The 144,179-nt window shown below is 37.4% G+C and overlaps 1 protein-coding gene and 1 non-coding gene across 4 annotated transcripts; one reads left to right on the top strand and one right to left on the bottom strand.

The window, feature by feature from the left end:
- Positions 1 to 48,758: 48,758 nt before the first annotated feature.
- LOC580229 (epidermal growth factor receptor kinase substrate 8) lies at positions 48,759 to 123,121 on the bottom strand. 3 transcript variants are annotated; one of them, XM_030993163.1, is made up of 22 exons: positions 122,966 to 123,121; positions 105,533 to 105,591; positions 80,614 to 80,751; positions 79,418 to 79,548; positions 78,576 to 78,907; positions 77,374 to 77,535; positions 76,084 to 76,233; positions 73,693 to 73,766; positions 67,403 to 67,590; positions 65,875 to 65,990; positions 64,981 to 65,196; positions 64,202 to 64,425; positions 63,697 to 63,886; positions 62,834 to 63,093; positions 62,031 to 62,205; positions 60,881 to 61,063; positions 60,462 to 60,525; positions 59,425 to 59,508; positions 58,723 to 58,903; positions 57,799 to 57,931; positions 55,342 to 55,468; positions 48,759 to 53,528 (listed from the first exon to the last, which is right to left on the bottom strand). In XM_030993163.1, the coding sequence occupies exons 3-22, from the start codon at positions 80,688 to 80,690 to the stop codon at positions 53,503 to 53,505; spliced, it is 3,093 nt and encodes a 1,030-aa protein (XP_030849023.1). In that variant the 5' UTR covers positions 80,691 to 80,751; positions 105,533 to 105,591; positions 122,966 to 123,121; the 3' UTR covers positions 48,759 to 53,502. The 3 variants fall into 3 exon arrangements, with proteins under 3 accessions (XP_030849023.1, XP_030849025.1, XP_030849024.1); XM_030993165.1 differs by lacking the exon at positions 55,342 to 55,468; XM_030993164.1 differs by lacking the exons at positions 105,533 to 105,591; positions 122,966 to 123,121 and adding an exon at positions 92,319 to 92,451.
- Positions 123,122 to 126,348: 3,227 nt separating this feature from the next.
- On the top strand, positions 126,349 to 126,432 carry TRNAL-UAA. The gene has a single exon. It is a non-coding gene; the product is annotated as a tRNA-Leu (tRNA).
- Positions 126,433 to 144,179: the final 17,747 nt, after the last annotated feature.

The following is a 144,179-nucleotide window of genomic DNA, read 5'->3' as shown; positions in this document are numbered from 1 at the left end:
AACACCCTCGGCTATCGCCTCAGGCGTGTGAGACTGTAAGAAAGGAATCTGTGTGGGTAAGTCTTACTAATGCTCTCACTGCTTTGTATTTTTGGTATACTAATTCCATATTTTATTAAACTAATGCTCAGGTTTCATTTAATCTTCCGGTGATTTGATGAGACCTACGTAGGTACCATGATAATATGTTATTTTGTTTTATTGGCTCCGAAACTATAGTGTTTATTCGACTTTCCAGTTCTTGACCCATTGTACATGTATTTATATATACAAAGAAGTGCATTTATTAAGTATACATAAGACCGGTGCTGCCCTCTATAGCCAAATACCGTAGTTAAGGTAGCGAAAATTATATCGCGGTGAAAGATAAGAGTCCCAACTTATTATATTGATTCTTCGTGTATTCTTATTTTTCTGCTCTCTCTCTCTCTCTCTCCCTTTCTCTATCATATTCGAACCAAAATTTGAGACAAAAATAAGTTTACACCTAGAAAATTGCTATTTTTGTGTTGATAATCATCTATGAACAATACATTATTATGAAATTATGAAAGAGTGTTTTATCTCAAATCATTTAGAATCATTTTTGTGTGGTATGTGTTCACGCTTGGATGAACAGGAGGCGTTGTTTGTGAGAGTGCAAAAATCGACTTGCGTCAAAGCTGCTTATGTAATGTTTGAATAAAACGATTGGAATTTGGGTATGAATCCAGTAACAATTTGCATTTTAGTGTATGTCTTTTAGCTAAGTAGATGCGTTATCTCTTCATTTAATGAAGCCAATATCACCCCCAAAAGTCTCACTATACTGTAACAGTATCCTATTTATGTGATTTAGTCAACTGACAGACTATAATGTAAATGTAATTAGAGGGCTCACTCATACCTTTTCATACATACCCAATAAACAGAACACCAAAAAGTAACCTCTTTTGGGAGTGTATTTTAAGTGATTTCAAAGTATAGTGCCTTTTGAACTATATTTAAACGTTATCGACACGTGCCTTCATTTAAACAAAAAAGGTACTCCTGTTCACGTTTTCATCTAACCTAAAAACCACCAGTTTATCACGCGACTGGAGTAACGTGATTCCACTTACCTCTGTAAATCAAGTGTTTATGACCAAATAACCACTTGACCAAGCAACGAGTTCTTTGTCAGTTAACCGATGGTGGCGATAAATACGTAATTATTTGGTCTTGTAAGCACCTTTATTGATTGGTTTCCCAGGTTATCCAAGGTTGATGGTAATAATCACGTTACTTACACCGGCTAATCGTCTTATTGTTCTGTCCGTGAATCTCTGGTTATATTCAACTAGTAATTCTGAGGTGTCTTACACACCTCTTCAAAAGGTTTCAAAGTTACCATAAATTTCTTGGTTATGATCACGTGGCTCAAGCTGATTACTAATCTAAGCTGTGAAAACGTGATATGTAGGTGTGAAAATTAGTAATTATTAAGTGTTTTAAAACACCTTTTTAAATGGTAGTCAAAGTTGCCATAAGTTCCGCGGTGATGATCTCGTGACTCAAACGGATTATTGATCTAAGCTTGTCTTACGTGACTTTTAGGAGTGAAAAATTAGTCATTATTAGGTGTCTTAAAACACCTATTTAAATGGTTTCAAAATTACCATAACTTTCTTGGTGATGATCACGTAGTTAAAACTGATTACTAATCTAAGCTGTGAATCCGTGATATTTAGGTGTGAAAAATTAGTCATTATTAGGTGTATTAAAACACCTATTTAAATGGAAGTCAAAGTTGCCATAAGTTCCGCGGTGATGATCTCGAGACTCAAACGGATTATTAATCTAAGCTGGGCATACGTGACTTTTAGGTGTGAAAAATTAGTCATGATTAGGTGTCTTAAAACACCTATTTAAATCGTAGTCAAAGTTGCCAGCAGTTCCGCGGTGATGATCGCGTGACTCAAACGGATTATTAATATAAGCTGGGTATTCCGTGTTTTCCATGTGTGAAAATGAGTTATTCTTGGGTGTCTTGATGGTTTCACAGTTACTATTTAAGTTCCGTGGTAATAATCCCGTGACTGTTGGCATATTTCTATGTTCACCAGTTGATAACTGACTGTTGGCATATTTTCATTGCACCAGTTGATAACTGGAGTGTGCACATTTCCAGTTGCACCAGTTGATGACTGAGCGTTGGCATATTTCGAGTTGACCCAGCTGACACCAATTCATTTGCATATTGAATATGGGGTGCGTGCAGATCTATGTTTTTTAAACAATTTATCTGAATTTACAGCATATTTCTTAATTACTGATTATTTAGTTATATGCAATTCATTTCGAAAATACTACAAATATAAATTACCAGTTATTAGGACATTTCGCTACTTCGTATAAATAGTTAAACATGAATAAGGGAAACATTAACTGTGTACTAAAATAATTTCAATAAAGTACAAGTATACGATTTTTTTTAGATTGATTCAATTATGTAAGTCTACTTATTACCAATGCCCTTACATTGGAAATACAGACGTACCAGTATTGAAGTATTGTTGCTGTTCAACTGGTTGGAAGTTTTACCAAATGGTTCTAATGGCTCAGCTAGACCAGTTGAATTATAACTGGCCTGGATCAACTGGATCATTTAGCCCATTTCAATTTCCAGGGTTACCAGTTGGCATTAAAAATGGTTCATCAACTGGACCAGTTGCAACTAGCTTTCTCTTCTGGGATGTTTGCACCCCCCCCCCCCCCCACACCCAATCCCCTCTAATCCCAAACTGCTTCCGGCGCGCCTGGACGTAATTATGGAAGATCCAAGACACGATGTTCAGAAACGGGATGAGAACGTCATTATTTTGGTTCATTTATTGTGTAACATTTGCGTAATTATTGGGTTGAACGCGGGTTACAGTAACATACTTCCTCTTCGACGTAAATTTCACGTGAATGAAGAACATGATTCATCTCAAGTCAGCCTCGTAATATTCACGTGAATTTCACGCAGATATTTTGACTAAAACTATCATTAACGCTTCACGTGTTTCTGTGACGCGATAATTTCGTGTATGAAGATGTAATTTCATAACGAAACAAACACGGGAGTATTAGGTTTACAAACCATGGTCTCCAAGGTAGGGATAATCACGTTATTATAATGGTGATATTGCAGTGACAATTGCGTGATTTAGTGTACGTGTGTTTTAAGTTACCTAATGCAATAAACGTATTAACACATTTACGTAAATGTACGGTGTTTGAAGAACGTAACTCTCCTCAAGTCGATACCTTGATATTGACGTGATTTTCACGTGATTTTGTTTATTGGGTACTCCCTCACATGTTTAAACCTGTGCAGGCTCTCATCACTTAAATGGTAGATATTCCATTGCATCTTTCATGAATGACAGTTTCACAACTGAATTGCACATGAATTACACGAATAGGAAATGTATAAATTGTAAAAAAAAAACTTACAGAACATTTAGTTAAAAATGAACCCCTTAAGCATAATGTAACATTATACAAAGAGGTACATTTGCATTTATTTCCTCCCATTCTAATGAAATTATAATCATGCACTCGTTATCATAATAAAATTACCCAATTGATTTAAACGGTGTGATATGTTATCATCAATGAAAAGCAATTAATTTCCAGAATTCTTACTTTTCATCCCAAGTTTTAATATTTGTGTAACTAATTTATTTTCTATAGTATTTTGCTCCAAATTTAAAAGTCCCTATAATTCTATAAAATGCATGATAACCAGACTCTGTATTTATCTAGGTTGTACATGTACACTTTATTACCCATTATATGTTGCTTGGTATTTTGGATTTTAATTGATGTGCGATTAGTTGGAATGCAGATTTGAAACAATTTTTTCAACAGTACCCTCCTCTCACTTTTGTCAATGGCACCCATGTACCTGTAAGTTGCCTAAGTGTAGCATGGGTGATAAAGAGAAGACAAATTAGACACAACCATTTTACGAGAGTCTCCAATGTGACTTACGCGGCGACATGCGTCTGACCCTAGACACATATCGCCGAAGCCAGACGTATCTCGCCAGCCAATTTTCTGCGATCTGAGTCTATAGACACAGATCACCACTCGGACACTCTTGACCGTCACATGTCTCTTGGGTGACGCCGCGCATCACGAAAATGGTTTATTGAAAGGATATTCGCAAAATGTTGGCCTCGTCTTCCCCGTCTTTCCCGTCTTTTCGAATTTTGTTTGTGTATGTGTTTCTTTGTCAGATGTCTTAGTTTCAAACGCTTTTAAATTTTACAACAGTTTAAAATCAAATGCTGTCGTTTCATATATATTAGTTTTACTAAAAAGAAAAAGAAAGTTAAAGATTGCACAGTTAAATAACGTGAAAATATATAATTTTATTTTACGAGAAAATGCTTTATTACACAACACATTCCTTTCTGTAGTAGAATGAACAAAATATTTAGGCCTTGGTAATGTTATCCCATTCAATTTCATTTTATTTATAGCTGAAAATATCAAAGAACATGTTACCAGAAGGCATAATAGCAATATGCATACAATAAAAACCTCATTTCAAAATGTGAATTACGTATACATGTACATATAAACATATAATAACGAACTGAATATTTCAATAATGCAGTATTATGAATGTAAAGTATTATCCTCACTATCTGTGTAAAAGTGACCAGGGTGGCGGCCTTATAATCCAATAGTGGACGACGTAAAGGTAGAGGGTGCGCATTTGCTCTTGTGTCCACTTTGAAATATAATCTTGCTTGCCTCAGGGAGATCCAAAACAAGCAACCAAGATTTGTCTCCACCACCGCTCACTTCAGCGGGCACCCCGGCTGAATTATTAGACTGCAAAGTCAGCAGGGAATGTTAGTAGCTGGTTGCAGTCCTTACTTAAATCACCTTACTCTTTTAACTCTCCTTCATCTTCTTCTTTGAGGTCCTGAATGCCAAATGACTTCCTAATTGACATGACAACTACAAACGATAACATATATAGAATATGAAAGCATACCCCAAAATGATGATGATAATAACGTTACAAATAAGAACAAAAACAACAACCAACTCCTGGGGGTTACCCCGAAATAAATATTAATTTACGATAAAAGGCTCTCCTTATTGGTTGCTGTAACTAACAAAATCTACTCCTTCACCAAATAAAAAAAAAATTAAAAAAAATATATATATATATATATATATATATATATATATGTGTGTGTGTATATACATACACATACGTAAATGGACCAGATTAAGAATATGGCAGTGATAAAAAAAGGGCAGATTGCTCAAATAAGATCGTACTATAGGAGGCATATCGTCAAGATGGCAGTGTAAGGGATTCACGGATGGCCTGACAGAAGTATCGATAGAAAAGTCAGCTAATGAATAGGTGAGTGTCCCAGAAACAAAGAAATGTATATAAAGAAAAAGTGCACCCTTATATTTTAGTTCCTTTTCATTGAAGCAGAGACAAATAACAGGAAAATGTCAGTTAGAAATTTGAGCAGAATCCGAATTAAAACTAAGAAAGTTATGAATTTCAAAAGTCTAGATCAATCAATCACAAATTGCCAACTCTGTGACGTATTTTGTGAGATACTCTCCTATTCGCTCTGTAGTTTTAAAAACACAGACATTCAATCATACATGCGCTCTAAATGTAATTTTTCCGGGAAATCCACAAACTACGAGCACTGCTTTTTAATGGACCCCCCCCCCCTCCCATTTCCTCAGAAATTAAAAATTTCTTGTAATAACTTCATTATGTGCAAAGTGTATTTGTATAGTTACCAGAAAAAAATTGAATTATGTATGGACAAAAGAATCTCTTTGTTTACCTTTCCGTTGGAAATGAAATGAATATGAATTGAATTGAAATGAAATGTAATTATTGCTTCTATGCAACCCTTGTAAAAGAAGATGTATTCCCTCATAAATAACTCATAAATAAGAAAATGAACGCTTATACATTTTAGCTGCAGAGCATATTGAAGAGAACCTCGCAAGATAAGTCGAGGCCAATGTGTGCCTCACTGATGACAGCTGAAACAAATCATAACATTCCTACGTTTACTCGAATATTGCTCAAACCCCCACTAATTTACTTATCTCGTTTTGCTAGTTATCAGGATGTATTTCCTCAATTCACAAGAGTATTGCTAACAATTTTTTTCCTGGCAATTTCGTGATTAAAAACAAGAACATCTGATCTCCGTCCATTTAGAATAGGAATGATATAGTAAGTAATGCATATTTTATTGCAAAACAGATGAAAAAAACTAACATTCTGTGCATACATTTATGTAGGAGGCAAATTCAAAAGATCTAGTCGCATATAAACTGACAACCACTCTGCACTTTCTAAAGAAAAGAATACACACTGCTTATAAATAATGATTTAATGTAGTTCCTTTGAGAAGGTGACCAATCAGGAACACAATAGTCAAAAATTGGGCGACAGAGTGAACAGAATAATTTCTTTAGGGTTATTGGACTTCGAGTACTGACAGTACGACGCATAAACCACCTAATTTAAAACATATATATGTCGTGCTCCGTTGGTGGTCTGACCAACTTAAGCCATGTTATATAACAACTTTTTTCAATTAATCTCATTCTCCTTCTTCGACCTTCTCTTCTAATTCTTTCTAGCCAGGCAAAAATCTGTCCCTAAGGTCCAACAGCCCAGCCGTGTTGAGGGCTTCCTTCAGCCTGTCTCGTTGCTCTATGACTGCTGTTCTGGCCCTCCAATCCATCAGCATCTGACGGGTTCCTCTAGCTGTAAGGTGACCTTCCAACCGGTTGAGCTCGTGATACCGTGACTGCGATCCCTGTGTGACCTCCAGAGTTTGCATTAACCTGTCGAGGTGTTCATCAGTCTCGATCTCTTCGGCGATATCGTAGAGAAGTTTGTCGTCCAACCGTATTGGGATAGCTGGTAGCCTTGTGGGAAACAACATAATATGAGGGGTATATTAAGATTACGCGAGCATGGTGGATTCTATTCGATAGTAAATTACAACTCGCTTTCCCTTCTCATTCCATCTTCTCGCTAAACATAATAAATAAATAACTAAATATCTGTTAGTTTTATATCGTCTCAGAAGGGTAAAACTATCATTACTGCGCAAAAACAAAAGGGGTCTTCATACTTTGCATTTGGTGACTATTAGGAACATCCAAGCATAGCTGGCAGTGAATTTTTCAAACTGCAGTTAAATAATTATTTTCATTTATAAACGTCCTTAACAATATGTTTGATTGTTCATCGAAATATCTTATCACAAAAAACTGTTTGAATAAGCCTATCTCGGTCCTTCGATACCTTGGTCCTGTTCTTAACCTTGGAACAAATTGCAATGAAATCAAAATTCTCCTTCTGATATTGCTTTCGGCTAGGAAACATTGGTTATTAGCACTTTGGTATCTTGTTGCAGGATTTCCACTGTAATACGAGAGGTGCCTGCTTTTATCATCTTAGGACAGGGAAATGTTGGGCACATTTACCTCCCTCGAGCAGTACACATTAATGGTTTAGTAATATCGGTGGCACCTACCCATACTCTGACAAGGGCTGATGTGCATGATTTTGCAGATTTTAGTTTTTCAATTAAAAGTAATATTGTTTACTTTGTTATTTATCAGTGTCTCTATAAGTACTTACGCATTGGTAGCTATGTCACCGTCTGCATTGAGACAGAAAAGGAAATAGATAGATAAATTAACAAATGAATTGCTAAATACGATAACGTAGGCTTTTCAAGAACAGACTTAACGTACTAAATTTAGACCACCGCAAACTTGGCTACAAAAGGAAAGATTAAGTTTAAACGTTATAAATGAAACATATTTATAAGCCCATCAAAGCACAATTACCTTATTTCCACAAAATCATATACCCTACGGGTCGCTACTATTAGAGGATACTTCAATGTTTACAATGCTATAACATTCTTTTATGAATATTGGACAAGCCAAAGTGACTGTTTATCCTTCTTCGTTTATCATTTAATATGTTGAAAGAGTGACCAGTGGAGTCAGATAAACAGGGAAGACAGTGTAGAGGTAAATACAGAACAAATACAAAGGACTTCACTACAGTGTAGTTAAGTAACATGAGAGAAAAAGAGATACAGCATGTGGGTGTGTGGGTGCTAGGGGGAGGGTGAGAACTACATAGGTCTTCAAATAATAAATGCTGATTAAAGAATTGTCAACATGGGAAAATAATATTCAGATTACAACAAATGAAATGAAGAAAGAACACGTAAAAAGACAGGAAAGAAAGAAAAGACCAAATCTACCCCGCCTACGAACAGACGCACACACGCAAGCACCAAATCACGCACCAATGCACACACACAAAATGGACCCATTGCATAAAGCCTGCCGTTGATGGTAACTTTGCTATTAACTTCCACGGCAACATCACTCAAGAGCTAATGAAATGTATGTTTCCATGGAAATTACTATCAATGGTAATTTTTATGCAAGGATACCCAGATACGAACCAGAAAAATTCGCTTTGAAGGCATGTCCCTCGTCACAATGAGGATGAAAGTTAAACTTGAAATATACATCGGCATCGCCGGTCGCTTTCACTAAGAAACTGACAATGTTTCGATCCAATCTATAGATATCATCTAGCGATACGGTCTTCATTTGTGAGATGGAGACACACACACACATAATAAAGAAAACAAACATAGGAAAGACTTTTAAAAAACAACCAAAGAGTGATTTCAATAGCCTAATTACATTGCAAATAAAAACCACCTTCGGATTACTTTTGTAATTGTAACTCACCAAATTAATAAACTGATCACATTACGTTAAATTGAACCACAGACATAATAAATAACAATAACGTCAGTTAATACCCAATCTCTTGTTTTGGCCACGATAAAGACAAGCTTTGTTCGTATGAAATCATATTTTCGTATGAAATTACTTATTCGTATTGTATTGGTATGACATTAGTATTAGGGTAAACAAGTGAAGAACATATAGTGCGAACATTTAATAATACCAAAGAGTAAGGATTGAGAATCTGAAGTTTTTAGTGATGATAGGCTATTTCGTCGCTACGTTTACCACCTCCATCCCCTCCCATAATCTTAAGATATAACACGATCGCCCGGCATTTTAAACCATGCGTTCTGAAATTAACGAATGTATTGGATGTTTATGTACCTTTTCGTTCTCAGTGACATGTCCGCTGTCGACCTCGCATCTAATCTTCAGTTCGCCTTTCTCCCAGAGCACGAACATTTTCTTTGTCGGAGCCATCTTGCGATAATCAAGTTTTTCTTCCTCTGTTTCGATGAGCTAATTATATTGATATTGTACAGCAAAGAAATTGAATTGAATTGAAATGAATTGATTTCATTATTGCCATGCACAAAATAATATGAAGGCATAAAAATCGTCTTACGGCTCACATTTGTATAAAATATAACAATACATTGTCATATCATAGACAAGAAATAATACAAATAACATAAATAACATAACAATGTAAAATAATTTAACCTCTCCGTTGAGAGCCAGGGAAATTATTTTTATTATTTGTACTCCCCTGGCCCCCAACAGACAATCCTAACTTAAATAAATTGCAGAAAATGTACATGACAACAATCAATGTCATATAAATAGAACAAGTCATATAGCCAAGATCTAAAATCAATTATTCATCAATTGTTAACAATTTCAGATTATTTCTGGTAGCACACATAAACTAAACGTACATCATACTGGATGGCAAAGAGGAGAGAGAACGAAAGAGAGAAAGGGGAAGGGTGAAAGGGAAGGAAAAAGAGAGAGAGAGAGTGGAAGAGAGGAACAGGAAAAATATGGAAAAAAAGGTCAAAGAAGAAGCGTTAAGTATTTTTGCCCTTTCACCATCAATTACAACAACTTGTCCTGCATTTCCTTTTGAAAAAGTTTTACTCTATGTCGAGAAAAAATACATAAACATAATATATATCACTCGTAAATTTGATGTTTTTGTGAAGTTCGTAATTCAAGAATGAAAGGTGGATTGGTTGAATTTAATAGGGCTTTTGTTGGATACTTTTCGATGTACGCTTTAATGAGTCTCGGTTTTGAGATATATGAATCGGGACCAAAAAATTGTTTATATTGTTTACACTATGATAAATGTTGCCACATTACTCACATCTTCAAGACCAGGAGTATCATTATACAGACGTAGATGGCAGTGTTGCGGTTGAAGGCGACTCATTGATTTTGGAAGGAAAGGTGTAGAAGCGACACGTTTTCCAATAAGGTAGTCAGAAATGACCATGAACATTTCACAAATTGAGAAATGGTTAATGTAGACTTCAAGGTCATCTTTTCTTACTACGCATCTAGGTGTTCCAGTTAATGACAGTTCTTCCTTTGTTACTGCAAAGGGTGCGGAAGATGAAAACGGAGAAAGAAAGATAAACATTAGAGAAGAGGGACGTGAAGAAAAACAAATCACCCATCATCATTAAATCATCATTAAAATCAATATTTAAACAAAATAACAATGATAAAATGGACCACGTTGCAGTGTTTCCCCGCTACGTTTGAAAATCCGTGCCCACTGTGTAGCACAAGCAATGCCAGTGTGTTACCATTGTCTAAACAATAATGTTCTGATTGTGTCCACAATGTGTTTTTATTGACTGTATACGCACTGTATCTTCATTGTCTCCAAGAAGTTAACTTCTTGTTGTCTCTAACCGTTTTCCAGTGTCTCCATTCTGTTTTCTTATTGTTTCCCAACTTTGATTGCTCTCTCTTCACTATGGCTTATTAGTGTATCATATCTGTTTCCAAACGTTGTGTCTCCAGAGAGTGTTTCCATTGCTTCTAACCTCCCCATCCCCTCTCTCTCTCTCGCTCTCTCTCGTTCTCCCTCTCTCTCTCTTCAAAGTATTACAATTCGTCCCCTTCCCTCTGCTCCATATGTTTATATTGTCTTCGCAACGTTTCCACACAATGTCTTTTTAAAATTGTTTTTCACATATTAGAGTTGAAGTTTTACACCCACCATTCTTATCGCCATGAGTAACGTACATGGTGACTTTGGCCTTGGAGGGGTCTGTTAACACTGCACAGTGAGGGATTACCAACTTTAATGGCAACGCAAACGTTGTCCCCGAAGGTTCACACACTACACCAGGCGAGACAATAGCTTCGTCCTCAGCGAAAAGGACACCTGACGGCTTTGGGAGAACCTGACAAAAACGGCAATAAATCGGGTGCATGAGATTAGGTATCTTCGGTATTTTTATCGAATCTTAAATTGTTCTTAGAAGGCTAATTAATATACGAAGTGACTAAATTAAGTAAACCATAAACAACGCAAAAAAAATGATGCGTACTCCCAAATCGAAAAATATGAATGAAAAGAGACATAACTAATGCTACGTTCACACATAGGCGAGTTGGAAGTACGAGTTGCTGCGAGTTTCCTCGAGCTCAAACTTGCGGCAACTCGGGGGGGGGGGGGGGGTGAATGGCAAATTTTCGAGTTTGCAGCGAGTCTAGTCGAATAAAACAGAGCACAGCACGATTAACGGCGAGCAAACCACGAGTAGTGCCGAGTATTGCTCGAGTGATCCCGGTCGTGACTTGAGTTTAACAGAGTGAATTTTGACGAAATGTCATTCATAATCAGGTAGTATAATAATTAAAGAAAAAGAAAAGAAAAACAAGTATCAAGTATAGCAAAGACAAAAACAATGAAATAGTATGAATAGTGGGTGTAATAAATAAAGAGAAATAGGAAGAGAAGGTCGAGAATGGGAGTAAGAAGAAGAATGAGAGGAGAGAAGGGGGATTATTTTAGAATGGAATGTTTAAGGTCGGGAGTCACAATCGGGGAAAAATGGAATAGTAGTGCATCACACATACACATTCAATAATAGCAATTGAATATGTTTTTTTAAAGCTGCCACAGTTTTTAAGCTGTTTGATATTCGGGTCAATGTTGCTCCAAATGTATAACATGATAATTATGTTTTGGCGTAAACTGTCCTGGTTAGAGGAAGATGATAGTTTGTTTTTTGGTATGTGTATATAGCGTCATTTGTTGTAAAGTGTACAGTTATGACTGATGGAAGTTATCGGCGGGATAACTGAAACAGAATATGCCAAGATTTTTAAGGTATAAATCTTTACATTTTAAAATTCATCTTTCAAAAAGTAAGGGTTAATATGTGACCAATGGTTATAACATTATTTATCACTCTGAGTACACTTTTCTGTAAAAGAAGTATTCTATTGATATATGTGGTGTTTGTATTACCCCAAGCAAGAATTCCAGAATATAAGTACTGCAGTTTTCGGGTTGAGTAAAGAGTAACATATTTCGTAAGAGAATTGAAGTCTAAATTTGTTTATAACAACAATATTTCGTGACACAAATCGGCAGAGCATATCGATGCTTGTTTTCTACGCCAGCAATGCTAGCTAGTACGAGGGTGCTCACGGACTGTTTATGTCACAAACTTTGCTCCCCCCCCCCCATATCCAAGTGATAAAAGCAAAGAGAAAGAAAGAGATAATCAAAGGGGTGTCACCTCCACCCACCCCCCCCCCCCTCCCCATATGACGATCCAGGCTACTCCTCACCTTTAGGTTAATTCTAAAATCATCTTGTAGAGCCCAGATAAGTATGAAGAGGGGGAAGGAGAGGGGGAGGGGGTGGACCATCTCCCAGTCATGCCATAAAAGCGTACAGCAAGGCTACGCCATACATTTCGGGTAATTCTACAATCCTTTTGTAGAGCCTAGATGAAAGAGACAGGTAGACAGAGAGAGAGAGAGAGAGAAGAGGGAGGGGTATTTTATAATACCTTTAGAGTAATCTTACACTCCTTTTGCAGCGCCAAGGCGGGTATGCAGAGGCTGATTCCATGGTGCGGTAGTTGGATGGTGCCCCCTCTTGAAGGGTAAATCGTCATGCTTGCCTCGTCTCTTCCTGGATATTGAAATAAAAAGTGTAGCCATCACCATGAAATTATTTGGTCTGTTTGATTGGAGTTTCATGTCCAGAAATTAAAATCAATATGTGAGATTCAACCTTTTTCTGTTGTAAAGAGATCTTGCCAGATCTGGCCAGTTCGGATACACTTTAATACTTATTCCCCAGAACGGCTCGTGAGTAGGCATGTGATGCACTCGTATGTGCTCCCCAATTGAATAGGGCACCCATTTCCTACTATGTTTACGTACGTCGGGTTTTATGTTTTTTTATATGCACTTTTTATTTTTGAACCGTAATTGTAATTTTGCAAAAAAATCCCGAGGATTCGAGCCATGTTTCAAATTCCCAAAGTAGAAATGCGATATTGTTGATAGTTATAGGTACAACACAGAGAGAGCAAAGTGAGGGGATGACATCAACTCGCTCATTTGCATACAGTCTATGTGATGCATATCACTGTTTTTTTAAATTATGCGAAAAGTCAAATTTTCACAAATTCTAGGCGCGCCTTAAGGTCATGGCAGGATCGATATCTCTATAATTTATATTTGCTTATATAGCCCCTTACACTTACTCTATCAGAAGTCTCTAAGCGCTCTACAATAATGCAGCATAATTACCCTGACTTTAAAATGAATTCTCACCAGAGAACCAATTTGCAGCACCTGGGTAGAGTGTACCAAATTTCAATTAATGTCTTGCAAAAGGTCATTGCTACAGCGGCAGCACTAGAACCGCGAACCATGCGATCCAGAGACCGGTGCCGTATTCACTAAACCACGACAGGAGGTTGATTTTTGAAATAACACAATTATAAATGAATAATACCTGTATCGGAGCATTCGCTTGAAATAGGTGTAGGGTTGTTGGTATCATCAACTGCATTTAAACGAAGAGGAAAAGAAAACAAAAAACAGGGAAATTCGTACGAAATAATCGTCCGTACGAACCTTTATGACCGTAGCTTTTTAATAGGTTCTTCAGAATGGAAACAATAACGATATGCGAACTTAACCCTATATATATATATATATATATATATATAAACATATTAATATGTAAATATATTTAAACAAGACCTTGTTTGAAGTTTAGGTTTAATTTGACAAATTGAGTTATTCTTACCTGCTTGTAGAGAGCCTTTTCTTTTATCTGTGGGAGATATTTGATAATGACGTTTTAATGTATATAAAAAAGTGACTGTACAAATAAGCAAGTTTTGCACCCTGGTTTGTTAATCTAGGTTTCAGAATGCAACATTTTATTGCTAATGTCTATGTTGTTCTTTCCTATACGTACACAAGTCATAAAACAAATTGAAATGTATAGGCCACGGTTGATAATCAGTTAAAGGAAGCGTACAATAAATAAATGTAAAACTTGACTTGAATTGTCTGTAATCTACGAGAAATTGCATAATTCATTTTCTTTCTACCAAACAACTAAACAAAGAACAAATAAAATGATTGGAAATGCAGAGGCTGGCATGGAATTAAAAGACCCATGCAGATCAGGCTCGGATTATGTCATTGATAATTGTAGTGTTCGCACATTTCAAGTGTCAGGAGATGTAAGAGATGAGTCGATTGTTAATGATTTAAAAAGTAGTGTAAAATGTACATTTATATTGCGCACATACCCATCCAATCGGATGCTATATAGACGTATACAAAGCAGTACCCTAACCCTAGCTTTAGTTCAGCTGCCTGAATACACTCAAAGCAGTTAGGGAATGAATTCCTACCAGAGTGCCATTTACAACACCTGGGTGGAGGGTAACAATTTATCCTTGTTTTCACGAAGTGACGGTAGTGAGAAAAATCGTCATGCAAAGTGAATGTAATTTTTTTTTCACTTCGTGAAAACAGTGACGATTTATTGTAAATTAACACTTACCGAAGTCCATTAGTACCGCAGCCGCAGTAGATCCGTGAGCCATGTTCTGCAGAGGTAGAGTCTGGCCTCCCATCCCTATAATTATTTTAATATCAAATTATAAATGAGTAACACTACATGATGTTCCTGCAATCTGGGTTTTGAAGAAATATTAAGGGGATTATTAAATTTAAATCTAAAAGAGCCTCATGTTCCTGGTTTTATGTTATCAAGAAGTACAACTATTCTAATATGCGGACTTAACCTTATATATATATATATATATATATATATATATATATAAATAAATATAATTAATAAGTGACACATATTTTTAAAGCTTACATCCTTCTGTTTTATGTTTGGTAACTCAAATGATGCGTACTTCACGCATCAGTGATTAAAAATACTTTGAAGAAAGGGTACAACAATAACTTTGGCGGATAGTATCTAAATTTGTGTAGAAAGTCTGTTTCCTGCCCTTTTATAATGACACCTCAATCAGGAAGAATGAGCATAACTAAGTTGTGTTTGTTTAAAGTAACGCTTGCATTTCCATAGTTTTATTAAACGAATTCGCTTTCACTGGCTGCCTGCCGTAGCAACACACAGACTTGACAACAGACTTAACTTCGATTTGGTTACATTGAGCAATCCATAAAGTCTTTCGTCTATGAACTGCAAAACAAACAAAGCAAACAAAATAAAGAGGGGAAATGAGAAAGTATACATTTAGATAAAGAGGTGAACAAATAGGCAAATACACACACGCGCACACATGCTCAGCGAATTGACATTTTTAGGTAGCTCAATTTGATTAACAGAGAGAGGGGGGTGTATCCACAAATAGGTCCGCGTCGTCATTGGGTCAACACCCCCCCCCCCCCCCTCCCCCCGGCAAAACGCTAGATACGCCACTGCGCACGCGTACACGTCCGATATGACACGCGCACGGACATGGGTGTGACTAAAAGTTTACCCATAAAGACAGGTTAATGCATATCAAATATCATTCAGAAACGAAAATGCATGACGGATATATGGTCAATAATACACATTAACGAAATGGTGCCTAGATGATGTCACGCATCCGTAATATAATTCAAACAGTTTTGTTAGGATTAATAATCATGCATATGGCACATGTCATGATAATTTCATTGTCATTACAGATACTGTGTCCCTTTTACAGCCAATATCAAATGTATAGAACTTTGCAGGAATTATTAATATGTCAAGTATGTCCTGTCTCTGAAAATTAAACGTTAGCAGTGACCTAATATTCACATTATGCAAGGAAACCTGTTTAATTGCTAGATTTCACTGACAGACACTATGGAGTGCTTTGGTAATAACATATATAAAATGAGCTGTAAAGGGTACATGAGTATTATAACCCACTTCCTGAAATGGCCAAAATTAAACTGATTGAATCTTTGCGCAGCACAGAACGTACGACCATATGGTACAATGGTCTGAAAATCAAAATTACTTACTGGCTCTATAGCTCTTAAGTCGAGTCGTTATTTTCCCACTTATTATCTTTCAAATAACGTTGGAATTTAACCTTTTCATTTTTGACCTGCAAAAGGGCAAGTCCACTCCAAAATAATTTACTTTTAATTTAAAGCAGACAATGAGAAAAAACAATAAAAACAATTTTGATCAAAATGGGATGACTATAAATAAGAAAGTTATGAACTTTTAATGACATGAACAACTTTGAAAATCACAAGAACAATTGGTAACTCACTCATAGATCTCTGACGTCATTGTCTCACTATCCACTAATTTGTTTTCTTTATATATTACTAATATCAATTTCAATTTTTCCCCTAGAAATCTTATTTCCGTACACATCCATTCAGTTAAACAATGAAAAATGTGAATTTTGATAAAATATTCATGTACAAATCAACCATTATAAATATACAATATTCAGAAATAGTATCAATTCTTCAAAGCTCATAAAAGATTTTGTGAAATGTCATGCACGCAATATCAAGCAAGTCATATAACCCGGGCAAGAGACATGGGGAAATCAAGTTTTGGGGATAAAAAGCGACATGTATGGGATAATAATAATTATATAAGGCAATTGATAAATAGTAAGGCAGTGACGTTACAAACCGATTACCGAATTGGAAATTTGTCTACTGTAGTGACTTATAAGTTCCATAGTTTTTCATAATTTCCTTAATAGCTCTCCAATTTTACTCATTATTTTGGCTCTGTTTCTTTTGTTTTTCTGCATATATTAAAAACATTTTCTTGTAGAGTGGACTTAGTCTTTAACCATGCCTTTCATAGAGATATGAAGTGAACAAAATCCATACAGAAAGAAAGAAAGAAAAAGGGGAAAAGGATTTATTCGAACGAAATCATTAGGTGCTCTGCAACAGATCACCTACAAATCACATTTTTATATCGTGTAATACTATGTTTATAAGCGCATTACATTAAGATGTAAATATATATTCGCATCCTACCGGGTATGACACCTGGCTTGAGAGTGGCAAATGTAGTTTGCCAAAGGATATTAGTGCTGCCACGGCCCTCGAACCTCGAAACATGTGATCCACAATCCTGCGACATGTCCACTAGATCAGGACAACTCACGTTCGAGAGTGTCCCAACCAGAATTGTTATAGTGCAGGGTGCAAGGGTGCAGTTTCACGAAGAATTGCATTATCCAATTAGGTTCCCACACTCTCTTGTAGAGTGTGTGATTTCATTTTTTTCTTTAAGGCGACTAAAGATCACCCCATGTCTATTCGGGGTGTATGCACCTTATATGCTGGATATATCTATCATCATCATCATAATCATCAGTCACTCAATGTGTTAGCGTGAAATGATTTCGCCAACAGCTCCCAAATATAAAAAACATCAACACCCTTCATAATCAAATAACCGTTATCAAAATCTTAAGTATGAAATAGAAATAAACTTAATTGAAAAAACAAAATGTTATGGCTCACCCTTTCTTCTCCGAACGATGAACACAATAATTCCAATTATGGCTAATAGTGTCGCCAAAGATGTTATACTTACAGCTACGGTAAATGTATTGGTAGATGCAGCTGTAAGTGAATTCAATGTGATAATATATGTTAAACATGTAAACAAAATAAAATAATTCCCCCCCCCCCTCCCACCCACAAAAAAAAAGAAGACCGAAACGAAAATGTGAGGAAAACAAATCGCAACAATTAAAATACAATAAAGTGACACTATTAAAGTAACACAAAAAAATCCAAATAATGCTCACCATGATAACCAAAGCATGCACTCATGTTCCAGGTTTTTCCCTCATTGTCCTTTAAAGAACATGTCCATTCGCTATGTATATATGCACCTTCGATATCTCCGGGATTAGAAACGGTAGATATGGTGTAGCCTACTGTCGTTTCTATTTCTTTTGACTGCTTGCCGAGCTGATGGAACCACGTTAGAATCACAGGACTGACGGTGTTCTTAGCCTCACAAGTAAAGTTTAAAAGGAAGACCGAGTTCTGGGGAAAGTAAAACAAAGGATTTGGGAGTATTCATAATGTTTTTCGGGCTTAGTTTGGTAAGATATCCTTCAATAAACAACCCCTCAGAAGCGGTTGCTATTAAAAAAAAACTTCTTGTTCGACATGTTACGAGACATAGCTGAGATGTTCAGAACAAACTTCGTTTTGCCTCATGTGTGTGTGTAGTTCCATGTACCCATTTGTGTGTTTCTTTTTTTTGTTTTGCAAACGAGAATTAGCCTCAATAAACACGAAAGCTAAGACTTATAATATGTCACTTATCCTATGACGTATTACCGAATCCGAACAAGATATTCCCCGATTTCGAGTGAAATTCTAGTAAAAAGATGTGATCATGTTTACATTCTTCTTTTTACAATGCAATAAGAGATATGACTTTACCTTAGCCAGATCGGAGTCAATAGAGCAGCAGTCGTCAAACCAAGAATAAAATGGGGTAGTGCAGTTCATCGAAATATCGATACGAGGATCTGTTTCGTTTTTAAATAGAGCAGGAGAAAAAAGTTGACTTCGAATAACCGGGAAATCGCATCCGGTCGGGTGGTCACATTTCACGACCTTTCACGAAACGATCGCGGAATATGACACGACCTGTTGTAAATTTTTCGTATAGTTTTTACAAAGTGTCGCGACCATCCGAGCGGACACGATGACCCAATGGTTCGAAGAAAGGGGGAGAAAGGGAAATGCATCCAGTAGGCCATTTTTGTAATATAACCAAATGTATACTTAAGTGCCTCGATATGAATAATTTCGTTCACCTGTTACTACTAAATGTATTGCATATATATTTTGTGTTGTAAGGTGGGGCAATAACCAGTGTTTGTCCTACCCATAGCAACAAATGATTGCCCTACCTAGCAACAAATAATTTGAAAAAGCGATTTGAATTCGGACTATTGAGATACATTTATTTCTAACAGGTGATGGAAATAATTCGAGGCAATATACAAATGCATACCAATATGTATGAATTCAGTTAGATTAGGAAAATAACCACTTACAATTAAAGACGTTCTGCAGCAATGCTCGTGTGCGGCTTAGCTTTGCAGGGCAAGATCACGACATTCTTACTATGCACAATGCCTTGGCCCAGTTGCATCAAACTTACAACTGACAGTAAATTTGCCAGATGAGTATTGACTACCATGGCAACATCACTCAACAATTGATCAAATCAAGATTACTTTGGAAGAGCTAGCTGACCACCCGTTTACAGTAAACCATACAATACCAACATAAGGGCCCGAATTCACAAAGGAGGTTTGAACTCAGACCAAGGTTTTCGTACGTCATATGACGCGTTTTACGCATTTTTTACAAACCTGGTTTGTAAAGAACAAAAGGAGGTTTGGCGAAACAAAAGGAGGTTTGAGCTCAAACCTTGGTCTGAGCTCAAACCTTGCTTTGTGAATTCGGGCCATAGGGGTTGATAGAAGTGCTATAGCATCACCTGGAAAATAAAGGTAATGTGGAGGTATTGTATGAAAGAATGCAATTCTCCTGTGTGCATGTGCTGAGCCGGGAGAAGTTACCTACCACTGTCTCTTGTTAGCTCACTAATGATTGACAGATGATGTCACAAGATGAACGAGATCTGGAGCATTTGTTAAAGGTAGACTTTATCAGGTCTGAGAAAACAATTTTAACAAATATTTAAAAATCTATGAAATATATTTAGATGTCTGAATAACAAAACATGAGTGTATGCAGCCCTGCACACCAACATAAATCAATTTATTTTCGGATGTCACCCCATCTTTCAGCATAATGCAGGAGAAAATCCAAATTATTTGCTATTAACTTACTCAATCTCTTCAAAATAAAATTTGAATCAATTGTCAGGTAAGGACGCCCCGCAATCCACTGGACGGCTCGACACGTGATACTATCGTCGTGCGATATACGAGAACTATGGAGTTTGATTGAACTAGAATGACCGTGATGCATTGCGGTAGACCCGTTAGTTTGGTTGTGATCCTCCGATGTGACCCATCGTAGCTCTACAGAAGGGGACACATTGCCAACAACAGCGCACTCTACGTCAGTTTCCTCGCCATGGAGAAGTTCGATGATTTCGCCGTTGTTTATGACGGTGCCTGTCTTGCGTACTTCGATCTCCAGGAGGGGTACTAGGAATAAAGATGAACAAGGGATGGCCTAAGGCAAGGTATGAAGGTGCATATACAGCGGTAGTCAATAATATAATAGGGAGAGAGAGGAAGAGAAGGGCAGATATAATGGGATAAAAAGACAACCCACTGATGCATCAGGCAAACACAAAACGAGAGAGAGAGAGAGAGAGAGAGATAGGGAGAGGAATTGAATATGTGTGGCAGGCCAAAATGTCTAATAATTTGTTCGAAGAAAAACTCAATTCATAGCCGATAAACTCAGAAATTTTGTGTTCCCCTTATATTGGAAATATTCTACATGATCCGGAAAAATCATGTTATAGTAGCTTAGTGTTTGTGTTTCTTTATGTAATCAACTGAATGCAGGTATTCTCAGGATGAATTGTGAGACCATTGGGAACAAATGTAGCTTGCATTTTACTTTTAAATTAATTTAAAAACAAATCAAAGAAAGGCATAAGGTGTCTATACATTCGTCAACCATTTAGAGTAAATTTGGATCTTGGCATACACCCTGCAAAGCTCTAGCAGCAAAAATGCGTTTGATATGTATTGCCAGATTATAAACTCCCCGTATGCTCAATCTTGCTATTAAAGTAGTCTCTATCCGCTCCAAGAGATACAGAAATATAAGATAATAGATAGAAAGATTAATAGAGGGAGAAAATGTAGGAAAATGTTGGTACTGAAATTCAATCATTTTTCCAATCGTCAAAAGGTAGTTACTACTTACGTATTACATGAAGATACGTTTCGCTTTCGATAGGTTGAAGTGCACTTTGAGTCAAGATCTGACACTTGTAAACGCCATCGTGGGAAAGGGACACATTTAGCAACACCAGATCTGTCAAGTTGACAACGTATCCCCGTAGAGGGCTCTGCCATACTCGACTTGTCTCATTGACGAAGGTATAAAGCGTGTCGCTACCCTGAGTTGAGTTGGTGATTTTCTGCCAAACGAGGGACTCTATGTTCGATTGGGTGACGTTTAACATGCATGGGATTGTGACGTCACGGCCTTGTCGAACGTAGAGGTCGCTTGCAGCGTATGACATGTGTGCTTTGTATGGAGAAGATTGAATCAAAACCAAAAGTGAACATACAATGACCTAGCATGGCATAAATACAAGCTTTGAGGGGCACAGTTAAAATTATTGCCCAAGATAGTCTTAACAATTTATTGACATTATGTAGTCTCGACTTAAGCTCCGAGTTATGGTGTTGATCGTTACCGGTATAAATACTTATAAATTTAATACTAATATTATGTTATAACATGTTTCTTCCATTTCATCTGTGGAATTGTGAAATTAAGCATCTTGCTAAAACTTGTAAACTGCTGGTTAGTCTAAACCTTGATTATTATACAATTCAGAACACTGATTTATTCATCTTAAATAACTTATATTATCAAGCTAAAGTATTTATTGTTCCGCATAGATAAAGTACACAATATATTACAACGTATTTAAAGCTATCAAATCTCTACTTTAATCATCAATCAGCCGATTAAAATTCAATTTATGGTCTATTAAAGTAAAATAGTAACATCGTTATTATATGTAGGTATGTGCCTGATTAGATTACTATCACTTGCTTGACTATGGTGGCCCTGAAGGGACATCGCGAATAGACTAAATCGTGAAAAATATGCGATAAAATTCACGATATCGTCAATTTTATCGCATATTTTTCACGAAGAAATTCACGAAATTGACGATATCGTGAACTTTATCGTGAACTTTTCACGATGAAATTGACGATATCGTGAATTTTATCGTGAAAAGTTCACGATATAAAGTTCACGATATCGTCAATTTTATCGTGTACTCTATCGTGTACTCTATCGTGTACTCTCCTGACGGGCGCTTCGTAAACAAAACCAGCCCTAGCTGGGGGAGACAGAGAGAAGGAAAAAAGGGAAAGGGAAAGAGAAGATAAAAGGAAAGAAAGAATAATAAGAAGAAAAGAGGGAAACGGGGGGGGGGGGGCGAAGGGCTCTTGCCTCCTCCTCACTCCCCCCCCCCCCCCCCCCCCGCCAAAAAATAAATAAGGAGAGAGAGAAGGGAAAGGGAAAGGGAAAGAAAATATAAAAGGAAAGAAAGAAGAGGAAGAAGGAAAGAGGGAAACGGGGGAAGGGCGAAAGGCTCTTACCTCCCCCCCCCCCCCCCGCCAAAAAAATAAATAAGAGAGACAGAGAGAGAGAGAGAGAAGGGAAAGGGAAAGAAAGAAGAGGAATAAGAGGGAAACAGGGGAAGGGCGAAGGGCTCTTGCCTCCTCCCCCCCCCCCCCCCCCGCCAAAAATAAATAAGAGAGAGAAGGGAAAGGGAAAGAAAATATAAAAGGAAAGAAAGAAGAGGAATAAGAAGGAAAGAGGGAAACGGGGGAAGGGCGAAGGGCTCTTGCCACCTCCCTCCCCACCCCCCGCCAAAAAAATAAATAAGAGATAGAGAGAGAAGGGAAAGGGAAAGGGAAAGAGAAGATAAAAGGAAAGAAAGAAGAGGAAGAAGAAGAAGAAAAGAGGGAAACGGGGGCGAAGGGCTCTTGCATCCCCCCGCCCAAAAAATAAATAAGAGAGAGAGAGAGAGAAGGGAAAGGAAAAGAGAATAAAAAAAGAAAGGAAGAAGAATAAGAAGAAAAGAGGGGCTCTTGCCTCCTCCCCCCCCCTCCCGCGTCAACAAATAAATAGGAGAGAGAGAGAGAGAGAGAGAGAGAAGGGAAAGGGAAAGGGAAAGAAAATATAAAAGGAAAGAAAGAAGAAGAAGACGGAAAGAGGGAAACGGGGGAAGGGCGAAAGGCTCTTACCTCCCCCTCCCCCCTCCCGCCATAAAGGGAAAGAGAAGGGAGAGGGAAAGAAAATATAAAAGGAAAGAAAGAAGAGGAAAAAGAATAAGAAAAGAGGGAAACAGGGGCGAAGGGCTCTTGCCTCCTTTCTTTTCTTTCTTTTCCTTTCTTTACTATTCTCCCTCTTTTTCGTTTTTATCTTTCTTTCTTCTCTTTCCCTTTCCTTCTCTCTCTCTCTCTTATTTATTTTTTGGCGGGGGGCGGGGGGACGAGGCAAAAGCCCTTTGCCCCCGTTTCCCTCTTTTCTTCTTCTTCCTCTTCTTTCTTTCCTTTTATCTTCTCTTTCTCTTTCCCTTTCCCTTCTCTCTCTCTCTCTGATTTATTTTTTGGCGGGGGGGGGGGGAGGGGGGGAGGGGGGGCAAGAGTCCTTCGCCCTTCCCCCGTTTTCCTCTTTTCTTCTTCTTCCTCTTCTTTCTTTCCTTTTATCTTCTCTTTCCCTTTCCCTTTCCCTTCTCTCTCTCTCTCTGATTTATTTTTTGGCGGGGAGGGGGGGGGGGGAGTGAGGAGGAGGCAAGAGCCCTTCGCCCCCCCCCCCGTTTCCCTCTTTTCTTCTTATTATTCTTTTTTTCCTTTTATCTTCTCTTTCCCTTTCCCTTTTTTCCTTCCCTCTGTCTCCCCCAGCTAGGGCTGGTTTTGTTTACAAAGCGCCCGTCAGGAGAGTACACGATAGAGTACACGATAGAGTACACGATAAAATTGACGATATCGTGAACTTTATATCGTGAACTTTTCACGATAAAATTCACGATATCGTCAATTTCATCGTGAAAAGTTCACGATAAAGTTCACGATATCGTCAATTTCGTGAATTTCTTCGTGAAAAATATGCGATAAAATTGACGATATCGTGAATTTTATCGCATATTTTTCACGATTTAGTCTATTCGCGATGTCCCTTCAGGGCCACCATACTTGACCCATGGGACACAAGATATTCATGCTTGACCACAGACTGTAATTTGTAGATTGTCAGTGTAAGGTCACAAAATCTTTCTCGTAGAACAAAGCTCTTGTTCACGTTTATAAACAACTTAGGTACTGTATTTACACCTTGCCAGAGTAAGTATTTGCAAGTCGATAAAGGCTTCTTCACACCAGTCCTAAATATGTGAAATGAATATTCCCACATACTACCATTTCATAGCATTCATAAATTGCTATCCATGAAGGAAATATAACACAAACTTAATGGGATAGAGCACATACAAGTAGGAACCATAATAGCAGATTTTGCAGTCTTCACATTAAATCTGAATATTGACCACGATCCTGTCTTCTTATCTAAAATTTAATTATTGTACCTTTGTAGAGTAAAGTCTCACCTCAATCATAACAAAAATATGTTAGATATCAGAGTAGGCTGGGACAGACGAGACATATACTTATAACGACAATGCCAAATTGTACATAATAGAATCGAATTCAATGGTTTTCCTTCGAGGAGGCACTATCATGACGTAAAAGCATTATAACAGTAGACGTGATACATAAAATCGCATTTCCAGTTCATATGCTATCAAAACATGAACGAAAAATTCGGGGTCACCAGCCAATCTAAAGAGTTATGGAAACTACTCGTTCGCGTTAATCGTAACACATTTGGGGGGGGGGGTCACGTTCTAGAGCAGGTGTTAGGGACTTTTAGATTCGCACTAAGACAATGTGGACTGCTACGGTCGACGTCCTTTTAATGCACTGCCTTGAATGGACGTCACACGTATCAGTCCACGCAAACCTAAAAGTCCCTATTGCCACCTTCTGATTCTACGCACGAGTTCTCGAGCGTTCTCATGGGTTCTCCTGCAGGGGTATTTGACAGAATACACTATGAATATGACGGACAAAGAAAGAGGACAACGTATACAGTTCCTTGGGTACACCAAGGAACATCCCTTCACTGCTATTATGGAAAAATGTGTAGAACAGGTGAATATGCATGTGAGACCTGTTCTACACATTTTTATATAATACCCGAGAACCTGTTTATTTTGTTCTCTTTCTTTGTCCGTCATGTTTATAGTGATAGCCCCGTTCACTAAAATATTTATAGGTATGGATGTTTATCTCATGGACCTAGTGATGAGTAATTCCACTAGACTGTTATTAATGAATGAACTACAATACTCGGAATCCAGTCGGCATGCATAACGTATTATGTCTGCCAAGCCTTAGGGCAAGCTTTAAAGGCCCACTGCACTACTGGTAGCTACTTGCGCCCTCTATATAACAAACAATGCCTAATCGGTGACCATTGGTCCCCCATGATCCTCTTTTTCTTATGTTAACTGAGAGCTGAGTTAATGAGATAACAACCTGTCCAGTGACCTTGCAGAGCGGTCTAATCCCTCCTGCAAACTACGGCAGATAAGCTTTAAGGTTGCCAAGAACAATTTTCTGCTGTTAAAGAGAAGGTTGAGTTCTGGGAAGAGGTGAACATTTATTTGTGAGCGTTATCATTCTTAATATGCAAGAGTGGAAGAACATCATATAAGACATGTTCCCTGAAAAGCATGGCTCTTCAAATGCCTTCATATTCTAAATATGTCATGTTACATCGTAAAAATCCAGGGAAGGATTTTTACGCCACGTGTTCGTGTAGTCCTATATACATTTTCTGTGTACAGTGTTTGTAACTTTACCAAGACTTGGCCAAATTTCTTATTATTTTGATGATTCCAGAACCTTGCAATACACACACATTCTTATATCTCAATCTCTTATATGCTCAATCTTGCTATTATAAAGTAGTCTCTATCCGCTCCAAGAGATAGAGTAGAGTAAAGTCTCACCTCAATCATAACAAAAATATGTTAGATATCAGAGTAGGCTGGGACAGACGAGACATATACTTATAACAACAATGCCAAATTGTACATAATAGAATCGAATTCAATGGTTTTCCTTCGAGGAGGCACTATCATGACGTAAAAGCATTATAACAGTAGACGTGATACATAAAATCGCATTTCCAGTTCATATGCTATCAAAACATGAACGAAAAATTCGGGGTCACCAGCCAATCTAAAGAGTTATGGAAACTACTCGTTCGCGTTAATCGTAACACATTTGGGGGGGGGGGTCACGTTCTAGAGCAGGTGTTAGGGACTTTTAGATTCGCACGAAGACAATGTGGACTGCTACGGTCGACGTCCTTTTAATGCACTGCCTTGAATGGACGTCACACGTATCAGTCCACGCAAACCTAAAAGTCCCTATTGCCACCTTCTGATTCTACGCACGAGTTCTCGAGCGTTCTCATGGGTTCTCCTGCAGGGGTCTTTGACAGAATACACTATGAATATGACGGACAAAGAAAGAGGACAACGTATACAGTTCCTTGGGTACACCAAGGAACATCCCTTCACTGCTATTATGGAAAAATGTGTAGAACAGGTGAATATGCATGTGAGACCTGTTCTACACATTTTTATATAATACCCGAGAACCTGTTTATTTTGTTCTCTTTCTTTGTCCGTCATGTTTATAGTGATAGCCCCGTTCACTAAAATATTTATAGGTATGGATGTTTATCTCATGGACCTAGTGATGAGTAATTCCACTAGACTGTTATTAATGAATGAACTACAATACTCGGAATCCAGTCGGCATGCATAACGTATTATGTCTGCCAAGCCTTAGGGCAAGCTTTAAAGGCCCACTGCACTACTGGTAGCTACTTGCGCCCTCTATATAACAAAAAATGCCTAATCGGTGACCATTGGTCCCCCATGATCCTCTTTTTCTTATGTTAACTGAGAGCTGAGTTAATGAGATAACAACCTGTCCAGTGACCTTGCAGAGCGGTCTAATCCCTCCTGCAAACTACGGCAGATAAGCTTTAAGGTTGCCAAGAACAATTTTCTGCTGTTAAAGAGAAGGTTGAGTTCTGGGAAGAGGTGAACATTTATTTGTGAGCGTTATCATTCTTAATATGCAAGAGTGGAAGAACATCATATAAGACATGTTCCCTGAAAAGCATGGCTCTTCAAATGCCTTCATATTCTAAATATGTCATGTTACATCGTAAAAATCCAGGGAAGGATTTTTACGCCACGTGTTCGTGTAGTCCTATATACATTTTCTGTGTACAGTGTTTGTAACTTTACCAAGACTTGGCCAAATTTCTTATTATTTTGATGATTCCAGAACCTTGCAATACACACACATTCTTATATCTCAATCTCTTATATGCTCAATCTTGCTATTATAAAGTAGTCTCTATCCGCTCCAAGAGATACAGTAGAGTAAAGTCTCACCTCAATCATAACAAAAATATGTTAGATATCAGAGTAGGCTGGGACAGACGAGACATATACTTATAACAACAATGCCAAATTGTACATAATAGAATCGAATTCAATGGTTTTCCTTCGAGGAGGCACTATCATGACGTAAAAGCATTATAACAGTAGACGTGATACATAAAATCGCATTTCCAGTTCATATGCTATCAAAACATGAACGAAAAATTCGGGGTCACCAGCCAATCTAAAGAGTTATGGAAACTACTCGTTCGCGTTAATCGTAACACATTTGGGGGGGGGGGGTCACGTTCTAGAGCAGGTGTTAGGGACTTTTAGATTCGCACGAAGACAATGTGGACTGCTACGGTCGACGTCCTTTTAATGCACTGCCTTGAATGGACGTCACACGTATCAGTCCACGCAAACCTAAAAGTCCCTATTGCCACCTTCTGATTCTACGCACGAGTTCTCGAGCGTTCTCATGGGTTCTCCTGCAGGGGTCTTTGACAGAATACACTATGAATATGACGGACAAAGAAAGAGGACAACGTATACAGTTCCTTGGGTACACCAAGGAACATCCCTTCACTGCTATTATGGAAAAATGTGTAGAACAGGTGAATATGCATGTGAGACCTGTTCTACACATTTTTATATAATACCCGAGAACCTGTTTATTTTGTTCTCTTTCTTTGTCCGTCATGTTTATAGTGATAGCCCCGTTCACTAAAATATTTATAGGTATGGATGTTTATCTCATGGACCTAGTGATGAGTAATTCCACTAGACTGTTATTAATGAATGAACTACAATACTCGGAATCCAGTCGGCATGCATAACGTATTATGTCTGCCAAGCCTTAGGGCAAGCTTTAAAGGCCCACTGCACTACTGGTAGCTACTTGCGCCCTCTATATAACAAACAATGCCTAATCGGTGACCATTGGTCCCCCATGATCCTCTTTTTCTTATGTTAACTGAGAGCTGAGTTAATGAGATAACAACCTGTCCAGTGACCTTGCAGAGCGGTCTAATCCCTCCTGCAAACTACGGCAGATAAGCTTTAAGGTTGCCAAGAACAATTTTCTGCTGTTAAAGAGAAGGTTGAGTTCTGGGAAGAGGTGAACATTTATTTGTGAGCGTTATCATTCTTAATATGCAAGAGTGGAAGAACATCATATAAGACATGTTCCCTGAAAAGCATGGCTCTTCAAATGCCTTCATATTCTAAATATGTCATGTTACATCGTAAAAATCCAGGGAAGGATTTTTACGCCACGTGTTCGTGTAGTCCTATATACATTTTCTGTGTACAGTGTTTGTAACTTTACCAAGACTTGGCCAAATTTCTTATTATTTTGATGATTCCAGAACCTTGCAATACACACACATTCTTATATCTCAATCTCTTATATGCTCAATCTTGCTATTATAAAGTAGTCTCTATCCGCTCCAAGAGATACAGTAGAGTAAAGTCTCACCTCAATCATAACAAAAATATGTTAGATATCAGAGTAGGCTGGGACAGACGAGACATATACTTATAACAACAATGCCAAATTGTACATAATAGAATCGAATTCAATGGTTTTCCTTCGAGGAGGCACTATCATGACGTAAAAGCATTATAACAGTAGACGTGATACATAAAATCGCATTTCCAGTTCATATGCTATCAAAACATGAACGAAAAATTCGGGGTCACCAGCCAATCTAAAGAGTTATGGAAACTACTCGTTCGCGTTAATCGTAACACATTTGGGGGGGGGGGGGGGTCACGTTCTAGAGCAGGTGTTAGGGACTTTTAGATTCGCACGAAGACAATGTGGACTGCTACGGTCGACGTCCTTTTAATGCACTGCCTTGAATGGACGTCACACGTATCAGTCCACGCAAACCTAAAAGTCCCTATTGCCACCTTCTGATTCTACGCACGAGTTCTCGAGCGTTCTCATGGGTTCTCCTGCAGGGGTCTTTGACAGAATACACTATGAATATGACGGACAAAGAAAGAGGACAACGTATACAGTTCCTTGGGTACACCAAGGAACATCCCTTCACTGCTATTATGGAAAAATGTGTAGAACAGGTGAATATGCATGTGAGACCTGTTCTACACATTTTTATATAATACCCGAGAACCTGTTTATTTTGTTCTCTTTCTTTGTCCGTCATGTTTATAGTGATAGCCCCGTTCACTAAAATATTTATAGGTATGGATGTTTATCTCATGGACCTAGTGATGAGTGATTCCACTAGACTGTTATTAATGAATGAACTACAATACTCGGAATCCAGTCGGCATGCATAACGTATTATGTCTGCCAAGCCTTAGGGCAAGCTTTAAAGGCCCACTGCACTACTGGTAGCTACTTGCGCCCTCTATATAACAAACAATGCCTAATCGGTGACCATTGGTCCCCCATGATCCTCTTTTTCTTATGTTAACTGAGAGCTGAGTTAATGAGATAACCACCTGTCCAGTGACCTTGCAGAGCGGTCTAATCCCTCCTGCAAACTACGGCAGATAAGCTTTAAGGTTGCCAAGAACAATTTTCTGCTGTTAAAGAGAAGGTTGAGTTCTGGGAAGAGGTGAACATTTATTTGTGAGCGTTATCATTCTTAATATGCAAGAGTGGAAGAACATCATATAAGACATGTTCCCTGAAAAGCATGGCTCTTCAAATGCCTTCATATTCTAAATATGTCATGTTACATCGTAAAAATCCAGGGAAGGATTTTTACGCCACGTGTTCGTGTAGTCCTATATACATTTTCTGTGTACAGTGTTTGTAACTTTACCAAGACTTGGCCAAATTTCTTATTATTTTGATGATTCCAGAACCTTGCAATACACACACATTCTTATATCTCAATCTCTTATATGCTCAATCTTGCTATTATAAAGTAGTCTCTATCCGCTCCAAGAGATACAGTAGAGTAAAGTCTCACCTCAATCATAACAAAAATATGTTAGATATCAGAGTAGGCTGGGACAGACGAGACATATACTTATAACAACAATGCCAAATTGTACATAATAGAATCGAATTCAATGGTTTTCCTTCGAGGAGGCACTATCATGACGTAAAAGCATTATAACAGTAGACGTGATACACAAAATCGCATTTCCAGTTCATATGCTATCAAAACATGAACGAAAAATTCGGGGTCACCAGCCAATCTAAAGAGTTATGGAAACTACTCGTTCGCGTTTATCGTAACACATTTAGGGGGGGGGGGTCACGTTCTAGAGCAGGTGTTAGGGACTTTTAGATTCGCACGAAGACAATGTGGACTGCTACGGTCGACGTCCTTTTAATGCACTGCCTTGAATGGACGTCACACGTATCAGTCCACGCAAACCTAAAAGTCCCTATTGCCACCTTCTGATTCTACGCACGAGTTCTCGAGCGTTCTCATGGGTTCTCCTGCAGGGGTCTTTGACAGAATACACTATGAATATGACGGACAAAGAAAGAGGACAACGTATACAGTTCCTTGGGTACACCAAGGAACATCCCTTCACTGCTATTATGGAAAAATGTGTAGAACAGGTGAATATGCATGTGAGACCTGTTCTACACATTTTTATATAATACCCGAGAACCTGTTTATTTTGTTCTCTTTCTTTGTCCGTCATGTTTATAGTGATAGCCCCGTTCACTAAAATATTTATAGGTATGGATGTTTATCTCATGGACCTAGTGATGAGTAATTCCACTAGACTGTTATTAATGAATGAACTACAATACTCGGAATCCAGTCGGCATGCATAACGTATTATGTCTGCCAAGCCTTAGGGCAAGCTTTAAAGGCCCACTGCACTACTGGTAGCTACTTGCGCCCTCTATATAACAAACAATGCCTAATCGGTGACCATTGGTCCCCCATGATCCTCTTTTTCTTATGTTAACTGAGAGCTGAGTTAATGAGATAACCACCTGTCCAGTGACCTTGCAGAGCGGTCTAATCCCTCCTGCAAACTACGGCAGATAAGCTTTAAGGTTGCCAAGAACAATTTTCTGCTGTTAAAGAGAAGGTTGAGTTCTGGGAAGAGGTGAACATTTATTTGTGAGCGTTATCATTCTTAATATGCAAGAGTGGAAGAACATCATATAAGACATGTTCCCTGAAAAGCATGGCTCTTCAAATGCCTTCATATTCTAAATATGTCATGTTACATCGTAAAAATCCAGGGAAGGATTTTTACGCCACGTGTTCGTGTAGTCCTATATACATTTTCTGTGTACAGTGTTTGTAACTTTACCAAGACTTGGCCAAATTTCTTATTATTTTGATGATTCCAGAACCTTGCAATACACACACATTCTTATATCTCAATCTCTTATATGCTCAATCTTGCTATTATAAAGTAGTCTCTATCCGCTCCAAGAGATACAGTAGAGTAAAGTCTCACCTCAATCATAACAAAAATATGTTAGATATCAGAGTAGGCTGGGACAGACGAGACATATACTTATAACAACAATGCCAAATTGTACATAATAGAATCGAATTCAATGGTTTTCCTTCGAGGAGGCACTATCATGACGTAAAAGCATTATAACAGTAGACGTGATACACAAAATCGCATTTCCAGTTCATATGCTATCAAAACATGAACGAAAAATTCGGGGTCACCAGCCAATCTAAAGAGTTATGGAAACTACTCGTTCGCGTTAATCGTAACACATTTAGGGGGGGGGGTCACGTTCTAGAGCAGGTGTTAGGGACTTTTAGATTCGCACGAAGACAATGTGGACTGCTACGGTCGACGTCCTTTTAATGCACTGCCTTGAATGGACGTCACACGTATCAGTCCACGCAAACCTAAAAGTCCCTATTGCCACCTTCTGATTCTACGCACGAGTTCTCGAGCGTTCTCATGGGTTCTCCTGCAGGGGTATTTGACAGAATACACTATGAATATGACGGACAAAGAAAGAGGACAACGTATACAGTTCCTTGGGTACACCAAGGAACATCCCTTCACTGCTATTATGGAAAAATGTGTAGAACAGGTGAATATGCATGTGAGACCTGTTCTACACATTTTTATATAATACCCGAGAACCTGTTTATTTTGTTCTCTTTCTTTGTCCGTCATGTTTATAGTGATAGCCCCGTTCACTAAAATATTTATAGGTATGGATGTTTATCTCATGGACCTAGTGATGAGTAATTCCACTAGACTGTTATTAATGAATGAACTACAATACTCGGAATCCAGTCGGCATGCATAACGTATTATGTCTGCCAAGCCTTAGGGCAAGCTTTAAAGGCCCACTGCACTACTGGTAGCTACTTGCGCCCTCTATATAACAAACAATGCCTAATCGGTGACCATTGGTCCCCCATGATCCTCTTTTTCTTATGTTAACTGAGAGCTGAGTTAATGAGATAACCACCTGTCCAGTGACCTTGCAGAGCGGTCTAATCCCTCCTGCAAACTACGGCAGATAAGCTTTAAGGTTGCCAAGAACAATTTTCTGCTGTTAAAGAGAAGGTTGAGTTCTGGGAAGAGGTGAACATTTATTTGTGAGCGTTATCATTCTTAATATGCAAGAGTGGAAGAACATCATATAAGACATGTTCCCTGAAAAGCATGGCTCTTCAAATGCCTTCATATTCTAAATATGTCATGTTACATCGTAAAAATCCAGGGAAGGATTTTTACGCCACGTGTTCGTGTAGTCCTATATACATTTTCTGTGTACAGTGTTTGTAACTTTACCAAGACTTGGCCAAATTTCTTATTATTTTGATGATTCCAGAACCTTGCAATACACACACATTCTTATATCTCAATCTCTTATATGCTCAATCTTGCTATTATAAAGTAGTCTCTATCCGCTCCAAGAGATACAGTAGAGTAAAGTCTCACCTCAATCATAACAAAAATATGTTAGATATCAGAGTAGGCTGGGACAGACGAGACATATACTTATAACAACAATGCCAAATTGTACATAATAGAATCGAATTCAATGGTTTTCCTTCGAGGAGGCACTATCATGACGTAAAAGCATTATAACAGTAGACGTGATACACAAAATCGCATTTCCAGTTCATATGCTATCAAAACATGAACGAAAAATTCGGGGTCACCAGCCAATCTAAAGAGTTATGGAAACTACTCGTTCGCGTTTATCGTAACACATTTAGGGGGGGGGGGTCACGTTCTAGAGCAGGTGTTAGGGACTTTTAGATTCGCACGAAGACAATGTGGACTGCTACGGTCGACGTCCTTTTAATGCACTGCCTTGAATGGACGTCACACGTATCAGTCCACGCAAACCTAAAAGTCCCTATTGCCACCTTCTGATTCTACGCACGAGTTCTCGAGCGTTCTCATGGGTTCTCCTGCAGGGGTATTTGACAGAATACACTATGAATATGACGGACAAAGAAAGAGGACAACGTATACAGTTCCTTGGGTACACCAAGGAACATCCCTTCACTGCTATTATGGAAAAATGTGTAGAACAGGTGAATATGCATGTGAGACCTGTTCTACACATTTTTATATAATACCCGAGAACCTGTTTATTTTGTTCTCTTTCTTTGTCCGTCATGTTTATAGTGATAGCCCCGTTCACTAAAATATTTATAGGTATGGATGTTTATCTCATGGACCTAGTGATGAGTAATTCCACTAGACTGTTATTAATGAATGAACTACAATACTCGGAATCCAGTCGGCATGCATAACGTATTATGTCTGCCAAGCCTTAGGGCAAGCTTTAAAGGCCCACTGCACTACTGGTAGCTACTTGCGCCCTCTATATAACAAACAATGCCTAATCGGTGACCATTGGTCCCCCATGATCCTCTTTTTCTTATGTTAACTGAGAGCTGAGTTAATGAGATAACCACCTGTCCAGTGACCTTGCAGAGCGGTCTAATCCCTCCTGCAAACTACGGCAGATAAGCTTTAAGGTTGCCAAGAACAATTTTCTGCTGTTAAAGAGAAGGTTGAGTTCTGGGAAGAGGTGAACATTTATTTGTGAGCGTTATCATTCTTAATATGCAAGAGTGGAAGAACATCATATAAGACATGTTCCCTGAAAAGCATGGCTCTTCAAATGCCTTCATATTCTAAATATGTCATGTTACATCGTAAAAATCCAGGGAAGGATTTTTACGCCACGTGTTCGTGTAGTCCTATATACATTTTCTGTGTACAGTGTTTGTAACTTTACCAAGACTTGGCCAAATTTCTTATTATTTTGATGATTCCAGAACCTTGCAATACACACACATTCTTATATCTCAATCTCTTATATGCTCAATCTTGCTATTATAAAGTAGTCTCTATCCGCTCCAAGAGATACAGTAGAGTAAAGTCTCACCTCAATCATAACAAAAATATGTTAGATATCAGAGTAGGCTGGGACAGACGAGACATATACTTATAACAACAATGCCAAATTGTACATAATAGAATCGAATTCAATGGTTTTCCTTCGAGGAGGCACTATCATGACGTAAAAGCATTATAACAGTAGACGTGATACATAAAATCGCATTTCCAGTTCATATGCTATCAAAACATGAACGAAAAATTCGGGGTCACCAGCCAATCTAAAGAGTTATGGAAACTACTCGTTCGCGTTAATCGTAACACATTTGGGGGGGGGGATCACGTTCTAGAGCAGGTGTTAGGGACTTTTAGATTCGCACGAAGACAATGTGGACTGCTACGGTCGACGTCCTTTTAATGCACTGCCTTGAATGGACGTCACACGTATCAGTCCACGCAAACCTAAAAGTCCCTATTTCCACCTTCTGATTCTACGCACGAGTTCTCGAGCGTTCTCATGGGTTCTCCTGCAGGGGTATTTGACAGAATACACTATGAATATGACGGACAAAGAAAGAGGACAACGTATACAGTTCCTTGGGTACACCAAGGAACATCCCTTCACTGCTATTATGGAAAAATGTGTAGAACAGGTGAATATGCATGTGACACCTGTTCTACACGTTTTTACTTAAAGCTAAACTTTAGTACTGGTAATGCGATTGCATTGTGAAAGAAAAGGTGTGAAAGGATCAGAAACAGTTGATCATGTAGCATGTAAGTATTGGTGTGCACTGCAAGGTTCTGGAGTCATCAAAATCATAATAAATTTGACCGAGTCTTGGTAAAGTAACAAACACTCACATAGAAAGCTATATATGGGACAACACACATCGTGTCGGGGATGGTACTACCTTGGTTTCCTTGTCTTTCTATGCTCATTACTCAGCCAGTATACATTTTCTTCCAAAATTGTTTGGCACATGTCATTTATTTGTAATCTTGAACATTCAGTGTAAGTTTCGTTTGATTCTGTGAGAATTAATTTTTTTTTTTTTTACCAGTACTGGAGTTTATCTTTAATACCCGAGGAACTGTATATTTGTTCTCTTTCTTTGTCCGTCATGTTCATAGTGATAGCCCCTTTCCCTAAAATATTTATATGTATGGATGTTTATCTCATGGACCTAGTGATGAGTAATTCCACTAGACTGTTATTAAATGGACTATGTAACATTGTTCAGATGAGAGATAGTGGTGCTAAGGTAGTGACTTCAATGCTAGATGTACAATTAAAGATAATCTGAAAATTTGAGTGAAAACGGATCATTATTCATGGTACAAATTGGGAAAAACTGATCTGATCGATTCCTTAAATCTCCCAACTATATTATTCTACTTCTATTCTGTTACTTGTCAAAGCCTGTTCAGCATCAAGACAAGGAAAATTTAATTAAATTTTAGGTGAATGTAAATCGTCAAAAAGCAATAAAATGGCTCTACATTCCATTCCATACAGTTAAGTGTTGACAGATTTTTATAGCCTGTTTTATGTATTTTTCTCATGGAAAAACGGTTGGGAAAATTCAAAAATTTTGGGAAAATTAACTGTTAATCACTGTTAGAGGGTGCCTCACATCGACGCCTTCAAAGAAAACCATAGATATCTTTGTGGTTTGAGAATTTGTTCAGGATTTTTTGCATGTCAGAGGGTTAGTATAGTAGAAGGAATATAGTAAGTAACATTTTATACAAAAATTAAGCAATTTTTTTCATCAACCTTCAACAATGTTACCGAGTCACTTTAATGAATGAACTACAATACTCGGAATCCAGTCGGCATGCATAACGTATTATGTCTGCCAAGCCTTAGGGCAAGCTTTCAGGTTGCCAAGAACAATTTTCTGCTGTTAAAGAGAAGGTTGAGTTCTGGGAAGAGGTGAACATTTATTTGTGAGCGTTATCATTCTTAATATGCAAGAGTGGAAGAACATCATATAAGACATGTTCCCTGAAAAGCATGGCTCTTCAAATGCCTTCATATTCTAAATATGTCATGTTACATCGTAAAAATCCAGGGTAGGATTTTTACGCCACGTGTTCGTGTAGTCCCATATACATCTTTCTGTGTACAGTGTTTGTAACTTTACCAAGACTTGGCCAAATTTCTTATTATTTTGATGATTCCAGAACCTTGCAATACACACACATTCTTATATGCTAGATGATCAACCTTTTCTGGTCGATTCCACACCGTTTCTTTGTAAATGCAATCTCATGACCAGAACTCAACTTCATCTTTAAAGAAACTGTGCATATCAATTGAATATGTAAGCAAACCTGTCAAATTCGGGTATTCCCCCGATTTCACAAATGAATTTAAAAAAACGAAAATGCAATAAATTATCAATAATTCGTTGCTTTTTGCCCTGATTTCTGACAGAAAAAAATCCTCGTTGTGGCCATGCCTAGGCTAGAACCATAATGCATGGCGGGCCTATCGATAGAGAAGCATCTCCCTTTTGCAATCGGGGGAAAATTCAATGAATTATTGATAATGTATTGCATTTTCTTAGTTTTTTGATTTTTTATTTGTGGGAAATGCCCCCTACTCTAGTCCCCGCTGTGTACAGTCTTGATTCAGTGGCTAAGCAATGGCCTCGTTATTGTGAGGCCCCATGATCAAAACCGCGTGTCGATCAGCTATATTAGTGCCCTTTTAATTTGTGAGGCATTAATCCTCTTTACTGTCAGTTATGACTTAATGACGTAGGTCCCCTAGTTAGCATGGTATCACACACATGCAGTCACGCAAAACAAACACCAGCAAATTATTATTCGATACAATCTGAGAATGCTTAATATTATTTAGATCTATTAGGAATAAATCATTGACAAAATGATTCCATAAATTATGTGGAAATAATTATTCCACCTTTATGACCAACAGTGTATATTATAGGTTACTGAAAACCGTAGCAGTAGAGAAAGACGTTATTTAGAGGGGTAATTTACAACACAATGGAATAAGGAAATTTGCATACAAACGCATGTCAGCAAAATAATTTGTTTTGGTTTAAAATAGGAACAGCAACATATGATAAATGTAAGGTTAAGGGGGAACATAAAAAAAAACATATACTCACAATTCTTAAGAGTGATGATGACAAACAGAGAGAACCAATTGAGCGGCCACATTTTCGATGATGAGTTATATTCTGAGATATGGTTAAGGAAAGAAGAAGTATGTAAAATAACACAATTATTACCATACAAATTCAGCCATTTTTGGAATAGAAGAATTTATACTCCAAACTTGGCAACAACGTGTGACCTCGATAAATCTCAACACTTTTCTTGGACGTCTCTTTTTCATATTTTGTCGTGGCTGTTTGAAACAGCTTTTCCAAGCCTTTAATCTACTAGAGACTAGGACAACAAATGAATTCCCTCTGTGGTTTGTGATTGCGAAATTCAATCGTGTACTTTCCCAAAATAGTGTTGCTCTTTGAATTGGATCCATTGTGTTATCATTATGATGACGTTGGGAAGGCAAACAATTTTGGTTTTGCCTTTTTTTCATGTTCGACGAAACGTGAAATCAACAAAGGTTAATTTCACAATAGCTTTCCCACCCCCCCCCCCCTTTTTGTTTGTATTATGTACTTTTTCTGGCGTGTATAAAGCGTTTGATGTTAATAGCTTACTAATATCAAATGATCTGGATTTGTTTTAATAGGATAAAAAGAGGGTAACCCGACACATGCTCCGGCGACGATTACTCCGGTGACAAATGCTCCGCAAAAAGCGACAATTGCTCCGCGATATTTGCTCCGCGACATTTGCTCCGACGTCAAATGCTCCGCGGACAGAGTCGGCGCGACACTTGCTCCATTTGACGTCGGTGCAAATGTCGCGGAGCAATTGTCGGCGGAGCAAATGTCGGCGGAGCAAATGTCAGCGGAGCAATTGTCGGCGGAGCAACTGTCGGCGGAGCATTTGACGTCGGAGCAAATGTCACTGAGCAAATGTCGCGGAGCAATTGTCGCTTTTTGCGGAGCATTTGTCGCCGGAGCAATCGTCGGCGGAGCATGTGTCATGGAACCAAAAAGAGAGTATATATAATGAGTGAGAGAAAAAACGACGGATATTTGTGCATAATGACGCGGCGCACATAAAATGTGTCTCATACAATCATTTGAGGATAATGTATCAAAATATAAATATTTTGAAATATAAAATGTGAGATACCGCCTCCATGGAGGGACTATTCTGTCCAAGTATTTGAATTTGAAGATTGAGAAAATGTACCCGAGTCAGAAGGATTTTGTTTAAATTGTTGGTACTTTTGTTTATTTAGCTGAAAATATTGTTTAAAAACTGGGCTTTGTTAACATGTAAAAAGGGTAATTAATTTTATCTTGACCGTTTTACTAAAGAAAATAATACCGAAGAGACGAGAAATTTGATTTCAAACTTTTGAACTTAAATATAAAGAAAGATATGTGCATTTTGGAAAGATATACTGGATTCCCCGTTCATTGAATAATATTGTTTTTAGTCTTTTAAAGACAATTTATTGTCTGGATGGACTTTTCCTTTAAGAGATGAAATAAGTAATCACGAGGAAAACAGACATAACATCGGGTTTATCATCTTATTGATTGATGCCTATTGTTTTTACCGTCAGGACTATTACACTGTAAAAACCAGGGTGTAGAAATTCTTACACCAGTATGGTATTGAATTTTTGTGACACCATTGGTGTTGATTATAGTCTCAGTGGTGTTATTTTTTAAAACCGGTCAGATTTAAGCATGCATTAATAATTACTGGGTGTTAAATAACACGGTGCAGTTTTATGCTCGGTGTTGAAAGTATAATCACGTGATTTCATTTAAGGCGGTTGATTGGTCGAATAAGTTTTCACAAAGTGTACGGGCGATTAATGACTACTTTACACGTGTTCTTAGAAAAATACATTTTTCATGATTTGTTAAGCAAATTATGACAATGCACATCAATTTTGTGATTTGTATTTTTCTTTGGCAATTATTGACAATAGATTACTTGTCCGATCTTGTTACAATTACATTAACATTTTAGCAATAGATATATTGATTATATGATTACTAATCAAGAAACAACATGCATGTTTATTATATATTCGTGTACCAGCCTGTATCACTTAAATGTTTATCTTAAATGTACTTCAAATGATCTATGTGATGGAGTTAAAGGTATTACAAAGTTTTGGTATGGGGTCATGAATTTGGTTCAAATTAACATATTGGAAGCATATGCGTTTCTACAATATTCATTGATCGTTGTCCCGGTTGAAATCGAGTCTTAAGTTATGAAATTATAAATAATAAACTCTTTATGTTGTATAGCTCCCTCTCAAGGTCAAGATATTAATTTAGCTATGAAACAATGTTTCTTGACTAAAATCGACCGATTAGTTATTCCCGTTTGGAAATTATATTTCACAACTACATATTCTGAGATTTTCATGGTCGCAGCTACCATTGTACGGCCGTAGGCGCTACTTGAAGTTTTGATCAAAATTTAACGGGAGCACCGGTACATTTTTATATTCAAGTTTTCTCGAAAACAGAAGAGTTTTAGGGGTTAATTTTTTTAGTGCTTATAATACATCCACAGGGGCATCTAAATATAACAAAATTGTAAAGATTCACTATCCACCCAATTTTCAAAATTCCCAAAACTTTGTATTACCTTTAATGCAATGGAGATTAGAATATACCTATTGGTGGACAGTTACCAACATCGATTGTGAATTATCAGTTTACCACTGGTTCTTTTACCCTGGTCGATAATGGTCGATAATAGGAAATATGGAATGTGGGACCATTATAAATGGTAAGAGTTGGGAAACATATTGTTCTATTGGATTTAATTGTACCATTGATGTGGGCTTAAGGTTTCAGTCTAAAGTTTTGCAACGCATATTATATACGAACGATCTACTGTTTAAAATAAATTTAGTCCCAAGAAAAAAATGTACATTTTGTAATGAACAGGTAGAAACAGCTATACATCTGTTTGATTGTACGCATGTTAAACATATTTGGGGTAGGTTAGAGCACTCGATTAATACTGGAACCGGAAATAAATTACCATTTTCATTACAAGATAAATTATTTGGTTTAAGAGGTTCAACAAATTATGCATTGAATTGTATACTGATTGTGGTGCGACAGATGGTGTATACTTGCAAAATAAAGAAACAATTGCCCGACTTTGATAATATTAGAGTTTCGATTATAAATTACTTCAAAAACAAAAAGTATTAATTTTAACACTCTGGTTTTTGCAGTGTAGGTAACCGGGAAATGGGCAAGTTGTTATTACATGTACCTGTAACCTATATAATAACGACTAATTTACAGGGGAAGTCAACCCTTACATTAAGTTGTTAATTTTAAAAGCAGAAGAATGAGGGGAATATGTCAGTAAACGTTTAAGCAAATTCCTATTGAAATACGAAACCAATGAATAAAAAATAAAACATTGACAAATCTGTAACGTATCTTGGGAGGTGCCCTCCCATTTGGTCTTTCCTAAAACAAAATCAGAAATTCGTATTTAGCCCTGCAGCAAATTTGCAATCATACATGTACCCTAAACATGATTATTGCAATTATTGCTTGTATATATACTACTCATGTATGAAACAAATCTATTCTGTCATGAATATCAGAAAAATTGAAGATTGTGAATGGTTCTGTACAGAGAAAATTTGAGATGACCTCGCAAAATACGTCACCGTGCTGCCAATTAGTGTTTCACTTATGACAATTAAAAAAACAGTTTTCAATCGATATTATTCAAACTTTCACCACGTTTGTTTCTCTTGTATCTTTGTTGTTTTAATACGAGCAGTTTATCAGGTGGACTTTCCATTTAAATAAATGTCCGCGCCTGCGAGTTTTAATCAAGTAAAATTAGAATTATTATAAATATTCTTAACTTAACCCATGTAGATTCGATGGATCACAGTAAAACAACCCAGCCGTATGAACTGATGTGAGAGATACTGACTCGCTTCTGGTGTCACATATCAGAGCTTGACTGTACAAACAAATACATGGATACATTAATCTTAATCAGACGGAAAAAAAAAGATACCCTCTAGGATAAAAATTTAGTACTGGTAACGCGATTGCATTGTGAAAGAAAAGGTGTGGAAAGGATCAGAAACAGTTGATCATGTAGCATGTAAGTATTGGTGTGCACTGCAAGGTTCTGGAGTCATCAAAATCATAATAAATTTGACCGAGTCTTGGTAAAGTAACAAGCACTCACATAGAAAGCTATATATGGGACAACACACATGGTGTCGGGGCTAGTACTACCTTGATTTCCTTGTCTTTCTATGCTCATTACTCAGCCAGTATACGTTTTCTTCCAAAATTGCTTGGCACATGTCATTTATTTGTAATCTTGAACATTCAGTGTAAGTTTCGTTTGATTCTGTGAGATTTTTAATTTTTTTTTACCAGTACTGGAGTTTATCTTTAAGAGCAAGTCAAGGTAAATATGGCGGGGTATATGGCGGGCCAAGCATGCCACTATCCGTACAACTATACAACGACTATACGTCTATCCAGCCGGTCAATCAGAACGCAGGGAACTGTACATCTATAAAACTTTAACAGTGGCGGATTCATGGGGGCACAGGGGACACGTGCTCCCCCCCCCCCCCCCCCAGTAAACAAAAGGGGAAAGGTGGAAGGGAAATAAAGGAGAAAAAGGAGGGGAAAGAAAAGGGAGGGGGAAAGAAAGAAAAGGGAAGCAAGAAAGAAGAAGAAAAGAGGGAGAAAAATAAAGGGAAGAAGATAACCCCCCCCCCTCCCTCAACAAAAAATCACAAGAAGAACAAACAAAAAGAGATGAAAAAAGGGGGAAACAGATTTTTTTTAAATTAGAGAATTAAACAACGATAGATAATAATAATAATAATAATAATAATAATAATAATAATAATAATAATAATAATAATAATAATAATAATAATAATAATAATAATAATAATAATAATAATAATGGGATAAAAACCAGGGGCGTCTGGCAGGATATTGTCCGTACAATTGCGCTGCTTTCGGGAAAATGGGAAGAGGAGAGGGGAAAATGAGAGGAAAAGGGAAAGAAAAGAAGAAAAAAAAGAAAAGGAAAAGAAAGGAAGAAAAGAAAGAAAAGGAAGGAGGAAAGAGAAGAGAAGAGAATAAAGAAAAAGAAAGAAAGGAAGAGAAAGCATCACCATGCAAGCCGATACTTATAAGCATTATCTAAGACTATTATCATCAGGCGCGGATCCAGGATTTCTTAGAGGGGGGGGGGGGCCAATTTTTTGCTCCCGAAAATTTGGAAATCGCGCCGGCCGAAAATTCGCTCATGGGGGGGGGGGGGGGGTTAGTGAGCACTAATTTTTATTTATTTATTGGGGGTCGGGGGGCACGTGCCCCCTGTGCCACCCCCCCCCCCCCCTCCGCCACTGATCATCTTCAATTCATTCTCACGCTCGTTATTATTTGTACTGCGAATTCGCCTTTATTCAAAATTCTGCCATTAACAATAAACGTATGTCCACATGAACTGCGAAATATAAAGGAAAGGCCGAGAAAAAAATCCCCGCAAGACTGGCATGATTCCAATAAAGAAGGTGGAGGAATGGATATGCATAAGCGTTTTTTAATTAGTTTCTCAACCAGAATTTTCTTAAAGTTTCACTGACATATTCCCCCTCATTCTTCTGCCATTCCGTGTTTAAAATCTCAAATTGTTCATACTCCATCAAAGCAACACACAATACAAACTCACCCAAGCTAGACGACAGCTGCTATTTTAATCTTTGTAAAATGAATTCCAAAAGAACGTTGACAACGTAGCAACTCCTTCGAGTTTAAAACATTTGTTGGAAGAAGATTAATTCATCAATATCTTATACTAGTTTGTGCTTCAGACGCAATCGAGATGGTGCCGAGTTGCATATCATCCAACTTCAAACCATCTTCGGTGGCATGCATGTACAGTTTCAAATACGACTCACATTATGCAGACTTACAGTGCAAAAGAATGGCAAGCAAGAAGAAAAAAAATATGACAATTGATAGGCACCGTTGCACTTCATGAATAAGATAATATGAATGGGAAAAACAGCATGCTTCCATTGGGTCCCCTTTTCACAAAAAAAATATTATCAGTGACAATTTAGAGTATCTGATAAAAGCATATACTACTGAAATCGTTGCAATTATCAATTGGCTCTGAACAAAATTGTTACAGCATGTTGACACTTATAATTAATAACAAGTCTAATGAAAATAGAGCCCAGGAGATTATTGTTTCAGCATTAGTCATAGAGTGCGAATGATATTGCTTTTCAATGGAATTTTTAACACACTTTATGCATACTTTTTTAAACAAAAGTTTCTCTTGACAACTGAAAAACTCGCAAGAGGGTTGCCCGAAATGCTAATGAATCGTATGCACATTACACATAGCGAGAAAGTGAGTATGATGTGGAATTAGCACCTACATATAGATTCATGTCAAAATAGAACAAATTACGAAGATGGTCCTTACAATTACGTATTAACGAAAATTAGAGTGTTTCAATGTCTCAAAATGTAGTTTTTCTTGCTTTGTGATTTTTCGAAAGATACCTGAGATACATTTTTGTTTACCAATGTTTCCATATTCACTGGTTTTCTATATCGAAAATGAATCAACCTACAGTTAGTATTTTTGTCAAAATAATGAAAAATATATAATCAGTAATCCATGTAAAGTCGTTTTATATGAACTGTATGTCACTTTCAAATGAAAGTATAAATATATTTTTTTGAAACCATTGCGATATTGTTTGCGATTTTTCTTTCGATGGGCAATCTACAAACTTATTGGAACCGTACATGGCGATAACAATATCTAACGCATCAAGTTCCTGGTCTCATCATCATGTTCATTGCGAAAAATTAAAAATATAGTATAATACTTTCTATTACCTTGGGACAAAAATATTCTGAACCTGGAGTTGAATCCAGTAGACAGTTGACCAGGGGCAGCAGAGCGTCTTTCAAAGTTCGGCACCATTGATAGAAGGGCATTGATAGAAGATTCTGGAAATCTCAAATCAGAAAATATACAATGTTTAGACATTGGTTTATATCCCTAATCTCTGATTACATTATCATTGGTGAATTATATGTTAGTTTCTTGCTTTACAAGGTCCAATATACTGCTTAAAGATGCTATGTCCCTTTTGCAGCCAACGTCAAATTCTGTAGAACGTTGCAGGATTATAACTCGTGTATGTCCTATCTGTGAAATTTAACCATTAGTAGTGTCCTAGTATTCAAATTATGCAAGGAAACCTGTTAACCTTCTAGACTTTACTATCAGAAAATATTGAGTGACTGTTTGATATCTATTGTTCTTTGGAAATAACATACGTAAAATGAGCCTGTATACCAGGTACATTAGCATTGTGTCTACATCAATGACCCACTACTTGTAATTGCCAAAATTAAACTGATTGAATCGTTGTGCAGCACAAAACGTACGACCATTTGGTAAAAGATTATGGAAATCAGACTATTACTTAGATGCTTGCAATCACTTAAGTCGATTCGATATCAAATGGTCGTTATTTTCCCACTAAAAGCCATTTTTCAAGCCCTTTCGTTTTTAAGGAAGTTCTAAATTAGTATTGTCTTTCAAATTCCTTTGGCATTTAACCTTTCAATTTTTTTTGGCCTGCAAATGGGACATAGTACCTTTAAGTATCATTATTTCATGTTGGTGTGATGGTCTAAACATTTCTTTGCGAACGAGCGAAGTGAGCCAGCACAAATTTAATGATTTGTGAGGTGGCAGTGCGAAAATTTCTTCCTGGTCTCCTTCTTAAAACGATGATTTTTAGACGCAAAGAGCGATCGAGTCTACTCTGACATCTGCAGTTCACCCTAACCCTAATATGTGGAAGTGACAGGTGGAGGGAGGGGGGCTTGGGTTTTTAACGTATAGTACTTCAGGAAAAGGGGGCACATATCCAGAGGGAAAAGGATGCTGATTATAAAATAAAAGGGACATTTTAACATAATATATAGGAACAGGGGCAATTATCGGTAGAAAAAGGGGTACCTGTCAACTTTGATTAAGAGCACTCATCAGAGTTTAAAAGGGGCACTAGCCTAAAATGAATAGGGGCACGTGTGAGAATGGAAAGGGGCACGTTTACAAAGGAAAATTGTCACTTGTAAAATGAAAAGGGGCACCCATGAGATGATAATAGTAGCATCTATCAGAGGTGTAAGCAGATGCATTTATGAGAAGGGGAAATAGCTCTTATCAAAAAAGAAAAACAAGGGGCATTTATCTGAAGGAAAAGGGGCACTGATTAGAGAGAACAGGGGGGGGGGGGCACGTGTAGAACAAAATTAAGGGTGAACTTATCGGTGGAAAAAATTGGCATTCATCAAAGATAAAAAGGGACAATTATCAGAAGGGGAAGGGGCACTTATTACAAAAGAAAAGGGCACTTGTTTAAGTAAAATGAGCACCTGTCGGATCAGAAGAAGGGCAATTATAAATAAACGGGGCACTTATCAGGGGTGAAAAGAGGCACGTATAGGAATGTTGAACGGGCAACTATTAGAAATAAAAAGAGGCACTTATCTTAAGTTAGTGGAGGTAAATGAGGCACATAGGGTATTTGAAGGAAAAAAAGTGTGGGGATATTTATTAATTTACTCGAGAGGTTTTACTGCTCACTTAGAATGTACTCAAATTGCAATATCTCTTGGTAGAAGAAAAATTTGAGGCCCTCATTCTGATTTCAGTATATAGCCACTTGGAACCTTTTACATCAAATGCAACAGTCATGTTTTGGTGATTGGTACACTTGAAATTTACTACAAGGAATCGATAACACGATCAGTAAAGAGAGTACACCATGTAAAACAAGGTATGCTCCATGTCAGATTCATCAACAGGGTTAGCACGTATAAGTTAATCTTATGTAACCGAGCTTAATACATTTGTTATTTAATTGTTATTATGTTTTGCGGCGTTCAAAGGAGTAATACACTCTGTAATTGAATTTCAAAAATATGGAGACGTTATTAAGTTTCTGTACTTTCTCTTTTACAAATTAATACTGGATATAAGTGTGCATGTGTGCGCACGCGTGTGATATTGGCTGTGGAGGGTTTTTGAGGGCTATACGTGAGGGTGTTCTTGCCTGTCAATGTATGTTATTATGGTGTGTTTACGAATATGAGTGTGCGTGTGTCAGGGTGTGTGCGTGTGAGGATGAGCGAATTGCAGAAAGGATCTACTACGTACTTAGCTGTAAAGCCTCCGTTTATATATCACCAAATTGAAGGTAAGTGTGCACCTTAGATCTTATTATGAATATCTGATATGTTCCATAAATGTTGGGGATCTTTCTCATTGTTTTCTTTATTCTTCCCCTTGATGTTCGTCCCTAGTCCCCACCACATATGCAATGTGGATGTATGGATGTCCGATATATTTCATACATTTTAGAGATTCGTCTCCAATGTTTCTTTTTAATGTAGTTTTGTGAATTATTGGAAACTTTCGACTTTACGCTTATGAATGTCTTCCAGCTCATCACGATAGAATGATCGGCTGTTGTATAAATGCTACCACATATCCATGATAACATCCAACCCTTGGTTTTGACATTTTAATTTTCATATTTTATGAAGTCAGGGAATGTATGTTTATCTTATGTGTTTGACTAACTTTAATGAACTGATGTTGTAATCCTTTAGTAAGAAGGGTTATTCGCGCACAATGAACAAATCATAACCATAAACGCCACTTAAAAATAAAGGCATGAACATGGTATGTAAGGCTTCTAATAGGTGATCTCCTACTTCCCCATGAAGAAAGAGAAATGAAAATAATGAGTATCATTAAATATGTGAAGTGTAGTCTAATGTTTATCTTTATCTATTTTTCTCTACCCTTGGGCTTAGTTCAAAGCACGTTAGTGTGCATCTGAATTGAATAATGACTACATAAAGATTCTGGTCATCGTTCTAAATATGTTTTTTGGTATTCACAATTCGGGCTTCAATGAAATGTTAATGCATTTTAAAAGTATTCATCAATATATTCATAAAGCGAAGTTTTATCATAAATAGAGAATGTATTAAGAAAGTTGTAAGAACCTAATATTTCTTATTGATGTATAATCTCGTGTTTACAGTCGGTATTTACATCTATCTCACATGTCCGTCGGTGACAGTTATGTAAACGATTGATTGGAGAGTGATGGGGGGAGGGATGCGAGAGAGAGAGAGAGAGAGAGAGAGAGAGAAAGAGAGAGAGGGTGGGATAGGGTGAGGGTGAGAAAGGGCGGGAGACGGATAAGAGAGAGAGAGAGAGAGAGAGATTGAGAGAGGGAAGATAATGATGGGGGGGGGGTACTAAAAAAGAGAAAGACTCCGATTAAGAGCCTTTTAGTCAAGCTGGTTCATTTCGTAATAACTGTTTTGACTTTTTCTCTTTTTTCTTGAAGTTTACAACGTTCTAGTCCCATAAAGCCATGTCGCTGTTCAATGTCTCTCTTTATTTTGTGATTATCATTATAATATTACGCCTTGTCTTTTTAATTTGATGAAACAAGAGCCTACTTAGTATAACCCAATCAATACAGCACTCGAAATAACGTTGTAAATTACGGTACAATTACAGTTGACATGAACCAGAAATACGAGTGTAAATAACTCAAGACTGAAAAATATAGACACGCAGACTTCATGAGTACGAGTGTAATAATACAATTTAATCTGCCCGCACTGATATCATGATAATTACAATACACGTTACTAGCATTGGAAAAGAAAGTTGAAAACAGATTTTTGACATTTTACCACGTAAAAAGTACATAAAATGATGGAATACATACATTTAAGGACATGAACAAGGTACATTTTTGGAATAAACGTAACGTATACATACTTCAAATGCTAAAACCTCATTTAAAAAAAATCACGTGCCTGGTTTTAAATAAAAGCATAATAAACTTATGTGAATAATTGACACTTAAAAAAATATTAAAACAACAACAAATTGTAATAAATCAGAAATGTCTACTTTCATCTTATACATACAGCATCATTGTTTAAACCCATTCAGCCCCTTCTGTTAACCGTATCGTAACGTACATAGTCTCTACGTAAAAGGCACATTGATTTTGTTTAAATCAAAATAACTGTGAAATTATTAGAAATAATATGTGCCCTATATGCTTTACATGCACATCTGTCTTTTGCAGTAAATATTCATCATTCTTTTGGAGGTGTATTCAAAATGGATACACATACATTTTCTGTGATAAACTCTCAAAGGGAAAACTTAACAATCTTTATTTACATAAGTATAAGGTTAATACGTTAGTACGATCATTTTGTTTCCTCAGAAAAAATGGAGACAAAATATAGAAATTGTTCAAGACAAACCATCAGTAGTTTACTCCCCACAAATATCATTTAACAAAAAAGAAGGAACTAAAAATATGGCTAGATAATCTCCATATCTTTAATAATGATATATCATAATTTTATGTACAGAAATATCATTTTCTGAATCAATACTAGTCTTTCTGCTCAACATTGTAATAACTTTGATTTGATAATCCACTTTGATATTTCATTACAAAAGAAGGCAGGCCTCTGTCTAATGAGCAATATAATACTATATGCGTATACTGTCTATAACAGACTATTTACATTCTTTCAGAGATATCCAACATTACAAATAAAAACAAGAGACCGTTATAGAACGCGGCCACTGCAATGTTTATTCAACTTAAATTGTCGTACATACCTTTCTAAGAAAAGAAATTCAATAACTATTCAGATATAGATATAGATATATGGGATACTTATTTAATTTCTTTCTTAAATCTATTCATGGATTAAGTATACACATTATCTTTTCATATAATTTCAAATCTACAAAAATACTATGAGGTTTTGAAGGATTTAACAAATAGTTTGTAAGGAAAATGCTAAAGATTGAGAATGCGATAACATAAGTAATACAACAAATAATTCTCCCGGTTTTATATTCTTATCAAACCGCAGAGAATAAAGATAGAAGAACAAGTATACAGACATTGACAAATTTTAACCGAACGTTTGGGCATATGACAAAATTTTAACAACAGGCTTGTAATTAAAACAAACATAATGAACGATTTAACAGCTTCACAGGTTAAATGTTTTTTTTTAAGTAAGCCGTTTGCACTTGGTTGGCAAATAAGTTAACCCACACTTGTGGAAAACGTTGTCAAGGAATACTCTATTGTTACCTTACAAAACGAGTACAAACTTATACGAGATGCTTACAAAATGCGTTTAAGTAGTTTTCCTACAATTAAGTAAAAACAATTGAATTCATACCTGTATTGGAAACATAGTATGTGTGTGAATATAAACTAAATAGAATAACATTTACATGTTTACACAACTTATGTTTGGGTGCCTTTTCTTTTCTTCGGTACTGTCACAGATGAGAACATATTGGTAAGGGAAACATAACGTTTGAGTGAATAATTAAAAGCTAAACAAATAGACATGAAACATGTTTAATAATTTGAGTTGTTCTTGTGTAGGTGTGCAAAAAAGTGCGTTCACATCATATGATATGCATGATTGCATTGTCATTTGTCAAAAAAGGAAACAAAGTATATGAAAAGGAACAAGAAAAGGTCAATTTTCACTAGGGGAAACTGATATCTTTAGTACTAAGGAGTGTAAAATATTCTAGTTTAGGAGTCACTTTAGTAGTAACTTTGTTTATGGAATTAAATAAACAATTTCTGAGGTATTTTTAACAACTTCAGCAATATCTAAAGCTATGGAATAAAGAATGGAGTCTCTTTATAGGCCATGGTGATGCTTAAAGTGCTATCTTTTCATGTGGATGGTGTCAATGTTTCTTGGTACCAACACCATTGACACCATCCACATGAAGAGATAGCAATGTGAATTAGGCTTAGTGTGAAGGGCCCCCAAAGAACCCAAACACCATGAATTTATCCATATCATATCAAGAATAAGCATATTACATAACAGTACACTGTATATAAGATATCTCACTCTGTAGTGATTCCATTTAGATTGTCTTGGATCAAGTATGGCCTTTTTCAGGAAAGAGCAATACAAATCTTTGTGTATACACCGCTTTATATCTTTGTTGTATTTGAGTAACTGTATTGGATGGATATAATCATTATAGTATGTTGCATATATATTGAAAACTATATATAGTTATATATATTTCACATGTCTATGGTAAGTTAACATAATAAGTTTTAAGTATACCTTACAGTATGCATGTGGTATATAAGGTATTATCTCATTTGATATCAAGAAGAACATTTATCAATTTATAGCGAGGATCTTCCGAGCCACAAGGAATTGAATACATGCACCGATTCCTCCATGAAAATCCTTACTTACATCAAATATAAACAAATTTGTAGCAATGACAATCAACATCACCTCAACTATTTCTTTCTCTCTCTTTCCAAAAATATAATCATTTACAATCTTAACACACCATATGTTCAGAGCCCGGAAACGTATGAACTCTGTGGTATGAGTTCAGGCCCTCCTGCCTCTCAACAGATGACATTTGTGGTAAAAATGTACATAACATTCTGTAATAGGCACTAATGTAATGTTTTACATAGACTAATATAAATACACAAATTAATATATAATTGATAAATATAGGTATGAATTACATGGTTTATTTGCATTGAACCTCTGTATACAACCCAATTGTACAAAACACACAGAATACTGGTATATATAGAGGGAGCATATGCATATATATATTTGTAAGAATGTTTGGGAATATATGTTTTTTCCTCGGAACATAAATGAAATTGTATAACAGACTATTTACATCTCTACTTTCAATCATATGTACAAAGGTAGATTTATTCAGAATATCAACTGATTTTTTCTTTTTCAGCTCAGCATAAACGCTTCATAGTCTTAAAAATGATATATTTTTCCTCTCTTGTTTTAAAAATGCACCGATTTGTAAAGATCATATCACAAATTTATATTCTGTTTAATAACTGTTTACAACACATTCCAAATTTACAATATTTTAGATTTTCTATTGGTAAAAAATATAATATACAAGTGTCAAAGTAGTATTAGTATTATATTGTCATTAACAAAATATACAAATTAATCTTGAATACAATTCATTTGCTGACATGAACAGCAGAAAACATAAGTGCTACTGTTTAAATATGTATCTTCTGTATGTGAAAACTTATCCATAACATAGTGGAATACAAATTTAGTACAGATATGAGTACTGTAATAATCACTAACATTGGAATGAATACAATGGGACTACATTATTCTCTTCAGCACTACAGTAACCACTTACACTTATACAAATAACATAGCACGTAATGTTTCTATTTGTCTTTATGGCTATTTTATTGACACATTTTAGATTTGTCCCTATTTTTACTTTAAGAAGGCTTCAATCTTCAAGATATTAACAATGTTTTTCAAATGTATGCATGTATTCTTGAAAAGCGTGGTCTTATACTGGTAAATATAAAACATTTGTATCATCTACAGCTTAATAAAAGGAATGGTATGAACATCCTGCTAAAAATGTTTGCTTTTTTAAAACACTGCTCTTAACTTTTCTTCATTAAATGTTTGGTAAAATGAAATAGTGTAACTCCTGGTGTGCATATTATTTGGCCGACTGTGCTCCCAATTTGATATCTGCATGAGTATGACTATGCACAAAATGCAATGTGTATATATAACATAGTCAAAAACAATGTGGCAGTCTATAATTTGAACTCGTAGTAGATGGAAATTTAATACACAACAGCTGGAGTGGCTAACACCAAATCACATTATTGTGTGCCCAGGTTTACATCATTGGAGCAATTGCATGAATGATGAACTTTCTTACTTTTGTGATATCACCAATTAAGGAATTGGTCAGGGAATTCCTCTCATACAGATCAACTCAGATGAAATTGGAGAAGCCGAACAGAGCAAATAAGCATAAGCTTAGTGAGCATAAGCATTATGAATGCTGCTGATTCATTACTTGTAAGCATTATGAGCAGAGCAAAATGAAAACAGAGCAAAAGCATTGGACATTAAAGCACATGGAAAAGCATGGATAAATTCAGACAACGCTGTACTTCAGGCACATGCAGCTTTCTTTAACCCCTCTGTCAATCCATGATAATGAATAAGCAGTTTATTTTCACATTATTCACATTTAACCCATTGATTATTGAATTCATTCATTGCCATATGATTAATACATTGCCACCTGGTTCCAATAGGGAATGGGTTAAGTGGAGGATAAGGCTATTGCATGAAAACCCCAAGCATATGGTGGATTAAGCTGATTTTAACTGCCGTATGAACCAAAGATGAGCAGACAAGCATGTTAGCGCTAGAAGGTTCTAGAAGCGTCGCGACATGTTCCAAGTAACTTCACCATGGGACGTCTGGGGGCCCCTCTATAAGAGCAATACAGGAATAAGGTTGCATAATGTCAATGGACATATATGGTATAAGGTCATCTTCTTTTAGAACTATTGAAGGAATATGGATGCATTATGTCAATTGACTTATATGGTACAAGGTGGTGCTCTGTAATTAGCAGAGTTAAAAAAGAATTAGTTTGCAAAGAAAGTGGACTTATATGGTATAAGGTTAGATCTGTGGAAACAAAGGAATAAGATTGAATTGTGTTAATGGACTTATATGGTATCAGGTTAAATCAGTGAAAACAGAGGATTATGATTGCATTTTGTCGTTGGACTCTATGAGAGATATATAGGAATATGTTTGCAAGGCATCAAATGATATGGGAATGGTGGTCCCTATGATTACCATAGGTTTTGTCAGGAACCATCCACTGATTTGTGGTGCGACAAGTGTCAACATCATTTTTGTCTACAGTTTAGTATTATACTATAATTGTGTAATGAACTCAAGATGTCAATGCCATATGGATATTCATTTCCACAAAATTCTTATTGGAAATAAAGATGTTCTGCAGCATGACGAGCTTGACATTTGTTGCAATGTTAAACCAGGGAGATAGAACAACAGTGAAACACCATGAAGTAGAACATCCCTTAATATTCCAACACAGACCATTTTTTTCCCCAGAGATAACCAGACTTTAACAACAACACATTTAATGTACTTTCCATTCTGTTATCCAGACAAACCCAATTAATCCAAGCACATTAATGAACCAGAACAAAAATGCCACATGAAATTTCAGAGAAATGTACAAAATTCTGATTCTGAAAGCATGAAAATACAGATGTGTGAGAAAAAGAGATGAGATGGGATTAGTATTTCAGCAATCACAATATTTTAATTATAATTTACTTCTGTCTGCCAAAAGATAAGGCATGTAACATGATGAAACCATATTTAGTACATGTAGATTAAATCAATGGCAGGGAAAGGGGAGACAAAAGTTAGAGAATATTAGATGACATGGAAGATAATGGAATCCAAGGTGATGCATGAAACTAAAGTTGAATTTCACAAACATATTTAGTGCTCTGTTAGTGACATGAAACATACAAACATACACTTAATTTGAGTGTTTTGTTAAACAACATTTATGTAATAAACATGACAAAACAAAATGAGATTAATAATGACAAGTGCATGAGGAGCAGAGAGTGACGTTTTGAACTAGTGCAAGTGAATTATGTTGACTAAAAGACTTGAGAACACCAATTGATGAAGGAATAAGATTCATCTTGATTTGTTTGTGTGTGAAGAGAATATATTGTATTTACAGAAACTAGCAGTACAAAAGAGGACAATTCTACATTTTGATTTTAAGTATTCACTGATAATTTATTTGTTTTAATACAAAGAAGGCTTCTTTATTTTCAATGAATTAGTCAAAGTGGCCTATAAAGACAGCTAAGAAAAGATTTTAAAAGAAGAAGTTATTTTTGGAGAAATCAAATAGATAATGAATGAAATGAGGAAGGCCAAGATTTTCAAGTGAGAACAGGGTATGTGGCATCATTCTATACGCTAGTTATAAGAAATAACAAAAAGACATAATTCCTTTTTTTTTTAAGAGACAGTAATAATGACTACCAACAAACTACCAGGAAAACAATGAACCCATATTTCTTCTTTGGAGTAAAAGCAAAAAGATAGACCATCTCTTGAAGACTTCAAGGAGGTCAACTGTAGACTAATTTCATTTGAATAAGTGTTTCAGGAAAGAGATTATTTAATTTTCCTCTCTCTCATTTGCGGCATTTGTGGAGGATCAAAGGTGTCTACCTGTCGGCGAATCAAACACCGGGGGGTGGACCGGGATGAAATCGGGCGGGGGGAGGGCGTCGTCGATCACGCGAGACTTGCGCTGCATCATAATGGCGTCAAGCTCAGACTTCCCGTTTTGCTGCTCCTAAAGAAGAAAAGAGAGGTGCACACCAACATGCCACAATCAACAACGTGCTGTCTGATCATTAACTTTAAGAACTGGTTCTTACAAATTAAATTGGCAACACTAGTGTTTTTTATTCGCCCTCTTAATTTTGTGAAACATGGTGTCTATTTGAAATCTAAATGGGGACCAACAGATATAAAGGTGAAAAAGCAAGCTAACTTGTATCTTCTTTCTGTTTGAGGGGGGGGGGGTGGGAGATTTTGCATTGCAATCTTTATAACAATATGAGGGCCTTATGAAAAGGCAAATTATTGATTAGTAAATCATATTGTAACTAAACTGTCAACAAAAAAAATTGGGCTTGATTGCAAAAAATTGCTATATTTTGCAAGTCTCAGATTTCTGATCTGAGCGGACCGACAGAAATTGTTCATTTCGCATCAATTTTAAGGCCGCTTCCATATTTGAGATAATTAGCAACTTAAATACTGAAATATATCATAGCTCGTAACTCCTTGTTCTGGCAGCACTATTGCCATTATACATTAGAAATACATTCACGCAGGTACTAAATATACAACTCGGTGGGGTTACAACCAACAGTGAGGAAATATCACAATTTTATGGAAACACATCAGCACGAGAAAGATAGATACACATATCACTACACTAGCTTCCAATTTTATCACAAAGTGACTTAGAGTCAGAGGTAGTTTCCAGAATTGAGGCGCTACATTAATTTGTTGGCTTTGGATCTGGGACTGGTACTTCTCCCTTTTTAATTTGGACTTTTAGTAGATTGGTAAACCATGTTTCTCTTCAATATATATGCAATCCCTAACTACTAGTATACTAAATATTCAAGTATTTCTGAAACTTTTATATTAAAATGCCACTGAAGAAGTATCATAATAACACTTATTTAAGATTTTTTGTTTAATATATATTTATATGTACTAGTATTAGAGTGTGTTGGAGGTGAGACATGAGGCTATACTGTAGTTAAAACATTTACAATAATGACTCGGTAAACAACTGAATTATGAAATTTTAAATTTGATCCTTTTTGTTTTTTTCGTAACTCAAGAATGAAAGGTGGACTGGTTGATTTAGGGCCTTTATGGAATACATGTAGATACTTATAGCTTTAGCATGTCACATTTGTCACTTGCTCACATGCTTTAGAAATGACAAAACTTTAACAAAATGACATATATACATGTATTAGAATGTATTAAGGATAAGACATGGGGATATACTTCAGTTAAACATTAACAACACATGTACATACACTTGCACTCCATTAAACTGAAAAGCTAATGCGTGCAAATGACTGTGCCATGTTGGGGTATTGAATTAATAGGTGCTGTTCATGCACAAATAATATATTCCAAAATGATTAATATACTTAATGACTATAAATGTTTAAAATATATGATTTATAATGAGGTTAAAATTGCCAAGCATACATATGATATATATAGCCACTATATACTGTTATACGTCTCTACAGTGTATGTCTAGCAGGTTTTCCCCAAATATATGTTGCTTGCTACAGGTTATACTACGGTAATACAAAGTTAATGTTTACTGTGTAAATACTGGGCCCCCTTCTACACCAGCAAGCATACAAGATGTATCCAGTGATACATGATATCACAGAAGTTTAAATTATTAGTATTATCATCTAAAAATGTTGCATGTACAATGTGTATCTCTATTTCATCTGAGTTTCAAGACTAAAATCGGTTCACACATTGCCGCACTAACCACCGGTGAGCAAATCATATATCAGATGATCTAATTGAGATACCCAAACCCACTTCATATCCCTTTCGTGACCATCATTTCACATTTTCTAGTCTGATTCACTAGTATCAAAAGGTTGAGGGCTTCAAAATCATTGTTTTTTATCAAAATTTGCCATATTTTAAAACAATATTCTCTACCATGTTAGGTGACTGTATTTTTAGTCTAGTTTGGATGGTTACCCGATTATCCCTAGTTATTGACCACGAGTGACCAAATAAGGTGTAAGATAACAGTTTGGACAGCAGTTTGATCAAGCCTCGTTCCGGAGCTTCACTCCCATTAATGTACAGTAGAAATGAAATGACACATGTACATGAGGTGATGTAACCCATCAACAACAAAACCTCCTCACTCTACTTGGTGTAAACCATACGATACTGAGCAAACAGATTCTTAACCTAGAGTGCACGCACATGTATGGTGTACCTAAATACATTTAAGTGCAACAGATATACATGTAAATATTTAAGTAATCTGGTGTCTGTGGGCCAAACAGTGACATGGGACTGTATTTACAGTTTAGTTTGTAAAGTTACCTGAAGAGCTGCTTTCTGGATCATGAGCTGAGAGTAGACTCTGGATCCATCGTCATGGCAGACTTGCTGTAGCTCTTCCTTGGTAAGACTGAACAGCTGAGCACCATTCAAGATTCCAAGACTGTGAACAGTCCTATGAGTGAAGATGTAAAGGTGAAGGTGGTGGTGTTAGCTTGAGAAATGATACCAGTCTTGGAAAATAGACTTCTTTTAGGTGTTTTACATCTTGTGATTAAAAACCACACAGGAACATATGCTTAAGACCTGCTGAAGCTGTAACCTGTTGGTTAGACTTAACAGCTGGAAACCATTCACAACGCCAAGACGGTGAATGGGAGAAGGTGGCGGTGTAAGCCTGAGAAAAGGTACAAGTCTTAGGAAGTAGACTTTCTTTCAGACTCTTTATTGATCTTGACATCGTATCAATATAAGCACACAGAAACAATGTGTTGGATTTCATTCTTGATTAAACTAAACAGCTGGGCTCTATTCAAGATTCCAAGCCTGAAAACTGTCCCAGAGGTAGAGATACCTGAGAGAAGGTAGCTGCAGTGTAAACATGAAAAGAGATACCAGAAAGAGCAAGAAAGATATCCTGAATCCCTTTTCATCTCACATACAAGAAAATAATATATAATGTAGTTTTCAGACCACACTACTAACTCTCTCCCTCTCTCTATCTCTCCATCTCCCCCTACATGTATCTCTACATCTCTCTCTTTTTCTAACTCTAGTTCACTCTTTCTATCTATATTCTTCTTTCTCTTGCCCTTGCTCTCTCTCTCTCTCCTTTCCATCTACCCCTCTATCTCTCTTTATCCCTCCCTCTCTCTCTCTATCTCTCTCTCTCCCTCCTTTTCCCTCTCTCTCTCTCTTTCTCTCTCTCTCTCTCCCTGTACACCAACCCTCATTCAAAATACTTACATGGGACTGAAGCCCTTGGATTCAAGCCACCTCTTCACATCGTCCCTACTCGAGTCGTACGTCAGTGTCACATCGCTAATACTTCGTTTGGGGACGCGGTAGTTCTTGGACTTGCCTCCGTTGCTTACACGATTCTTCAGCTCCTCTTGAAGGGTGTCGTACTGACTACTGGATGTTGGTGCTATGGCAACAAAAGAAAATGAACATATTCAAGAGCTCCATAGACAAAAGGGAATATAAAGCCCCTTAAAAAAAGTTCTGCAATCCATGTTTCAGCGTTTATATCTCTCTTGTTACTGTATCGCCATGTGTGTGTGTCATTGAAAAGTCTTTATATTCCCCTGTATGAAATTGTTATTGGCAATAGGTAACTCTTTATTTGTTTGGGAGATAAAAGATAAGAAAGTTATGTATATTTTGAGTAGTGCCCAACAGGAGAAAATGATAAATTAATTACATTTGTGTACATGACAAACAGGAGCGTGTTCCCATGACAAAGTAATAATCCACTTACCAATCTTCTATTTGAGATTTGCATGGATCTAGTGAATCTCATAATTTCAAACACTGTAACTCCCTTATTTATTTAAAACTTTCACCAGTCTGCTTATCTGATTTGTTCTGTTTTTCTCTGGAGTAGTTTGCTATCAATATGGGATTTGCCTTTAATAATTACTGTGGCCAGTGCAGCAACAAACTTACCTCGCTCCTGTACATTAGGTTGCTTGAATTGTTTGCTCTTCAATGTGTTCTGGAGCTGGGTAGCAAAGTCCATACCGTTAGCTCCTGCAGACAGCACAGGTTTGGAAAAAGCAGACAGAATAGAACAATCAATATCTAATAATGCACTTCCATGTACAAGTATGTCCATACCGTTTACTTCTGCAGACAACACAGATTTTGAAAAAGCAGACGGAATAGAACAATCAACATTTAATAATGCATTTCGAACTACGAGCATGTAGAGGCATTGTGGTCCAGTGGATAAGTCTCTGGACTGTGAACCACAAGGCATAGGGTTTGAATCCATGCCACAGTGATAATGTCATTTGGTAAGACATTAATCTACAAATCACCACACTCCGGCCAGGTAAGGTAAATCAATACCAGGTAGAAATTAATTCCTTAAAATGCTTGGGCACCATAATGGTAGCCGTGCTAAAGCTGGAGTATCCCTAATGGAGTGCCTTAAGCGGCAATGTGTCAGACATGAGCGCTTTACAAGACTCCACTATTATTGTTATTATCATCATACGTTTAATTATGAACCACAATAATAAATCATACACTGCAACCAATTACAAATAACGAGTGTGAACAATTATACAAAATCGTTAATAGGTTCCTAACTATGGCAGTTTGGAAAAAACTGTAATGGACAAATTTTGCATATATAATCTATAAACACAGTCTCCCTCTAGGGCAGAAAAAGTAAAAGCAAAATAACTAAGGCTTTTATTCACCGTAGGAAAGGAACGATTACATCTGGTTTTCAAATGAATCCAATACGTAAGTTATTCAAAGCCAATCTGTGCTTGCTTGGCCAGGAAGGATTAGACCTCCCTGCAAGGTCACTGACAGGTGGTTATCTCATCAAATCAGCTTTCAATTAACATTGACAAATGGGGAACCAATGGTCACTGATTAGGCATTGTTCGCTATATAGAGGGCGCAAGGAGCTCAAAGTAATGCAGTGGGGCTTTCATAGCAGTACCACAAAAAGGATGTGGGAGACTTACTCTGAGTTGAATTTGACCGTCCTGTTCCATTTGCTGGGGGAGGGGGTGGAGGAGGGGGAGGGGCCTAGAATGGAAAAAGAGCAAATTGAACCGAGATTTAGTAAGAGCATGATGCACAGAAGAAGAACAATATTACAGATAAACAGTTGTGCCACTCCAAAGATTCAAAGATTCAAGATTCAAATACATCTTTCTGCGTACAGTGCTTGTAACTGTACCAAGACTGGGCCAAATTTCTTATTATTTCAACAATTCCAGAACCTTGCAGTACACACCAATACTTATATGCTACATGATCAACCTTTTCTGATCGATTCCACAACTTTTCTTTCACAATGCAATCGCATGAATTATAGATGTGGTCTGTAAGTAACGAAGAGGATTACAAATAACCACAAATGGCCTACACGGATACTCACATTGAACGTTGACATCTGTGGAGGAGGGGGCGGTAGGCTGTGAGGGGGCTCTGGGACGTGGTTTGAGTTGGTGTTTGTGTTGGGGGAGGGGGAGCTAGTCAGCTTGAGCAGGGTGGAAGGCACATAACCGGACTGGCCCGAGGTATTCTTGACCTCCCACCATTTACGCGTGTCATTCAGGACCTGTGGGATAGAAGATGAATTTGTTATTATAGTGAAACCTGTATATAAAGACCACTCGAGGGAAACATGACAAGTGGTGTTTATAAACAGGTGGTTTATAAAACACAGGCTGTTTTCTCTTAAAGCTTATCTGCCGTAGTTAACAGGAGGGATTAGAGCGCCCTGCAAGGTCACTGGACAGGTGGTTATCTCATCAACTCAGCTCTCAGTTAACATAAGAAAAAGAGGATCATGGGGGACCAATGGTCACCGATTAGGCATTGTTTGTTATATAGAGGGCACAAGTAGCTACAAGTAGTGTAGTGGGCCTTTAAGAGTAGTTGTTTATTTGGGTTGTATATCCCTTTAACAAAGGGACCACCCTGTTTCAGTACGCAATGGGTTAATTAGCATAACAAGAGAGTGAGACCCCCCCCCCCCCCCCCCCCCCCACTCCTCTGTGAACAGAGGGATACCATGCGCGTTACCAAAATATCCAGTAAAGGGGTACTTTTCACGCACCAGAGTCCGGCTCGTAGTACACAAAAATTGGGCCCGTATTGACCTTATACACCGGACTTAGGGGGGTGTTTTCAAAAGGAGGGAACATGCATATTTATGCGTACCCTAAATAACACTGAGTGGGAGGGGGGGGGGGGGGGCTGGGAGAGAGACATGACAATGTGAAACATTTTCAAATTTCAAAATGTCTTGACATGACAATCGCCCAAGGATTTTAAGGATTTTCAAGTCACTGGTCATATTTAACGTTATCATGGAGAAAATGGATAACACTTTTCCATAGTATTGGAAACATTTCGCAAAATCAACCTGTCACATGTTGGGGCCTCACATGTTCAGTGTAAGGTAAAGCATGCAAAGTACTGAAACATTGATCTGACAGAACCTAAAATGAGACAAAATTTGAAGAAATGTAATCACTGAAAAGAAACGTTTATTGCAAATAAAAAATGAAGCAAATCCTCACCTCAAGCTGTTCATCAGCCATGATGGTAAGCTCCTTAAAGTTGCGTGCTACAAAATCAAAGATGGCCGTTGCCGTCTTAGCACCGGGTCTAGTAGGTACGGGGTTGGACACCGGGGGTGCAGGACTGGATACAGGCTTAGGGGCAGGAGGGGGTGGAGTAGGCATGGCGGAACCCCTGTGAAAAAAAAAGATGCGAGAAATCCAGAAATTGTTAATCCAATAAATACAAAGTGATTGGTACATCATCCAAGATACGATTTTAAACTATAGTTACTATATGCATCTCTCCCAAACTCTCCTTCCCAACTCACTCTCTTCTCTTCTTCCCCCCCTCCCCCTCCTCTCTCTCTCCCTCTCTCTATCTCTCCTTCTTCCACCATCTACATGCCTGAATTTCGACCTTTCTCGCCTTTCTCAATCTCTCTGATTATTCCATATCTTTCTCTTCCTATCCATTACCATCTGTCTGTATCTCTATGAATGTGGACCCCTTCCCCTATTTTCCAACTTTCTTTTTTCATTTTTCTTCTTTCTCTAATCAGTTCTCTCTATCATTTTTCATTATTCTGTTATTATATTCTATATCTCTATATATCTCCTTATTACCAGGTCTTTCACATGCGTTTCTTTGGAGGTTTTTTAATTGCAAGATGTTAAAACAGCTGAAACAAAGTCTATTTTCCAAGACTGGTACCATTTCTCATGCTTACACCACCACCTTTCTCCTTTACATCTTCACTCATAGGACTAGTCACAGTCTTGGAATCTTGAATGGTGCCCAGCTGTTCTTATCCTAGCCTTACCTTGGACTGTGCCCCAGGGAGTCTGATGACTGTCTCTGGTGATAACCGTTTCCATTCATGTGAGTGGGCGGTCCCTGCGAATGACCGATGGGACCGTTGGAGTGACCATTGGGCCCATTCGAGTGACCATTAGGCCCATTTGAGTGACCATTAGGCACGTTGGTGTGGATGATCGGTCCGTTGGCGATATGGCCACCACTGTCGTTTGAAGGTTGTCTCTGGTGGTTGTGACCGAAAATGGGGCCATCAGGCTGATCGCTCTACAAAAGAGGGAAAGAAACAGTGAGACATTGTTACATTAATTTCACCCAAGATAAGGAAGTCCATTCTCTCTCTCTCTCTCTCTCTCTCTCTCTTCCTACATCCACCTATAGCCTGTGTCATTGCTTTATCTCTTTTTCTCTCTCTCTACCACAATTACTGCTTTCATGTCTGCCATTTAAATCTCTATTTTGACCACTTTGGGCGATTTATGTGCATGTTTGTCCTTCTTTCCCTCTTGTTCTATACTGCAATGTTCAATTCTTTGAAAATGTTATCCTCCATTGTTTCAATAATTCAACTGACCAAGAAATTCCATTTATGGGCACTGAACTGTCTGTCACAAGTCTTCAAAAATGAAAATATGCACAAATGTTCTTGTTCTTAGGTAGTCAATATCTTTGTTAATAGGTGTGTTTGATTGCTAGTAAACAATCAATTCAATTTATTTCATTCCATTCCAATCAAATATAAACAGACAGAATACAATCATGACATAATAACAGGATAAATCGAGGACAGAAGAAGGTAAAATGATGAAACAAAGCGAGACATCAGATAACAGCAAAAGATAGAGCATTATTGGAATCAATGTGACCTACCCTGTCCGATAGTCTTCTAGGCGACTCCCGAGCCACCGCTGCAGCGCTGGCCGCTACCGATGCGTTATTGACCAACACTGAGGTGTTGAAGTCTGGAGCGGTCTGAGGTTCTAGAATTGGCCTTGGGATCCAGCCATCACGGAATCGAGGGACGTAACGAGATACGGGACGGTCCTTGGGCCACTCAGTTCTAAAGGAATCAAGGAATACAATGTATTAATCTTATTTTTCTCATTGTATTTCAATTTATCAATTATGGAAAGCTGTTAGCAGTTATTTATTTTAAAAGGCATACCATTTTGATTCAAATCATTCATATTTTTTTTTTATTATTAAGGAGATTTCATGTTTTTGATGTGGAATTTTTAACAAGAAATAAATACTTGAATTTTCACTTTGAAATATTTATTTTAAAGGCTACAAAATGCTCTCCATAATGTTTAAGTCCAACTTAGAGTAAAGTTCAACCAAAGATCTTTGCCAAACAGGGCCTTGGTCAACTTACGAGGGTAAAGTCCAAGCCCTGCCCAGCGACATCCAGAGCTCGTGCTGCCTGGACGTGAGGCAGTTCTGCAGGAGATCCACGGCCTGGGGGCTGAGGAGGGGAGAGACCACGCTGGCAGCCAGCTCTGGACCCTGACAGCTCTGGATGATGAGCTTGAGAGGGACCAACAGGAAGTGAACCAGCTCGGGAGCATTGGGGTCGTGGATGTGGGCCTTCAACTTGGCCTGTAAGGAGAGAGTACATGAATGGAAAGAGAGTGAGAGAGATTTATATATGTATATACATAGAGAGAGAGAGAGAGAGAGAGGGGGATGGGGAGAGTGAGAGAGTGAGAGAGAGTGGGAGTGTGAGAGAGAATGCTAGAAAGAAAGAGAGACAAAAGGACAGCAGCACTGGAAGTGGAAAGAAGAGATGAAAGAAGGAAAGAGGTAGGAAATTTGAGGTGAAAAAAATATTTCTAAAAGAAAACAAAATGGATAGAAATAAGATTAGGGAGAGAAGGCATTAGGAGGAAGGAAACAAAGACCAAAATCTAAGAAAAGGAGGTGAAGAAATATAAGTACGAAACAAAGAGGTGGTATCAAATAAAAGACAGATAGAGCAGAAGTACGTGATAGGAAGGAAGTAGAGCTGACTGACTTGCAATGAGTCTACAGACCTTACAATTAATAATTTGTTAGTTTTCATGTTTATGTCCTGAATCAAATGTTTTGCATGTCCAACACATATATACATGTAAGCTCCAATTTATTTAAATTTAATGAAAAGCCACAACTCACCAGTAGATTAAAACAATATTTGAATTTCTGGAAGCACTCGATATATTCTCCATCCGTGGGTGGTCTGGACCTGGCCAGGAGAAGGCCGTCGCCGTGTTCCCTCCTGCGGTTCTTCCTGGTCTGTCGTCTCCGGCTTAGCTCCGTGTACGCCTCGGCAGCTTTCTGGAGTCTGCCGATGAATGCCTCGATGTCGTCAAAACAGTGGTTGAGTATCTCCTAGAGATGTGATAGAGTGAATCATAGTGACGACTTGGAGGGCTATTAATGCAATAACTCAACATAGCATTCCACAAAAATCATTTTGACCTTCAATTTTGTTATGCGTACTATGGAAGTCATGCCTTTGTGTTAGTAATTACCATGCCCTCATGGTGACAATATGGTAAAAATTACTCCCCAGGGACTGGAGATGGTGCACAATGTGTGAGACTGAACTCATTTTCTGTCACCTTCTCTTTCTCCCTCACATTTCCTTTCTGTTCTACGCCATGCGACTCCTCTCTCTCTCTCTCTCTCTCTCTCTGTTTTTTCCTCATACTCCTCTTCTGGGAGAGAAGGGGTGAATGTTCAGAGCACTTTTTTATCATCTATTTCATGCATTCTGTGCATTGTCGAGATTCAATTTTTAATGCCAGTTTTCAAGTTTACATGTCAGTTTTGTTATTGCTCGTATTACTATTATTATTGTTGTATTTTCTGTATTTTCTTTGTATCCTTGAATGTATCTACATATTGTTTATGTTGCTTGTATGTATGTCACTTGCCAGTGGAGGACAAATTTCTGTATTTTTTTAAATCAGACAATAAATTGTCTTGAATCTTGAATCTTGATCTTATTATTATAAACAGGACCCTAGTCAAATATCAAAATAATATATATTTCATTTTTCTTACCACGTCCCTCTCTGTCCTCTGAGCAAGCAACTCAATGGGTTCCTCAGACTCTGAGGACCTCACTGGGGCTGATTTAGGAGACTGGAACCCCCGTGGTGAGATACCATTCCCATTGGCTGTAATGGGAAATAGAAAGGAAACTTATGTGAAAATATGATACCTGTCTGGAGTTTTTAGAAGAATGGAAACCTCTTTGTAAAATACAATTCCCATTGGCAGTAATGGTGAAAGAAGCAACAAAAATATGAAAAGGTTATAACAATCTGTAACTTGTCAGAAGACTGGAAACCCCTTGATCAGATGCCATTCCCATTGGCTTTAACTGTGAAAGAAGGAAAGTTCACATGAATAAATGATAGCAGTCTGTAATAGGTGGGAGACTGTAACTCTGGTTAGATATCATTCCCATTGGCCACAATGGTAAAATAAATTGAAGTTATATGAAAAGATGTTATAAGTCTGTAACCTTTCAGAAACCTTTAAACCCCTTAATCAGACACCATTTCCATTACCTGTAATGGTAAAAGAAGGGTGTGAATAAATGATAAAGCCTATTTTTTGGTAGAAGACTAGAGCACCCATGATGAGAAACCATTCCTACAACCTGTAGTGGTAAAATGCTCGAAGTAATATGAATATATGATAACAATCTCTAATCATTAAGAAACCAAAATTGCAAGCCCTTAGGTTAGATACAGGCACCCTTTTTCGATGTACCGTTCAACGGAAACAGACAAAGCAGATAATTAATTAATTGATCATTCTGAGAGACTGTGGGGGGGGGGGGGGGGGTGGTGTTAGGGATACAATTAGATTTCCTTTTCAACCCTACTCAAAAACATACTTACAAATGGTAGCTGAATAATGTGCACGAATGTAACCTGAAAATTACAGTGAATGCAAATATTCCATATCTTAAAAGGACAGCAAGGAAATGCGGTTTCATGAACCAAATAATACTAATCTCTGGATATTGGAGAGTTGAGAGTATACTGTCTTGATTAGGATGAATATTACATTACTTGAAAACTTTCGTTTCAGACATATATAAAATAAGACCATTACCAGACATTTCACGGTTTAAACATGCCATCCCCTCCCACTACGTTTTGCTAAGCTAACGAGGCGGGCGTTTCATAAAGATCCTAAGTTGAACTCATCTTTAAGTTGGACTAAACAATTATGGAAAGCATCTTTGAAAACATTTTATAAAAGTTATTAGAAAATAAATGAAATGTTGATTCAAATCATTCATATTTTCTATTATCAAGGATTTTTCATGTTCTTGATGTGGATCAAGCTTTTGAAAAGTCTTCAGTACTTGAATTTTTGCTTTTGAATATATTTCATTTTAAGGTTACAAATGGCTCTCCATAATCTTAAAGTCCAATTTAGAGTTAAGTTTGGTATAAATTCTTGTGAAACACCCCCACACCCAGGTGACTGGAATTCATTTCTCTTATTTAAAAAAAAAAGAAATACAAAAACGGAGCAAAAACATGAAACAAAAGCAAAGAAGTCTCCCTACCTTGAGCGGCTGCAGCGGCTGCAGCAAAGGCAGCAACCTTGTTCTTGACGTTGCCATCGATGGGTGGGGGCGGGGCAGGTTCATCGGGAGGGGGAGGGATGTACATGGTGTCTCCGTCGTAGCGCATTCTCCTGTCATCTGACTGGGGGTGGGCCTGAGCTCCTGCCACCATCCCATAGTTGTCAGACCTGGAGGGAATTTATAAATAATAATAATAATAATAACATCGAATATTTAGGAGCGCTAAAAACAATAAGTACCATATAGCGCTTACAAATACAAATATATGAAAAGAGGACAAAATGGTACAGTACAGGAATTATATGACATAGCTCATTGGGGGAAAAGGTGAGTTTTGAGGGATCTTTTGAAGGTGGCAGGACAGGTAATTTCCCTTATGGAAAGAGGGATGCTGTTCCAAGTCTTTGATGCAGCTACTGCAAAGCTTTTTTCATAAAGAGAATAATATTGATAATAAAACTAAACAATAAAGACAATTTCTTTAATATAATAATATATCTGTACTCAGGTCTTTGGGAAAGGCTCCATAGTCCTTTGAAGATTACAAGTAGAAAAAAGACGAAGACAGGCAACATGGAAATGAAACCTGATTTAATAATAGAATACAGGAAACAATCATTAATTGTCAGAGTGTTATTACAGGTGTAACGATTCTGTAAAATAATGTTTACATTTTACAATTTTCAATAGCAATATTACTTTTATAGGAGAGAGGGGAGTACGTGGGAGGAAGGGAGAGTGAAAGAGTGGAAGAGGGGTAGGAATGAAGAGAGAGAAAATACTTCTAAAAGAGATGTTGGAAGAAAACGGAACATTAGATTTATAGAGCTCATAGCTGCTTCCATTTTCATCTTCTGTCCCTTCATGTCAGGTCAATTACAAAAAGGACAAGGAAATGGATACATTTCCGCAAAACATTTACATAATCTGCAACTGGTGCACCTTTTCTATTGAAAACAGCCAATCATGTACAAAAATATTCCCCTTTGCAAGCAATGTTTACTCACATACGCACACAATGATCAGTCTTCCATTATTCTCTACAATTGTCAACATGAATTTTCATTTAGAAAAGGCATGCAGTTGTGTACAGTCTTGTGCACATGGACAATGGTATCAGTCTCTAAAAATAGGTTTGCATTCCGATGTCTAAGTACTGGGTATTCAAAGTGGGTTCAAAGTTTACAGAAGCATACTGCAATATATTATATATTTTTGTCTTCGTCCTTCGTCCTCCCCCTTTTGCATTTCTTTCCATAACGAAAATGTCAGTTATAATGATACAAAATTATCAGTAGCATACGAACAGGCTTGTTTGCGCCAGTTTTATGAAGTGGGGTCCACTTGAAAATAAAGTTGAGTTCTGTTCATATACATTGTGGCATCGATCAGAAAAGGTTGATCATATAGCATGTGTGTGTACTGCAAGGTTCTGGAATCACCAAAATGATAAGAAATTTGGCCCAGTCTTGGTAAAAGTCACTTAAGCATTGTACACAGAAAGATGTATATGCCACTACACGAACATGATGTCACATGCCATATTTAGAATATTAAGGCATTTAAAGAGCAAGGCTTTTCAGGGTACTTTTGTTTCATCTGACGTTCTTCCACTCTTGCATTGTACAATAACACTCACACATTCTTTTTCATCTCTTCCCATAAAAACTCAACCTTCTTGTTTGAGGTAGTCTCTTCAAGGTACCCATAAACATTCTTGTCTTGTATCAACCACTTCAGCATTACATAATAAGGCTAAACAAATAATTTACTTTCTGCTATTCAATCCCATCTGCCTATTCAACACAGAGTGATTATTTACTTTTAACCCTGTTTTCCTCTCCACATCAAAACCCTCCTCCAGTGAAAATGTTTTCAGTCTAAAAGCAAGATGTAACCATTATCTTACTTAACTCATGGTAGGCAAGGGGGGTAGCAATGGGGTATTCAAAGGGGCATGTAATAGGGCATGCAAAAGGGTAGGTCAAATATTTTTCTCTCAATTCAAACCCTTCTGCTGTGTCATTGGTGACAAAGCCCAGCCCCCCCCCCCTCCTCCCCGTCTCTATCCTCCTTTAAAAGGTGTATTCGTTTTGACAGTGAAAAACAACAGTTTCTTTCGACATGGCAACTCCACTTACAGCAGAGTTACATGTAAGAAGTTTGCTTTAAGGAGCTACTTTTTGTTTGTTTTTGTTTTGTTGAAGTTGGTGTTGGTGTTTGTGTTTTGTCTTTGTTGTTGTTGTATTTGTCTAAGTTTAAATGGTGAGAGCTCATAAACTGAAAGGAATGGTAAAGGTACAGTGCACCCTTAAAGGTTCTCAGTATACACTAGAGGAGCAAGCAAGTGTGGAGGTGTGTGTGTGTGTGTGGGGGGGGGCGGTATAAATAGGTAGCATAATCCAATACACTCATAATAAAATACAGAAGTTACTCAACTACATGTACCACCACTCGAAAGTTGGTTCCCTCAAATAATCTTTGTGAAATTCCAAACTACATGTACACGATGGACGAAAACATCAACAAACCATCATACACGTCTGCTACATAAGTTCCAAATCCCCATCAAATTAAAAAATATCAGCAAAACTTAAACAATCGAAGTCTAGAATTTCTTACCTATACATTTGAGCAAAATATTCAACTATCTGTGAATAATCCATCGTAAATATCCTTCCGAAATATACTCAGAGTGAAAGTTACATGCGTCACCAATCCCATGAACATACCAGACTTGTTCAGGGTGGTATAACATTGGTATGGTAAAGGAAGGCACCGATATTAGCATCATTTTTTGGTGGGTGCAGCGGAATTCCTCGATCACAGCAGCATATTAGCTAACCATGGCAAGCTAGTCTTCAAGTTCATAAACATAGACCTCCTGAGATGTTGAGGAGAGCATCTCGTGAAACCTGATAAGCGTTTTGCTATGAACTTGATTAAAATATGGTTTTAGATTTAATGAGGTAATTTCTCAATAGTATAGGTGCTATCAGGTTTATGTCTTTAGTTTCTCATTTATTTTGTTACTCTTCTTCTTCTTCTCCTTTCACTACTCCTTCTTTTCTTTTCTTTTATCCCTTCAGCTATTTGTTCACTTTTCATAATTCTCTGTTATATTTATTTGGTAAGGTAATTGTTATTGAGTATATTACTCAAATATTTGTCAAGTTGTTCTTGTCGTTTGTATTTCTTCTCCTTTGTCTTCTCATCTTCGTGGTTTTTCTTCTTGTGGTTCTTCTTCTTCATTGGCAAAAGCAAAGTGCACTAATAACATTACAAAACTTGTTAGATGTCGTCCACACGAAGAGATTGTAATATCTCCACAAGCAAGGGTCTGAATAGCAAGCCTATCATCATAATAGATGTTCAGCTGGGGACTTCAAGTTTAAACCCAGGTTTGCTCCCTGGTGACCCAGCCAGGGTCAAAGGTCAAAGCCATGTATTGGCACCACACAGAGGATGAAAGTGGTGGCTCTTTTTTCTCCTTGGCATTGACATTGTTATTATTGTTGCCATGGGTTACCTAGTCTTCTTAACTTAGTCTCATTCTGTAGTTGTTGTTCTTGCTTTTGCAGTGGGTGTTGGAATGGGGGTGGGGGGGGGGGGGGGGGGTGGACATTTGCTGTTCTTTCTGCCTTCTTTGTATTATATGAAATATTGTTGGAACTCATCACTCTCACATAATTTGTTTACTTACTCACTTGTTTCTTTCACTTTGTGTCATTACAGCGAATACTTTTCTGATATTTTTCCTTCTTGTTTTTTGTATTTGTCTTCTTTTTCTCCTTTTTCTTTCTTCTTCTTCTTTTTTTTTTTCTTCTTTCTTCTTTTTCTGCTTCCTATATATCTTTTTGTTAAATCTCATTGTCATCAAAATGATATATGTATATCAAGTAAACATGTTTATCTATATATTCTCTATATTGTGAAACCTATGAGAATAATTTCCCTTATTCATGTTCTATGGTTTCCACACACATTACTGATATAAAGGCAAACAATTATTTTTTAAAGAAAAAATAACACTCTGTTAGTCGGAGTCTGAGTACATGTAGAGAAAGTACAAATACAATCACTTTAAAATCTGGTAACATATTTCCTAATAATAAACAGTTTTGCATATTAAAGCTTTGCTGAACTTTCCTAATCCCTTAAATATGACATATTTTCTATTACATTGCTTTTAAAATTTCAAACATTTGAAGCATGTAACATCGAAAAAACAAATCCTTTTGGACTATGTTACATTTCCGCTCGTTTTTAAGGTGTGTACAAGGGACCACCTATCTTTAACAATCATGTATTAATAAGTCACAAAGTTCACTAAAAGTACACAATACATATAATGCAAGCATACGTCAACAGGGCATTCAAGTGCGACACCATCAACAAACATGGAAGTATGGTATTGACAAAGAGGGTTGATGAAAAGGAAAGGTTGGGAGACAGGCAAACTGCAGTTTTTATTTGCTCAGGGTAAATTGAGTGCATTAAATGAGATTGAAAGCAATAATGCACATGCTGTAAGCATAACAAAATGGCCTCATCTTCATTGATATCACCATGTGACAGGAAGAATGTCATTATGGGGTTTTAGAATAGTTTACCTAGCATGGCGAAATGTAGTTGAACAAAAAGATGCGTCCGGAGGGCAAAATGCATGATTGTTGAAAATGATGACTTTATCACATAGAGTTGCAACCACATCATTTGGATATGGAGCTGGTAAATGCATGTACTATCTCAACGAGGCTTGATGTCACCCAAACTTTTATCGAGATCTGTTAAAATTGACTTCCATTCAACAAGCATCTTTGACTATTATGTCTTTTGCGTCCTGGACACTTTTTTTTTGCCACTGCATTTCGCTAAGTGTTCTTAACTATTCTGAAGACTACAGTTTATGCCTCCTGGCTTTTAACCCATTAGGCGCGTCTTCATCATCTCAAGATTGCCAAATATCTCGAGATTGCCAAATAGCCCGCTATTTGGGAAATAATCCCGAAGTAACAAATCGCATCTTTACTATCTCGAGATTCGACCTCAAAACTTGAAACTCGACCTTGAGAAATTAGCTCGAGATATTTTGCTCAGCGTTAGCGTATATTGCGAATCTTCGGTCTAGTGAAGACGCACGGACAAATAGCTGGATATTTTGCCAAATAGTAGGATATTTTGCAAACTATCCCAAGAGATATCTTGGGATGCCAATCCTGACCAAATTTAATTGCTACTTCGGTCTGATGAAAACGCAAATTAGCTGGATAGTTTGCGATCGGGATAGTTCAAATAGCTGGATATTTGGCAATCTCGAGATAGTGAAAACAGGCCTTTTGACTCCTGAATTAATGCATTGCCATAGGCTTAAAACAGGCGCTACTTGATTCCGTAAGCAATGGGATATTACAGACAACATTTAAGTTAAGTCAACATATTGACACGTACATTACGTGACATGTCAAAGGGGGGCGGCCACACATCAGATCTTTCTGATTAGAGTATGTCTATTTGTAGACATGAAGGTTTGGCAATGAATGGGAAGGTTGTATGGGAAGACTGAATAGACATTGTATGAACCATGTCTTCGCCTATTTTTTTTCCATTTGGCATGTCACAAGCATGGTTAACCCTTACTGTACTGGGCTATTTTGAGCACCTCGTGACTGCCCCCCCCCCCCCCCATAGTACAGTAAGGGTTAAAGAGTAGTTTGAGTTCTGGTAACAGCAAGAAACCTGTGAGCGTTGGCATTCGTTTTAAGCCTACTTAGAAGAAAATGATATGAGAAATGTTCTATGAAAAGAATTGCTATTCATTTGCCTAGGGAACCACAGTAAAACAATACTCATGACGGTTGCCTGTGCTGCAATTGAAGAATAATATTCAAAATATGACCAGAAGGTTAATGCAGTTGGATTGGCATGTGTGGGCTTGTCAAAATGGCGCTTGGCGGGAATAATCCCCAGGGAGCGGAGCGTGTGCACTATCACGTGTGGATTAGCAATTGAATCCAAAAGCTGGGGTAATAATATTTACAGCGAAAAGCACTTAGACATGTAGGCTCTACTATGAAGTGCTTTACAAATGTGACTATTTTATCATTCCACAACCCCCCAGCGAGCACCAATTCTCACTTAATACACACCGGTAATCAATCTCTCTGTGTTGCCTTCGGACAGTATATTTACTCTCATTTGCACATGAAACAAACATTTAATGATAAAGTGTGCTCAAATCTGCCGAGATTGATTTATGGAAATCTTACCTGTGTTGCTTCTTTTTCTTGCCCGATGAAAAGTAATCTACCGCCCTCTGGAGTGACCTGGCAATCTCTGGTGCCTAAAATAACATTTTTTTTAAAAGAAAGGAACATCATTTTTAGACCAAACAAAGGAGTACAAGATGTGAATACTTATGAATGATAAATGTGTCTGGAGAAAAAGGGTCAGACAATGTAACTGTAGCAGAGTCAATGTCTAGCTGTTATGTGACATGTATGTAATTGTACAATGCAGTAGAATGATGCACTTGTATGTGTACATCAACATATCATGTACATTTATATTTACATGTTTATACATGTACATTTACATGTATGCGAATGTTAATTTACATGTATATGAATGTACATGTACATGAATGTACATTTACATGAATGTACATTTACATGTTTATGAATGTACATTTACATGTATATGAATGTACATTTACATGAATGTACATTTACATGTTTATGAATGTATATTTACATGAATGTATATTTACATGTATATACATGTACATTTACATGTATATGAATGTACATTTACATGAATGTACATTTACATGTTTATGAATGTACATTTACATGTATATGAACGTACATTTACATGAATGTACATTTACATGTATATGCATGTACACGTACATGTACATGTACATGTATGTAAATGTTTATGTACATGGTGAACATGCACCTGAATTGTGTAAATCTTACATGCTCAAATATGCACTGAAGCACACCATCAAATGGACTGTCAAAAGGCACTCCCAAACACTTGCCTACTGATGTCATAACACTATTACAATGCACAGTATCTGTAATACAATGTTGAAATTCTGGTATTACAAAAAAAAATGTGTGAGCAGTGTTATTCTTGTCATGGCCCATGAACTGTCTGGATTTTTCAAGAATTGCTATAAGTACTTTCAGATTTAATTGCTCCTTGTTTGCAAAGTACCATGTACCAATTGTCCCTGTATCAAGTATTTTACTTAGCTTAACATTTTCCACCAGAGTGAGTCATTTTGAAAGTCGTGTTGACGATTCCAGGAAACTGCCAAAACACTATTGCTGTTTTTTTTACTGCATAATCACCATTTCAGTATTATTCTACAAAGTGTATTTCACAAATTAGGAGCACTGAACATTCTCTTTAACTCTTTACATGCCACACAAATAACCTCCATGTGCCACAATGTATTCATCATGAGATTGATATGCAAAGACTTAAAGCTTCTTTGTATCTGTTTGCAGTGTAAGAATTATCTATACAGACCATGAATAGAGATTTTTCGTTCAAATCTGTTGCGTTACATAAAGCAATCCTCCAATCAACAAGTGCCTATTATTTTGTGCAGAAATGCATGTCCGGAAAATGGGCTACTGTGCAGAGCGGGGAAAAGAGCAATTGCTGAAGTGGTATAGATAGCAATTTACTGCAACCTTTTAAATATTTGTTGGAAAATGTCTGGCATTCACGACATAATAAAGCTTATGGAAGTCTCATTTATTTTGAAACCTCATGATTGCAGGTAAGCTTTACCGAGGACATTTATACATGTCTCAATAAAAAACGACCCCTGTTCTCATTGATCGGTGTGATAAGCTTTAGAGGCTACATTATCTACCAACACAATAGGGTTTTTGTAAATTGAGAACTCTTATCTCTTCCATTTTATCATGATAAATGTAGACCTACATGTATATGCTGAAGAGATAAATGTTATAGGTTCATTTACACTACAGAAAAAAAAATAATTTCAAAATCATGTTTTTGTTAAACTACTATTTACATTACTGGACAAACCCATAAATAAACAGCTTTTTCAGTGTTGGGATAAGTTGTGTGCATGCACCACTTGTTAATGCTCTGCAACCCTTAGCGAATACAGTCATGTGACAAAAAAACAAACTTACTTGAGTTGATGTCTTATATATTGCCTACTATAAACCACAGTCCTCAATAAGTTATAGAAGGGGGTCATACCTGGGGGGGGGGGGGGGGTGTATTCATTTGCCCTTCTTAAATGATGAGATTTGGGAATTTTGAGTGAGACTTTGGAGGCCAACTTTTAACAGGGGCTTGTAATGTTTGCCTCCAGCCCTAACAGAAATGAAAAATACTCTGTAGAATGTATAATAGCTCCGCCTCCATCATAAAAAACAACAAGATATCACTGTCTGAACAAGAGGCATGCAAGATCCTTTACTACTCATGTTTTTACAGTGATCTATTCACACTGAAACATCATTACCTATCTATGGGGTCCTTTCGCTGCTATACCTCACATTTTTAACTGTTGTATTATGGCGTGTAGCTATAGTTTCAATATGTATTTTTGCTTCTGGTCTGAACTGGGGTTATCTGGGTTCCTGTATTCCACATGTACTTACCGGGATCTGTTCGCACTGGAACATCATCATCTCTGGGATTCGCTTGTTGCTATATCTCACATTGATGACCAGTAGACTGTCGTAGTTGCACTGCTTCAGCTCGGCCGAGATTGCTCCAATGTCCTGCAATGGGAACACCTCTAATGTTTCCTGCAAGAAGGAAATACATGACATTGAATTACATGTATATCATTGTGCTCATGAGAGAAAGCATATACAAGCAAGAAGGGAATAACATCAAGGTGTAAGAGGCTTTACCAAAAAAATGTAAAGATGTATGAGATCCTCGCTAAACCTTTTTTCGTTCCTTAGTGTTCTGGTTCAGTTATCTCATTTTGTTTCAAAGTTCAATTTAAAACCAGATTAGGTAGAAATTTATTCCTTGAAACGCAGCGTGCGTAACAGCTGCACTGCTAAAGCCAGGGTAATTATGCTGCATTATTGTAGAGCGCTTGGAGACTTCTGATAAGTAAGTTTTAGGCGCTATATAAGCAATTATAATTATTATTATAAACAAGAAAAATAACAATGGCAACAAAAATTATGAGTAAAAGAAGCTTTTGATGAATATGAAAGAAGAACTACAACCCCAAAATATTAAAGACGGATAATAGTGGGCTCTCATGGGTAATTTGACACCATTCGGGTGTTTACCACATATCAGGTGTTATCTAACACCAGAATTAGCGTTCAGTTTAATTACCAACAGGCATTATGCAATGCTTTGCATTTCCACCCTCCCCCCCCCCCTGATTTTAAAATCATTATCATACACTTCCCTTATCCACAGACTCTCTGAGAGAATAGGGGGTATTTCTTGATGGGACCACGGCCCACAGGTTTGCTGTGCGATACTTGTAAACCCAATCATGGTATATTCACCAAGTCTTGTGCCAGTGAATTATGACCTGCTGCACATGGAAACTGACTACCATCTCCATTTAATTAAAAACACAAACGAGGGGGGGGGGGGGTGTTTCACAAAGTTAAACTTATCTCTAAGTTGGACTGAACAATCATGGAAAGCCGTTAGCATCTTTGAAAACATTTTGTAAAAATTATTTCAAAAGGCATAAAATGTTGATTCAAATCATTCATATTTGTTATTATCAAATAGATTTGAAATATTCTTGGTGTGGAATTTATGAAAAGTGTAAAATACTTCAATTTTTGCTTTTGAATATATTTCATTTTGAGGCTACAAATGGCTCTCCATAATTATTAAGTCCAACTTCGATTTACGTTTAACCTGGGATCTTTGTGAAACACCACCCAAGGAGTTCAACTTACCTGAGTATATTCATCCATGAGTACCACTTCTTTATCGGTGACCATCAGTCTGACATCTTGGGACCAGATCTTGCCCTTCGCATCCAGTAATCTCAGCTTGCGGATACCGTCTTCTACAGAAACCACGCCCTCTTTCTTATCCATGGCGAATGTGTAGAGATGCTGTGAAGAATGAAAAAAACAATGTTTTTTTCTATTATTACTCAATCAAGTCTCAGAAATACTTTTATCTCTTGTGAATAGGTATAGACACTACATTACAAAACAGACATTTCAGCAGAGATGCTGTGACGAATGAAAAAACAATGACAGTTTGATTATTACTTAATCAAGTCTCAGGATTCGTTTATCTCTCTTGAATAAATATAGACGCTACATTACACAATTGACATTTTAGCAATATCTAGAGCCAGTAGAGATCCAAGATTCCTTTTTATTAACTGGAAATGTACAGAGATCCTGGACTGGAGAATAAGAGAAGGAATATTTTGGTCCAGAACCTAGTAGCAGATAAGGTGAACTGTAGCCATAAACTCACTGGAAGAAGTTAAATTTCTTGTCTCGCTTTGGTATCTATATGTAGATATATACTGAAGCTCAATAAATTCCTGAGTTAAATTGACTGGTATGGATTTTTGTTTAAAGCCTTACAACCAACATAATACATTTCCTGTGTTGTACAACTTTTGAGGCTCTGAACTAAAATAAAATATAACTTTATTGTAGGAAATATATTGCTCCGGGCTCTCTAAGCGTGTGTGAGAGGGTACAAGGGAGGAGCTAGGAACAAAATCAATACTTTGTGTTTTCCCCTGGTAACTATCATACAGCAGGAATTTTACTAGACTACTTCAGACTCTCTTTAATAGTGTGTGAGAGATAGTGTGGCTGTGGGTGTGGTGTGTGAGGAGAGGCAGGAGCTAGGAACCTACCAAAACAAAAACATCTATTTCCCCAGGTAATTATATTTCCATGGAAACTCCACTATACCATTCCAGGCTCTGTGTGGGTGTGGGTGTGGGTGTTAATGCGAGTGAGATTTAGGGGGGCTATTCACGGGCTACAACAACAAATAAAAATAATATATTTATCCGTGATAAATATTTTTGTGAAGGAAATAACACTGAGCACTCCGGGATCTCTCAGTAGGTGTGGGTGTGGGGCAAATCCATCCTAAAATCTAGGAATCAATCCTGTCTCACCTCGACAGGGAACCGGTTGGCTCTCTGCTGCGGCTGTGGCTGATGATGGGAGGGTTGATGGGCCTGCTGCTGTGGGTGTGGGTGGGCCTGTTGCTGGGGGTGTGGCTGCTGCTGGGGGTGTGGCTGGTGGTGGTGGTGCCCATGAGGGTGGGGCTGGGGTTCAGGGTGTGGCTGCTGCTGGTAGGACACGGGCCTCCTGGAGGGATCATGCTCTGGTGGAGGGTGACCGTTGGGGTACGAGGCAGGCCTCCTTGGGTCTCTGCCCATCTGCTCTGCTGTGTGCCTTGGGTCTCTGCTCATCTCTGCTGTATGCCTGGGGTCTCCGTACACCCCTGTGGAAAAATTTAAGGTTTGCAAAATCAATATACATGTAAAAAGAAGGGGTAAGAGCTGGTCTTACAAATTTAGGAAGAAAATTGACCTAAACACACTGAAACCTGATGCATTATGTGTAATATGAAGCAACAACAAACCAGAAATCAGACAATAAACCAAAACCCTCTAACACTCTCATCCACTTAATCAATAAGTTGAAAATTCAAATTGACATGATAAGTAAATGCATTGAATTTGAAAGGGTACTTACCCTTGATTAAACAGTCACTTTGAATCAATGACCTATGAATTATAATGTGTTCTGCATACATTTCTTGTTGCTATTTTTGTCAAGCCTCTGGCATGTTTTCAGGTTGTCAAGACCAACCTTTCCTTAAAAAGTATGCATACATTTTGAATATGATAGCAAACTGGTCTATCGTCCGAACCCAAAGCATGTTGAAATACAGATGTTAAATGATGATGACGATGCGGTTGAAAGAAAAGAATCAATTTGAAAAACTTACCGTAATGACTTTTGTGATTGTTATTATTTGATCCTCTGGAAGGTCCTTCTTGTGAAATGCCATTCTGGCGCCCAGGACCAGTAGGGTAGCCATTGGGTATCTGACCTCTGTCTCCGTGACCGTTCATTGCTCTGTTACAAGACAAGATACATTAGGAATGACTGATCACACACTGTATTGATTCATTCATTGGTGATAAGTAGAACAGAATCATTTAATGAAACAAAAATGAGCAAAAGTGCATTATCTGAAGCGTCGTAGTTAGTTGGAAAGCAAAGGTTGTGCATTTGATTCTCGACACGGCACCAGTGTCCTTGTGGAAGGCATTAATCTACATTTGCCACTCCATACCCTGAAGAGATATGAAGACCTGGTAGCCTTTGTGTTTAATAGTAATTGCATAATATTCTCAGGGTGTCCATATAGTAGGAATACTCTACAGGGAATGGAGATGGTGCACGCTGTACATGAATGATTCTGATGATGGGGGTAATAATATATGTGAAGCTTTTAGAGATAGTATATCGTATTAAGCGCCATATAAATCTAGACCATTATTATCAGTGTTATAACATTGTATTATAGTCATTTACTGCATTTGAGTAAAAGATAACTAACCACACAAATCCATTATTATTGTTATCGCTGTTGATAAAAAAGTAGGGCTACAACAATATTGTTTTGATACTATAGAAATAATCAATAACTAATAACTGATCTTTTTAAAAAATCCAAAGACAGAAACCGAAACCTAAACTAGTACTTTTTTAGTTTCAACTTTGGGATTTATTTGAGGATCCCTACATTGATTTGATTCTTTACAACATATTCAATGCCCGCCAAAATTTGATTCAATTTAATGCACTAATCTATTTCTAGCACGTTCTCAAAAAGATTTCATATTCTATGGAGACTGATGCTTTGTGGTTTTGGCTCCAGCTCTGTGGAATTCTCTGCACATGACGATCATGAATACAGCATTAAAGACACACCTTTTTTTTTTACATTAGAGCAACAATTCTTGATTTGATGTGTTGGTGTGCATGTAGTGGTGGTAATGGTCCTCTTATACATGTTGATGTAGATTGTCAAGCTTGCTCTTTTAATGTACAGCGCATAGAGAATGAAGTGTTAATTATTGTGCGCTAAATAAATTGAAGTTATAATAAAAAAGTTATTATTAGTATTATTCTTACTGTGGATGATGTGCACCATGATGCCCGTATGCTGGCTCCAGTGCATATGGGTTCTGTCTCCCGGTAGGAATCGGCATTGTGCCGTCTCTTGTCGCTTAATCAGCCTCTTATTCTCTCAATCTGCCAAGTTAACAACACCTGTAGAAAAGACATAAATATAAAATCAAGAGGGAGTTAGTCAATCGACTGTGTAATAAAATACTTAGCATAGTTTCCCTGTGATTAATGATCCGAAGAACAAACAATATTTACTCCTGAACTGCAAAGTAAACTTTATTTTGCAAGCGAAACACAGATAAAAACTGATTAATGTATCAGTCAGGGATCATAACACTTGAGGCTTCAAAGTCTAAACTTTAACTCCCTTTTTGAGTGAGATACAATTCATAAAGATAGTGTTAATACATATAAATTGATATCAAGGGAACACAATCGTATGTACACTAAAAAGAATATTATTTAAAAATAAGCCTCATGAATAAACAACAAAATGTTACAAAAGGAAAACATACATGTTTTAGATATGTGTACACAGAGACTTGGATCATATTTATTATCACTATCAGCCTGGGAGTCAGGATACTTACATGTACATATGGGCCCTAATAAATAGGGGACTTTGTCAATATTAAATTGGATGGACCGCTCAAATATGGGTGCAATAGCTTTTATCCATTATTAATATGTGAAATTCAAACATGGAGATCAGTAAAAACAGATCATAAAAATATCCATAAATTTTAGAAGCAATAAAAACTGGGTTAAATATTTTAAGTTACTGTACTTGAGAAATGATAAACACCAGATGTCCATGCAAACTAATAGAAACTAAACAACTTTATTAACTGTAATTTACGAGCACGTGAATGTGATAAAATATACTACCGGTAACCAATAGTTTCTGGATGTTTTGCAACAAAATGATATCACTTCCCTAGTTTAATGACAGGTTTAAGGATAAGAATAGTCTGGAACTACATGTATAAAAAAATATCCAACACCAAAAAAATCAGAATCACCAATTTTTGCTGCAGTTAATGATTTGTACATGATATCAATCTGTGATCAGGGAGCGAATAAATGTATTCTAGTTTGAAAAAAGTAACTTCTGAAGTTTTGAAAATTTTGCAACACAGTGTATAAACTTCCAAAGTTAAACAACACATTTCAGGATAACAAAAATGAATGTACAAACCCACAGAATAAAGATGGTAAAGAAAAAAAGTAAAGAGGGTTTTCTAATCACAAGTTTACTGCTACAGATTATGGATATGGAACATTAAACAGTAGTCAACGAGCCTATACCGAGAATCAAAGCAGCAAAAATCCTAAACTATTCAAAAAAGCAATTACTGTGTCTAACTACCGAAGTTGAAAAGAAGGTTTAAGGATAACAGTCAGCAAACCACAAATTCCAGAGTCTAAATGGAAGGATTTAAAGTCCACAGAACCACTTCAGTTAATGATTATCCAACATTAGGCAGTAGTCCAAAAGCCCTTACCATTAGTGTCACCAACTCGACCAAGACTTCTGAACTAGTCCAAAACACAGTTACTATGTTATAACTTCCAAAGTTGCAAAGAAATGTTAAGGATAGCAGTCAGCAAACTCCTATACATATATCCAGAGTCCAAACAGTATGTTTTACAGTTTTAAATAACCACTTCAATTAATGATTATCCAACACTATACAGTAATCTTCACGCCCGTACCAGTAGTGTCGTCAACTCAACCAAAACTCCTGAACTATTCCAAAACACAATTCTCACGTCAGTGCATCACTTCGTGGGATTTTGCAGTGCTCAGTGGCATGTTACGTAGAGGCCAACACAGAGTGAGGCAATCAGTACAAGCACACACCTTCCAATGTAATGCTAATAGGTCTGTCCATACCACACCGTCCGCCGACCCACATCTAAAGAAGAGCATTGAACCTTGGACTATGACGTCTCAATAGAACGTTTCAAAAGAACGCAAACTTTGCCAGTGCGTTCACACAAAACATAAAGTAAGGACACAGTTGATGTTATCTCTTCCCTGTGTTATGCTCATCTTCATTTTTGTTTATACTTTTCCAGTTTTTTTTGTATTTAGATGTTAAAGGTAAAGGCCAGTATTGGAAACGCCCCAATTTCAAAAAATGAAATGGAAGCTCTCATTACCAATCACGTGAAAGAATATGTTTTGACTAATACATGATGATACAAAATTTGCCGGGAAACCGCCTACTAATTCATATATTTGGTAAATTTGTTTCTCTCATGGTCTGTGAGAGATATAGGGTAGTCCCATATACATCTTTCTGTGTATAGTGCTTGTAACTTTACGAAGAGTGGGCCAGATTTCTTATCATTTTGATGATTCCAGAACCTTGCAGATGCTAGATGCTAGATGATCAACCTTTTCTGATCGATTCCACAACGTTTCTTTCACAATGCAATCGCATGACCATAACTGGTCTTTACCTTTAAAGCTTTTGGAGGCTACATGTAAATTAAAACTTCTGCCTTTGATGTGATGTGCACAATATACATGCACATCTATCTATCTTTAGAAGGTGGTCAAAATCTTCAATTTACCTTTCCGAATTGTGTTCCCTCAGTTTCTTACAGTTGCTCAAAAAACAATCAGAATTCCTGTACTGCCAAACTGTTCAGAAGTATATTACATATTGTGAGTGTGACAACACTTGACTGCAGCAGCCCACAGTTTGTTCCATTTATCAACCAAACCAGAGAAAGGGTTAATCATATTTGTGATTGCAATTTTTTTCAAACTGATTAAAAATTGTATAATTCTTTCTTGGATTATGGTACTAACCTTTCCACTTGTATTAAGTTTGCCAATATCCAACAGTATTCAAAGCTTTTAACGCTATTTTTGTTTATTTGTATTTAACATCATTAACATGTCAGAGAGGTATAGTGTTAGGAATAACAAAACAAAAAAGTAAAACATTGTACAGTATATTATAGTTATTAATACAAACTTCTTTTTTTACCTATGTAAGAAACTTGTTGGGAAACAAAAACCATTGTTGTCAAATTTTTATTACATTCAGGTGTAATTACGTTTTAGCGTGGTGTACAATTGTAGTATGAATGGACCCGGGTGACAAACTTGTATCTTGGCAGGCTAATAGGTCACATGCATCTCTACACAATACAGCCTTTACAATACAGTGCCATTCCAAAGCACTGCTTCATCATGTGTAAACCGTAGTATAAAATGTATATTATATTGGATAATAACTGTACCGTATCAAGGTATTTCATAACAATTCATGAAGTTCTTTGTACACGGTCAGGTGGCATGTCTCTATATACAAAGAAACGTGAATAGATAGAGGTGGCTCCAGGGCTTTGTACAAAGGAGGGGGGTCCGGTTCCGTATCCCAGTAAAAGTATTACAGAAAATGTGAAGATTGAGGGGGGGGGGGGGGGGTTGTACAAGGAAGAGGTAAAATTACCCCTAAATTCTGAAAAGCAAAGATTAAAGTGTCATTTAGATGTTTGCATGTTTAATTCACATCCCCTAATCTCCAAGCATGAAAGAAAAAAGGGGGACGCAACCCCTTAAAAGGGGGGGGGGGGGTTAAATCCATCAAAATATTTGACAAGTAAAAGGAAAAAGAAGTGAATAGTAAAAAATAGTGCTGTAGTCAAACGTTTAACCGTCCGGTATCCGACCGCCCATGGCGGATTCCGTTTTCAATTGGACGGTTTCGTTTTCCCGTTTTTTTTTTTTTTTTTTTTTTTTTTTTTATAATTTTTTTTTTTTTTTAATTTTTTTTTATAATTTTTTTTTTTAAAGTTTCAATTTATGCCCCTCCACCTGGCAATGTCTCCCAGCTCAGTAATCGGTGTGATGACTTACCACTTGGAAACTAGAACAACACTCCAATTTGTCTGTCATCTTGGTTTGAAAGTAATCTTTGTAATAGATCTCAATATATATTCATCCAAGTTTAACACATGGTGTACCACAAGGTTTTATCCTAGGTCCTCTACTGTTTTTAATTTACTTTAATGATCTTACACATTATTCTAAAACGACATTGTTACTATTATTTGTGACTAGTTCACAAGCCCAAATCGGCGCCTTCAGTTAAATCACCTTCCTGCTTTTTCACACGGCGAAAAAAAAAAAAAAAAAAAAAAAAAAAACATTTTTTTTTTTTTAAATTTTTTTTAAATTTTTTAAATAAATCGTTTAACCGAAAACCGTCCGGTTTTGACAGGCGGTTAAACGGAATTGGAGATATCCGTGATGTTACAGCACTAGTAAAAAAGGAGGTGTGGGGTCCAAACCGTCCTATAGAGGAGGACATACTACAAGAAATATAAAGGGGGTCCAGAACCATGTACATGTAACTCCTCCCCCGCCCTCTCCTCAATGTATACTAAGCCCTGAGGGAAACACTCTCTTCCCTGCCCCTTTAGTTAGCCTCTTTCCTTGCCTTTGAATCCAACAGAATAGATTAAGGAATTGCATGTATGCCTGAATATTGTTTGTCCTGTATTAGAGATTTCTATAGAGGGACCAATCCCAAACAGTGCTGTGTGTCGTATCAATATCGAAAGCCGTTTATCTTGGCATAATCGGGCCCCTTCTTGTTCTATTTGCTCAGCAATTCTCGCTCGATTCATTAGGTCAATTTCTTTCTGTTTGATCTTTATGAGTTGGCATGGCGACTCGCATATTTCCCATTCCTTCTTGACTGAGGTTTGAATAGTAATACTAAGCATTGTTAAAGATAAAGTTCAATATATGGTACTTGTCATGATGGTTCATTGTTCAAAAATAAAAAACAAAATATTAAAAAAATAGCTAAAGGGAAGGTTGATCAAGTAATATAACAGAATAATTGTGTATCTATAGTAAAGTGTAGGGGCAATCAGAAATAAAACAAATTGACTAAATCTTGGACAGAATCATTGACATCGAAAAGCACAATACAGAGATATGTGTATTTGGGACTGCATCAAAATGTGGTCCAAAGTGTTATGCCATTTCAAATATTATTTTGCGCAAGGATTGCAATCAGGAGACATCACTTATATCTTTAATATGTATGTACTATGAAGGAATATCAAGGATGAGAAACCTCAAAAATTATTTCGCAAATGTTCAGGAAATCAACTTTCTCTTTCATGGAAATATGCCTTAGAGTTGACAGTTTACAACACTTCAGGAAATATGTAGTTATATGCCTCACTGCACGTGATGTCTTCCCCGCCAAAAGGTGCATTGTTGTGGTGACATAATTCATAAATATTACAATTTCACTGACATTCCTAAAATTCCAAAGAGGTGATTGGTGCTAATCCCTGCATAACTTCCAATCAAGTTTATTGATGACTTGCGATGCCGCTTGATGCCAATTTGTTCAAATTCGCTTTACCAGCTAATCTACGACAAAAGGTGACAAATAAGTATTGTCCCCAAAAAGTTGGGTGCCAAAATATTTAGCAAGATTTATGGCATAGTTGATCAACCTGCACAGCAATATTACCATGTATGTTTTAACTCCAAAGCCATTAATTCTGTTTTTAAAGTATACAGTCAAACCTGACTAAGTGACAAAACTAAGTACCTAACTGGTAGACATACCATCTGCCTACAAACTTCCAAAGACCACATTATTTGTCTCCCTTGAAAAGGGTTTCTCATTGAAACATGTACTAAAGGAACCTGTACATAAAGACCATCTGCTTAAAAAGACCACTTCTCTTGTCTCCCTTCGCCTTGGGTGGTATTTGTAGGCAGGTTTCACTGTATACATACGGGATACTTCTGACACTATGAACATGACGGACATAGAAAGTGGACAAAATATACAGTTCCTCAGGTAGACAAAGGAACATCCCTTCACTGCTATTATGTAAAAAGTGAATATGCATGTGACACCTGTTCTACACATTTTTACATAATAGCAGTGAAGGGATGTTCCTTTGTCTACCTGAGGAACTGTATATTTTGTCCGCTTTCTTTGTCAGTCATTTTCATAGTGTGAGATTCAAACAATTATTAAAAAAAAGGTACATAAAGGTTTAGTCACTAAATTATTTTTTTTTTTTAAGTCGTTCCAAAATAAACTCAGAGTGCCATCAGCAAGGTAGCAAATATATCTTGATGCAAATTTGTATACATACATGTACATGTACCTTTATGAACTTTAATGGGGGGATAACATATATATTTTCTCTGGAGCTAGTAAGGCATTAACTCATATAGAATGAAGTAACAACCTTCTGGCTCTGAAGAGACAGGTTATATAGACTAGATTGTGAGGAAAAAGCAACATCATTTTCTTAAATTTGTCCAAGATAGACCTGTACTGAAATGTAAGAGATCAGGGGAAGATGTGAAAGTCTTAGGTTTAATTGTTATCCTCTATCTCCCTGCATATAACTCTCATAATATTCAGATTAACATTCAAATGATCCCTACCCTCAATCCCCCTTTCTCCCCACCCCCCCCCCCCCTTTCTCTCTCTCTCTCTCTCTCTCTCTCTCTCTCTCTCTCTTTCTCTCTCTCTCTCTCTCTTTCTCTCTGTCTCTCTCTCTCTCCATCACTGTCTATTCATCTGTATATGCCCCTATTAACCCCTCCCCTATTCCCCAAGTATCTCTCTGAACACTTTTCTCTCACACACTATCCATTACTTCCAATTTCCGCCCCCCCCCCCCCTTCTCTAGAGTGCCCCTCTCCTCTCTCGCTCTCTCTCTCTTTCTGTCTCTCTCTCTCTCTTGTTCTCATTCTCTCTCTTTCTCAATCTCTTTCTATCTTTAATCACTGTATATTTCTTCTTCAAAATGCCCCTCTTCCCCACTACATGTACATTGTATGTCTCTCAAACCTGTTATCTCACATGATATCCATTTCTTCCTTCCTATTTCTAGATTCTCCCCCTTCTCTCTCCTTCTCTTTCTCTCTCTCCTTTCCTCCCTTCCTTTCCCATCTTCACTAATGGATTTATTCATACATAGCATTGTGTTGATAAAGATGAAGATCAATTACATGCCCTGAAGTTGTTTTCCACAAAGATGACAATGGAATTCTATCCAAAACTAAAATTGCTAACCCAATTAGACAGCATCTACTTCCTGATCTTGTTTTCAATTGTACTCCACACACAGTACCTGTACATCATTACCTACAGAAAGTACACTGACTTTTTATAAGGAAGATTAGGAATGGTTTTCAATCATGCTCAACTTGTCAAATATAATTCATCAAATCCAATTTGGTTACAGCTGTATCCGACAATGGGGTATTTTCTTCTTCCTTGCAATTAATTGTTTATTTTTGTTTGTGTTTTCAGCTTTATACATTTTTGGCTGTATTTATGAATCATGCAATTCCTCTGTGAATATAGGTTTGTATTTCAATGAGAAGAATTTACAAATTTAATGTTATTTCTTGTTGCCAGATTGGGCAAGCCTATGGCTTGTTCGACGTACAAAAATGATCATCCTTGCTATTAAATCAGTGTATATACAGTTTACAACTATTATCATTCATACCCTGACAAAGTTGTTGATTTACTCTATTAAACATGTGTGGTAGAAATAGGTGCATACTCTGCTATTTATTGGCTCGTTACTCCTCTTCGTTTCAATGTATTTCTTTTTTTCTTTCATTTTTCTGTATTGTATTGTATTGAACTTGCAAACAATTATTTGTCAAATTACTGCCATCTTAATTTTAATTGTGTACCTCTCTCTACAGTAAACATTTTCAAGTCTCCCAGGAACCTATTCTTTACAAGCTCTGCTTTTCTATAGGTTCCTGCACATTTCACAGTTTTGTACTTTTGTCTGCATGGGTTTCCTTTAAATGATATTAGTTGTCAAACAAATGTGATGATTACCTTGTCAACTAAATCATTTTATTTTTAATTATGAAACAATATGTCTTTTATGTATATTTTGTTATCTGTATTATTTCTGCATGTGAAATGTGAAATCAATAACTCAACTAAACTCAATCATTGTTTCTTGAAAATGTGACATATATATTAATGCTTACATAATAAAGTATTCAACTAAGGCAGTAATTCAACCAGTCCAACTTTAATTCTTGAGTTACAAAAAAAAAAACATCAAATTTACAAGGGTATGAATAATTTAGTTGTTAAACATATATACATGTATTATCAATCCTTATGATGTACCATTTTTTGTGTACATACTACAAAACTAAGAAATCTATCAAAATATGTTTCTTCCATCTGAAAATTCCTTATTCTAGAATTCTGTAAAGACGTCATGGAAATTGTTGGTAGCCTGTGCAAACAAACGATAGAAAGACCACATCCTACATTATAAAGTAAACATCTCTCTTTTTGACTCCATTCACATTAGACTCAAATGGAGGGGAAAATTGCATTGCAACTATGACATTCTTGTATGAAATGCAATCAAAACATTTCTATAGATCGATCAAGGTCAATAACTTCAACCTAAAAGTTCCCACATTCTCCTGTCTACAATTTTGATTTGTTTTTTTCCATAGCACATCCACATCTTAAATAGGCCAAGTATTAATAATTGATTCATAGTTTCTTGTTTGGAATTGTTTAAAGCAAGGACAGGTCACCTTGATATTAATTTTGGATATTTTTCCTGTAAATCTATTTTATCACAAAGTTTCTTAACATAGTTTCATTCATGGTACATGCACACTCCACAGTTTTAGAAGTGTTAACAAGGTGAAATACATGGGGTTAGTTCCCTCATAGAGGAGATGTCCATCTCTCTCTCTCTCTCTCTCTCTCTCTCTCTTTCTGCCTCTCTCCCTCTCTCTCTACTTTATATACCCTTAACATTACATGCTAATTTGTCGTTTGCAATGCATTCAATATTCAGAAACATGTTATGTATTCAAATATCCAAAACTGAATTAATCGAAACGCATACATTCAAGCTGAACACAAGTTCAAAGGGCGGGGAAGACATGAGACGATGCAAATTCCCCACTTCTATTTCCATCCATCTTTTGTTATCTCGTGCATGGCATTGAAGGTATAATTAAGCTGCTATGTGTGAACGGTCTATAGAGACTGCGGTATGGGTACGGTCGCAATGGCGTTACCAAAAGCAAACAGCAACGGGGCAAAGGGCGGGCATCGTACTTTGGCCGGGCGGGTCTCAAACACGAGTAGCACCTCGTTCCTTTTTATTATCTCCTCAAACATCTTTATTTAGCCTAGGAAGCAGGCGTGTTCCAACATCACGATTCCTTTATGAGATGATGGCTGGTTAAAATTGTGTGACACATGCTTTCTTGACTATTTCTAAAAACCAACCTACATGTAACTTAATTCTACCTCTGGACCCTGCACTACCGGTATTCCTTACTAATATTCCTAACATTAGCCAAAAATGATGTTAACCCAACCCTACATTAAATGTTGCCAGAGCATATATACATTTAACTACGAAATTGTTAACAGTGACACCCTTTGTAAATGTAATGTATTTTTGGGGAATAGACGGAGAAAAATAGGGTATGTGAGAAGAGATTAGAAGAGAGAATTGAACTAGAAAGAGAATAAGTGAGCATGACATTGAGGGGAGTAAAAGAGAAATTAAAATCATGACAACAAATCAAAGTGGATAGAAAGAAGGAGAAAGTGGTACAACAAAGAGAAAGAAATAGAAAGGATACTCCTCTTTGGAGTTTTGTATTTTGTGGGAACAGACTCCTGTCTTTACATAGGATTGAGACAAATATTTCTAAAGCTGTGAATTTGTGTAAGGTAAATCAAATCTAATGACGTAGCTGATGAAATTGGGAATCTGTATTTACTCTTTCGGAATCATCTTAAAGTGACCTTGTAAACTGGGTTCTTTGACGGGTTTTGCTGACGTCGTTTCGTTTTGTACTAGCTTTGATCTTTGAGAGTGTGATAAATACACAGTCTTTAGTCACATATTCACTTACAGCAGTGAATCATGACCAACATCAAATATCTTCACACCAAATCACATAACTTCCATTCTAAAACGATTCTAATTATTGCTCCTCCCAAATTATGTCCACATAGAGAGTGGTCAAATTTACCACAAATAAAAACCTAAATATTCTTCAAATTATCATGACTGTTTTTTGTCTCACTTCTCTAAAAAGTTTGATAGTAGTAGCAGTAGTAGTAGAAGTAGACTTTATTGGATAACTTGTTTAGCACAGGTCTAATCTGCCACAAGGTCCATAACAGTGACATCATTGTTCATTAGAAACTTTGAGCCTATTATTTTGGAACAAAAAGTATGTATTTTACAAGACACATTTTATCTGTTCAGTACCTTACAACCCCTGGCACTGTTATGTTACATGTAGGTATTTGACATGATGGTTTGTATGAAAAGATAAGACGAATTGTCAATATTTGTATTTGGCTACATTCTGATTCAAGGCCCATTTACAAAAGAGAAAAGAATTTAAAAGTACTAGTATGTACAAGTGGAAACAACTACTTCCCATTATTAAAAGCATTCACAATTACTGTTGAGATATGTGCATGCAGGGCTTGCTTCTGCTCTGCATGCTATAGCACAAAAGTGAGGGGAGTCATGAAAGCAAAATCTGGAATATCATGTGCGTTTTAAAAACGTTCATTTACACTGCAAAAAATACATAAAGTTTTGCCACATTTTGTGAAAAGCCACACTTCAGAGGATTATTTTGGGTATTCAGATTTTGGGGGCATGTTTATGTGTAGTAGAAGTAGTAAAAGCAGCTACTTCTGATGAAACTCTTGAACGTGAGAACATTTCTGGGTTTATGTTTGCAGTGTAAATGGCTCTCAAGTATTTGTGTTTTGGTAACATCCGGATATAAATCGCTATTCTAATGTACAGTATCCTCAAGAGATAATGATATCTACCCGACTGTAAAGAAGACTGTGAATATATCAAGAGTTTGCTGGATAATCAGTAGACCGGGTGAACCTAGCCTGCAAGCACAAACCCCGGTCAGTCGTAAAAGTGAGTCTGCACTATAAGACTACCATAGGCCATGTACTGTATATTGACACAACCAGTAGGTAGCTGGGCTAGACTTCTCTCAAGGCACAATGATTTTTTGATTAAGTGTCAGATTAGGGTCTGTGCCTGCAGACTAGGGTGAACCCACATGCAGGGGGCGCACTGCAACTTGCAAGCCGCAAGAGTACCGGTATCATGAATAAAAATAGATTCTCAAGACTCTTCAGGGAGCCGCGATGGCTGAATTAAAAAGAAAAGTGAATTATGCTTTATACAATTAACAATACATACTGCAGGGTTAACAAGCTACATGTATGAAAATGGTGAGCCTGACCAGCAAGCAGAATTAACTTGTAACATACCACATTGAATCCCAAAACAAGACTTTCGATGTCTATCACTATCAGTAGTTCCAACCTTCATAACAAGTCATAAATAGTGCACAAACTGCATCGAATTGACATGGAAGATTCCACCTGATGACAACTAATTGTATTCCTGAGAACTGGTAGAAAAAACCAAGTAAGTAATTGGTTCAGTCAAACATCAAGAAGAACTTGTAACATATAATACCTCATTAGATCGTAGACAAGACTATCCACATCTATCACCATCAAAAGTTCCAACTTTTATCACAAGTCAAGCATATTCTGCACAAAATCCAACTTATAGAAATATATCAGTCCACCTTTTTTAAACGATTTGTTTACCTGAGAACTGGAAGAAGGCTTGGTACTTGCCTCAGTGAAACAGCAAGCAGAACTTGAAATAGAATTAGCCAATAAATCCAAAACACGAGTCTGTGCGTCTATCGCTATCAAAAGTTCCAATTTTAATAACAAATCAAGCCTTCTGCACGCAACGCTGCTGAGAGAAATATGCTATTCCACCCTTTTTCACGTTTTTCTCACAAAAGTTACATTCCTGGATACAGTACTAAGTGACTCACAAACGGACCACGTACTGTGGGACCTGAAAGGAGGGCTGAATATTTTTAGGGAGGACAGGATATGCTTCTCTATTGTCTGCGGCTTAACCGAGCGTGAAACGAGGTTGTACTTGATAATAAAGCATACACCCTAACAAATGGAGAGACAGGAGGCCTGTTTCGATCAGCTCGAGATTACCAAATGGCCGCTACATGTATTTCCGATTCGGGAAATAATCCAGAAGTTACAAATTGCGTCCTCATCAGCTCGAGACTCAAACTCAAACTTGAAACTCAAGCTCGAGATATTTTGCTCAGCGTTCACGCATAGTGCGAGTCTTTAGGCTGTTCAAGACGCATCAGACAAATAGCGGGATATTTTGCAAACTAGCCCAAGATATCTTGGGATGATTATCACGACCAAATACCTCGCTAATTGCAACTTTGGGCTGATGAAGATGCAAGTTAACTGGATAATTTGCGATCGGGATAGTTGAAATAGCGGGTTATTTGGCAATCTCAAGCTGATGAAAACAGGCCTAGGGAGAGACAGGGAGAGACAGGGACCATCCCGTGCCGACCCAGCCCATTTGGCAAATCGGTGCAACCCTACGGTTGGAGATATGGCAATGCAAGGCAATGCATACATGTCCATCATGGCAAAGTACATATCGAAGGGTCAGTGACACAAAGACGTAACTCCATTTTGAGAAAAAGTGGTTTAAGTGTCACTGAGCACTTGGGCCTTAAGGAGTTAAGTCTGCGTTTCACTAGCCTTTAACTTCAATGGGGTGTTGGGTGGAGTTAAGTCTTTGTGTTTCCTGGAAAGCCCACATTTTTCTGAACATTTTGATATCAAATATTCATTTTGGTAAAATATTGAGTAAGTTACGTCTTTGTGTTACTGAACCCTCGAGTTTAGCTATTGTATTTTTTGCTGTGAGAGATCAGAAATAGGAAGAAAATTTGAGCATGTGAGCTTGTGGCTTTTCAGAAATATTTGAGATTAGTTACGCTCTAAGACTACAATGAAGACTATTATTTTATCTCGAAAGAGGACCTCAAGGTACTGAATAAAATGTCAATTACTGGTACCCTTAGATTATTGAATTCAATGACAGACATCTACTAACACAAATCTATTAAGAAATATGCATCATACCACTTTTCTACATAGGTTCTGAAATTGCTATACAAATACGCCAACAATATGAATATAACTTTGCATTTCCATACAGTGTACATACTGCACATGTAATCCCCTTGAATAGTTGTGTTGAAAAGTTGAAGTTCTACTTCAATTGATGATTTGAAATATGCATAGTAATTATATGATCATAATCACCTTGATCTATATGTAATCACAGCTAATATAAATATTTCCCTCTCTCACATATATGGAAAGAATTATTCCTCGTCTGGTATTGGTTATGATATTATTGAAAATCCCATTTCCGGAACACAAGAACTTTTGACCTCAATGGTGTTACCTGTACAGTTTTCGGCAATTTAACAGTGGGAAATACAGAAAGATAACCCCCTTGACCTCAGATTTTCCTTTAAAAAAAATTCCTATTATCATCATTACGATAGCGATTGAAAGAGCTTGTTTACAACAGACTTTAAAGATGATATCAAGGAAGGTTCATGAAAAATGAAATATAACAAAATCCAAAGGGAGTCCGATAGTATGTTTGGCGATATATTTACAAAATCAATTCCTTTTCATGGTGTGTCTTTTATTTTAATTAAATCAAATAAATGTGTTATCCTCAAGTTGCTTTACTTTCAATTTTCATACAAAAATGATCGATTCCATGAATGGATAAAATATGTCTGTTTAGTCATATTGTACCTCATGTGGTTACCTTTTTATTCTTTTTTTTTCTGGTCTTAGCATCTGCATAAAATAATGATGGGTCTTCAAGGTCAACAACAAAGTCAAATATACATGCTTTTACTAAATGATCTAAAATGATCTAAAATGAAGAATATATTACAGGTATCTCCTGAAAATATGGCTCACTGATACTTCTCACAGTAGCCTTTAATTTAAAACCAGAAATCACTAGAAATGGGTCCACTAGTCTTTTACAAAACGTCCCTAACCACAATAGTTATCTTCATTATCCTACCTCACTTTATCAACCAGTGAAATAGATGATTGGAATGCATTGACCCCAGTGCCTTAGAGACACCTCCCCATTCACATTATTGAAATTCATTGTATAGCCAAACAAGAAAATCATAGAGTTGTACAATATATTTCTCTAATTTGAATGCAATATAATAAAGTGATGTTCAATGAAACATCATATATAGCAAAACGCACATTTAAGCATCGTTTTGAAAGAATATTTTATAAAGAATCCAGGTCCCATTCTAGTCTGAACGCCATATAATATATTGCTACCCAGTGTTAATGCCAAATGTTAATTTCAGTATATGGTAACGTTTCATGCAACGTTTTTTTATACAATTTTTATTCAAATTTCCTCTAGTCCGAAAAAAGGAATAGTGTGAACGTCACATTGTACATGTATGTACATGTAGATCGTTTAAACTGAGGTGGGTTTATTGCAATCAGTGGGCATGAGATTGTCATCTAGTGACATATCAAAGCTGATCTAGTAAATATTATAGTGCCAGTTTTTGTCAGCTGATCTCTCTTGAAAACCTGTTTCTTTTAACCAAATATAATTTATTTTTTTCAAGTGTGTACAGTAATAACCCTGTCACCAATATTTATTCATACATGTACATGTAGTTTTATTGCCAAACTATGATTTTTTTTTCTACATGTAGATGCTGTTTCTTTGTACAAGATTTGTGTAAATTTTCTTTAGTGTGAACAGGCTGTGAGATAAAGAATTAGTATCCTGAACAACTGAGAAGGGTTCTTTGGAAGTCTCTGAACCGATTCTGACCGCAAATATCTGCAATCCACATATTTTCCTTTGACCGCATTTTTCTTCTGCATAGGACAGGACACACATCCTATTTCTACACTTGTTTAACCTGTTGACTACTGAACTGTATAGGTCCCATAGGTTTAACACAGGGACCACTAGGCTCCCATAAGTAAAGGGTTGAATTATAATGAAAGCTCTAGTTTTCTATACATTTGAATTCTTTTGTGAGATTTTTTTAATTGTTTTGGTTAGAAGGAAATGCAGTAAATGGTCGAATGGAGTAAATAATGAGGGATGCAGTCTTGTTTATTCTCAAATGAAAATGATAGAATACCAGTAGGCCATTTTTAGTAATATAATGAAATGTAATGCAAAATCTTTGTTAAGTGCCCTGTTACAAATATTTCATTCACCTGTTACAAGTAATTGTACTTCAAAATTTGGAAAGCGTATAGCATACATTCTGTGTTGTTAGGTAGGAAAAGCCATAATGTGTGTCTTACCTACAGTTATATAGCAAAAATTAGTAAATGCAAAAACTAGAGCATTCACTAAATTTTCACAGAAGATGCAATCATAGAAAAATATTTCAAATACTTTGTAAGATAGCACTTTCAAAAACAAAGATTTATTCAATAAATATTAATACATTGAGCAGTCTTTATATACAGGTTTCATGGTATACCTGTGTGAAGGCCTATGCTAGCGATGACTACCAAAGTATACATAGGTTGCGTTTATCTAGGAAATTTTTGGCTAGAATCAGGTTTCTCAAACGTCTTTCAGGCAAATTTAGAAGTAGATAAACGCAAAGCCTTTTTCAAACGTCTTTAGATATGGGCATATCAAAAGACGCAAAAAGGTGCGTTTTGTATGTGACATACAGCCAGAATCACGTTTCTGAGAGGTCGATAAACGCAAAGCTGTTTTGAACGTCACATACAAATAGGACCACACAGGTGTTGTGTACAAGCATGTGTGTGAATTTGACCTTCGAGAAACTGTCTGCTTCCCGGGTCAAAACAGCTGGGCAGACACAAGGCCTTTATTTTGAATCGTGAAGAGTAGATAAACGCGACATCCCGCAAATCACGATCGTATAGTGGGGTATGATAGTGGGGTTCGATAGTGGGGTACGAAATGTACATATCTAGTGGCAAGCCTAGATAAACGCGCTCATAGTCAAACCACCTTAATACATGAAATGTACCGTTATATGCAAATGAACTGTGATTATCCAAAGCCACTCCAGCAGACAAACATTGGTATGCAAAGCTTCGCGTTCATAGAAGAAAAGGCGATTAAAGATCCTAAACGCAAAGAGCTTACTAAAGGAATAAACCACCCTTAAATTCAGATTTAAATCGTTGCATCTCCTTCTCGTTCTCTCGCTTGCACGGTGCGGAAACTACTGCAGGTGTCTCATTCTATTCACAATCGGCCATAGAAACCTTAGTAACTCTTGGATATTCCAAGGTTAGATTTTCAAAGGAAAAAGCGGTTAAAACCCTTTCTTACAGTTTAAATGAATCACTTTTATTCTCCTCAAATTCGAAACAATTATTTTCACTTTCCTTTTTTTTAATAAATGACCTACCGGTAGGCTTCTAGAGCGCATTCTATCTTCATGGAAAATACCAATGTGCTTTATAATGAATAAAGCAACAAAATTACAGATAACTTCTACTAAATGGAGGATATGAAATATCAAAATAAGAACAAGCTTGATCACTACACTTATCACTATTCTTAGTTTGAAAAAATATATATGAGATGAGACAGTTTTGAGAATTAAAATTACAAAATATCAAGAAGGAAGTTGCCAATGTGCAAATAAATGTCAATAAAGTTACAGTAGAGCTGTGAAAATGAGAAATGGTAGGCAGTAAGCATAACATTTGAGAAGGCGAATCTTGGGTCTAGATTTGAAAGTTTGAATATTATTACACAATACAGTACGATACTGATAGTAAGTAATAGACTTACATGCATGACTGAGGTAATGAGAGAAAGAGGGGGAAAGAAGGAGAGAAAATGAGAGAGGAGAGAAAAGGAGAGAGAGGGAGAGATAGGGAGAGAGAAGGAGAGGGAGAGAGAAAGAGAGAGATAGAGAGAGAAAGAGAGAGAGAGAGAGAGAGAGAGAGAGAAGACAAAAGCAAATATATAGCTATTAGAGAGATAGGAAAAGAGTCAAAGAAATAATTAGAAACATAAAACATAAATCAAGGTGCCATGAAAGAGAAAGAACGAGAGACATAATTAAATGTAGAGTCTAGACATTAGGTGATAGTGAGAGAAAGGATATCAATGGAGGATGGAGAAAGGAGAGGTTGAAAGACTTCAGAGATGGTGAGGGACAGAGAAGGGACAGAGAAGGCCTATCTTCATCAGCTCGAGATTGCCAAATATCCCGCTATTTCAACTATACTGATCGCAAATTATCCAGTTAAGTTGCGTCCTCATCAGCCCGAAGTTGCAATTAGCAGGATATTTGGTCGAGATAATCATCCCAGGATATCTTGGGCTAGTTTGCAAAGTATCTCGCTATTTGGCAAAATATCCCGCTAGGTGTCCGGTACTTATTCACCAGCCCGAAGACTCACACTATGCGCGAACGCTGAGCTAATTTCCCAGGCTTGAGTTTCAGGTTTCGAGGTTGAGTCTCGAGCTGATGAAGACGCGATTTGTAACTTCAGGATTATTTTCCAAATCAGAAATAGCATGCTATTTGGCAATCTCGAGCTGATGAAGCCATACCTAGAAAGAAGCAATGGTAGGAAGGTTTGCTTGCATCAAACTAACCAATTTTGCAAGATTCATCAGTTTACATGGTGCAAAGCAAATGAACCACAACATCGATTTCTATGCTTTCAAAATGTTTCTGGGCTTGCATGTTGCATAAAACTTACCATTGATGGTAACTTTGCCATCAATGTCAACTACCATGGTAACAGGGCTCAACAGCCAATCAAAATCAAGGTTTACATGGTAGTTATAATTGATGGCAAAGTTACCATCAATGGTATGTGTTGTGCAACAGGGAAACATGTAAAGTGGTCTTTATGTACAGGTTTCAATGAAAAATCATATTCAAGGGAATACCCAAATAGTGGTCTTTATAGACAGATGGTATTTTGTATACAGGTGATCCCTTAAACATGACTGTGCATGTATGTTTACAGTGTGTGTTGGTCAACACAAACAATTATAAATGGTTAGACCACATTAATACACAAATTGTACCATGACATCATAATTTTCTATACTTTTCTGGAGGGCTATGAAGGAGAGAGAGAGAGAGATGAGGGAGAACAAGAGAGAGGGTGAGAGAGAGAGATACATGTATGTAGGGAGATAACAGTTTGCATGTATACTTTCCTCGTACATGTACATACTCTCAGCATTTCTTTTTTCATTTTCACCCTCCGCTTGACAGTACCCCCTCTGTACTCACCCCCACGCTATTGTCCTACCTGCATTCCTCGGAACAATGGGGGCTCTCTTCGCTTCAATAGGATTCCCCCCAAGAGTCAGCTCAGATTTAAATCTTCAACTGGCTGTGAAGTATTGTTTTCCAACACTTGCCAAGAGGAGGATATTTTGAATGTATGTGTGTATGTATATGTGTGAGCGTGCTTGTGTGTTTGTATCATGTTATTTTAAAGTTTTTAAACTGTATAATTTATGTGTAGTTTGTTTTTTCTTTTTAAGGCCCCACCACAAGCAATTTGCTTCTAAGGGTGTCCTTTACCGTAATATGTTTACTATGTTACTCATTTGTATGTACATGTTTCATTTTATGGTTAAATAAAACTTTACTATACTTTCAAATGCATGCATGTATTGTGTGCGGAGTGCTTCCTTTGCCAAAGACAATCCCATCTGCAACAATATGGGCTTCTTTCTCCCTTTCTCTCTCTCTCTCTTTCTCTCTCTCTGTCTATTGCATTATATACTGTCAGTTTCTTTCTCCATTTCTCCCTTGCTATTGCTGTTTATTTCTCTCTCTGTATCTATCTCTCCCTTTCTCTCTCTCTCTATCTCTCTATCTCTCTCTCTCTCTCTTTCTCCCCCCCCCCCCCCCCCCTCTCTCTCTCTCTGTTGCATTCTATACTGTCAGTTTCTTTTCCCCTTTCCCTAGCTGTAGCTTTCTCTCTCTGTTTATATCTCTCCCTTGCTCTCTCTCCTCTCTCTCTCTCTCTCTCTCTCTCTCTCTCTCTCTCTCTCTCTCTCTCAGGCATTGTCCATACATGTATTTGACATCTATCAGTTAATAGCTGCAAAATTATATGCTACCAACTGCAGTACATGTACATCTCTTGATATCTCTCTCTCTCTCGCCCTACATTTTCGCCCTGTTCATAGTTACCACCTATTCTTAAAGTAGCCGCAGTTGTGGCTATGTTTACAGGTACATTGCCACAGTTCCTCCTCCATGTACACTTCCTCTACCATAAGAAAGATCAGCTAAAACATCTAAGAAATCTCCACCAAAGGCAAAGCGAAACCCAACAAAAGCTGGAAATATTGTGGCATTCCTCAACATTATCAACAGTGCTTACAGAAAAATACCACAATATTATGATATGGTTATGGTATCATGCATGCACCTCCCTATTAGCATGAACTGTGGAGGAAAAATTGCATAACGAAGCATATCAAAATACTACGGTTGTGCAGATATGAACTGAGCTATTCTTAGCATTTCCATTCTTTTCTTTCCCTCTTTCTCTGTCTCTCTATAGGGCTCTCTCTCTCTCTCTCTCTCTCCTTTTCTTTCTTTCCCTCTCTCACACACTCTCTCTCTCTCTCTAGTGTTCTCATGTTTTTCTTGTTTGTGTTCGGTTTCCGTTTTCAAGGTTTGCACTTACTGTGAAGGCATTCTGAGCGTACGTCATGTAGTGTTTCCTTTTTTCCTACTGCATGAAAAAGGCGTGGAATTTAATTGACATCATTGCTGTGTAATGTTCCAGAAATAAATTGTGTCCTTAACACGTCTAGCCAAGTACAGCAATATACATTGAAGGGCTACTGTAGATTTCAAGAACTTGACTTATGAAATACGCAGATTTATAATAGTCTACATAGAGAGGCCCCTGCATTTTGGGTTCCCATATTTATAAAATGCGAACATGGAATTATGAGCTTTACAATGTAATTGGTAGAAGTACCATTTGGCAAAAAACAGTATTATAACTTCAAGAAAAGGGTACAGGTACATGTAAAATTGATGTTAGAATAGTCAGAAAATAGCAATTAATGGGTGTCCATACTCAAGCCAGAAAGTAGTTTGTATTAGTCAAACCTGCTTTAGTGACCACCTGTCTACAAAAACCACATATTTGGTTTGCCTTGAAAATGGTTTCTCATTGAAACATGTACTAAAGGAGCCATCTACAAAGACCACCTGTCTACAAAGACCATTTTGTTGTGTTTCCCTTGGGCGGTGGGTATAGACAGGTTTGACTATATGATAATAAAGGTAATAATCGAGTGACAGAGATGTCTGAAAATTGCGTTATGCGTCTTTTCTTAACATGACTATTGAGTAACATGCAGTGATTCAAACTGCATGGAAGATGTAGTGCACAATGTATAGGTGCTTACACTGTAAAATCCCCATATCTTTCATAACAATGCATGCATGTAATAAAGGCATCCAGGGTCGTATGAAGAAACCATTATTCATTGAAAGACGGCTTTAAGATTTATCACACAAACTGTACAGTGTTCATGTATAACAGATCAACGAAAGGAGGAAGAGAGAGAGAGAGAGAGGAGAGAGAGGGAGAGTGGGGGGGGCATAGAGAAAGAGAGAGCGAGATCGAGAGTAAGAGCTACATGTATAGAAAGAAGAGAGGGAGGGTAAGAAAGAAAAAAGATATACACAGTGTAGAGTTCAAGCTATACAGACTACTGGTACATGTAATTACAGAACAGGTTAAGTGAGGGAGAGAGAGAGGGAGAGAGAGAGAAAGAGAAAGAGAGAGAAACAGGGAAAAAATACACGGGTCTTGGGCGAATTCTCCCCCAGAAATGCCCCAAAAGCCCCAAAATGTGCATAGAGTTTGATGCAAAACAAATTAAAGAGTGTTATTTTCATGCAAGCAAGCTTGAAAAGTAGCCCCCGAAATGTTTTTAATATTTTTTTTCCTGGAGAGAAAGAGACAGAGTCAGAGAACTGCATAAAAATTAAAGGATTCTTAGCAAGGGGACTGCAGAGTTAATGACAAGCCAAAGGTTAAAGTATACATGTATGTATTCAGATCTTCTCTAGATAACACACTATGGAACTGGAGTTTCTCACATTCGCCTTCTATTTGGTTGTCTGTACGTGTCTGTGTCATGTATGTCTCTCTCTCTCTCTCTCCCTCCCTCTCTCTCTCTGTCTCTCTCTCTGTCTCTCTCTCTCTATTTATCTCTCTCCGTCTCTCTCTGTCTCCCTCCCTCCCTCTGTCCCTCCCGCCCTCCCTCCCTCTCTATCTCCCTCTCTATCTCACTCTCTCTCTCTCTCTCTCTCCCTCTCTCTCTCTCTCTCTCTCTATCTATCTATCTCTCTCTCTCCTCTCCCTGTCTCTAACTCACTCTCTGCCCTTCCTCTTCACCCCCTCTTCTTTATATACCGGTACCCTCCCTCCCTTTATCCATCCCTACCTCCCTTCCTCTCTCTATATTATATCAAAATAATCAGATTATTGTCAGCATATTCTAGAACTGGGAGCTTAATTCCTTTCATTATTTTCAATGACGTTTCAATAGTATGGAAGTCATTTTTGTCGCATTTATCCACAACCACTCAATGCAATGCCCTCTACATACCTTATGTTGATTTGCCTACATGTATACGAACATGTCACCGTAATGGATACCAGATGAGTGAACTTGAAATATTTGGAATATTTGCCGGCGATCAAAGGGACTTCACTGCACACAATGACCGACCAGTGCGCAAGTTCCTACAATGAAACGCCAGGCTAAACTGATTGTTATTTGCGTCCAATCATGCACTACGTCATATAAGTAGGTGGGGGGCAATGAAGCCCGCAGAGGTGGGTCATAAATGTTTTCATAACTCTTCGTCCATTTCCCTGTCAAAAATCATCAAATTCATTGATGATCTGCATTCAACATGCCTGAGTCATTGTCACACCTCCCCTAATAACAATAACTCATCACTGAAGCATGATTCCTAAATATAAACATCGGAAGCTATTAAAGATAAACTCCAGTTCTGGTAAAAAAAAAAAATAATAATTCTCACAGAATCAAACGAAACACACTGAATGTCCAAGATTACAAATAAATGACATGTGCCAAACAATTTTGGAAGAAAATGTATACTGGCTGAGTAATGAGCATAGAAAGACAAGGAAATCAAGGTAGAACTAGCCCCGACACCATGTGTGTTGTCCCATATATAGCTTTTCGTGTACAGTGCTTGTTACTTTACCAAGACTCGGTCAAATTTAGTATGATTTTGATGACTCCAGAACCTTGCAGTGCACACCAATACTTACATGCTACATGATCAACTGTTTCTGATCCTTTCCACACCTTTTCTTTCACAATGCAATCGCATTACCAGTACTAAAGTTTATCTTTAAGGACGTGATTAGCCATGATGAATAAATATGTACAAATACACATACATGTATAAGGATTTAGCCTAATTTGACATCTAGGGGAGAATGGAGTACAGAGAGAGAGAGAGTGAGAGAAATGTAACTTATATACCGGTATTCATTTTTTTAAAAAAAAATTTTCTGCTGGTTTCTTACATCGAATATTAAGTTGAGAGGGAGCAAGAGAGACAGAGAGAGAAATTTCACTAATATATTCATTTTTGTGTCAAATGTCTTTTTCTGCTGCTTTGTGACATTGCATATGAAGTATAGAGGGAACAAGAGAGGGACAGACAGACAGACACAGAGAGAGAAATGCAAGTAATATATTCATTTTATGCTAATAATGTCTATCTTGTCTGCTTTATTACATTGATGACATAGAGACAACCTAGATGTAATTAAAACTAGATTAGTCACACTTTGGTGCCTGTACAAAATACTTCATTATATTTTGATATCAGCATATTAAGTGCATGTACACATACGTGTATCATATTTGTTCAATTTAATATGTGGAGCCAAGCTCCTACATGTAAACCAATCAGTTTGTTTTGACATTCAGTGTGTTTGTGTTTAATAACCTCTCTGAGAGTTTAGCACAAGAACCATAAGAGAGTCAGAAACAGACAGAACATTTACTTCTGAAAATGAGTGTACCAGTACATGTATCAATGAAACTTTAAGAATATACTGTAAATAATAATGTAATAATATTTACCTTAATTAGTTACCAGTAATAGTATAACATTTCTTTGAATTTGAACCTCTTATTCATTTGACGTTGTGACAATTGAGGTGTCTCCTTCCAAATTCTTCTTTAAATAATTGACAAATGTATTTCCTTCATGAATCTCTATGTATGTATAAAAAATTTGTAAAGGTTATTTTCCCACATTCTTAATCAGCTGCAGCTTCGTAACTGTTTCCAATGCAAGATTAATCTATAACAGTATTAAAAAGGGATTGCATAGGGAGGCAATAAAGAATGGAAATTATTTGCAAAAGCTGTTGTGTTCTACAAAGCAGTTCTTCTGTCAATTACTACCTACTGTCTTGTGCAAAGGTGCACGTATGGCAAACAAGCAACCATGCAGATCGAGAAGCAAAGTAAGCAATCAAAGTGCTTTTTTAACTGTCCCAGTTTAAAGGTACTATGTCCCATTTGCAGGCCAAAAAAATGAAAAAGTTAAATTCCAACTGCATTTGAAAGATAATACTAATTTAGAACTTCCCTAAAAAAGTTGGGGTTTGAAAATGTCTTCAAGTGAGAAAATAACGACTATTAGTTGTCAAATCCACTTTAGGGTTATAGAGCCCAAAAGTAATAGTCTTGATTTTCAGACAATTGTACCGAATGGTCATACGTTTTATGCTGCGCAAAGATTCATCAGTTTAATCTTGGCCATCACCAGAAGTGGGTTATTGATGTAGACAAATGCTCATGTACCCTTTACAACTCTTTTCATGTATGTTATTACCAAAGAAGAAAAAAAGCCAGTCAGACACTCAATAGTGTCTGACAGTGAAGTCTAGCAAGTAAACAGGTTTCCTTGCATAATTCGAATATGAGGACACTGCTAACGTTTAAATTTCACAGATAGGACATACATGACATATAATTCATAATTCCTGCAAAGTTCTACAGCATTTGAGGTTGGCTGCAAAAGGGACACAGTACCTTTAATATGATGTCAAATGTGAGCAAGCTTCAATCTTTGATATTAATCTGATAGCTTTGCATTGAAAGAAGGACAATTCCAAACGGAGGCTTAAAAGTTTAAAACCTACCTAGGCAAGGAGATTGATTTGAAAAAAGATAAAATTGAGTTGAAAATGACAGGTGGAAACTGGAAAGCCTCACAAAAGACAGAGAGAGAAAAAAGGATTTATCAACCTACATGTACTGTAATAAAACTTTAGCTCTGATCAAGCGATAACACTATAAAAAGAAATGTCTAGAAGCAATGGGGATAGGTTGACTATGTGGTGCCTCAGAATTGGTGTACAATGTCAGGTTTCGGAGTTATCAAAATGATCGGAAATTGATTTAATCTTGTGGAAAATCACATGCACTGCAATGGAAGTTGGTATGTGGAACTACACAACTACATGGCTTGAAAGACCAGTTGTTTCACATCATGAAAGCTATTAAAGGTCAAAAGTAACAATCTTTGAATTATAGATTTTACCATACCAGTACTCATTTTCCCAATAGACTGTAGTGTTATAAAAACTGTTAGGAAAACGCAAAATTTGATTACGATTTCCAATCATAAATATCTGGATAATCGAACAGACGATCGGCTTGTAAAAGTCGTGGGGTTCCTGACTGACCTAAAGGTTTACAATTATCATTGCAGCATGAGCTAAATCCAGGATTTTGTTTCAGAATCTGAGACAAAGATACCCAATCCCTTCAACGCCGAATTGAATACTCAGTAGGATAATAAACCACAAACCTGTGAAATCACATGTGAGCTGAGACAATCATAGTGTGAACATCAAGACCAGAGATATCCTGCAAAAAAAGAACAAAAGAAAGAGAGAAACAAGAGATATATGTTATTCTCCAAATCAACAGATAGTTTGCAATCTAAAACATCACTGCACTACCTATAGCTGCTTGCGCCCTCTTTCCAGCCAGCAATGCCTAAGCAGTACCCGTTCATCCCCCATAATGCCCTTTTTCTTATGTTAATTGAGAGCTGATTTGATGAGATAACCACCTGCAAGTGACCTCGCAGGGAGGTCTAAACCCTCCATGCCAAACTAGTGCAGAGGGGGCTATAAAAGGTATCACATAATTTTTGAAGCTACACCAACCTAGAATTTTGTAGGCAAGCTTTTTGACTACTCCTGTGGACTTTCTCAATCCAAGTGATCGGTTACATGTTTACACGTTGGGGAAACTGGCAGAACTCTTAATGAGCGATTAAAAGAACACAAAAGAGCCCTCAGATTGCGTAAGCCAGCCATCCCATTTAGCTTTAGCTGAACATGCCTTCAACACAAGACATATTATTGGATGGGATGATGCCCTCATTGACTTTAAAAGCAACTTCTGGTAAAGAAAGGTGAAAGAATCAATATGGATTAAGAGGATTAATCCTTCATTAAACAGGGACTCTGGATACCTATTGTCACCTATTTTTGGTCCAGTGATTGCAAGACACCAGGCACCACTGAGAAAACATGTGACTGATAATTTGGCTTGAGAAAGTTCACAGGAGTGGACGAAAGCTTGCCCACAAAATTCAAGGTTGCTAGAAGCTTTACCGGTAGTAATGTCATTATACCATTCCAAATAACAATATATGATTATTCCCAATCGATGAAAGTTGTCCATATTTTTAAACTTTAAATGGTAGTCATGACTTCTGGCAATGATTTTAACAATTATTTTGTAATATTGATGTTTGTTTTTTCATAACTCAAGAATGACATGTTGTCTGCTTACGGTAAATAGTACATGTATTGAATACTTCTACATGTTACTGTAAACTTTAATATGTCACATTCTCAAGAAATATTAATCAGTATGGATCTATGTTTCACATATTTCAATATTTCAAAACTTGGGAAGGGTAAGAATAATTTAGTTGTTAATTGTAGTTTACTGAATAAAATCCAATAATGATTCAAATTCAATAATAATGATTGAAGAATTGATACCCGTAGATCTTACATTGTTTAGTTTTTCTTAAGTTTATTAGATGAGGAAAAAAAGTGATAACCAGATCAAAATACATTGTAGTTGTTTTAGCCATTTATCGCACTTCACAGAATTCATGCGTTAAACAGCATGTGAAGAAGATTGTCTGTACTTAGACCTACATGTAGCTATCCTATTGCATAATAAGCCATTCAGAACATTTTACTTCTGCCAAGTTTCTCACTTAAGCCATTTACTTCTCACTAAAGCCATTTAATTTTCAAGATTGCAGTAAATCTAGAAATGTACAGTGATGTCAGAAGGTGAATAGGACAAAAGCTAGAAAACAGCGTAATTACTCGAGTCAGAAAGTAGCTCCTAGAATCTGGTCAAAAAGACCCATCGACTGCTTCATTTACCGGTAAACAAATTACACAGGGTACAGTAAGTTCATTCCAATTGCCTTTCAATTCTATGCCAGAGCTCTCAAAATTACAGTCTATCTTTAAGTTGTCAATAAGGTGAAGATAATCTTTAATCTGTTGTTAAAACTCAACTCGATCCGTTTTTCTCTCATGGTCCAAACACATCAACTGCATTGCACTCACAGCACGCTTCACTCAAACTATTCAAATCTACAATGTACACCAGGGGTGAATATGCACGTATATTAAATTGTTTTTAAAACTGAAGTCAAAACTTTTTTCTATTTCACGGTCAAAAACCCATCGCCTGCATAATGAACAAATTACTTGGAGCAAACTAATTCTCTCAAAGTTAAATGCCATTCAATGCTACATTGTATGCCAGAGCTCACAATTACTGTATATTTACATTTCTAAACTGTTGCGAAAACTGAAATCAATACTATTCCGTCTATTTGAAGATCTCACACTTCTGAAATGAACTTTGCAACTTCCAGCACAACTAACAGTTTTCACATAACTGCCGCAGTGAAACTAGTCCATGACAACGACATACATAGCGAGGACTCAACTGAATTTCAAAATAAACTTTAGCCAAAGAACTCAAAGGTGCAGCTATTCCAGTTCAACAATGGTTGTGTATACAGTCAAATGTTTTCTGTAATAATCTTACTCTGGAACTGTGGGCGTAACAGATCAAAGAAGTCGTGCTACTCCAGTCCCGCTATGTACAGAGAGTCTTGGGAATGCTGGACCTTCTATGCATGCAATCCATCATAACCATTGAAAAGTCGTTTAAGTAACTGTAGGTTTGTTGCCCTTCATGTAACCAGAAATGGTAATACAGAGTTTGCTCGCAAACATTAAAGTGTTTTTTAACAGTTTTTGGTGTTGTGGTTCAAAATGGAGCTTTCAATGTGGTACACAGAATTAACAACCTTACAAGGGAGATGGAAGTTAGTCTAGTAGTGGTCAGCTCTACAACTTGACTCACATGGACCCTGGTTTGAAACCAGGTCACAGCTTTCGGATGGTGATGTTAAAAGTTGTAAACAATAATCTCTGAATGATACTAGTCTGTTAAAAACCCAAATACACACAAACACGCGTGCTTAAGGGTGCGTTCAATCGAATTTTCGAAGCTAGAATCACAAACATGAATCACAATTCAAAACGCCGTTACAAAAAGCAAGGTCACTGCGGTTTGCGTTCAAGCAATTTTTCATCAACGCTGATTCTAGCTCATTGCGAGCCAAACCACTGCGCATCACACTGCGCAGTATGGCCCAGGAACTTCGGCGCGCGCTTTCTGGAATTGTTTACGGCCGACTGTCGACTGCTGTTTTGAGCATAGATCGCAATAATAAGACAAAGAATGAGAAGGTGATAGAAGGAAGAAACAAAGAATAACATAAGGAAAGACAGAAAGATAAAGTCGATAGAATAATAAAAACAAAGAATAACATAAGAGAAGGTGAAAGAAGGAAGAATCGAAGAATAACATAAGGAAAGACAGAAAGACAGAAAGAGAGAGTGATAGAATATGCTTAAAACAAAGAATTACATAAAAGGTGATAGAAGGAAAAAACAAAGAATAACATAAGTATAGAAGGAAGAAACAAAGAATAACATAAGGAAAGACAGAAAGAACAAATGATAGAATGATAAAAACAAAGAATAACATAAGAAAAGGTGATAGAAGGAAAAAAAACAAAGAATAACATAAGAATAGAAGGAAGAAACAAAGAATAACATAAGGAAAGACAGAAAGAGCAAATGATAGAATGCTTAAAACAAAGAATTACATAAGAAAAGGTGATAGAAGGAAAAAACAAAGAATAACATAAGTATAGAAGGAAGAAACAAAGAATAACATAAGGAAAGACAGAAAGAACAAATGATAGAATGATAAAAACAAAGAATTACATAAGAAAAGGTGATAGAAGGAAAAAACAAAGAATAACATAAGTATAGAAGGAAGAAACAAAGAATAACATAAGGAAAGACAGAAAGAGCAAATGGTAGAATGATAAAAACAAAGAATTACATAAGAAAAGGTGATAGAAGGAAAAAACAAAGAATAACATAAGTATAGAAGGAAAAAACAAAGAATAACATAAGGAAAGACAGAAAGAGCAAATGATAGAATGATAAAAACAAAGAATTACATAAGAAAAGGTGATAGAAGGAAAAAACAAAGAATAACATAAGTATAGAAGGAAGAAACAAAGAATAACATAAGGAAAGACAGAAAGAGCAAATGATAGAATGATAAAAACAAAGAATTACATAAGAAAAGGTGATAGAAGGAAAAAACAAAGAATTACATAAGTATAGAAGGAAAAAACAAAGAATAACATAAGGAAAGACAGAAAGAGCAAATGATAGAATGATAAAAACAAAGAATAACATAAGAAAAGGTGATAGAAGGAAAAAAACAAAGAATAACATAAGAATAGAAGGAAGAAACAAAGAATAACATAAGGAAAGACAGAAAGAGGAAATGATAGAAGGAAAAACAATGAATAACATAACGGAACAGGCCACGATGGTATAGTGAACGCAAATTGCATGCAAAGCGGGCGCGCGGTTTTTCCCAAACCGGAAGAGGCTTCGTCATACAATCATGATTGAGAACTCCGTCCGTTCAATCGAATTTTAGCGACCGTGATTCTTTTGAATCATGATACAAAACGCATCTTTTTCAGCGTTTCATGTTTGTGTTTTCAAACACGTTTATTTTTACGACCGACGAAAAAATCGCTTGAACGCATTGCGTTTTAAACTAAACGTCTTTAGAAACCGTGATTCTAGGGTGAAAAAGTGTCGATTAAACGCACCCTTAAGTTCCCTTAGCGCAATTAAAGCTTATCTGCCATAGTTTATAGGAGGGATTAGATTGCCCTGCAAGGTCACTGGACAGGTGGTTATCTCATCAACTCAGCTCTCAGTTAACATAAGAAAAAGAGGATCATGGGGGACCAATGGTCACCGATTAGGCATTGTTAGTTATATAGAGGGCGCAAGTAGCTACAAGTAGTGCAGTGGGCCTTTAAATGATGTAACGCTTCAATAAATGCACTTTATAATGTACATGTATTCTCCTACCATTTTGTTTTCTTTTGTATTGGTGTTCAGGTTTTCTCTGCTTTTCTTTTCCTTTTTTTCTTTTCTCAACAATACAGCATATACTTTTAAAGGGGTTGACGTTCAAAGGCCAATTGCCCTTTTTGTTAACCCCACATTCCCATAAAAAATTGTTTGCTCCTTAATTCCCTTTATAAAAATCTGTATACACATGTACCATGTATATCATGTTTGTATGTTTACTGTAATGTTTTTTTATAAATGAAATGAAATAAACAAATAAAAACATCCTCCTGAAGAGACAATGTGTAACAGTTATGAAATCAACAAATGTTAACAGATGAACGCATAGTCTTACGTTCACGTATTGATTTGAGCAAGACCTACATGTATTCCATGCCATGGCAGACCTTGCGTGTAGCCTCAAGGGTCATCTCTAACGAGCGCACATCCTAACAATACAATAGTCCAATGTGGAACTGAGATCTCTAGTATTAAGTAGAGCTTGACTGCTTGGATGAATGGAATACTCCACGGTCCTATTGAGAATCAGGCATGCATTTTGTCGTACTATCTTCTGGTCTATAGAAAGCTCTGCATGATGCTTGTGTGTCATGGTACTTCATAGCACTTTTGTAGAAGGCTTAGTCTTAAAGGGATCCGGTAACTTTGTCTTTAGATCCTTTAAACAAAATTAACAAATCCTTGAATAAGCTCAGCTCGCAATGATAATTAGAAACCTTTAGGTCAGTCAGGAACCCCATGACCTTTACAAGCGGATTGCCTGTCTGATTATCAAGATATTTATGATTGGATATTGAAACCAAGTTTTGTGTTTGCCAAACTATTTTCATAACACTAGTCTATTGGGGAAAACAAGTACCGTTTTTGCCGGCGATAAGACCGCACCCCAACTTTGACATTTCAAAGAGGAAAAAATAATTGTAATTTTCTCTTAAAAGTTAAAACACTTATTTTTTTTTACAAACTGATACCAAATTCATCAATATTCTTATAATTTACCGGAAGTTTAGCTAAAAAAGTGATCGCAAGCAGATTTGGTGTGCGATATACCCCTACCACAATGTACGGTGAAATGCGAAATGGCATGAAATGGAAAAACAAAATGGTGACTTCGGATGGATGCTTCGCGGCAGGTCCGTTAAACAGTCCCTTCCTTAATTACTTTTGCAATGCAATGGCACAAACTTAGATCAAGATATATATCGACAAATGTTGTTTTAGGAAGTTATTTTCGTCTTCATGTCAACAATGCAAGATAAAATTGTCGGTAAGATGTTTGAAAATGTCCTGTACCATAGTGGTACAGTTATTTTACCGTTTGTAGTCCCATATGGGCAAATTTGTGCTGGTTTTGACTTACGTTTTTTTTTTTTTTACTCTTTCGTTGTAAAGGCCGCACCCCGACTTTTTGATATTTTCTCTTCCAAAAATACTGCTGCCTTTACGCCGGCAAATATGGTAGTATGGTAAAACCGGCACTCAAAGATTTGTACTTTTTTGAGGCACTTCTTGATCATTTTGAAGCGCAATCTTGTATCAGGGCTTCAATATTACACCATATCACAGACACTGATAACATGAGGTTCGTGCATCTCAGACTCAACATTATTTAACAATGCTTTTAATGTGCTGTAAAGGTTTTTTGAGGAATTTTCAGAATTTTCAGAATTTTAGGATGACATTTAACAGAAATTCCAAATAATCTCTTTATTTAACCGCATATTATGTACACCAATGCTTTATATACTTAACAGGCTACAAACAACTAATGATTTCCATTATCAATCCCACAGAGTAAAAGGGATTTCCCCTTTATCCCTTATAATCTCTTTTCTCTTCAAGACAGCCATAGTGACCATACTGTACCATCAGAGCTTAGCATGCAGAAGAACCGAAAGCTAAAAACACCTTTAACCACAAAATATATCTGTGATTTCTATTCATAAGACAACTCCCAGAAATCTAATGAAGCATATTATCAAGGCTTGCAGAGACTTGAATTGATGGCATTATCATTACAGGATTGTAAAGAAACTTCCTAGAAAATTCAAGCGGTTTTCCTTGATACAGTTTGAAAGACGATCCGCAATGTCAAAATTGTGAATTGTGTGTGTGTGTGTGTGTGTGTGTGAGTTTTCGGTGGGTAGGGAAGATATGCCCATTTCAGAAAAATGTGTGAATGGGGTGAGTTTTAAACAAGGGAATTCTTCACAACCCGAAACCTTGTCCGAGGCTTGCCCGACATAGCAATCAGTGATGTATGTAGATTGAATTCAAGTATTGATGTTTATTTGTTAAAGGTTTGGTATGGGGTCATGAATTTGGTTCAAATGAACATATTGGAAGCATATGCGATCCTACAATATTCAGTGACCGTTGGCGCGGGTAAAATCGAGTCTTAAGTTATGAAATTGTAAATAACAAACTCTTTATGTTGTATAGCTCCCTCTGAAAGTCAAGATATTAATTAAGCTATAAAACAATGTTTCTTGACTAAAATCGACCAATTAGCTATTCCTGTTTGGAAATTATATATCACACTAAATATTCTGAGAATTTCATGGTGGCAGCTACCATTGTACGGCCGTAGGCGCTATTTGAAATTTATCAACATTTACTGGGAGCACCGGTACATTTTTATATTCAATTTTTCTCAAAAACAGAAGTGTTTTAAGGGCTAAATTTTCTAGTGCTAATATAACATCCACAGGGGCATCCAAATATATCAAAATTGTAAAGAATCACTATCAACCCAATTTTCTAAATTTCCCAAAACTTTGTATTACCTTTAATTACAGGTTGATGGTATAACTCATCACTAGTTCCCCAAGAAAGAAACATCCATATATTTGAATGTTAATAAACTTGTAACATTGCTTCCATACAGTTTCTAACACAATATCATCACATAGCCAGAATCCAACTCTAAAAACTAACCACGCGAGAATAATACTATAAAGACATACACTGTCTAATTAGCCTGGTTGCCATCATAGAAATCATCAGCACCATTGGAAAAATGTGACAGATGAATTACCAACACATTAACTGCGGTCTCATTAAACTAATTAACAATAAACCATGAAAGCCATGATCGGAATGCGAGGGTCAAATTCTGTTCAATTTGTCAATTTAAGTATCTCTTCATATTGATTACCGGTACTTCCTAGGGCTATATCCATTTTGTGTGTTAATTTGTCCATGGGAGCTTCAACGAGTGATCAATGGTAGCACTATTGAGAAGCAGTGAGAGATCAATTATACCCCTCATTCCAGGCTATTGTATTACTCGCCTAAATGTATACATGTACATGTATACATGTACGTGTAGATGGAAACATCAATTTTGTGAAGCTGAGAAGCTCTGATGAATATCAAGTACAGTATAGAGATTCTACGGTGGTAATTGGTATCTAAAAAAGGTTTCAATGGTGTTACACCTCCAGGGATTGGCTTTAAGCTTTGATGTCTGGAGTTGATTGCATGGAGAAACAAATACATGGAGCATATGAAATTTGGTATCAGTTTGTAGAATAAATAGTTTTCCACAAGAAAATATCAATGATTTCATTTGGTCTTGCAGCATTGCACCTTTCCCCAGTTTTTTGTTTTCATTCTTCCTTTTTTTTTCCCTACAAAATCTCAAAAATCGAGGGGGCCAGGGGGGGGGGGGGGGGGGCTATACGGCGCTGCGGCCTTAATGCCGGTAAATGCGATAATTTCATAAGCAGCATCTCCATATAGATGCAATTGGATTAAACATCCTGTCTCCATGTACATTGTAAGTGTCAATGTTGTGTGTGGCAAAGCGGACACAAAAGGTGTCACAAACAATCATCAATCTTTGTTATTGGTACATTTAACATGACTTGAGTCCATCAATCAATAATATAATGAAAAATACATGACAGAATGTCTGACACATTGCATACAGCCATTGTCTTGCAAAACAATACATGTCGATCATGCAATTATTAATGCATGCTCGATTCATTCATGTCTTGTTACATGACTCAAATGTTAGTCCATCATAAGACATACTGGTATATATGTCACCCAAGCACAATGAAACTTCTCACTAATCATGTTAACATATTGCTCGCAAAACACAAAAGAAAATGTGATTAAATATTCATTCTCTCATGTCTCGCAACCATTTAAGTCCATAAATCAATATAATATAATAAAAAATACATGACAGAAAGTCTGACGCATTGCAAAACAGCATACTGTCAAAGCGATACCTGTCTATTGCACAATACTTGAAGAGATGGTTGAGTTCTCGGAAGAGGTGAAAAATAATTTGTGACCGTTATCACATAATTACATGATGTATGCAAGTGTGGAAGAACATCAGATAAAAAATGTTCCCTGAAAAGCATGGCTCTTCAAATGCTTTTGTATTCTAAATAAGGCATTTACATGTACATAAAAATCGGGACAGATTTTTATGCTACATGTACATGTTTGTGTAGTCCCATATACATATTTATGTGTACAGTGCTTGTAACTTTACCAAGACTGGGCCAAATTTCTTAGCATTTTGATTAAGAGATGATTCCAGAACCTTGCAGTACACACCAATACTTTATACATTAGGGGTTATACTAGATGATCAACTTTTTCTGATCGATTCAATGTTTCTTTTTTACAATGCAATCGGATGACCAGATCTTTAATGCATGCTTGTTTCATTCATGTTTTGTTACATAACTCAAATGTTTGTCCATGTTGAGACATTATACATGTATATTTCACTCTAGCACAATAAAACTTCTCACTGAACATGTTAATTTGCTCGCGAAACACAAAAGAAAATGTTCAAGGGATAAAATATTCATTCCCTCGTGTCTCGCGGCTATGTAAGTCCTGGCAGGAACTAATTCCTTGATATGCTGGAGCGCTGTAATGGCAGCAAGGCTATATAGCCGGGATAATAATAAATGCGCCTCGAATAGAATTTCTAGATAGAAGGCGCTATGCCTGTTATTATCATTATTATCAAATCAATATATTATCATAAAGATTGCTTGACAGAAAGCCAGACACATCGCTTACAGCCACTGTCTTGCAAAACAATACCTGTTCATCGCACGATACTTAATGCATGCACGTTTCATTCATGTTTTTTTACGACCTGAATGTTTGTCCATCACAAGACATAAATATTTCACCCTAGCACAAAGGAAAACCCTCACTGAACATGTTTACAAATGGGATCACTCGTGAAACACAAAAGAAAATGTTCCAGCGATGAAACATCATTCTCTTAAGTCTCGCGAAGCAATTGTTGCGCTTGCTCCGCGTGGGTTGCGCGACAAGCCTGCCCTCCGGCGAAAATCAATGCCCTTTACACTTGGAATATAACGTTATAGATTGACACGCCTTTTTATAGAGGGCAGCGGAACGGGCCCTTTGTCTCCCATGGATGTGTATTGATTGAGAGATGTTGTTTTTTAACTGGAATTAGACGGCCCCTCATGACATCTTAAATTAGGGACAGACTTTAAGGGCCTTTTCTTGTACCATCTTTTTTGGGTGAGATGGATCTGCAGGGTACACGTAAGGGAGTTTAGAAGCCATTTTTATTCACAGAGTAAATAATCCTAAATCCACACTCGGGATACACCGGGGCCCCACACAATTTTGGGAGGGACAGGGATCTGGATATACATATTAGCATTTTAGCAGTCTGTATGCAAATTCAAATTCAAATTCAAACTTTATTTATTTCAATCCAAACAGATACTGTACACTGTAGGAGAATTCTCAAGTTTGCATGATCCCTTGGATTCTAAATGGGGGGGGGGGGGGGTCCATAATTAGAGTAAAGGCCTGGTATAGACAAGCCCTTGATAAAGTATTAAAAATATATATGCAATGGTTAGTGTACATACATGTAGCTTGCTGTATATATTCCAGAGAAATAATTAGGTGATTCGACAGTTGCCTCAGCGAGATTTAATTGCTCTGCTGGACATTACTGTGAATTTACAGGTACATGAGATGTGAAAATGTACTGTAGGCCTACATGTATGTACAGATGATCATGTGTGTATTTCATTACAGATTTAGGGAATATAGTTTCAATTTTGGTTAGTGGTTGTCTTGTACAAAGTTTATTTATTTTGGTCCAGGGATGAAATTATAAATTACATGTCCATTTACAAGGTTCCCCTCCCTCAAACCCTGGTGAATTCACACTGGATCAAAAGCTTTAGAAAATCAAGATTGAAAACAAAATTGAAATCAAATTCAATCAAGTTGCCCTTGGCTTAGTTCTAATAAAATCTGATGAAAAGAAAAAAATATTGTTTAAAAACAAATATTTTCAAGGATAATATATATAATTATCACTCAAAAATAATAGAAACCTGGCCTTCCCGAAACTGAACTCTCAAATATAGAGAAACCTCTTTTTTGTGTCAAGGACCACTTTTATGATTTCACTCGGGTGACCTTTATTGTGTCTATCTATTTTTAGGATTTTGAAAAGAAAAGGAATCAGAAAAGTACTTTTCAAGATAGAGTGCCAACTGTGCTTGATCTCTTAGGTACATAGATTTAGTGACAGTTATTTCTACATGGACAGTTACGTAAATAAACTGGGCCCCCTAGATATGTGCATAATCTACATGCTTTAATGCATGCACTGGTGTTACATTGTATGTGCCGTTGATACAGGAATACACAGCTTACAGATCCATGTACCATATACAGTCAAACCTGTCTGTAGCGACCGCCCAAGGGAAACACAAAAGTTGGTCTTTGTAGACAGGTTCCTTCCGTACATGTTTCAATGTGAAACCATTTTCAAGGGAAAGAAAAAAGTGGTCTTTGTATGCAGGTGGTGACTTAGCAGGTGTGACTGTATATGTACATTTAGAGGTACACCTGTAAGTGTCCATCTACATTTAATGTAAAGTCCAACCTTATAATGGCAAACAACTCTAAAAGATTCAGAAAAGATATGTGTTCATGTAAATGTGTCTGAGGGTTCCAGACAGTTGGTTTATGAGACCCCCCCCCCCAAAAAAAAAAAAAATGGCAATACATTGTACGTGTCAAAGAACTGCTGAAGAGTTTTCAGAGAGACTGATATTTGATGGCCCATGAAATCAACAAAGTTAGTGACAAATCACCTCTGAGGTGATGTCCAGCTGCCTTTCCAACAAGTTTTTTCTGATGATTTTCAAAAAGAGACTGATGAGAATGAGATCAACTAAGTCGCAGCTAAGGGCCTTCTGAAAAAAATGTATGAAGGTTTGAGACTGATGCCCCAAAACACCAACAAAATAAGGGGTCACTAATCTTCTAGCACCTTTTGGAGGGTTTTTAAACAACATTGATGGCACAAAGTCACAGTGTAACACACGCTTGCCTTCTGACAACTTTTCTGGGGTTTTTTTAAACGACGCTGAGCACCAATGACACCAACAAAGTATATAGCAGGCCCTTCTGAAAAACTGTCTGAAGGTTTGAAAGTCGAGACTGATGCCCCATGACATTAACAAAGTCAATATTGCTGTCTTTCTGTCAAATTTTCTGAAGATTTTAAAACGCTACTCATTCCAATGGCCAATGAAACCAACAAAGTCACTGTAATGGGCCTTCTGAAAAAGTTTTAGCCCATGATACCAACCAAGTCGGTGTCAAAAACCTGCTGAAAAGATTTTTGAGGTTTCACGAGACTGATAAAAGCGATTGGCCCATGAAACCAATAAAGTTGGTATCTATCTATCGATAGCAGCCCTTCTGAAAAGGTTTCTAAGGGTTCATGAGACTGACAAAACCAAAAAAGTCAGTTTTGAATGAATGCCTTTTTACAAGTTATTCTGAGAGTGGGTAATGACACAAGGAAAATGACCCGAAGAAAATGACGTTTCATTCCGCATGATCTAAAAATAACGCGAATACACACAAAATTGAATAAGAATATTTCTGATACCTGCACCTACATGTAGTTGCATTATGCAGACTCTTTAAAGATAGGACAAAGTCATTGATGCAATGTTTTTCACAGTACAATTGCATTTGCTACCTGTGTATGTACAACTGTGGATGTCTAATATATCATGGACAATAAGGTGACACTAGGTGCTTTACTTAATGAAAGTTGGCAAGGGGCATGGGAATTATGAATTACAATCTACATACATTACATGCATATTATGAACTTTCTTCACCAATCTGTCAGATCGGAATGAGGGTCTGCTCCTTTAGACTACAGCCTACCTGCTTGAGCAAATCCACATAAGATTTCAAAGTCCTATTGTAATTTGGGGCTTTTTTTGTATGAAATCCCTGACTCTCCTTTCATTTGCCTGTTTGGTACAGGCCATTTACTTTGAAGATGTGGGGCCATAAAAAGGGGCAAGGTCTAATTTAAATACCCTGGGATTTTGAAGTTAAGAATCAAAGAGATTGGAGTTATAAATTATGTATGCATATTATCATTATGAAGGCATTGCAATACACTAGTTACAAATGATGTAATAACAACAATAATGATGATAATAATACTAATGTAATAATACTATGTACACTTCACAAAATCAACAGATGCATTACATGTCCATGTAGGCACTATATAACTACCGGTATATTTGTTCTTAACCTTCAAGTTACAAGCTACAAATCAAAATCATTGCAACCTCTCCCCCTCCACCTCTTCTCTAACAGCAATGATGATGATAATAATAATAATGTAATATAACTACATGTATGTAACATTTCTAAAAATCAAAATCAACAGATGCATTACATGTACATGTAGGTAACAGACAACAGCACTATTCTTCTCCATGTTCAAGTTACAAATCAAAATCATTGCAACTTTTCCCCTTCCCCCTCCTCTCCTGCCCCCCCCCCCTCTCCCTCCCACCATCATCGCTTCACTGCCCTACCATTGTAACTAATAGAAAACAAGAAACAATACATTCTCTTTAAATCACATGCCTTGGAATTGGGAGGTCCAGGGTTATCTTCTTATGAACCATTTGAAATCTCCATGGAAGAAAGAACCGCATCAGTTTCATAATAGGGGAGAGGGGATTAATAGAGGGTGCTCTTTGTTCCCCCTCCTGGTCAACAGTGGGGCTTCAAAGTGGATTTGAATGGGGGGGGGGGCATCAGAGGGGTATTAAGGGGGTATAGAAGGGGTATTAAATACCATAGGACATCATAAAGGCTTCAAGCAGGTCATAAATAGGCTTTCCCTACAGCCTTCTTAATGAATGGAGCTACAGTAGCAGAATAGATACAATGTGAGCAACGAGACCATTGGACCGGATTGAAGATTAACTATGGTGGTCTACATGTAATTTTGTCAGGCCTAGAATGTCCAACTGCAGACAAGAAACAGTAACTCAAAACCTAAACCAAAAAATGTTCTAAAATTTTAAGAAGATAGACGGAAAGGGTACAACATTTTCATATTCCAAGTCGGGAGCAAAGGGTCCTAGAGGATTTTAAAATCCTGTGGAAATACAACAAAAATATCTTAGAAGAAACGATCCTTTGAATAGGGTGCAAAACACTGTGCAGGATATAATCCCTGTATTAGAAACCCATTGACTACTGGACTTTCTCATTCCCATCTGCTTTACTATGGTTCCCAAAGGCAATGGTTTCCCTGTACCTTGATATAAAATCTACTGTAAACTTCTAAGGCCATTTAAAAAAATATACATGTTTAGCGTCCCCGCCCGCTTCCTTTTTTGGGGCCGCCTCCTATTTATTTATTTTTTTTTTTTTTTTTTTTTTTTTTTTTTGAAAGAAAAAAAAAACATGAAAAACACTGCTAAAATGGCTCTATTTCTGATTTTTTTTTTTTTTTTTCTTTTTAAATTGTCGGCGGCAATCTTGAAAAAAAATAGCCTCGACTGTCAGGGAAAATGTACCGAGCGGCCATTTTGAAATAAAAGATAAAAAGGGCCTCCTCCTTCCTATTTTTCGAAAAAACAGGACGCTAAACATGTTTTTTTTTATTTGGCCTAATCGATGTTTAGGTGTTTTTCAGAGAGTAATGATGTACAGTGCCTTATGTAATATACAATGAATTTTCATTTCCTATTTGAATACCAATCGTATGTGAATAGCCCTTTGCTTTCGGTGGGCGACTCGGAGAGATAGAGACAGATAGATAGTCCAGCATTGCACAGGTATACAGGGGTAGGGCAGTGTTGATTTAACAAGGTGTCACCAAAAGTAAGGCACACATCGAAGGACGAAATCAAAAGGAACGGTCACGTATGACATGGGTAGCATGCCAGCGATTAGATCTCCTGTCAACGTTAGGCCCCATTTACACCGTTGAAAGCCCAATGTTTTAAATTCATCTATTTATATAGTGTCATTTACACCACTAGAAAAAACTGTTTATACTACAATAGGTGACAGATTAAAAAGCTGTTCATTCCGACACTGAGAAACGTAATCATTATTTTGCGTAAGAATGAAGAAACCCTGGAATAGTTCAAATGAAGGTCTAGATAATGCCCTCAGTGTCTACAATTAATGTTTTAATGTCATGGAGAAGTGTTGAAGTGAACCTGTCACTTTTAAATTCGACACCGATGCCTTCGGTGTCTACAATTAATGTTTTAATGTCATGGAGAAGTGTTGAAGTGAACCTGTCACTTTTAAATTCGACACCGATGCCCTCAGTGTCTACAATTAATGTTTTAATGTCATGGAGAAGTGTTGAAGTGAACCTGTCACGTTTAAATTCGACACCGATGCCCTCAGTGTCTACAATTAATGTTTTAATGTCATGGAGAAGTGTTGAAGTGAACCTGTCACGTTTAAATTCGACACCGATGCCCTCAGTGTCTACAATTAATTTTTTAATGTCATGGAGAAGTGTTGAAGTGAACCTGTCACGTTTAAATTCGACACCGATGCCCTCAGTGTCTACAATTAATGTTTTAATGTCATGGAGAAGTGTTGAAGTGAACCTGTCACGTTTAAATTCGACACCGATGCCCTCAGTGTCTACAATTAATGTTTCAATGTCATGGAGAAGTGTTGAAGTGAACCTGTCACGTTTAAATTCGACACTGATCCGTTTATGATCCGACCAACTTAAAAAGAAGTTTACATTAGTATCCATACGTATGTTTACTAATTCTGGGTTTTATCAATCATTGTGCATGCATGACTTGTTGCACTACTCTGTATTGGATAGAGCATGATAGAGCAGAAGAGAGGACTGAGGTGAGGCACATACAAGCAAAATCCGGACTAAATTCATCCATGTTTTGCCTTTACCTTTACCTTTACCACAAATACTGGAAGAATGCTGAGACAGCAGTCAAGCTTCCAGGTCTATCTTCTTGGTCTATCTTCTTGTACTCATACTCTAATAATAATAATTCTCATTATATACAAGTCAGGGAGGCAGAGGGGCAAGAGGTTGCATCTTGACAGGACAATGTACCATGTACAATGTCCCAGGAGCAAAGAAATTGAAGAAATCAGTTCGAGTATTGAGAGATATGACACTGTTCCTTCCAGCAACGATCAAGTCTGGTTTTGAAGGCGTCTATGGTGGGAGCCTGAACTACTACTTCAGGCAGAGAGTTCCAGTCGTCAATCACATGTACACTCCACAAACTAGAGGGGTCTAAAAGGGCAACTTCTGACAAATCTCCGCAACGCCCAATAGGAGGAAAACCTAAAAAAAATGGGACTTTTTGTTGTACTGACTAGGCGTTGTGGCGTGCGCCTGTAATCCAGCTAACAGTGGAAGTTAAAAACTGATTCAGCTGAGGACGCAGGTTCGAAACTGAGTCACGTCTTTCGGATGGTGACGTTAAAAGTCGGTCCCCAGACGTAAATAATCATATCTGATTGATACACGTCTGTAAAAACCCAATAACACACACACACAAAGGAGGAAAACCCAAAGAAATGTAGTTTACCGGTACATTTGAATGATTTTATAGTAACAATCGAGGAATGGAGCTGGAAGAGGCGAGGATGCTACACAAAAACTGTATTTTGTTCCTTCTCATTAGAGGTATAATTTTACGTCTCGAGACCAACCACCTAAATTACTCTAACTTTTTGAAGACACAAAAGTATAATTTATATCCCATTTTATAAGAATAAATGGGGGAATAATTGCCAGCATAGAAATGAATTTGCTTAGAAATGGACAATTCATAGTATATGGTACTGGTAGAAGTAGTAGTCTATATAGTAGTATAGCGGTATAGTACATATGCATTCTTATCATCATCTTCATCACTGCAGATGTTGTTGTTGTAACCATTTACCGTTATCATCATTTACCATCATCACATCATCACTAAGCACTATTTCTCTTTCTTTGAATCTTGAAAGTCACAATGGAAGTTTTTCATGAAATGATTCATCTTTATCTGATACACATTTTGGTCTTGATAATTCTTTCTACATTAAAACTACAAAATACCTTACACTGCAGTGCATCAACACACACTTTGCAACAAGATATTACAAACAGATAACCATGAAACTCCATGAAACAACGTATTATTGTGGCTACCGCGCGGCGCCCGAGTTTGCACGCCGTAGCTCGGCGTACACCGTCATAACATCCGGAGTACCGCATCATTCACTGCGCCCTCGATACACACACAAACTACCGCATAGTCATAGGCACAAAATGCCACCAAATAAACCCCGATTTCATGATTTTAGAACGAGAGAAATCTTACCAGTGTCTCGGTAACAGGAATCTCTGCTATCTTTGATTCCGACTGTCAGCTCGTTTAACCAAGACAGTTCAAAGGATGCTCAAAAAATCGCTAAATATAAGCCACATAGTCAGGCTTTCCGTTAGAAATCGGCTTCTATCATTCTCTGAGAGTCAGTGTCGATGTCGAGAGCTTGAGTGGAGGGCGTGAATAGAAGTCGATTGTTGACAATTGCATGCGCTGTTCTTTTCAGCAAACTTACTCCTCAAATTAAGTCGTTTCTATGTTATGATGTTATCGACAAACCATTCATAATCACATTTTAAAAAAAAGTTGCAGTCTGCTTTATACTTCATTTGAAATAAATATTTCCACAAGATTTGATTTTTGTTTCAACGTGAGGGCGGGATAATTCTTTTAATTGATGTATTTTGTTTAAAGAAGCCATGTTTCCAAGGGGCGGGCAGGCGATATTCCTACGTAAGGTTGTGTTACAGGTGTATACAAATGGGTTTATTGGGTAGTAAAATGTTTAACGTTGATTTCCCGAGATTTAAAAGGTATGTCTAATCATTATTTGACTTTATAAAAAGATATCTCCAATTCCCTTTATTTCCTAATTCTTAATGAGAGAATAAAAGTCATATCATTTACAATTGATTGGATTTGAAGTAGGATTTTGAATCGTTCATAGGGGACATTGCCAAAATGGGTTTCGCGGTATACAACGTACGTGAGAAGTTTGGCCTATATACATATACTACTTGTAAATGAAATGTTGTTTATTTATTTTAGTTTAAAAATGCTATTTGCATTTGAAGGAAAAAAAAGGTGGATACTGGATTTCATATATATATATTCCATGCGAATAGCCACGAACCTCCTGATCTCATCAAAAATATGACATTACGTAACCATGATGTTGTTGGTTGGTTCTTCGTTTAGATGGCGCTCTTCAATCTCAAAGATTATTTGCGCCAGTCAATTTCGTGTATAGCTTTGGCGTGGGCTTCGGAAATCAAGCCCACGAGCGACTTTCCTTGGTGAAATGAAATTAATAGTGATAAGGTTTTATAAAAAAAAAAAAAAAAAAAAAAAAAAAAAAAAAAAAAAAAGCTGCAATATTAAAATTGCATAAAATGCACATAAAAGGCGAGATGGGAGTTGGTTGCAATTGTTCATGGAAAAACCGCAAATACTTCATTTTATATATTATTACAGGATCGATATAAGTTAAGGGGATCCCTGATAGCTTTAAAAGCTATCTAAAACGATTAGTATCGTATATGTAACCCAATAATTCACGAGTAAAAATTGGGTTAGACATCAATAATTGTTTCAGATTGGGGTTGTTCAATTTAATCCTTTCTTTTAAGAGACGTCTATCTTTGTCGTATTTTGTACAATAGAAAATAAAATGTTTAATTGTTTCATCTTCTTGACAAACTTCACAAAGACCAGTATCGTGTTGGTTAATTTGAAAAAGGTAATAATTTAAACTACAGTTACCTACTCTTAGTTGTTGTATCAAGCATTCTTCTCTGCGAGATAGGCCTTGTCTATGTATGGGCTTTGAAACGTCGCTATGCAAAGCATATAAAAATCTACCGTGTTCTGCATTGTCCCATTCTGCTTGCCATAATTTGTTATAATGGATCAAACGAGAGGCTGCCAATTCACTTCTTGTATTTGGTATAACTATGTCTATACACCTTTTCATGGCTCCTTTTTTGGCAGCCCGATCTACGATCTCATTGCCCCTAATATCGCAATGTGACGGAATCCATTCAAAAGCAACACAAACATCCTTAAACTGCAAAATATTAATTATGGATAAAATTTCATTTACAATAGCACATCTAATAAAGTATGAATCGATCATTTGTAAAGCTGACAAAGCGTCGCTAAAAATTACCACCGAAGAGGATTCAATAAATGTATTAATCCACTCTAGTGCCATTAGTATGGCCACTAGTTCTGCTCTCATAATACAGACATAATCTAAAAAATTTCACCACATTATAATGAGACACATAAAATGCGGCTCCTGTCTTCCCATCCTCGAGTTTAGAACCATCTGTATATATATGTAAAAACCCATTCCATGAATTTCCAATGCTATCTAGAACAATCGATTTTATTTCAAATGGAGGCATTTCCTTTTTTTGCACTTTGCCATGATGAAAAGAAGTATGCAGCTAACGAAAGAGGGCGGCATGATGCTTTCATGAAAGTGTACTATATTAGTTTGGATACTTATGGAAAATATTTTTTAAATATGTCTGTGTTTATAATGTATGAGACACTTTACTACATGTATGTTTATATTGTAAGAACAATTATGTTCCTATTCATCATTTTGTATAATTATGAAAATCTGAATAAAGGCAAAAAAGCTTTTTTTTTTAAATAATATGAATAAACAATTATGAAAAAGCAAAATTAAAGACAAAATGGGAAAATTTTACCCCATTTATATATACTTCTATAAATATATATTTTTAATTCCTGCTCACTTTCTCTGTGATCCTGACACTTATCTGTTTGTTGTTTACTTGTTGTTTTGGGGTTGTTGTTTTTTTACTACAACAATATAGTTACAGACCTCCACTGACACAAGACCCTCATATAGTAATAATAAAATCTTGGAGTTAACCAAGTGCACCTTGTAATTATATGTAAAAATATGAAACAAATTGGTTTCTTATGGGTCGCAAGCAGCAATTTCAGCCTACACTTTGTGTTTAAAGATTTTTTTTTATTCAGGTTGCTTAATTTATATTGAACTAATAAATTTGCATAGAAAATGTTTTTATAGTGTAAAAAATGTTCCTTTTTATAATGTTGTATCCGAAAATATTAATTTGAAGTATAATCGTCACCTTTGACCTTTTCTATATTGAATTTGTTCTTTCTTTGTTCCAAATTGTAGAAATGTATCACAATTTACATACTCGAATAAATTATTACTATATTAGTTTTGATACTAATATTTGTTTTAATATGTCTTTGTTTATAATGTAAAAGACAATAGACTATGATCTATGCTTTAAGACAAATTATGTTCCTCGTTATAATTGTATACATTGATATCTGAATAAAAGCAAAAAAGCTTTTTGAGGTCTTTTATAAGGTAAACGAAAGGTTTGGTTGTTTGTTTCGAATTTCGAATTTTGTTTCAATAAAAAGAAAGGCCATTTTGATATTGATGGGCATATCAAGATTTGCCTGAAATACCGTTCATATTTTTTTCAATATAAGATATAATAACGTCAGAGGCAACAAGAGTTCCAAAATATTTAAATGCGATAATGTGTTTATATTTTCTTTTCCAAATATGATTTACTCGTAAACGAAACTCGTTGGTGGCGGTATACATGTCTTGAACATCACAACAAACCTCCAGTACGGTGGCCGAGTGGTTAAGGCGTTGGACTTAAGTTCCAATGGACGTAATGTCCGCATGGGTTCGAACCCCATCCGTACTAAACAGAGATCTTTTTTTAAATATTTGTTACAGTACCCTTTTACAATTTGTGTGTGTCTCTCGCTCTCGAATACATGACAAAACATAAAAAATAACCTCCCTTACACGGAGATCGGTCTACTTGGGTTCAAATGGCCACGAAGATATTCTTTTTATATTGTGCCTATTACTTGGCGGCAGATCCAGGATTTGTGTTTAGGCATGGGGTCGGGATTAATCGGGGGGAAATGGGTGATCGGGATTGATTGGGCTTGGTCGGTTGGTTTGATCGGCAGTGGGAACCCACCATCAAGCCCGATCACCCATTTTTCCCAAACCAATCCCGACCACATGCCTAAACCCAAGCTCTTCCCGACCGCTATTCGACCATTGGCGACCCACATTCAACCACTTACGACTCCTGCACGACGTATAGTCGACCACAACTTCGATTTCTTCTCGATCATTTCGATCCCAACGCGATCCCCACTAGACAAATCCCTGTTCGAACAGGTCGATCTGCTCGGGTCGAGATTGTGTAGAGATCCCTTAAAAGGGATCTCTACACAATCTCGACCAGAGATCCCTTAAAAGGGATCTCTACACAATCTCGACCCGAGCAGATCGCCCTGTTCGAACAGGGATCCAAGATGACTCGTGAATTGAGTAGTTGCACAAAATATTATCGTCAGCTGATACTTATTTTTGATCAGCGTTCAGTTCATCTCAGACACTCAAGAGATGTAAATCGAACAGTAACAGTTGTGGGCAGTGGCGGATCCAGGGGGGCGGGGGCCCGGCCCCCCTGGCGTCAAAAAAGAAAGAATGTGTGCTAAAGAAAGCAACAAAAAAAGTGTAGTTCTGATCGAAGGGAAGCTGATGAAATAGTACGGAACTTTTTTGCCACGAGACTTTTAGCTTTAGGGCCTACACTCTAAATAAAAACTGCTCAATTTGAGTAAAAATGTTACTCTTTTAAGTAGTCAAAAGGGAAACACCCAACTTTTGAGTAAACTTTACTCAGCATGTGTTGAATAACAAATATACCCATCTGTTGAGTAAAAATATTACTCAATAAAAGACTAAATCTCTACTCAGTTTGAATGAGTCAACCTTTACTCAATATTTACTCCTTTGTTGAGCAGTTCCCCCTTTTACTCAGCATCTGGGTAGAAACGTAATCAACTCATGTCGAGTAAGAAGTTGCTCATGAGTTAAGCCAAATTTTACTCAATTAACGAGTACATGTTTTGACTCAAATTGTTTGAGCAATTTTTTGCTCAAATATTGAGTATGATGTTTTCTGGGTAACGCTTAGTTGCTCAATCAATAGTGAGTAAAAACATGTACTAAGTTAAGTACATGTTTTTACTCAATACTGATTGAAACAAAGGTGGATTCAACTAGGGTTTTAACTTTTTAACTAAGGGTTTAACTAAACCGCTGATTAATATTGTTCTTTTTTAACAGCTGTTAAGTAACCATTATTTGTCAATAGAGAATATAAACCATAATTTTGCCTGATTTATAAATTTAGCATTGATTTGAAGTTCTTCACTCACACACTATGCAAGTAATATAAAGTCCACGACATTTTAAATTCAGTAACATAATTTGTGGACTTTAATTTCCAAAATCAGTTTTAATCACAGTGAAAACTCAAAGTTTTCTCATCATACATGATATTAAAAAGTATGTAGTTTAAACATTTCAATTTTAAAACAATGTACATCTTCAATAGAAAATTAGGAGTATTTTACAAGAGAAACCTGTAAATTTGGCTGTAACACAATGATTTTAAACTTCATATTAAAAGTTATCTTATCCATTTCCAAGGAATTTTGCGTCTACACATAGGCCGGTGTGACCGCGCCGTTTGTCCTACCAGTTTCGTTTTTCCGTCGGACATAATATGCGGGTTTTCTGCTCGCACGGATCCGTGCGGATTGCCATCCGCTCAGTCTGTCCCCCATTGTTTTACGTGTATATTTGATAAAAGGAAGAAACTCGGCAAATCAATGTTTTTTGTCTCATTGTAAATCATGTGGTTGGCATTTTTTCTAGAAATTACATAATAATAACTCTCTACAATTTTTTTAAGCAAATAGGTCAGTCCTTTTGAAAGTAGAAGTGAATATTTTCTTTAAAACCTTTATTCTATGAAGGCATACTCGTGATATCGGCCCCACAATTACTGTTGTAATCGATTGTACGTGGCTTCGTACTTACGGTCAGATGAGCATATTTTAATACCATATTCATGACACTGGCAGGTCACTAATTGGCGTATGGTCCAAGGGGCGGAGGCCCCGGAAGCGTAGGGGTTGTAGGCATTACAATTAAGGTCAGATTAGCATCCAGGGGCCAGCCTTAGGGCCCAAGATGGAGTCCAGGGGGCAGAGCCCCCGGAATTAGCTCAGGGGTATGGGCATTTAATTACGGTTACATGAGCATACTTTGTTTTCTATTTCTTTCTATTTAATTCTCTTTAATATACTTTTTCAAAAGTGTGTGGGTGGGAGGGGGGGGGGTTTGAGCCCCCAAGCCCGCCGTTCCGCGGGACCTGACATGTCGGCCTCTAAATAGTACATAAGCACATTTCTTGCCTGATTGTAAATTGTGATATATGTCATTCTCCAACAAACGCATAAAAAGTATTTCAAAAAATTTATCAAACCTGGCAATAAATAGCTTTTTTTAATGAAGGTGGAGGAGGGGGTTGCAATGAGGTCAAATTCATTTTATGCTTGATTTTAATGTAATTTCTATTTTGTAAACAGGTGGTAAACAGGTGTGTGTGTGTGTGTGTGTGTGTGTTAGCTTTCGTTACCCCTGTCATTGATATATACAATATTGTTCATTGTCATTTTTATGTTGTTTTTAAACAGAGCCCTGTTGTAAACCAGCTTATCTTAATGTTTTCAACAATGTTTTGTAATGATTTTATAGCTGAACATGTTACTCTGTATAAAGATGCGAAATAAAAAAAATTACTAAAAACCGAGGAAAAATCCAGGAGAGTTAGGCCATTTCAGCAACTGTATATCACTGGTATCAAATTAGAAAACAAAAAAATTACTTTTAAAGTTTATATTGGTGGGGGGGGGGGGGGTAGGAACTGGCTGAATACTTACACCTATGGTGTCGAGGAGCTCTTTCTTCATTTTTTTGTTCGGTAATAGATAAGGTTAGTTTGTGTGGGTGTCACTCAGGCGCGGATATACGGGGGCGATGGACCCCCTCTCCCCCTCTTTGGAAAGGAAAGAAAAAAGAAAGGAAAGGAAAAAGTAAAGAAAGCAGGGCTAAAAACACGAGTTAGAAGTAGACCCATTAGGGCACTCACTTATCCGTATCAGGAGGAAAAATACACGGGGGCTCGGGGTGAATTAGCCCCCGAAATGCCAAAAAGAGCCCCCGAAAGTCATAAAAGGAACCCCCGAAATGTTTAAAGTATTTTTTCTCTGATCCGTATATAGGACAAGGCCCTGGGGCAGCTAGCCATACTCCGATATTTGGGTCGTTTTCCAATCAGAACTAGCCCTAACTATCATTCCAGGATTTTTTGTTTCAGAACCTATTACAAAGTTACCCAATCCCTTTAAGTTTCAAAAAGTAGACTTCATTGAACTGTAATTAGGCTTAGGAACCGGGGGGAGGGAGATTGGGGGGCACAGCCCCCCCCCCAAAAAAAAATATTGGGGGGGGGGGGGCTGAGAGATCATTGAGCCCCCCCCCCCCCCCAATATTTTTTGCGGGGCTTATAGTTATCATTAATTGAGCCCTCCAATCTTTTGGTGGGGCTTAGAATTTATTGAGTCCTTAGGGGCTAAGATACCATTGAGCCCCCAATATTTTAAGTGGGGCTCAGATATCATTGAGCCGCCCCCGAGATTTATTGCGGGGCTCGGATATCATGACCCCCTCCTCCCCAATGATTGTATTCTAGGCATGAAACTCATGTATACCTATAATCTACAGATTACCATTCAAATATAAACATTTTATAAATATTTATTTAGGGAGGAGGGAGGGGGGGGGGGCTCAGACATCGGGTCTCGCATATCATTGACCCCAAAAATATATTTGGTGGATCTCGGATATCATTTAACCCCCAAAATATTTTGGAGGGATATCATTGAGCCCCCCCCCCATATGTTGGTGGGGCTCAGATATCATAAGCCCCCCCCCCCCCTCAAGTGTTTTTGGTGGGGCTCGGATAACATCACGGAGCCCCCCGATATGTGTGTGTGTGGCTCGGATAACATCACGGAGCCCCCCGATATGTTTGAGGGGCCCGGATATCATTGAGCCACCCCCCCCCCAATATTTCGGCCGGGCTCGGTTATCATGAGCCCTCTCCCCAATATTTTGTTCGTGCTGATGAGTTGAGGGAAGTGTATGCCGGAGATATTGACTTTGTAGCATTAACTCGGCAGCTAACAAGCCTCCAAGACGTGTGTGACGATGAGAGTAAACCTATCAAATATACATTAAAACAATATGTGAGATTTTCAACAACAGTCCAATCTATAAGAGATCATTTTCAGAGGTGCACATCCCTAGAAACGTGAAAACAAAACTTTTATTGTCACACATGCCTATAATCGGACATATTTAAAAACTGAAATGTGGCACCACCCACAAATTTAATTCTGAGATTCTTCTTTGTCTTTAATTTGCACCTGAAAATAAATTCATTGTTCCTCGTCTATGTCATCGCGGCGAAAAATTTCAGACTTTTCTTCTTTTCATGCAGCCTCAGACAAATGTGCCAAAGAAGTTTTGTCTTCTTGTGTTCCTGGAAACAAAGTTTGGGCAATAGTTTTCTGAAATAAACTTAATATCTTATAATTCAACGATTTCTTCAAGTAGGCCTACTTTTATTAATTTCTTCAACTGCTTCAAAGGCTACAAATGCTTTGTTATTGTAGAGCTGTAGTGTGAACAGGCTACTTAGTAATTCACATTTATGATTGGTGCACATCATTATGCTTGATCATCCTCTCATATCGGTTTGTTTTCATTCCTCTGTTAGTCATCCTTTATTTGCTACCTATGATATTTGAATATTCATTATTTCCTTTTATTATATAAAAGATCATGTAAATCCCTATACATGCAAAATAAACCCTGGAGGTTTAAAGTTGTAAAGCCCGTGGCAGTTTAACACATGCAATCATGAAATAAAGGTGTCTTCATTGAAGTGTCTCTGTAAGTTTAGAACCACGCCCTGTGCCTACCCGCTCAGGCCACTCTACATTCAGGGGCGGCGCTAAAGGGGGGGGGGGGGTGTGGGGTTGAAGTCGGTGGTATTTTTTATGTCGGTCGGCCAGCAATTTCTTCCCCTTAGAACTGTGACTTTTTATTGGACAAAGAAACATTTTTTAAAATTCAGACAATGATTTAGAGTCGGTTCAATGAATCGTCTTCTTTTTCTAATAATTTAATGAAACGTCGAAGCTCCCGCGCTTCGCGCGAAAGGGGGAAAAACTGAATTCAGACAATTAGGGTTAAGAGTAGAGAACGGTATACAACAAATCGTCTTCTTTTCATAATAATTTAATGGAACGTCTAAGCTACTGCGCTTCGCGCGGGATGCCTTTCACCCATCCCCTCGCCCACCTGGGGAGCGCTTTGCGCGCTCTTTAAGTGATTCGCTTGCTCAATAGCGCCCCTCCCTAATAAGGTCCTAGCTACGCGCCTGCATTAAAATATATAGCTATGATGCTTACTAAGTTGACGAAATAATTTGTATATTTATGTCGTCGACAAAACCCCGGGTTTATAGGGTTAAATTTGTAGGTGTTGGAACATTTAATTTTGTCGGTAATTAATTGGTGGCTTGTTTTGTCGGGAATAGTTTGCCTCTATACCCCCCCCCCCCCCCCCCCCCCACTGAAAAAGGACTAGCGACGCCACTGACGACACATCAGGCCTATACTTGCGTTTTGTGAGAGGCTCAAGTATCCGGGCCAGCTATTATTCATAGTTGAGTAAGTTTTGAAGAAAAACAAAAACGAGTACTCGCTCTCCAATCGTATTGGTCATTGGGGAATTTCGAATGTCATCAAATATGTTTTTTTTCCTTTTAACATAATAATTGTTTTGCGACTCAATTCAGGCCTGACTAAATATAAACCTTTTTGTAAGGCAACAGACAAGTAATTTAGTCATATACCTGATTAACATTTGAAGATTTCCTACACTAGAGCCTGGCCGTGCGTAACCCATATTTGAACACTAAGTTGCACCTGAAATTGCAACATGTGCATTATAAGCTCCAAACGCTTTCTTTCATACAAATACACCAACAAAAAAACCCCAAAGCTTGAATGCATACTATTTTACAAGATGTAATTAAACAATATGAATTATATTAAGGATACACTTACATGTACATGCAAATGCATGATCATTTTTGCGCTTCTTGCTCCCAGCAAGATAGTTTCCTCCTACATTTAATTTTGTTGCTGTTATGAGTTTATGAGTTTATATTCATATTTTTGTTATCAAACAGGAATAAATAAATAAATATATAAATACATTTGTACGATGATAATTGTAAAATGATGATAGAAGAACCAATGAAAATCGCGACTGATCTTCCCTAATTCCTTTTCTTTTCTTCCTCTTTGTTTTCTGTCCCTTTCTCTCCTCTTTCCCTTTCACTTCCCTTACTTCTCCGCCTCTCTCTCCCTCTCTCTCTCTCTCTCTCTCTCTCTCTCTCTCTCTCTCTCTCTCATTTAAGTTTGCTGAGGGTGGCAGGGGCCCTTCGCCCCCTCCCCCCGATCCACGCGATTTTGGTGGGATTAATCGCAACTGATCTCTGCTTCTTTTCACCCTTTTCTTTACTTCTTCCTCTTTTGTGTTCCATGTTAGCTCTCCTCTTTCCCTTTCCCTTCTTTCTCTCTTTTTTTTGGCGGGGAGGGGGTGGGGTGGTCGGGGAGGGGGCAGAGGCAAATGCCTTTCTCCGCGATCCACATCTTGTTTGCAGGAAAATTGCAACTGATATCCCTTCTTTTCTTTTCTTCTTTTGTTTCTTACCCTTTCCTTCCTTCTCTCTTGTTTTGCGGGGGGGGGGGGGGTGAGGCAAAAGCATGGGCGGCAAGGCCCTTCCGCCCCCCCCCCGATCTCCTTCTTTTCCCCTTTTTCTTTTCTTCTCCCTTTCCTCTTCTCTCTTCTTTTCCTCTCCCTTCTTTTCCTTCCTTCTCTCTCTCTCTCTCTCTCTCTCTCTTTCTTTGTTTGCCAGGGGAGGGCAGGCGAAGGCCTTTCGCCCCCGATCCACACCGCGTTGGTGGGAAAAATCACAATTGATCTCCCGTACCTTTCTCTTCCTTTCTCTCTCTCTTCATTTTTTGTTGGCGGTTTGGGGTCAAGACCCTCTCGCCCCGCCCCCCCCCTCCCCCATGGACCCGCGCCGGGAAGACCTGTAGTGTCGTCCCTAGCTAGCTGGCAAAGCTGAATATGGATTATCCAGTCGTTTCATTCATTAAGTATAATTATACTTGTATTAGTGGGGGCTGTTAGGGATATTTTGGTGCAGATTCTTCTAAAAGCACAAAATTTGCCCCAGAGGTACATCATACCATACTATTACGAGTTCTGCCGGACGCCAAGAAGGGCGCTCTCTGGGACTGCCATATTGGGCAAATCCAAAATGGCCGCCATCTGAGTTAAAGGTCAAGCGTAGTTCCAAAAGGAAAAGCGCTTGTATGATTATAGTTTATATATTTATAGGGTTTTGGGGGTCAGAGAATCTGATTTTGATGTTCTTTCATTGATTTGAGGTCTCCTTGGGGCTGCCTTACTGGTCATATTGGTCAAATCCAAAATGGCCGCCATCTGAGTTACAGGTCAAGTATAGTTATGAAAGGAAATGGGCTAGTATGAAAAAAGGTTGATGAATTCATTGGGTTTCCGGGGTCGGATAATCTGATTATAATGTTCTTTTATCCATAAGCGCACACTCCGCATGCGCCAAAATCGGGAACGAAATTTTGCAAAGGTCACATGAACATAAAGAGAGCTGAGAGAGGAACTGTAATTTTTTTTGTGTGCTGGCCTTTCCTTTGTGAATGATCACATCTAACACATCAGTCACCGAAAATCATTTCTGAATGTCGGAATTGGTTCTTTGTAGTAAATTTTTCTTGAAATCTGGTCATCGGTAAAGTAGTATCGGCATTATCGTGATCCAAGTCCCCAGGGACTCGACCTTTATGTCTAGACGTTGCATAATGCAATTCGTATTGGTATTTTATTCCATCTCAGAGTGATTATAGACGTTATTTTTTTAAGGATAATAAAGATAAAACTGTCTGGGTTTTTAAAGATAATGCTTCAAAACAAATCGAACAAGCTGTTTATTTCTTTATTCATGGTTTGTTTCTACTGTTTATCTATTTTCATTGGCAACCATCGAAAACGAATTTATTATGCATTTCACAGAGGAAGTTTGCATAGGAGAACTATGCTTTCTAATGGATCCGTACAATATGGCACAGCTTTAGGGGCCTGGAAGAGCCCCCATCGGGGGTTCCGGGGAGGAGCCATAGGATGCTCTCGAGTTAATTTGACTTTAAAGAGCAAGTGTCTCTAAGATATAAAGAGAGATTTTTTCTTCAATGAAGTGAAAGGACTCATGAAAATAAAATAGCCCTTTCATTTTATTTTAGAAATAAACTCTAATCCATCCCTTGATATTTAAATTGCACTGCTCCTACTTCGTGCTTTGTTCACACCCTCTCTGATCTATAAAGGATGCTTTCTTTATTTGATCATCAACAGAAGCAAAATGCTAGGCCATGAACTTTTCGAAGCGTGACCAGATTCATAGTATGCTTAAATGGGGGCATTAATGTATGTAGAAAAAACAGGATTAAGAACGCTTCGAAATTTAAAAGAAGAATAAGAAAAATAAAGTTGAGATTTCACCTTTATGTCCAGACGTTGCATAATGCAATTCGTTTTGGTATTTTATTCCATCTCAGAGTGATTATAGAAGTTATTTTTTTAAGGAAAATAAAGATAAAGCTGTCCGGGTTTTTAAAGATAATGCGTCAAAACAAATCGAACAAGCTGTTTATTTCTTTATTCATGGTCTGTTTCTACTGTTTATCTATTTTCCTTGCCAATCCTCGAAAACGAATTTATTATGCATTTCACAAAGGAAAGTTTGCATATTTATGAAACATATGGGCGCAGGCCAAGATTTAAACCCACTCAAGCGTGAATCATCTTCTTCAACCAGGAAATGGACTTCATTGTAGCCTTAGGACAGAATGGTGAAATAAAATTGATACAAGAACATCATAATCAGATTATCCGACCCCGGAAACCCCATGAATTCATCAACTTTTATCATACTGGTCCTTTTCCTTTTGAAACTACGCTTGACCTTTAAATCGGATGGCGGCCATTTTTTATAAGGCCAATATGGCCAGCATGACAGCCCCAAGGAGACCTGCAATTGACACAAGCAACATCATAATCAGATTCTCTGACCCAGAAAACCCCCTTACTATATATACATATTTTTTTCTTTTCTTTAAAAAAAAAAAAAAAAAAAAAAAATCATTTTAGCTCTTTTCCTTTTGGAACTACTATTGATCTGTAACTATCAGATGGCGGGCATTTTGGATTTAACCAATATGACCAGTATGGCAGCCCCAAGGAGATCTCAAATCGATGAAAGAATATCATAATCAGATTCTCTGACCCCGAAAACCCCATAAATATATAAACTTTTATCATACTAGCCCATTTTCTTTCGTAACTTCACTTGACCTGTAACTATCAGATGGCGGCCATTTTGGATTTGACCAATATGACCAGTATGGCAGCCCCAAGGAGATCTCAAATTGATGACAGAATATCAAAATCAGATTCTCTGACCCCCAAAACCCCATAAATATATAAACTATTATCATACAACCGCTTTTCCTTTTGGAACTACGCTTGACCTTTAACTCAGATGGCGGCCATTTTGGATTTAACCAATATGACCAGTATGACCCGAGGAGATCTCAAATCGATGAAAGAATATCATAATCAGATTCTCTGACCCCGAAAACCTCATAAATATATAAACTGTTTTCATACTAGCCCATTTTCTTTCGTAACTTCACTTGACCTGTAACTATCAGATGGCGGCCATTTTGGATTTGACCAATATGACCAGTATGGCAGCCCCAAGGAGATCTCAAATTGATGACAGAATATCAAAATCAGATTCTCTGACCCCCAAAACCCCATAAATATATAAACTATTATCATACAACCGCTTTTCCTTTTGGAACTACGCTTGACCTTTAACTCAGATGGCGGCCATTTTGGATTTGCCCAATATGGCATACCCAGAGGGTACCTTTCTTGGCGTCCGGAAGAAATCGTAAAAGTATGGTAATTTTATAATCTACCTCTGGGCCAAATTTGGTGCTTTTGGAAGAATCTGCACCAAACAACCAATATTTAGCCCTAACAGCCTCCACTACATTGACAATGTATATGTGTGGACTAGAGTACGGACATTCGGTGCGGCAGGCGGACTATTGGTGCGAGACCTCTCCCGCATGGATTGTCCGTCAGACATTTGAGGTGCTCACGGAATGTCCGACACAGACATTCTGCGCGGATAAAATCTGCACCGATCGTCCGCTCTCGATCGATCTCTAATAGTCGGACGATCGGTGTGGGTTACATTCTACGCGGTCACACCGGCCTCACGTCGCCTTTTCACGAGCTGACGTTGGGGCGGACTCCAGAAAAACAGGAAGAGAAAGTGATAGAATGATAAAAACAAAGAAAAACATAAGAGAAGGTAAGACATTCTCATGATAATATTAAAAGAGCTACCGTGTGATATTTAGTCAAGTCTCAAGGATACTGTGTTGATCCAGATTGTGAAATTATTGTTGTCACTGTCGATGTCATTAATTTGATTGTGAACTTGGGCAATTCTCTAAGGGCGAGCATGCATGCATTAATTTAGTGACCGGTAATAGCTAGCCTACTTTATTGTATTTGTATTAAACACGTATTGGCCTGAGCAGGGACGTGATAGAGAAGGACTGGAATCAAGCCGCTCTCCTTTGACCCCATGCTCCAAGCCGCCGAAAAGTTTTGCGCTAATCTGCAACTGTTGACCAGGTGGTGAGATAAAAGAGCGCATGACATTTCAGGAGTTAGAATTCCTACATCAGAAAATGGTATCACTGCAACTGTTCGCTGTCCCTTCCAATGATTTCTCATCCATTGTTGAATGTGTAAAGAGTAGAACAAGCGAACACAAACTTGTGTACTTTCATCCTTCTTTAAACTTGAAAAATACAAAAAACACGCGAAAACACGCATTAGCAAACTTAATGTTATTGAACATTGTAAACCATGGATCAAATAACGGGACATTAAAGCATGCACAAATTAGCGCATCATCCTAAAATATTGAGTTTTTGACAGGATGTAATTTTTCGTTTACCAACTCTGGCACACAAATTAAAGGAAGGAGGAGTTTTAAATTTGAAAATTTGTTTGATGCACTATTCCCAATAAAATCCCCATATAAAATTTTTGATTTACACTAAAATTTTGCCGGTAATTTAATATTTTGTAATAAATGTAAAGCTGGTGCCTGGCTTCCGAAAGTCCCCGCAGTGGAAGCGCGGTTCGGAGCATGGAACTTCAAAGCCAAGTGGAATGTTACACATCCCATTGTTACGCTTTAGAACTCAAGAATGCGTTTGAATAAATTACAAGAGTTTCGCCTCCTTTTCTTTCACCTCCCTGGCCTGAGGTAGGTCTATAGATGCAGATGGTTCTAGGACAATTACCCCTGGGCAATCGGCCAATTACCAGCAGGACAATTACCCCCCCCCCCCCAGAAAATAACCCCCTGAAGACAACCACCCCAGACAATTACCCCTAGAAAATTACCCCCGAGGACTCGGGGTAGGACAACTCCCCCCCCCCCAGAAAAAAAGAAATCTTCTTTTATCAAAACCAATTAGTTGTTATCATCCTATCGAGGAATGAGCCAACTGTTTTTGTTGGTGCTTTGAGGAACACCAAAGAAGCCAGGACAGTGTTATGTAGTCATCGAGATAAGCACTTATTCATGCTCTTCATTGACAGCAGCAGTTGACTAGCTACTGCTACAAGATGTTTCAAGTACTACAGCTGGATTACCCTGCCCAGGCAGCTGTCATATGGGACTTCTTTGATCGTCTCATTTATGGAATTCGTACCAAGGATTTTATTAAACCATGGACCCTAGTATAAATGAGGGTCTTTCTTTGATCACATCATTACCACCGCCACCTGATAATGTGTATGTTGATGAGGACATTTATTTGACGCGACAATGTTTATTATGTAATCACGCATCATCACAGACAAAAGAACCTTTACATTTCTTTAGATTCTTTTCGCTGGGCCAGGGCGCAGAGTGTAGTTTCAGGAAAAGTATCGTGACTTAAGACCAGTGAGAGGAGCAGTGAACCCCAAATTATGACAATTTGTGTGATATTAGATTGATTATTAACACTGGTGGACATACATCTGGACCTGCCAAACTTTGAAAAATACATATTTCTTCCTGTTCTATTACCTTCTATTCCTTGGAAATGGATAGGATAAGTTTTAAAATGTAATCAATGTGTTACAGCCAAATTTTCAGGTTTCTCTTGTTAACTACTTCTAATTTCCTATTAAAAACTTCATATACGTCAATATTCATATGTACTCCACAACTGCACATGCATTTCCGTGATTTTAAGCGATTCAGTTTCTTTTGCGCAGGCATTTTGTTGATTTCTTCAAGGCACAATTTGGGTTTCTTATGTCTGAATGGCGGCGGTTGCGATGAGATCAAAGCCTGGAAGCATGTTTGGAATGTCATTATGATACTTTTGACAGATTCAGGTGCATGAATATATTATAGTACCGATCAGTGTCCATTTGTAGTAGGTCCATGGTCTGAAGTTGTTACTGTTACATTGAGATTGCACATTTCTATGTCGATTACACGAAGCGGTAGTCTTGCTGCCATGTAGAATGTTGGAAATGGTATCATCATGCACAAGCAGAATTATTAGGCAATGAAAAGAATACTGCCCTAGCACCTGGAATTTGCACACATATTCATTACACTTTCTTTGTACATGGTACACAATCTCCTTCCACCTTACATTCTCCAAAAAGATGAATACCTTCTCAGATCCCCGCTCTTTTATAGCCGAGTGGCGACCTATCTCATTTGAATTTTAAATTACTTTACATTTCTTTTGTGTGAAGCACTGCCTTAGCACCTGGAATGCTGGTGCGCCTGCGCATGGAGCGCCAGCACTACTGGTGTTTATTTAAGTGCTAAAACAGGCAGGGTCACACTTCGGGTGCAATTTCTCGAATAGCACTTGTTTCCAGCACTCATTTTTCTGCTCGTCATCGCTTCCCAAACGATGCATGCACGCCAATGGCTACACTTGGCACGTGTGGTGCAAATTTGTACCCAGCACCCGTGGTTTAGCACTTCATTGTTTAGAGTGTATATAGTACGTCGTCATTTGTAATTACGATGAATCCTTCATTTTTAGGTCAATGCATTCGTCATTAAGCGATTCCACTTTGAGGGCCTTACAAATGATGAAGCCAGTACTGCACATCATCTGTCCCAGAGGCATTCATGCATCCTCTTGCTATTAACATGTATTTGCATATTGTTGATACTGCAAGTTCATCGTCAATTTTCGCAATAAGCCAGTTCACGGTTGCAGTCTGAGCATGAGCAGATAAAGGTTATTGCAGAACAAATTTTGAAATACACGGAGACGAAATACTGGATACGTGCTGATGAAAGTTATTGTAACATTATTCATTCATGCACATTCAGTGCACTCCATTGTACACAGGTGGAAGTATTCTTTGAAAAGGGGGAACAAAGGCTATTTATAAAGCACCAGTCCATCGCTGTAGGAGTGATTATTTCAAAATGTACAAAGTGGGACCTCTTCATGTGTTGAAGATCTGTGGATATTCGGGGTCATTGCAGTAAAGTGCTAACCGTGAACTGGTCTATACAGGCGTATATGATCTGTAATTTGCTGCAAAGTTGTGGAACAAGCTTTATACCTCTTTGGAAGTCAGCTACAATTTCTGAAGCCCTATCTATTTTGCTAGACAACACTGGATTGTTTTGGCCAAATTCGCCCTGTTTAAGTGAAATCTTGTTTTGGTGACCCTATCATTGGAAGCGATCTGTACAGCACTTTGTTATTGCAAAGTAAAAGGGGCGCCAGGCCTAAATCAAATACTTTTTGGATTCGATTGGATCGATAAATCATACTTCTGCATTGAGCGTACAGTAGTTTTAGCAAGATTCAGTATGTGGTCTTTTGGCTTCGGGATTGTTGCTGGCAAATTCGTGGTACTTTTTATTGAAACTGGCATCGCGAAGTCTTTCGGTGTTTTTATTCCAACAATGGTCGAGCGTCTAGAGTCAGATTATGCTACTGTCGGATTGATATGTAGCTTGCCTGCAACATTGATGTACCTCTTATGTAAATAAAATGTGTCATATACAAACTATTGGTATTAGTGGTACTAGTGGTAGTTAGCAGTAGATGTAGAAGTAATTATGATAAATATAATTAGACTACTACGTATCATCATCTTCACAATTGAAATATTATTAATAATAATAATAATAACAATAATAATATTGATAATAATATTTAGGATGATAAAATGATAAAAACTATGATAATACTAACAACAACTTTATATTAATCGAAATAATAACAAATATCGAAATAGTCATCATTGTCTTAGCATTGGTCAAAAGTAGTAATATTTATTATTGCTGTTCTTGTTGAACATTAGTGGTAGGGGATAGGAGCTACGCCCAACGCCAAACCCCACCCCCCTTCACCCCCCCCCCCCATTCATCTTGCTCTTCGTCCTTGTCGTCCTCCCTCTCCACCACCTTAAATGGAATTCCTGTGGAAATCTGTTTAATCGTCACCTCATATTCGGGCAGCAATATGGTATAATCATGTTTTCATGTAAGTATAACTCTGACATTTGGATGATGGGGAATTCGTAAACGTTTCTAAAAACATTGTTTACTTTTGCACGTAATTACCTCACGTTTTTCATATATTTAACTTTAATTTAGTATCTTTTCTCCTTATTTGTCAACATATTAGGTCCTTTTGTGACACTCGTTCTGCAGAAGATCAACCATCGTTTTGTCGCTATGTTAGGCGGAGTGTTGTGTGGATCATGTATTATTGCCAGCGCTTTCTTCAAAAACTCAGTTACTGTAGGAGTCTGTCTCGCCTTATCAGGTAAGCTAAATATCGTTTAGTTTAGCTATGTAATCGCATATTTCATTATGTAGCTCATTTTGTGCCCTGCATGGTAGATAGATAACCATACATACGGTAGCTTATGTAGATGCCAGGCTGGGCTGTTATGAATTAACATGACTATGACGTTATGAACGTCATCGGCATTGCTCAACTTGCGCTGCATGCAACGCAATGGACAGCGGGAGTTATATTTATGTAGCAGTCCCATATGTATTTCCTCATCATTTCCGTGATGACATACGCGCCATTTCGTGAAATTATCATTCAGTATTTTCGCGCCAGCATTGCACCAGCCTATTACCAAAGGATTATATGGAACTATAAATGACTTTAATGTATAATTCAATTGATATTATGTCAAATTCATTGAGAAGAAATACATCATTCGGAGACAATCTTTTTCATAGTCAAGCTATCGACTTCATCCAGCCTAGGACAAACCGTATGCAGCCTAGGACCAATTCCATCCAGCCTAGGACCAACTCCATTTTTAGCTTGCACGAACTCCATCCAGCCTATCACCAACCAAATTCCATCCAGCCTACCACCAACTTAAATAAACCTTACATGAGCTCCATATATCCCTGGATGGTGTTGGTGCAAGCTTAAAGAGATCGGACGGGGCGATATTTAGAGTTAATGTAAGGCTTATTATGGCGGTAGGCCTAATGGAGTTGTGGAGTTGGTGCTGTATGGGCTGGATAGAGTTGGTTCTATAGTTTGGATGGGGTTGATGCTAGGCCGTATCACTATAAACATGTCGAACAAAGAAAGAGGACAAAATAAACAGTTCCCCATTCTACCCTCAACAATTGCTGTGGTAGACAAAGAAACATCCCTTCACTGCTATTATGTAAAAATGTGTAGAACAGGTGAATATGCATGTGACACCTGTTCTACACATTTTTACATAATAGCAGTGAAGGGATGTTCCTTTGTCTGCCACATCAATTGTTGAGGGTAGAATGAGGAACTGTATATTTTGTCCTCTTTCATTGTCCATCATGTTCATAGTGTATGTAGTTGGTACTGTATAGGATGGATGGAGTTGATGCAGGTTTCGATTGTGCTAGGCTATACAAATGGAGTTAAAGGGGAAGCTTACCCTTAACAGGGTAAAATTCCATTTAAGTTGCTTGTAATAACGGCAGAAAAACGAGAGCAACAGATGAGTGAGTGATACAGAAAACTTTTATCAGTTGGGGATAATGATAACATGTAGTTTTAAAGCTTCCACTCCTGCGGACTTTCTCAAGCTAAGTGATCAGTCTGAGTCACACGTTTGCTTCGCAGCACTGCATGGCGTCCTGTGACCACCCCCCCCCCCCCACTCCGGGGGGTCGGAATGACCGCATGCGTGTACAAAAATGTCCGGTAAAGGGGTACTTTTCACGCACCAAAGTCCGGCTCATACATACACAAAATTGACTTTACACACCGGACTTAGGGGTGTTTTCAAAAGGAGGGAACACGCATATGCGTACCCTAAATAACACTGAGTGGGGGAGGGGGGGGGGGCGGGCCTGTGATGACAGGACCAAAGATCGGTGACAATAGTAGTAGGAGACCAGCCTGTAGGTCCCGTGACCAATCTCTCGAAACAAAGGTTTGAAAGTGTTTTTGTGTTCCCTGATGAATACCGAACAATTTTGACTTGGGCTGCCCCCTTGAAAATCTCGGGCATTTTCGTGATGGTCCAACAAAGGTCAAACAGGGGTTGAAATTCAAATATATTCAAATGGTGTCGATATGCATATCGAATTACTCGTCTGGTCATGAGGATTAAAAAATGTATAGTTTGTTATACCTCCGACCTTAAATGAGGGCGCTATGGTCAAAAAGGTCAAATTTACCACCACGTCCGATTCTAATGATTTTAGTGTCTAATAATATGTTTCCTGACGTGGTGAATTCAACTATACAATTTTCAAAAGTAAAAGTGCTTACCTTGACCATGAACATTCAAAATGGCTGCCGTTTCGGTGACAAACATTTAACAACTTCTTATCCATGGGTTTGGGGAAAATTTCAAGGTTATGGCAACCAATGTTTGTTTTCTTTTTCTGAATTGATTTGACATAATATCAAAAGAATGATATCATTAAATTAATGAAATTGTATTATGAAGTAATTCATTGTTCCAATCATTTTTTTTTATAGGCTGGTGCAATACTGTAGCAGGAATACGGAATGATAGATCTACGAAATGGCGCATATATGATTACGAAAGTGATGAGTATACATAACATATGGGGCTGCTACATCATTATAACTCCCGCTGTCCAACGGCCATTGTTTTGCACAGCGTAAGTTGAGCGGCCCGAATACGCAAAGGCTCGAATTCACAGTGGAGGTTTGTCGACAAACCTAGGTTTATTTGCGTCAAAAGAGGCGTTTCGACGGG

This window comes from Strongylocentrotus purpuratus, unplaced genomic scaffold (assembly GCF_000002235.5).
Source record: "Strongylocentrotus purpuratus isolate Spur 01 unplaced genomic scaffold, Spur_5.0 spur5_scaffold_20, whole genome shotgun sequence".
In the NCBI taxonomy this organism is placed as follows: Eukaryota; Metazoa; Echinodermata; class Echinoidea; order Camarodonta; family Strongylocentrotidae; genus Strongylocentrotus; species Strongylocentrotus purpuratus.
The sequence above is the reverse complement of the archived record's forward strand: the minus strand, read 5'-3'. Positions and strand labels throughout refer to the sequence as shown.

Excerpts from the sequence above, each read along its gene's own strand:
- LOC580229 (XM_030993163.1), bottom strand. The coding sequence starts at position 80,690 with ATGCCGATTCCTACCGGGAGACAGAACCCATATGCACTGGAGCCAGCA. Across the intron at positions 65,991-67,402 it reads AGCCGCTGCAGCCGCTCAAG|CCAATGGGAATGGTATCTCA; the intron begins GTAGGGAGACTT and ends TTCCCATTACAG. Across the intron at positions 61,064-62,030 it reads TGGCTGATGAACAGCTTGAG|GTCCTGAATGACACGCGTAA; the intron begins GTGAGGATTTGC and ends TCTATCCCACAG.